At 33.6% G+C, this 143,065-nt stretch overlaps 13 protein-coding genes and 1 pseudogene across 18 annotated transcripts; 7 read left to right on the plus strand and 7 right to left on the minus strand.

Annotated features, from left to right (window-relative positions):
* Positions 1-3,656: 3,656 nt before the first annotated feature.
* LOC134230764 (uncharacterized) lies at positions 3,657-24,252 on the minus strand. 4 transcript variants are annotated; one of them, XM_062712606.1, is made up of 8 exons: positions 24,140-24,252; positions 17,090-17,257; positions 16,830-17,000; positions 16,348-16,518; positions 14,233-14,373; positions 13,832-13,974; positions 13,642-13,723; positions 3,657-5,508 (listed from the first exon to the last, which is right to left on the minus strand). In XM_062712606.1, exons 1-8 carry the CDS (start codon positions 24,153-24,155, stop codon positions 4,034-4,036), a joined length of 2,367 nt encoding a protein of 788 aa, XP_062568590.1. In that variant the 5' UTR covers positions 24,156-24,252; the 3' UTR covers positions 3,657-4,033. The 4 variants fall into 4 exon arrangements, with proteins under 4 accessions (XP_062568590.1, XP_062568589.1, XP_062568592.1 ...); XM_062712605.1 differs by lacking the exon at positions 24,140-24,252 and adding an exon at positions 17,676-18,113; XM_062712608.1 differs by lacking the exons at positions 3,657-5,508; positions 13,642-13,723; positions 13,832-13,974; ... (2 more) ...; positions 16,830-17,000; positions 17,090-17,257 and adding exons at positions 19,042-20,677; positions 22,359-22,997 and having other exon boundaries at positions 24,140-24,170.
* A 946-nt stretch (positions 24,253-25,198) lies between these two features.
* On the minus strand, positions 25,199-33,113 carry LOC134230756 (MAM and LDL-receptor class A domain-containing protein 2-like). Its single transcript, XM_062712595.1, has 8 exons — positions 32,909-33,113; positions 32,615-32,773; positions 27,749-27,913; positions 27,486-27,647; positions 27,093-27,233; positions 26,858-27,000; positions 26,632-26,722; positions 25,199-25,967 (listed from the first exon to the last, which is right to left on the minus strand). Exons 1-8 carry the CDS (start codon positions 32,970-32,972, stop codon positions 25,219-25,221), a joined length of 1,674 nt encoding a protein of 557 aa, XP_062568579.1. The 5' UTR covers positions 32,973-33,113; the 3' UTR covers positions 25,199-25,218.
* Positions 33,114-33,169: 56 nt separating this feature from the next.
* Positions 33,170-36,135, plus strand: LOC134230758 (uncharacterized). The gene is made up of 8 exons (XM_062712596.1): positions 33,170-33,308; positions 33,462-33,508; positions 33,603-33,774; positions 33,871-33,968; positions 34,082-34,201; positions 34,522-34,687; positions 34,864-34,964; positions 35,771-36,135. Exons 1-8 carry the CDS (start codon positions 33,274-33,276, stop codon positions 35,890-35,892), a joined length of 861 nt encoding a protein of 286 aa, XP_062568580.1. The 5' UTR covers positions 33,170-33,273; the 3' UTR covers positions 35,893-36,135.
* Positions 36,136-38,176: 2,041 nt separating this feature from the next.
* LOC134230766 (CCR4-NOT transcription complex subunit 4-like) lies at positions 38,177-51,907 on the minus strand. Of its 3 annotated transcripts, XM_062712609.1 has the most exons (21): positions 51,796-51,907; positions 50,537-50,582; positions 49,976-50,044; positions 49,819-49,884; positions 49,551-49,597; positions 46,996-47,085; positions 46,415-46,562; positions 46,079-46,243; positions 45,268-45,335; positions 44,896-44,994; positions 44,558-44,794; positions 44,124-44,302; positions 43,709-43,828; positions 43,291-43,416; positions 42,957-43,022; positions 42,571-42,668; positions 42,156-42,279; positions 41,745-41,816; positions 39,915-40,022; positions 39,500-39,598; positions 38,177-38,878 (listed from the first exon to the last, which is right to left on the minus strand). In XM_062712609.1, exons 2-21 carry the CDS (start codon positions 50,558-50,560, stop codon positions 38,868-38,870), a joined length of 2,016 nt encoding a protein of 671 aa, XP_062568593.1. In that variant the 5' UTR covers positions 50,561-50,582; positions 51,796-51,907; the 3' UTR covers positions 38,177-38,867. The 3 variants fall into 3 exon arrangements, with proteins under 3 accessions (XP_062568593.1, XP_062568594.1, XP_062568595.1); XM_062712610.1 differs by lacking the exon at positions 42,957-43,022; XM_062712611.1 differs by lacking the exon at positions 41,745-41,816.
* Positions 51,908-51,971: 64 nt separating this feature from the next.
* On the plus strand, positions 51,972-61,546 carry LOC134230750 (excitatory amino acid transporter 1-like). The gene is made up of 12 exons (XM_062712590.1): positions 51,972-52,033; positions 53,889-54,126; positions 56,769-56,843; positions 56,978-57,100; positions 57,978-58,059; positions 58,635-58,677; positions 58,831-58,939; positions 59,207-59,333; positions 59,702-59,935; positions 60,181-60,375; positions 60,568-60,702; positions 60,780-61,546. The coding sequence occupies exons 2-12, from the start codon at positions 53,982-53,984 to the stop codon at positions 60,973-60,975; spliced, it is 1,464 nt and encodes a 487-aa protein (XP_062568574.1). The 5' UTR covers positions 51,972-52,033; positions 53,889-53,981; the 3' UTR covers positions 60,976-61,546.
* A 735-nt stretch (positions 61,547-62,281) lies between these two features.
* LOC134230751 (uncharacterized) lies at positions 62,282-64,788 on the minus strand. Its single transcript, XM_062712591.1, has 4 exons — positions 64,439-64,788; positions 63,911-64,284; positions 63,419-63,632; positions 62,282-62,635 (listed from the first exon to the last, which is right to left on the minus strand). The coding sequence occupies exons 1-4, from the start codon at positions 64,748-64,750 to the stop codon at positions 62,396-62,398; spliced, it is 1,140 nt and encodes a 379-aa protein (XP_062568575.1). The 5' UTR covers positions 64,751-64,788; the 3' UTR covers positions 62,282-62,395.
* A 2,570-nt stretch (positions 64,789-67,358) lies between these two features.
* Positions 67,359-80,165, plus strand: LOC134230759 (transcriptional activator protein Pur-beta-B-like). The gene is made up of 7 exons (XM_062712597.1): positions 67,359-67,488; positions 69,789-69,895; positions 73,741-73,868; positions 74,579-74,696; positions 75,174-75,294; positions 76,846-76,952; positions 77,318-80,165. Exons 1-7 carry the CDS (start codon positions 67,449-67,451, stop codon positions 77,471-77,473), a joined length of 777 nt encoding a protein of 258 aa, XP_062568581.1. The 5' UTR covers positions 67,359-67,448; the 3' UTR covers positions 77,474-80,165.
* Positions 80,166-82,419: 2,254 nt separating this feature from the next.
* Positions 82,420-89,760, minus strand: LOC134230773 (U1 small nuclear ribonucleoprotein A-like). Its single transcript, XM_062712622.1, has 7 exons — positions 89,731-89,760; positions 85,811-85,879; positions 85,102-85,274; positions 84,475-84,596; positions 84,015-84,076; positions 83,352-83,484; positions 82,420-82,891 (listed from the first exon to the last, which is right to left on the minus strand). Exons 2-7 carry the CDS (start codon positions 85,872-85,874, stop codon positions 82,732-82,734), a joined length of 714 nt encoding a protein of 237 aa, XP_062568606.1. The 5' UTR covers positions 85,875-85,879; positions 89,731-89,760; the 3' UTR covers positions 82,420-82,731.
* A 532-nt stretch (positions 89,761-90,292) lies between these two features.
* LOC134230769 (protein lifeguard 3-like) lies at positions 90,293-101,691 on the minus strand. The gene is made up of 12 exons (XM_062712617.1): positions 101,566-101,691; positions 100,643-100,701; positions 99,154-99,312; positions 98,777-98,874; positions 98,525-98,589; positions 98,258-98,314; positions 97,695-97,785; positions 97,534-97,571; positions 97,148-97,235; positions 96,642-96,746; positions 96,118-96,165; positions 90,293-93,276 (listed from the first exon to the last, which is right to left on the minus strand). Exons 2-12 carry the CDS (start codon positions 100,686-100,688, stop codon positions 93,130-93,132), a joined length of 942 nt encoding a protein of 313 aa, XP_062568601.1. The 5' UTR covers positions 100,689-100,701; positions 101,566-101,691; the 3' UTR covers positions 90,293-93,129.
* Positions 101,692-109,063: 7,372 nt separating this feature from the next.
* LOC134230760 (uncharacterized) lies at positions 109,064-112,528 on the plus strand. Its single transcript, XM_062712598.1, has one exon. It carries the CDS (start codon positions 109,114-109,116, stop codon positions 111,796-111,798), a length of 2,685 nt encoding a protein of 894 aa, XP_062568582.1. The 5' UTR covers positions 109,064-109,113; the 3' UTR covers positions 111,799-112,528.
* A 1,249-nt stretch (positions 112,529-113,777) lies between these two features.
* On the plus strand, positions 113,778-116,929 carry LOC134230755 (uncharacterized). Its single transcript, XM_062712594.1, has one exon. The coding sequence runs from the start codon at positions 114,131-114,133 to the stop codon at positions 116,927-116,929; it is 2,799 nt and encodes a 932-aa protein (XP_062568578.1). The 5' UTR covers positions 113,778-114,130.
* Positions 116,930-119,408: 2,479 nt separating this feature from the next.
* On the plus strand, positions 119,409-126,239 carry LOC134230775 (probable acyl-CoA dehydrogenase 6). The gene is made up of 6 exons (XM_062712624.1): positions 119,409-119,612; positions 121,260-121,380; positions 122,137-122,266; positions 122,606-122,712; positions 122,974-123,141; positions 126,096-126,239. Exons 1-6 carry the CDS (start codon positions 119,448-119,450, stop codon positions 126,203-126,205), a joined length of 801 nt encoding a protein of 266 aa, XP_062568608.1. The 5' UTR covers positions 119,409-119,447; the 3' UTR covers positions 126,206-126,239.
* A 3,263-nt stretch (positions 126,240-129,502) lies between these two features.
* LOC134230776 (melanocortin receptor 4-like) lies at positions 129,503-130,598 on the minus strand (annotated as a pseudogene).
* Positions 130,599-132,646: 2,048 nt separating this feature from the next.
* Positions 132,647-140,702, plus strand: LOC134230767 (alkyldihydroxyacetonephosphate synthase, peroxisomal-like). The gene is made up of 19 exons (XM_062712612.1): positions 132,647-132,830; positions 134,629-134,718; positions 134,842-134,932; positions 135,222-135,342; positions 135,532-135,606; positions 135,818-135,889; positions 136,086-136,165; positions 136,277-136,357; positions 136,573-136,698; positions 137,336-137,444; positions 137,875-138,054; positions 138,189-138,328; positions 138,502-138,551; positions 138,784-138,853; positions 139,021-139,082; positions 139,279-139,368; positions 139,582-139,681; positions 139,792-139,849; positions 140,205-140,702. Exons 1-19 carry the CDS (start codon positions 132,697-132,699, stop codon positions 140,342-140,344), a joined length of 1,869 nt encoding a protein of 622 aa, XP_062568596.1. The 5' UTR covers positions 132,647-132,696; the 3' UTR covers positions 140,345-140,702.
* The last annotated feature ends 2,363 nt before the right edge of the window (positions 140,703-143,065 follow it).

The raw sequence follows: 143,065 nt of genomic DNA on the forward strand, positions 1-143,065 counted from the left end.
TAACTTATACATTAATATATTTTTATGATTTAAAATACTGCCACTGTAATTCTCTTCAAAAAAGTTTAATAGATGAATAAAATATGCAAGTGTTGAATTATTGACCTAAATTATTGTCTTATCTTTGTGCAGAAAATGAAATAATGCAACAATAAACATATTTTACAGTTTACAGAATAAAGTGCTCCTTCTCCGATTTACATCCAGGATCCAAGAATATTTTTTTCTGTCTTCTTTCATTAATTATTTCTTTATTATTGATAGCATTTATTCAATTAGTACATCGATTAAACAGCTTGATAAATTTACAGTTTTTACCATTTTATTTTACTTTTTAAAGTTAAGAGGAAATTTTTACAAATTATAGCGAGTTATTCGATTTATATATATTTTTTATATCATGACCTTATGTTCATCATGTGTTAATGTGATGTGATTGTGTAAATATGAGTGACATTTGTCATTTTTGATTAATTAAAGTATTCAGAGGGTGTTTACAATTGACCTTAGGACTGATAAAAGAAAAAAAAGAGAAAAAAAATAAACACAAACATGTAAACACACACACAAAAATCACCAAAGGAAACTATGAAAAGGATGCAGAGTTACTCAAAATTGGAGTGGTCATTCTAAATAATAATTAGATTTATTTGGCAAACAAAATTGTCTATATAACTTAAAAGTTACATAGTCTCATGACTGACATAATTCATAATTTATAATAAAAATTTAAGCCAATTTAAGAAGCTCAACAACTATGGCAATCAAACTTACTTAAATTTATATCAATTGATAAATCATACAATTGTTTGAATGAACAGAGGTATTTGATTAATATGGACTCTGGTATTTGATCAATATGGCCTCATTATTTAAAGTATTTATTCGAGAATAAAAGTTAAGTTATCATGTTAGATCATTAACACTACAGTTTGATTACGGATAGTTTTCATATTATAATTTTTTAAATGTTGAATATTCAAATTAAATACACCCGTTTTAATCGTACAGAATTTCTTAAAAATTGTATCATGTTAAACGTGTAACTTTCTTTGACACTGACCACGAATATAACTTAATTTGATATAGTAATTGTTGGCCACCCGTCAATTGTAAAGTTTAATAATTATATAAGCATTTTATTTAATAGTATGATAAACATGTACATAAATCTTTACCTTCTAGTATAATAAATCGAGCTGGTCTTTCCAGTTCAACAAACAAGCTAGCGCTTTCCAGAATTAAATTGACCCCAAAATAAATATAGCATCCCCGTAGGTACATGTACCATGGAAAAAATGAAGATCAAACTCCTGCGAAGGTCCATAGGAACAATTCAGACTTGGAGCAGAATCACTGCAGATCTCTAAAATCATCAATGTTGGGAGCAAGTAACAAAGAAGAGTGTCGGCTGGTCATGCCCGCTATTCTCCTTGTTAAAATCGGACAAACGGACAACATCAAAGACAGTATGCGACTTTCGATTTTATAATAGTTGCTAACAAGGTCATTTATCGACCTTTGATTGTTTTTGCAAATTTTAAAACGTTCATAACTTTATTTGTATGTACTTGTATCATCAAACTATTTGTCAATAGCTTTTTTTCGTTAGAAATTGTTAGCATAGAACATGTGTATGAAATCAAATGGGATGCACAGATGGAACTCGATATGCAGGTAACATTGTAGCTCCAGAACCGCAGCACAATAGTTTTATATATTAGACAGTACGCCACAGGGTTATCCCGTAATGCAGAAAGGTGCAATTTTCGGTGCAAGATCTTCTGCGCACTATTTGGGAGAATTTCCAACCACTGTACAATCATCTGCCGTTCATTCCGTAATTCTAGACACATACTTTAACAAACATATATTATATCTTAATTACTACCCAACCCCCCATAATCGTCTCTACATAATAAACCTGCGCATGTCTTGATTCACAAAATCCAAAACAAGTGAGTTTTTCGGTCCAAGGTTAGAGGCGACTTTAAAGGGTTAGTAGGTGAATTAACTATACAATCTGAATATAAAAAGGAAATTGATCGAACTATGAAACGAAAGTGCAAATAAAATCGTGTAATCTATCATATATTTTTGTCTTATTTTTGAAGGCAGATGGATTATATTTTTTGTTTTAATGCACAATATTTTCATATTTCGTAGAATATATTTTTTGACAAAACTATTTGTGAATCAAGAAAATGTATCAGCCATGCAGGCAGAGGTATAAAATTTGACATTACAATAGTGTCACGATTAAATTGAGAAAAAACAAAAATGAAACAGGGAACGGGTGCAAATTAAAAAAAAATATCTGAAAACCAGTTGATAGAGCAAAAACATGACTGAATACAAATCGGGTAAATGAATTGACATTAATAGGGTTTGATTTGAAGCCCAAGAGCTTGACCATAACCCCTGAATTTCTAAAATGGACAGGTAGGTAACTATTCTTTTTTTTTATTAGAAAGAAGCTTTCAATATGTTAAAATTATATTTAATAAAACCTTTATATATATATAGCCATGCAGGCAGGGGTATAAAATTTGACATTACAACAGTGTCACGATTACTGTAAATTAAGAATAAACAAAAATACCCGGTAATATCTGATAACCATTTGATAGCAAAAACATGATATATAATCTGGTAAAGAATTGACGTTAATAGGGAATTTGAAAACAAAATATAATGGACATATTGAATTTCAAAGTTAAAAGATAACTATCCTTTTTTTATTTTATTTTATTCAGAAAGAAGCTTTCAAATGTTAAAATTATATTTAATAAAACCTTTTTATATATAACAAAAATGCCATATTGATATCAAAATATAATGGACATAGATATATAACAGAAGTGGAAGAATTTAAAACAAAATATAATGGACATATGTAAAAGTTAACAACAAATGAAAATGTATATGCATTCCATTTATAATTTAAGACATTCTAACAGATACCATTTTCACATTGGCAAGTTCTTCACTGACCCCGGGAGACCATTGGTAATAGAACATTTCGTTTCAAAGACTTGAAGTAAATTCCTATGTCGATCATTCCACTGGCAGCTGATGGCATTCAAACGCGAGGAAAAATTCTAAGCTTAACGGACAAGCACAAACAAAACAAAGAATTTTAACATATCTATGCAATTTTAAAATACAAATTAAATTAAATGTAGTGAGATTGTACTTAAGGTGAACCCCTGATGAGGTGAGACTTTCTTCTTACCTTTAACTTTAAAAACAAGTCCTTAAAACTCTATTGGGATATTTTTAATAGATCAAATTTTTTATAAAGAATACAAAATTTTGAAAAAATTAAACATATAAAATTGACAGAATACTGTTATTTTACGATACAAGTTCTTTTTCTTTGAAAATCATATGTTTAGTCCGCTCCTTTGCCTCCAATAATAACCCTATGAAAATCACAGTAGAAGGGTAGAACGAAATAATCCATCTTTTAAAAGCATATGGGATAAAATTGCATTTCGCAAAATTAATTTTTTTTAATGAAACAAACTTTTAAAAAATATCCAGTTGCCGCGAATTTACTGGATTGGAAACAAGTCAATAGTGTCTATATTTATAGCTCTGAATACTTTGTATTGACTCCCTAATCTCACCTTAAAGAAGAAAACCACAATAAATCATTAAATCATAATTTATCTACAGCAAATAAACACATTTAGTTATACATGTATATCATTCAAAATGAAGAAAGTTAAAAGAACAACATTTAATATTATCCATTGAAAGAAAAACGTATGTTTTACGCCATCTATTTTACATTAACACAATAAGTCTAAGTACTAGTACTTGAACATTACTTTGAAAATCACACGTCGAATGTTAAAAAATCAGATCATTGTTGAAATTAACACACAGCGCACTTTCCTTGGTCGATGTTAAACGCCTCCAGAATTAAGAATTGAGAAAAAAATTAATAAACCGTTTCCTTTAGTTAAATTGAAAAAAAAAATCTATTGGGGTCAGTTTCTTTCCAGTTTATTAAAATTGAGATCATTTACCATTCTTGAGAGCCTGTTCCTGTGATGGGCATCATTTCATCACATTCTAGATCCTTCCTGCGCTTCCTTCGAATCCACAGATAACACCCTACAACAACAATCACAAGTCCTACGGCCACCCCTGCTGCTAGTCCGATCAAAAGAGTACGGACGGGCGGATCATCAGAGGCGGATTGTCGTCCGACTACTATTATATTAGGAATATCTGTGTCATTTGTCGAAAGTGTTGTAATTACATATACGTCTTCATTTATGGTATTATTATAAAAATCAAAATTTCGTAATGTTGTTTGATAGGACTTTGTACTAGGAGCAGAAGGCCGGGCTGTTATTGTGGTTGACGTAGTTTGCAGAGCGGGTTTAGTTGTTTTAAAACGTGTTTTTGTTGTCGCTTTTCTTGTTGAAGATTCTGTTGTTGGTCTGGTCATTATCATTTGAGTGGTGGTCAGTCTTGTTGATCTAAACGCTGTCGTAGACACTGATTGTTTGGTTGAGCTGGGTGGAGATGTGGCAGCAGTTGTGGTTGATTTTTTGGTAGACGCTCGTAAAGTTGTCGAAATTTTTGTCGGTTTTGTTGTCGATCTTACCAGTAACGTGGTGGTTGTTGTTCTTAATTTTTTTGTTGTTTTCGTCTTTTCTGTAGGCTTTGTAGTTGTTCTTGACTGCGATGTTAAGGTGGATGTAGTAGTTAATTGTTTGGTAGTACGCGGTGTTGTTGTATTTGTTTTTGCTGATTTTGTGGTTGATCTCGATGCTGATGTAACGCTAGTTGTATCTGATTTCAGTGTTGAGATTTTTGTTGGCTTTTCAGTAAAGGATGCCGATGACGTAGCAGTAGCAGTTGACTTGATTGTACTTGTCCTGGTTTTTGTTGGTTTCTTAGCAGAGCTTAAGGTTGATGTGGAGACGGTGTTGGTTGTTGGATTTCTTGAGCCGTTGGTAGTTTGTACTTTTGTTTGATATCCTGTAGTGGTAAGAGTGATTTGTTGTGCTTTTGATTGCTTATCTGCTGGTTTTGTTTTATACTCTGTGGTTACGAATGATTTTGCGGTCGATGTTTCTACATTGGTTATTGGTTTGATACCCGGCTCTGACGTCTTCATATTAATAGTTTTAGTTTCTGCTGTGACTGAAATAGATGTCCCATCTTCAGGGATAACTGTTATATCTTTAGTTATGTTTGTTTGATCTGACTTGATACTCGTATTAATGTCAGGTTCTTTTGTCACACTAGCCACATTAGAAGTCACGTGACTCTTAGTTGTATGACGTATTGTTAACTTCGTTGAAGTCATATCTGTTGTAGTTTCCACTGTATTTGCGTCATGTGTTTTATCTGTTGCTTGTACTGAACTGGTCTCTTGTGTTACGCTTATTGGTTGTTGAGCTTTATTTGTTGTAACGTTTTGGGATGCTAGAGTCGTATCGATATAAGAAGTTGAAGTTGCAGTTAATTCAGTTGTAGTTGAATCTGGGATATCAAATATAATTAGAGCAAATTAAAATATATGCTGATAAACTGATTTGAACGTAATAAATAATGTAAATAAACACAGATAATTGCAAACAAAAAACTTTACTTTGAAGTAATAATAACCTCTGGCCATATATATATTTTCAGCTTGTAAACAACATTTGCATTCAGTCAAAGCTTAACGAGTTTCTTTGGAACAAAGTACCCTTTTTAATTGCTACTAATGACTCTGAACTTGCCCAACATCTCTTGTCAAGAAGTATTTTAATGCTTTTTAATTAAAAAATTAAGTCTGGACAGGACTTTAATGTATTTCTTCACAAATCCGAAAAAAATATAAGATATATCCATACATCCGGTATTAGGTAGTGACATTACATAAATATTGCATGTAGTTGAGTGTAACATTAAATGTTTTCACTCAAGATAACCACTGTCAACCGTGCGCAGCCGAGGTTGACAATGGTTTTCTTGGGTGAAAACATTTATTATTATACTTTCATGTTAAATACTAAAATCTGATTGGTTTAGAAGTTAACAATTTATTATGTTAGCAACACACGTGACAACGGGTAACACAACGGTAATACATGGTATCAGTTGCGCGTTTGAAAGAACCGGAATTATTATATCCGATAAATACTTGAATTTTGCGAGTGTAGGAAACATGCTTGCGAGCCAGAAATAACGAAGCTTTAAATATGATAAATGACTCTAATTCGAGTATCAAACAAACAATAAGGAGATTAGTGAACCGGTGAGTGTGAAATCTTCCTAATACATGAACGTAAAGACGATCGACGCTTAATCAATAAGACATTCAGTATAATAAAATAAATGGTGCCTGTTTTGGAGGGTAACATTTGAAATTGACACCCCTCGGAAAACCATTGTCAACCTCCGCTGACGCGTCGGTTGACAATGGTTTTCCTTGGGGTGTCAATTTCAAATGTTACCCTCCAAAACAGGCACCATTTATATAATGTTACACTTAACTACATGGTATTTATTATATTATACTGAATTTTTTATACAAATACATATTACAGTGAATCTTGCGCGCATAAATTCTGTGCAGTCAACATTTTTTGGAATATCATCCGTCGTCAAGCAATGTTGACTGTTGCTATGCTCAAGGGTATGGCTTCATTATTTAGCAGGTAATGGTGTTTTTAAACATATGTTTCTCTACGAATTAGATTCAACTAATTTACTTGAAAGTATAATACTTTGAAATCTATCCATATATTAGATAGTGACATCAAGGCCACATGCATATGGCACCTTCAGATATCATACAAAAAACCTTTTCGTCAATTACGAGGACAAAAAAATTAATTCTTTTCTGTAAATGTACTAGTATTGCCCAAACATAAAATAAGTATTTTGTCTTAAAATGGCATATTACTTGCCGACATAATATTATTTTTATACCTTTAAAAATTTGTTCCTTAACAAATCTATACGAAAAAAGTCGAACATTTGTTTTGCTGAACGGGCATAAAAAAGTCGATGTTGGACCGCTGAGTGAGATGTTGGACCGGTCGATGAGATGTTAAACCGCTTACGTCACAGAATGGGCGGAATTTAATTTCATTTTCATTCTTTAGTGTTCAAAAGTGACGGACCTGAGGTCACGGAAGACAGTAAAACACACATGTATGTCCAAAAAATAAAAAAGAAAGGTATAACAAAACATTTATTGACTAAGTTCTCGGGCAAAACGCGGACCCTCGAACCAAACTGTCTGCCTTCGGCCTAACCGCCTCAGGCAGACAGTTTTGGTTCTTGGGTCCGACAAAACGCACGTTGTCCTTTAACGTAGTCAATAAATGTATAATATTATCAAGTAATTAATAACTACCTCGGCTATTCCTTAAGAAGTCACGATAAATTACTATATGTGTTTAGCAAACTATGAATACCAAGAAATACACAACAATCCATCTAAAAATCTTGGATAAGATGAATTAAAAGGCATTTTCTAAGAGTCGGTGCTTGGTATTTGTCCAACACAGTGTTTCTGCATGGTAAATTAAGTAGCATTGAAAAGCATTAGAGCATAACAGAGTTTCTGGTAAAGTCAGCAACATTGAGTGGCATTTATCGAAGACAGAGTTTCTGGTAAAGTAAGCAGCATTGGCTGGAATTTGTTAGGGCTGAAACGATACGCCCCCTCCATGATACGATACGTATTGCAATACTTGTGTCACAATTCAATTTTTTCAATACGATACAATTTAAGAAAGAAACTATTCATAAGGTTAAAGAAAACATATTCAGATTTCAAAAAAAAGTAAAAGGTGGTGATACAATAGAGAGAAATACTACCAGGGGTATGCAATATAATATTTAAGTACTAGCCCATGGGCAGCATTACAGTTACTAGCCCCAAGTAAGAAGTTACTAGCCCAAATATAGGGACAAAAATTGAAATAAAACTAATGTTGAAAAAAATTAATCGTAGAAAAAGTCAGGGTACTATATAAGGTCATTCTTTTTTCAAAATAAAGTTTAATTCTCACTATTAAAATTAAATCTTATAAAATTAATGATTATGAAAGAAAAATAAATGAATTTTTAAAAAATTATCTGATGATCTTTCCGTTTCTGATTATTTGCACTAGCTAATTTAGAATGAAAATAAATTCCTTTTGTTTTCATATTAAATTATTAAATACACTAGAAATGTATTTTATGTGAGTCACAAAACACTGATCTTTCAGTTCATTGGGTGATCGTAAATAATTCAATAAGATATGTGCCTTTATTTACAATAAACGGAGGAATGGAGGAAATTCGGATTAGGAAAAAACGATCGTTTTTGGAAGTAAATAAGTCAGATAGTACTGCAAAATGGAGAAAATTATTGAGATTTATTGACGGTAGAAGCATGCTGCCTGGAAAATATTCACTGGTTGGGAATTTGATAGCAAAAAATGAGTGAAAATACCGGTTGTATTTTTCATGTATTGCATGCCAAGTTATAATTTTTTCTAGCCCGAATTTCCAAATTTGTTAATTGCACATCTCTGACTACTTGTGGTTCCGTTGATTAAGAGCACTTTATTCGTATCATTCATAGCAGTAACAGCCTGCTCTGAAACTTTACCGTCCTTTGTGTGTGTCATACTAATAAAATAAGGTCGAACCCGATCTATTTTAAAGAGTTAACCAAACCCGATTATAAAAAACGTATCGAACCGAAAATCGAAATGGTGAATCGAACATTGAACCGAGCAATTATATCGAACAATATCGATATTTCGGTGAATCGTTTCAGCCCTAGAATTTGTACAATAGAGAGAGATTCTGATTAAGTCAGCAGCATTGAACGAAATGTGTTCAAGAGACAGCTTCTGGTAAAGCTAGCAGCATTGAGTGATAATTGTACAAGAGACAGAGTCTGGTCAAGTCAACAACATTGGGCAGAATTTGTACAAGAGAGAGCTTAAACTCTTGTAAGCCAGTGGCACTGAGTGACATTGAAAGGCATTTGTCCAACACAGAGCTGATAAAGCCAGCGACATTGAGCGATGATAGTGCTTATGGTAAAGGCAGCAGCATTTGTCAAAGGAGTGCTTTTGGTAAAGTCAACGGGATTGGCCTGCATTTGTCAGCGGCATTGAGTGGCATTTTACCAAAACAGCTATGGTGAAGTCATTGGCATTGAGCGGCATTTGTCAAGCATAGTGCTTCTGGTCAAGTCAGGGGCATTCAGCGGCACAGTTATACAAAGTAATGAAATTATACAAGGTAAGAAGTTTCCTTCATATTGTTAACTTGTACAGTATTATGTTTTTCTTCATACATGTATGGTTAATATACAAAAAGGAGTTTTCCTCCTTTTGTTAACTTTCGCAGAAAGCATAATAATACCATGATTATATTATAATCAAATTGGCTATAAGTATGTATCCGACTCCTATTCCTACAATGTTTAATTAGCATATCTATATCACGCATTCTCAATTTATAGTGCCAAATCGACTTTGGGAAAAGTCAAAAAATTTTGTGAACTGAAACTAACACTTTTGTATGTCATTTGAAACATGAAGGTGTATAGTTATTAAAAATCACAATTTGATTTACATACTTCATGCTGTGTTTTGTTGACCTCCTTCGAAATGAATGCGGTTGTAGGGCTAATTTTACACCAAGATATTTACGTGATGTTGAAAAGCCATATGTGGAAACGAAAGAATTTTTTTGAAAAATACAAAATTAAGATAATACACATCAAATTTTGTTAACTATAAACATGTATGAAACCGTTTAAGCACATTTGTAAAAGCGTGTGAAATCTTTGATTCAATTATTAGTATAAACAAAACTGGCATAATTTTCATTTAATGAAATTATTTTCTTTTCATTTTAAAAAGTTTTTATCAAATCTGACGATAAGCCTAATAATGACAACATTCCCTAAAATGCTTCATTATTTGATTCTTTATTAATCTGTTCAGAGAAACGCACATTATTTAAAATATCAGAAGGTAAAAATATTTTGCCATTACCTGATTACGAAGTGTTTGCTAAATATCACGTAAATATCGCACATAGATATCATACAAAAATAAAAGTATATTGATTTCGGGGAAAAGTGAATATATTATTACAAATTGTTGAATTTTATGAATTTTTTTATCCGTGTTCTTGACAAAGGGTTGCACTGAAAATTCAAGTTATGACTTATCTATAGAGGATTCATTTAGTTTATGACCATCCCCCCTTCCACCATTTAATCTGTTGATTATTTCAAATGCTTAATTGCTTGTGAAAACTTTATCGTCAAATCTCAAAAACAAAACAAAGTTACCCCCACCACCCTTAAAAAGGTTTGTTAACAATTACAGTTGCATATTATATGTGCTCTATAGAGCAATATACGTACATTCTACATTAATATAACGTAAATTGAATCCTCAGTACATTAAAGCATAGACGCATTCGTTCTAAGTTCTATGTCTGAGCAACAATTTAAATGGGAAAAATTAGGTGCACATGTATTTCTTGCAAAGCAACAAAAATGGAAATGGGTTCAATTTCGACCAGTTTCTTGACGCCCAAAACCCGTCTTTTTTCTTTAACCCGATGTGGAATACCCCCCCCCCCCCTACATACAGCGCAGCGGTTATTTTCTTGAATTATATTTTCTACGAAAAATAATATATTCTTCTTCAAAATGTTTAGCTTGGTATACAATTTAGGTGTATATAACGTTTTTTAAGTGGACGAGACACTATCAGTTCAAACAAACAACAAAATACAAACTTTAAGTAAGTTTTGTTTCAGATTTACGTTCCGAATGATAACGTGCATTACACATAAAACTATGCAATATTAACCAATTGCTCAAAATGGAAACATTCGATTATTAAACCACAATTCTACTTGTTAATAATATTATGTCAATTCAATTTTCAAATCACACGGAAGCACAAGATAATGTGTAAAATATGTTCAACTTTGCATGTGCACTTCCATTTGCATTTCTGAACTCTTGTTACAGAAAAAAAATGTCATTTAAAGAAACAGTTTATTTCTTCATGTTTTTAGTTTTTAAATCATTAAGATTCACTCGCAAATCTGTTCAAACAGCTTTAGAATTTAATTCTAATTTACTTTAAAACATGGTAACGTAAATATGGTAACGTAAATATCGGTAACGTAAATATCTTTCTGAGATTTATCATAACTTTTAATGCTGTTGTTTAATTATTCAACTGTTAATTAAAGGCATATTCTAGTGCTTGAGTGTATAGCAATTTGACCCATAGGAAACAGTGTGGTTCTCTTACTCAATTTGTGAATAAGTACTAACACGTAAATATCGATGAATTTTTTAACCATTAGACTCATAAGAAAAGGGGGGCTATATTTTATAAATACAGATAAACAGTGTCTTTTTTACCATTCCATGCAATGGAACAGGTGTTCATGATGTTAAAAAGTTACGACTTAATCTTATTGAGTCAGTTCAGCAATCCTTCCAGTCCTTTTGAATTTCCAAATAGAAAAGTAATAATTTTGCGGTGACATCAAAATTTGATAAATATTTTAAAATTTTTATAAATTTGTGCCACGCATATGTGTGAAGGGTGTGATGTTCAGAAAATATAACTCAATTGTAGGACAATCTTACTAAGAAAAAGATATGTAATGATTAAAAACTTCTTTTTGGTTTAAAATAAAAACTAAACTATGATCGGCGACAGTAACGTAAATATCGATTTCTGCTATAAAATGCGATTTTCGCCTAAGACAATCATTCAAGTTACAACAAACAATTGTTGTATTTTAATCAACAACCAACAATGGTTCATATGACTGGCAGCAAATAAAATTTATAAGAAATATTATATTACTTAAAACACGGTACATTATTTAAAGCGAATTGAGACTATAATTTGAGAATCAGTGATATGCTTTCTGACCAGGGCTATGATATTTATATAATTAGTATTTTAAAAGATGTTACCAAAGTACAGACGATCACCTGTATAATTTAAACTTTAATATATGATTGTATTTTTATAATTAAAATATAATTGAAGATAGGGGAAAACAAAAATCTTACTTCATAATCAAGTCCTTGCCATTAAATAAAAATCAAATATCTTTTCAGTACCTTTCATACATCGAATGGAAAAGATCTGTGGATAAAATGTAATAAAAATTTAAGATATATGTACTTCAATCCTTGGTCTAAACAAACGGACCGGCATTTATTTTTGAGTAATGCTATACATCTTCTTCAGGCGAAAGAATTTTTATTGTAAAAATTGGAATTAAAAATTATTATAAAAGTTAACTTTTTATGAAATGTATTAAAACAATGCAACTAATACTTTACCTTTATCTTGGACAAATGCCGCTCAATGTCGCTGATTTTACCAGAAGCTTTTTCTCGTGAACAAAGCTGCTCCAGACCAATGACATTACCAGATGCACTATCTTTGACAAATGCCGTTGACTTCGTCAGAAGCTCCAAGTCGGAAAAATACCACTCAATGCCGATGGCTTTTCCAGAACAAATGCCGCACTATGTCACCGACTTCAGCCGTCGCGCTGTTTGACAAATGCAGCTCAAAACCACCGATTTCAGCCGTCCCTCTGTTACACAAATGCAGCTCAATGCCACCGACTTCAGCCGTCGCTCTGTTAGGTAAATGCCGCTCAATGCCATTGCTCTGTTAGACAAATGCCGCTCAATGCTACCGACTTCAGTTGTCGCTGTTAGACAAATGCCGGTCAATGCCACCGACTTCAGCCGTCGCTGTTAGGTAAATGCCGCTCAATGCCATTGCTCTGTTACACAAATGCCGCTCAATGCTTGTTACACAAGCCGTCGCTCTGTTAGACTAATTCCGCGCAATGCTACCGACTTCAGCTGTCGCTGTTAGACAAATGCCGCTCAATGCCATTGCTCTGTTAGACAAATGCCGCTCAATGCGACTTCAGCCTCTGTTAGACTAATTCCGCGCAATGCCACTGACTTTAGCGGAAGTACTATCTTTAACAAATACCTCACAATAAAGCTAATTTTTTTTTCAAGAAGTTCTGTGTTGGACAATGCTCAATGACGTTCATTTCATCAAAAACTCCGTGCTGGACAGTGCCGCTTAATGCATCTGATTTTATCAGAAGTGCTGTATCGTTCAAATGCCGCTCAATGCTGCTGACTTTATCGGAAGCTCTGTGTTAGACAAACGCCGTGCAATGCTGCTGACTATCAGAAGCTCTGTGTTAGATAAATGCCGCGCAATTGCAGCTGATTTTTTCAGAAGCGCTATGTAAGATAAATGCCGCACAATGCAGCTGATTTTTTCAGAAGCTCTATGTTAGATAATTGCCGCTGAATGCCGCTAACTTTACTCTGTGTTAGATTAATGCTGCTGGCCTTACCGGATGCTTTCTCTTGGGACCAATGCAACTTACCATTTTAGACAAATGTAGCTTCCAGCCACCAACCCAATATTTTTTTTTAATTGCTTGACTTCTTACATGAAGTTTAAACCAACACCCTCTTTATGTTTGAAGTTTAATGCTTTTAAGGTTATTAGTAGTAAAATAAATGTGCAGTAAACAATAATGAAATGCAGGCAAAAGAATACGTGTTTTGTTTACCATGTGTGCAGTTGGTGATGGAAACGTCATCGATTGCAATGTCTCCGCGATGGTCATCGCCACGAGTTCCGGTAATTATAATCTACAGAAAATTAATACCGCAAATGAAACTGCTTTATTGTTATTTTTTTCATTAAAAATACTATTTACTTTAGAAATAAAATTAATGAAAAAAGGGAGGGGGTAAAACCTGGAAGCGGGAGGTCCTTGCTCCGATTTCTAGAGACCCTTTGTGCCAGGTATCGCCTTGGTTACCAGACATACTCCACACGGGGTCTAGATTAGAAGAGTTGGCATCAGCATCTTTTATTCCAACTTTCAATGAGCCTACATCTGGAAAAAAGTATACATTTAATTCAAATATCTGCGATTTAAAAATTTAAGATACTATTAAAGAAATTCATTTTATATCATACAAACATTATTTTGAATATACTTTAAAAAATCTATATCCACCAGCAAATTCAGAATTAGTATAGAATACTTATAAATTGTGTAAATTGAATATTTAGAAATTTTGGATTAAAAAATATATATGTATTCTGGAAATGCAACTTTTTTTTAGAAACTGAATACAATGTACGTATTTACCCCCTTCTCTGTCTCGTCCAAGCATGTGATACCAGAATTCAAAGCAGAGACCAGCTTCCACCGGATTGTAGTAGGGTGACAACAGCGTAGTGTAATCCCCCGGCCTTCTAGGCCTAGAGGCCTCCATAAATAGATAGTGACCTACAAACAAAATTACAAATTAATTTGATGTCTCAAAAAATTATTTGTATATGTACTATAGTATTGAGAAATCCGTTTGAATAGCTCACTTGGGCTTTTTAGAATTAATCCTTTACACACACACACACCCATTTATTTTGTGCATACCGTGGGTATCGCATTCCTATGGCACGCCAAATTCACAAAAATGAGCAAAACATAGTTTCACAGTCGATAAACTAGGTTTATCGGTTGTAAACTATAGTTTACGGACTGTAAACTATAGTTAACGACGTTAATCTATATTTTACATCTGTAAACTATAGTTAACCGATAATCTATGTTTCACAACCGTAAACTATACTTAACACTGAAAACAATCATTTGCGATTGCAAAACATAGATTATCTGATAAATACAGTTTCAAGATTTGTAAACTATAGTTTACAAACCGTTAACTATAGTTAACGATCTGATAAATATAGTTTCACGATTTGTGAAACTATGATTAACAACTCTTAACTACAGTTTACGATCGTTAACTATAGTTTACAAACGTGAATCTATGTTTATCAACAAAATCTATTGTTAACGCTTATTACAGACAGATAAACTTAGATTATCATTCGTAAACTATAGTTAACAACCGTTAAATATAGTTTTATAGATAAAAACTATACTTAACGAATCGTTAACTATAGTTTACGGTTTGTAAACTATAGTTTACAGTCGATAAACCTAGTTTATCAAATGTGAAACTAGGTTTATCTCATTTTTGTGAATTTGGCGTGCCATACATTCCAATAACCAACGTGGCTCCAGAGTATCCATACTAGGAGATGTTTAAACCCCTTGAAAGCGGATCGGAAAATAAGATTTTTATCAGAGATGCATGGGGACCAGTCTCCTCACCTTAAACAAATCCAAATATCGTGTGTCCAGGGATTGTTTGTTTCGTTTCGTGAATTATTTTTATGCGCCTGGATCGACAGATCCGGGGCGTATATTGTTTTATCCAGTCTGTCTGTCTGTCTGTCTGTTTGTCTGCAAACTTTAACCTTCGCCATAACTTTTGAACCATGAAAGATAGAGACTTCATATCTGGTATGCATACTCCACTAATGAAGCTCTTTCAAATGACACCAAAGGCAATGACCTTGTGACCTTGACTGTGACCTATATGCTAAAAATAGCTTTTTCTGCAAACTTTAACCTTCGCCGTAACTTTTGAACTATAAAAGATAGAGACTTCATATTCAGTATGCATACTTCAATAATGAAGCTCTTTCAAATGACACCAAGTTCAGTGACCTTGTGACCTTGACTGTGACCTATATGCTAAAAATTTCTCTTTTTTTGTCTTCAAACTTTAACCTTCGCTGTAACTTTTGAACCATGAAAGATAAAGACTTCATATTTGGTTTGCTTACTTCAATCATTAATCTCTTTCAAATGACACCAAAGTCATTGACCTTGTGACCTTGGCTGTGACCTATATGCTAAAAATACATTTTTTGAACCTTAACCATTACTTTTGGACCATGAGAGGTAGGGACTTCATATTAGGTATGCATACTCCACTACCGGTAATCAAGTTCTTTCAAGTGATACCAAGGTCAATGACCTTGTGACCTTGACACTGACTATATGCTAAAAATAGCTTTTTTGGAACTTTGTGCCGCCGGGCGCATAGCGTTTCACAAACACGTCTTGTTTTTTCTAATTTTTAGCATGTATTGTATATTTTCAATGTTTTAAATGAATAAACGCTTTATTCAAAGAAATTATGCGGTATTACAAAGAGGTTCTTATTACTTAAAGAATAGTTTCCTGAAATTACCGATATGTTTATTGTAATCAGTTTTATGGGCATAATTTAACTGTCGAATTTTTTTTCGCCTGGTTTTAATTATAAATTCAGACCTGTGTCTTTGTCTGGGTTTAATCATAAAGTCAGACCTGTGTCTTTGTCTGGGTTTAATCATTCAATCAGACCTGTTTCTTTGTCTGGGTACGTATGATCTGAGCTGGGTCCGGTCCCAGTAGAGTGTCTTATCTGAGCAGCTGTAGTTCGTGTCCAGTCAAAATATGGAGTGTCCGAATCATTCTGTTCCCAATCACACAAATCAGCCGTCTCAAAATCACAAGACTTCTTTGGTTCCACATCTACGAAGTCGATTGATTTGAAAAATATAATACATGTATTTACCAAGGACCAAGAGAAAGATCACGCATATCCCTTCCCTCCTCACCGCCCACGAAATAAGATTTTTAAGTTTTGACAGCTAGTCTACTCTTTCTGGCGGGTGGAGTACTTAAAATTTTTGGATGAGGTTCCCCAATTTTTTTTAATACAGTGGCCATGGGTCTGTTTGAATCAGAAATTAACACGCAAGAAGCGCGCACAATTAAATTTCTTAATAATATTAATTTTCCATTTCCTGAATGTAATATACTAGTAAGTATTGGTGACTTACATATGCATTGTGGTACTTCACTGCTCCACTTAGACCCGTCACAATACAAAGTACTGTTTCCAATTAATGTCAAGCCAGACTTGCAGGAATACTTCAAAAGTCCATTCCTTAGCTTTGATTCTATTATCATATCTTTAGTTTTCTTTAATTTTGGACATTTTCTACCATTTGCTAAAAATAAATCAAGATGAAATAATATTGTACAACAGAAAAATATAATAGAAGAGTTCAAAAACATTCAGCATTGAAAACAAACATACCAACGCAGACTGGCGTGGGGAAATTCCATTCTTCGTTTCTGCAGACTGCCACTTTCGCCCCAAAAAGTTTGTACCGTCTCTTACAGCGATATCTAACAAGGCGACCTTTACTTCGTATCCTAGCTGAACCATTTTCAAGTTTTGGCGTTTTGCAATTATACCGTCCTGCTGTGAAATAAAGAGTTGTACTATAAGATCCGGACATATTTTTTTTATTGTATGTATATGGTTTTGAAAGATAATTTCTATGTCTAAAAATTATTATCAATACTTTTTACTGAAAATTTTACTGAACTTAGTTTAAAAATCAAAATATTTTTATACAGATAAGTAAGTTTGTTGCCCTGGATTAAAAATATTGACATATTTTAAGAAAAGTAAGTTAAAGGTCTAGATTGAAATTCTCAACTGAATTTCAAATTTTTGAAAAAGTTAAAATTGCGTTGACAAAAATGATAAGACAACATTTTCCTATCTGTAACCACCAGGGATTCTTTAAAGAAAGTCAGTTGAGGACAAATTTATGTTAAAGCTATCAAATCAAGGAACATACTTCCATACAAAGAAGGGTAAATTATAAACTTACCTCCTTCCGAAATTTCGGTTACAAGGTAAAAAGTTAGAATAATTCCAATGTACGGGATTTTCATATTTATACCGCAGATTTCAACTTCAGTAAAAAAGACATCAAAGTACGGTCATACCTAAGTACACAACCGGAAGTAAGCAATTAGAGGACCATGGATTGAGATGGGGATTCAGCCTTTAAGTAGCAAGCATCTTGACATCGCTACGTTTTCTCGCTAATTAGGACCCAGTCTCGAATTGCAGCAGGAACGAGACCATCGAAAATATAAACAACGTTTATGGTTGTTTGATAGGAATAATCTGCTTTCAGCTTTACTTATTAACCCTAAGTCGAGAGATAAATATTAATGATGATTTATCTAAATCTTTAAAAAAAATCTTGTCCTCAAAGCCCATGGGGCTCATTGCTGTCCAGCGTTCGCCGTGGCTTATGGAACATGGAGGGAACAATGAATTTGCTTTCAAATTAACAGCTTACATTTTTAAAAAGGTTTTTTAGTTATCCTCGCGAAAGTTTCATTGATTAATCTTGTGATAATCCGACTTTAATAACTTCACAAATCTTGAATTTACACGATTTACGGATGCTGACGTATCATTGCAACAAATTGCAACGCTACATGTACATTTTTTTAAATCGGATTTTAAAGATTTTCTCCTATATTTTCCGATGTAAAACATTGTTCTTCTTTATAATATGATAACAAAATTTCTAGTTGAAAGCTATTTTGATGCTAATGTACATATACACGTTTCAAAAATTCTAAAATTTGTTTAGATTACATGCCTTCAAATATACAAAGGGTTGAAAAAAATTAAAACATGTAATTAAAAACATGTACTGAACAATTGTACAGACAAAACTTCTTATTTAGGTTACACAGAAAGTGGTTTAATTATAGAACTAATGCCTAGGTAGTATTAGTTAATGGAAAGAGAGTTCAATGTAAAATACTGCATTATTTAGAGGGTTGGGTTGTTGTGACCATTTTTAGACTATAGGACTATTGTTCTCCTCTGAAGAGCTCTATTTAAATATATACAAAAAAAAAAATCAAAAATGATCAAATTCTAAAACTAAAAGAATTTATGAAAGTTTTTTTTGTTTTTGTTTTTTTATTTCATTTTATTTATTTATTTATTTATTTATTTGCCAAATGATTGTTGACAGCTTAATAAGTTATCATATCTGAAAAAAATGTTATATTTTGTGGTTAATTTGATGACCCTCCAGCCTACTTAGTTAGCAGTGTATTAACAAGTGAAGCACAAAGAAAACATTGAGTTAATTGATTTATTTATATATATATATATATATATCTCTCTCTCTCTCTCTCTCTCTCTCTCTCTCTCTCTCTCTCTCTCTCTCTCTCTCTCTCTCTATATATATATATATATCCTTCGAATAAATTGGCTATGGTAGTTGTAAAACTATTGACAGATAGTAGAAGATTATACTAATTTCAAGTCACATTATAATTAAAAGCATCAAATAATGAAGTAAAGTGGTACAGCATTATGATGAAAATGAGCGAATGTTTATCTAACGATTGAACGTACTATTTTAAACTCAAGGAGCATTGGTTATTATTGCGAATATTTAAAGAATAAGTAAATGTCTTCAATAAACTATAATTGATACATATAAAAAATATTGGTAAATTGTTAATAAGCAAAATTCCATACATTTAAGGTTGCATCAACATTGCTGATAACTATAAATAAACATATTCGCTAGCCAATATAGTTTATAATCCGCATCACCCCTCTTTTTAGGATCAGAGTCCATTCGCTTACGAAGATGGTATATACTCAAACGTATGTCCTTTGACTTATTTTAAATAGTTTGAACCTAGTATGACCCTTGACTTATTTTAAATTGTCTGAACCTAACAGTATTCGTGAACTACAAAGCTTGAAATCATTCGGACTCGTCTTCATTAGATTCTGCGGAGGAGCCTTGAGCATCTTTGGATACCTCTGGGGGTAGGGGCAGATCGGGATCGGGCTGTTCCCCTGATAAATTCTCGGTCGTATCTTGTTCCGGTGGCGGTGGGAGGGGCGGGTCCGGCTTGTCAGCGGAGTCTTCAGCTTCTAATGGTTTTTGGTTTTTATCGCATACCGCTTGCTCTTCAATTTTCTTCTCCGAATTACAATCACCATTTTCAGATTGCAAGGAACCTTTCTGGTTTGTTTCTGTATCTTCTTTGCTTTCTGTCTTAGGACTGCTGTCAGACATTGTTTCGGATTTAACTTCCGATTTTTCAGTGGTTGGTTTTGATTGGTCATTTGTCAATTTGACGGAATCAGACCACTCACCCATGTTTTGATCTTTACTTCCTGTCAAGTTCTTAGTGTCACCAGGGGCTGATTCAGTGACTTCTTTCTTTTTATTTTCTTCATCTTTCTTCTCATTTTCATCTTTTTTATCTTCGCAGAGATTCTCAGTTTCTTTAATGAATGACGACAGGATATCAATAGACGTCTGAAATGCATCAGCCCCATCTTCAGTTTTCGTACTTCCGTCTGCTCCAGCCTCTTTCTCAGTCTTTTCAACATTCGTGTCTTTCTTTTCCGTCATTTCTTTGCTCTTGTCTTCCGTAGTATCCTTTTCGGTCTTCGCTTGTTCTGTTGCTTTTGAAGCTGCATTTTGTTCTGATGCAGTGCCAGATTCAACTGAGAGAGCTGCAGGTTTGTTTTCTTCTTGGGTTTGGGGAGTTTGTTCAATTTCTTTGTCTTTCTGCACTGTTGTTTCTATCTTTTGCTCTGATGTTTGATTTGGATTTTCTTCAGTCTTTTCTTGTTTCGTCTGATTAGCATCATTTTCCGTCTTCGACTCAGAATTTTCTCCCGTGTTTTCTTCAGCCTTTTGGTCAGAATCTTTCTCCTTCTTTTCTTTTTGATCTTCGTTTTCATCCTGGGATTCTTTTGTTTTAGATTCTTCGCCATCTTTAACCGGTTTGCCTTCCTTGTCCTCTATGGCAGCTCCAGTCTCTTCATCTAGAAAGTATGAATTTATTCCTACAAACAGGAATTATGAAATATATAACACATTGAAAATTTTCAAATTGATTGGGGACTGGTTTTCGACTAAATTACCGTATATTGAAAGGTCTATGTTCCCTCATCTTGTAGTCTGTTTAAAAAATGTTTTTCAAGAGAATTTTTAATGTACTCGCTTCTCATTATATCGCCGGTTCCATTGTATCGCGGAATATTCCAAAAATTCAGATACATAGCTCATATCCTGTCTGTTTAAATATATCTGCTTGTCGTCCGAATGTAAACTTTTGTGACGATTAAAAAGTATGGAACATGTGTCAGTAATTTTTTTATTCAAATAAAACGTAATTTTACAGATTTCCATTACCGTTTATAAAATATCATATTTAGATCATTGATTTTATAACCTAGTAAAAGCCAGAATAAAGTTCATGTTTCGAAAGTCTTTAGTTTGTATGAATGTTTATTTTTAATGTAGAATTATAAATATAAAAATAAAAATTGAAGTTGTGTAAATTTCATGTTTTCCTATAGCGCGATACTAGGTAACTCTACAATTTAGGAGGTAAATAAGACTTCCCGTTTTAAAAATAGACAACAAATTAAATAATGCAAACTTGAGAAATAATTTGACACTAAAATGTTAGGCCATAGATTGGTTTATGGATAGTATTTGATGAAAGTTAAAGTAAAAAATTGTTTTAATGCAAAGGATATATATCACTTTTTTAAAATAAAAAATATTAGTACATTGACCTTCATTAACATTATTTCCATGTTTTCAATGGAAAACATACACCTCCCCATACATGGACAGAAGGCGATAATTCAGGAAGGAATTACTTACATTGTATATTACATAACACACAAACGATGTTTACAAACGAGCAGAAACTTACACAGCCATTACGAAGGACTATTTTAGAAAAGTAGAACTCTTCATGAAAATGCACGATTTGATGCAATGAATTATGTTACTCGTATACTACAGTACGTATTTGTTTTCCTGCCTTCTAGTTCTCACAACAACTAATTTTACCACTGAATTTTTGAAGTTTTGGAGTAGCTATAGTAAAGAAGTTTCCATTGCATTAAACATGAAATAGTATAGGAACTAAAATGAAGTAGTTTACTTTATTTCGATAAGAAATACCTTTGTCTATTTAATAGTGTATTTGTATACGAGGGTTGTCAGGAAAAATCGTGGACAAAGCGTTTTTCTCGAAAAATAATGGGCGCACTAAGCTAATTTTTAGGCAAATGTTTATTTATCACACCGGTATTTAAGTGCATCTTTTTTTTCATATTTATAAAATACAGACAAAAATAAAGAATTTGTTATGCTTGAATGTGCACAGAGTAGGTCCTAAATATACTAAAGAGTAGTGAAAATTTTAGAACACATTGAAGATTATTTTTCAAACTAGGCAACTTGTCCCCGATTTAACCGGACAACCCTCGTTTAATGTACTATTTTCATACTGATTTTAAGTACATCGGTTAATATTGATTTTTTTTTAGCGATAACAAACCATATTCATCACCAAAAGAGTTCTTAATTAATTTAAAAATTTAAAAAAAAATTAACATTGTAAAAACTGTAAAATGCAGGATAAGACTGCCATTTCTATTTCTCTTTATAAGAAGGACATGCTGATTTTGTTTTAGTATTATGTACCTCGACATTTCTTCAGTTGTTTTCTTGTCACATAAAGAAGGACAGCGGCCAGTATACCAAGCAGAACAACAGCTAAACCAATCGGCAGTCCGAAGAAGACCATCCTTACTTTATGCATTTGTTCCGGCGACAGTAACGGGAGCGTGTTGGTACACGGTTTCTGCTCTTTTTCTCCTGGTTTGGAGATGTCAAGATTTGAGGTTGTTGATTTAGTTGCTGAAATTGGTATTGTTGAAGCAGGTCTCGATGTTACTGACTTTTTTGTTGTTGTAGGTGTTGTCGGTTTTATCGTTGTTGTTGTTGTTGTCGTCGTTGTGTTAGGTGCTATCGTTGTTGTTGTCGTCGTTGTGTTAGGTGCTATCGTTGTTGTTGTCGTCGTTGTGTTAGGTGCTATCGTTGTTGTTGTCGTCGTTGTGTTAGTTGCTATCGTTGTTGTTGTTGTTTTCGATGCATCTGTTGAATTAGTCTTTGGTAATTGGTCATCTGTCTTTAATTCCTCTTCAGTTTCATCTTCCGTGTTTGAATTCGTTATGTTTGCTGTTCTGTTTTCAATTTCCATTGAGATTTCCGTGGATATCGCGAGTTCCATCCGGACAACAGAAGAAATCAATCCCAGTCCAAACCCAGCCGTCAGCAATGCTGTAACAATTATAGTTAGTGCACATTGTATTTTGAAAATCTTATTTTTATTTCAAAAGTCATGTTCAATTTTATATGAAAATAACAGTTGTACTTTTTAAAAGTAATTTTTTTTTAATATCTTTAAAGTGTTTGACACTATCGTTAATGTTTTAAACATTATCTTTAATATTGTAGTGTTTTAACAAATCATGTCTATTTTTAATATATTCGATCGGTGCACACTATTAGTTCAAGATATATTAACTGTAGTCAACGACGACTCACACAAGTTGTTCCGACAAAAATAGTTCCATCATTAATAAGTAGATACAACATGATTGTTCATGATAAGAATAATGTTGTGTATGTCATACGTAAAAAAACCAAAATTAATGTTAATTTTTCCTCCAAAGATCACCCCCCCCCCCCCTAAATGCAAATAAAAAATGTTAATATTCCTACGCTCGCTCCCTCCTCAGCTTTTTTTTAAACATGTTTGATAAGGTCACCCAGTCTCCTGACCATGCTAACAAACGGTACACATACCTATGTCCGCAAAACCAGTTAGCCTTGGTCTATACACACGTGCGATGGAGTTCCGCGAACAGAGAAGTTACGATGGCAGACAGAACTTTTTTTCATAATTAGATCACATGAATACAAATTCTGATTAATAAAAATTAAACGATTGTCAGTTTAGAAATCCCCGGCCAGTTCGGGTTTTGTTACACATTTTATAAGTACTCTCCCTATGTATAGTTTGTCTATACACGTGTAGGAATCTTCTCAGGGATTGAAAATTCCGTCATTTAATATACTACACACACAGAATGATATTTTTTCTTCTTCCCTAAGAGGAAACTATATGATTATTAACGAACAATCAACATGATTTTACTACAGTTGTTGATATAGTATAATCAATTCATCAGTGAAAAAATATCAACCGAAGAATGACCTAGATATTCTCTCGTAATGCTACGGACTCCTTAATGACGTTTATAAAAATACAACTGCACTGTCTAGTTATAGAACTTGTGTAAATTTCGCTAACACTGTTAAACATATTAAATCTTAAAGTCGATTATCTTTGGATACGGGGTAACCCGGCCATATCTATTCTTGTCTACAAAGAAAAAACAAAAATATTGGATTCCTACCTAAATGGGTCTTCATAATCACTAAAAGGACGTACTGGTAGCTTTACTTCTAATGGACACGAAAGACTCCCGATTTCCTCCACAGTACAGGAAGATTTAAGACTTTGGTGAATCCTGTCTACTTCCTTGTATTTTGTGGAGAATTTTATCCTTTAGAGGAACATTTAATGGCATCAGACAACATAAGTACCCGCCAAAGTGGGTTTTCTGAGTACTTTTATTTATCTAGTTGGTTGCAATACATGTATATTGTAAAATGCCAAAACAATCCTCGACATTTTTTTATGCAAATTAGAGAGTTTCCAATTTTTTTTTCTCTATTTAAAATTGCTAGTCGTGTGTAGAATGATAAATTTTTTTTCACAGTGTTGTTTAATTGAACTCTTGGATGAACCCAAATATGCTAACTAAAGGTTATTTTAGATTAAAGTCTACTTGTTTTCGCCTCTCCGTAAACCATGGATCACTCACTGAAATGTTAAGACAAGTCCCTGGTTTATAAGGTTAACACAGATTACAATATATCATTAAGACTTTTATTGAATTTTTAAATAAATATCACACAATGTGTTTTACAATGTGCTTTGTAACACATGGCAGATTTCTCCAATACCATCTATAACACTCGCAATGATACAAGTATGCTCCAAATCAAATTACATGTGTATTTTGCTTCTCTAAATAAATGAACAGTATTGTTTTATAATGAAACTGTTTTATTTTGTTAAATTTAAATCAAAAATATCTAATATTTTAAAAAAATTATCATAGGTGTTTTATATATATAAATATTATTCTCCATTTGGTTAACAATAAAAATTTTTTTAATGTAAAACAAATATTAAAAAACTTAATCAGGTGCTCTGCATTTTCTCCTCTCCCGTTATATTTGGTGCCGTGCCATGCCCTGGAATTGACAGGTGGAAGGCCTGCCAGGGATGAGCCTGGGTTGGGGTCTTTGGAGGGCCAAAGACCTTTAAGGAGGGAGGGATGTGGCGGTAACAATAGATAGCTCAGTTGGTAGAGCAAATTTTCAATTTTGCGTTTTCTCCTCTCCCGTTATATATATAAATGCAGACTTACACTGTAATATATTTAGTTCTATAATGTGTTTCTACAAACAGCTTGAGTTCTTGGTATTTGTCATTGTAGATTTTTTGCTGCCTCCTGCAGATACACTCCATTATAACAAGTATCACTGTAAACAGGCAAAGAACAACCAGTCCTATACACATATTCACAATGGCTTCGGCTGTAAACACAATGAGATGGTGATTTTTATGAGTTGAATTATGTAGCAATGATCTCCGAGTTGTAGAAGATGGTTCCTTTGAGAAAGTGTTGGTATTTGATTCGTTATTTGTAAAATTTGAGTATCTGTCTGTCTGTGATATTTCTGGGGGTTTTGTTAACTTGTTCGTGGAACTGGACGAAGGGGCTTCCGGTGCTGTGGTGGCGATGCTCCTGCTGGCAAATGATGACTTCCTACTGAGAATTTCTGTACTGGAATGATCACTAAGTGCGCTCAAACTTGTTGACGATGTATAATTGTCTTCTGGAGTTTTATATAACTCTGTGTGGTAAGATTGCTCTGAAGTGGTTGATGAATCATAAGTAATCGTGATATTAACGCTGTTTTCTGCAGTAGTCATAATAGTGGGTGTGTCATCTTTAGTGAACGTTTCTGTCGTATTCTTGACGGTAGATGGCGTTGTAAACATCCCTGTTGAGATGTCTACGCCTTCTGTGGTATCACGTGATGAAACCGATGATATTCCTTCACTGATTGTTGATTGTCTTGCTGACTGTGCAGCTGGATCAGGAAGAGCTGAAAGAACGATGCAAAAAAATATTTTTGAACCACGGAAAGAAATCAGAAATAACAAAATTGATTGATCATGGTGGAATTTAAGAAAAGAAATACAGTCTTAAATATGCCATATTTTTTTTACTTATGATACAAGGAAATCAAATTTCAACAACTTTTTTTAAAAAAAAGCTATCCATGAGTCGTATTCAACGGACATGTTTCATACCAAAACTAAGTTAGACCTTTGATTCAATGATAAGATTGACAACGAATGACTCTATCAACTTGATCAATACACAAGACTCACTACATTGATCAGCCAACAGGGGATGCTCACTCCTCCAAGGCACCTGATCCCACCTCTGGTTGTCCAGGAGTTCATGTTTAATGCCATATTCACACGTTTGTGTTGTTTTTGTTGTTTGTTTTTTTTTACAGATTTGCACTGTTTAAAACAAATTTAAGACCGATTTTTGCTTGTTATCTTCTCTATGTCATTAAACCTATTACTTTTCTTGTTCCAGAATACTGTTCAAAGAAGGATAATTCTATTACGGATTTCGGCGATCTATATATGTATTGCTTTTAATACTAGTTTTTATGTACCATCTTCTTTCAGTATGAAATACGATATATAAAAATTAGTTATATAAAAATGTAGCAACAGATTAGTGATACATACACAGATCCGGCGGTTTGCAAGGAAGCATGAGCCAGTCATCTACTGCAATATCACTGGCATAACTGTCCTGTCGTATTGCTTCCAACACAATCTAACAAGATATGAATTCATCTTTTAATTTCATTTAGAAAAACCTCTTCAGCACTCATTTAACAAATACAATGATGTTTCCACATATCATTGTGTGTACAAAAACTAGTTAAAAGAATTTAAATGTCTTAAGTACCTGAAACCTTTCTGAACAAATCGGAATTTTGAAATGTCCACATTTCCAGTCCTCTCCTTGATTTCCGGACATTGTAAATAAAATCTTTTCGCTAAATTTTTTTCCGCTTCCAGTCCGAAGCAAAACCTTTAATGTTCCCACAGCTAAAATATATTTTGGTAATATTTTAATCTTTAATGTTAAGTGAAAACATTTTTATAAGATAATATTGCTTGTTACAAATTAATATAATTACCATTTAGTTGATTAGGACCGTTCATATGGTACCAAAATCTAAAGCATCGGTTGCTACGGTCACTGGGATACCATGGAGATAATAAACGGGCCACGTCACCTGGATGTCTAGGGGTGGAAGCCTCCATATAAATATAATGACCTAGGAAGTGAAAGAATAAAAATATTATGTAATTAGGGAACATCTATTTTTCTATTAGTGATACAGTAAACTGAATGGAAGTATCAATTGAATTTCACTGATGAACATTCCATTTATGAGCAAGTAAAGGAAAAATTCTAAATTATTTTTCTTTTTCCAAATCTATTAAAGTTGACATAATAAATTCTCCATTTGCATTTGGATTTTTTGCATTTTTTATTTTTTAAAGATTTTTTCAGCGATGATAAATACCAGTCGTATAATTGGGTCCTAGGGTGTGATCAGTGTTTGGACCGGTTCTTCCTGTTGATGTCTGCCCGCTGTGATGTGTCCAATCAAAATCATCCGTTTGGTCCTGACTCCACCCACAAAATTGACTAGATTCAAAGTCACAACTATCAACTTCAGAAGGTTCTACATGAAATTTAAGAGCTTCCTGATTATAGGTCTGATATGGAAAATGGTATTACTTTGAATTTACGTTACATGGCATCTAAACTGCCAGAAATATTTACCTAGACATTTTGGAATGGATGAGCTCCAGTTTCGTCCATCACAAGTTAGAAGAGCCTCTCCTTGTATGGTCATCCCATTGTGACACGTGACCTCAATCACAGACCCAGTGTGGGATCTGATGACGTCACCATTTGTTATATTCTGTATCAATGGACATCCAGGAGCTATGAAAATATTTTTTTCGAAAATATTAAATGGCTTCTGTTGATGATTTTTTTCTTTAAAAACATTTGGAAGAATGACTCGTGCTCACTAAAACAAGAGGCCCATGGGCCACATCGCTCACCTGAGTAACTTGGGTGATGCAGATCTTTACCAGATTCCCCCTCTTGCTATACCTATCATGTCCAACAACCCCTTCCCTTTTTTATTTTAAAACTTTAGAATCTACACTACCCAAGGATGCTTCCACATAAGTTTCAGCTTTCCTGGCCCAGTGGTTCTTGAGAAGAAGGTTTTTAGAGATTTGTTCTATATTTTTCTATGTAAAACTTGGAATTCCCTTTTGTGGCCCCGCCCTACCCCCAGGGGTCATGATTTTAACAATTTAATATCTACACTACCAAAGGATGCTTCCATATAAGTTTCAGCTTTCCTGGCCCAGTGGTTCTTGAGAAGAAGATTTTTAAAGATTTGTTCTATATATATTTCTATGTAAAACTTGGATTCCCTATTGTGGCCCGCCCTACCCCCAGGGGTCATGATTTTAACAATTTAATATTTGCACTACCCAAGGATGCTTCCATATAAGTTTCAGCTTTCCTGGCTCAGTGGTTCTTGAGAAGAAGATTTTTAAAGATTTGTTCTATATATTTCTATGTAAAATTTGGATTCCCTATTGTGGCCCCGCCCTACCCCCGGGGGTCATGATTTTAACAATATAATATCTACACTACCCAAGGATGCACCCACATAAGTTTCAGCTTTCCTGGCCTAGTGGTTCTTGAGAAGAAGATTTTTAAAGATTTGTTTATATATTTCTATTTAAAACTTGGATTCCCTATTGTGGCCCCGCCCTACCCCCGGGGGTCATGATTTTGACAATTTAATATTTACACTACCCAAGGATGCTTCCACATAAGTTTCAACTTCCCTGGCCCAGTGGTTTCTAAGAAGAAGATTTTTAAAGATTTGTCTATATATTTCTATATAAAACTTGAATTCCCTATTGTGGCCCCGCCCTACCCCCGGGGGTCATGATTTTAACAATCATATATCTACACTACCCAAGGATGCTTCCACATAAGTTTCAACTTCCCTGGCCCAGTGGTTTCTTGAGAAGAAGATTTTTAAAGATTTGTTCTATATATTTCTATGTAAAAATTGAATTCCCTATTGTGGCCCCGCCCTACCCCGGGGGGTCATGATTTCAACAATTATATATCTACACTACCCAAGGATGCTTCCACATAAGTTTCAGCTTTCCTGGCCCAGTGGTTCTTGAGAAGAAGATTTTTAAAGATTTGTTCTATATATTTCTATTTAGAACTTGGATTCCCTATTGTGGCCCCGCCCTATCCCCGGGGGTCATGATTTTGACAATTAAATATTTACACTACCCAAGGATGCTTCCACATAAGTTTCAGCTTTCCTGGCCCAGTAGTTCTTGAGAAGAAGATTTTTAAAGATTTGTTCTATATATTTCTATTTAGAACTTGGATTCCCTATTGTGGCCCCGCCCTACCCCCAGGGGTCATGATTTTAAGAATTTAATATTTACACTACTTCCACATAACCCAGTGGTTCTTGAGAAGAACTTTTTAAAGATTTGCTATATATTTCTATGTAAAACACATTGTGGCCCCGCCCTAGGGGTCATGATTTTAACAATTATATATTACACTACCCAAGGATGCTTCCACATAAGTTTTTCCTGGCCCAGTGGTTCTTGAGAAGAAGATTTTTAAAGATTTGTTCTATATATTTCTATTAAAGATTGTGCCCTACCCCGGGGGGTCATGATTTCAACAATATATATTCTATGTAAAACTTTCCTGGCCCAGTGGTTCTTGAGAAGAAGATTTTTAAAGATTTGTTCTATATATTTCTATTTAGAACTTGGATTCCCTATTGTGGCCCCGCCCTACCCCCGGGGGTCATGATTTTAACAATTTAATATTTACACTACCCAAGGATGCTTCCACATAAGTTTGAGCTTTCCTGGACCAGTGGTTCTTGAGAAGAACTTTTTAAAGATTTGTTCTATATATTTCTATGTAAAACTTGGATTCCCTATTGTGGCCCCGCCCTACCCCCAGGGGTCATGATTTTAACAATTATATATCTACACTACCCAAGGATGCTTCCACATAAGTTTCAGCTTTCCTGGCCCAGTGGTTCTTGAGAAGAAGTTTTTTAAAGATTTGTTCTATATATTTCTATGTAAAACTTGGATTCTCTATTGTGGCCCCGCCCTACCCCCGGGGGTCATGATTTTAACAATTTAATATCTACACTACCCAAGGATGTTTCCACATAAGTTTCAGCTTTCCTGGCCCAGTGGTTCTTGAAGAAGAAGTTCTATATATTTTATTTAGAACTTGACCACACCCTATTTTTAAGAATTTAATCTTGATTATTTCCCTTTGTAAGGGGACAGTGGCCCTTGAGAAGAAGATTTTTAAAGACTATATATTTTAACTCCCCTTTACCCAAGAATGCTTTGTACCAAGTTTTTAAAATTGAGCCCAGTGGTTCTTGAGAAGAACTTTTTAAAGATTTGTTCTATATATGTGAAAAGTTTACAGATGGGACGGTCATGACGGACAAAATGTGATCAGAAAAGCTCACTTGAGCCTTCGGCTCAGGTGAGCTAAAAATGATCTTCGAAAAGAAGATAGAGATAAAATAAATTTGGAACATTGTCGTTATACCATATGGTACAAAGCTTGAGAAAATATCAGCATTTTACAAAAGATTAACATTTTTAGTAATCTGTTATATATATAAATATATATATATATATATATATATATATATATATATATATATATATATATATATATATATATATATATAAATATATAAATACGAGTAAAATAAAATCGTAGTTTTATAAAATATATAAATATTTATATTTATATATAACTTCCCCTTGAACATGTTGAAGTTTGCTAAAAATATTATCAATTTCCATTAACAAAATTTTGTGAACAACTGATGCCCTGTTGCTATTTTATTGCCAAGATGTGTCCCTCAAGTGCAAGTAAAACTACAAGATCAAGAGGTCAAATGCCTTAGTAACCATAAAAGATTTGTCACAAGGAATAAAAATGTGAAATGTAAAAAGTTCTTGCTCCAGACTTCCAAAAAATATGATATGGCCAAGTTTATCGTTTTCAAAAGATGAACTCCAAGGTCAAGACCATGTGATAAAAATATTGGTTTAGCAAATAAAGGTTTCGTCATAATGAATACACGATAGCCTTAGCACCAACAGTTTATTGGTTATAGTTCAATCTCACATGAAAGCACTAACTCTAACCAATCAAAGTTAAGGTTAATGGTTTTGCAGACAACATATACAACAGGCAGACGGACAGACCAAAAAATTGACTAAATGCCTTCGAATCTTTGATTAAAAGGGCAAAAAACTGCATGGGAAGATAGTTATGAGAATATGACTTAAAATGGTTTCGTGGTGAGTCATCCAGTACCAATTATGATTCGGTGTTATAAATGTATTTTTAGCAAATACTACCGCTGTAGTACTAGTATAGAGAACATGCAGTGACGCAAACAACACTGACCTTTACTATACTCTATAAAGCACAGATTTTTTTGTTTTCCAAAAAGGATACCACATGTATTATTTTGATATAGTTAAAGAAGAAATTCTGATATTTTCCTTTTTTACAGGGTGTGTCAATGCGAATTATGAAAAAAAAAAACGAATGTTGCAGACATTTAACACAAAAAATAAAATACCAGAAAAAATCTGTTTCGGTTACTAGATAAGTTATACTCCCCAAGTAATCAAGTTGCAGTCAAGTGCAGTACTAGTATAAACTATCGTCATAAGATGACGATAATGTAAGTACTGCATGTACTCTTAAATTGATAATTTCTGATCATCAGTTCTCCGACTTGTCTGTGTATGTATTAAATGCTTTTTATCTGAAGAAGTTGAATTATATGACGACTCCTTGGCCTGTTCGTGGTATCGATGTTAATTCTAATGATTTGTCATCCAAAACAATAACATTTACATTAATGTTTATTTCATTTTCTGAACATTAAACTTCAAATTTAGTGATATGCATTTAAAAACATTAATAAACCATGACTTCAATTAGCCACTTTAAATTATTAACACCGTATATCTTTATTAGAATGACCGTTAAGCTGTTGAATTTTGTGCTTGTTTAGAAGTGGAATCAAATTATATTTTACAACATCCTTCAATAAAAAAAGTCATCATTACTGACCGCCTGGAGGCAATTCTCTGTGAAAATTAAGTAGGGGTATAATGCAGTTCGATGGATCAGTATTTTTGCAAATAGCTCCAAGGCCATCTTCGCATGCCAAGGGTTTTCGATCACTGTGCTTTATTTTAGCAAAAATTTGGGAAAAAGATGAAAGTTGTGTTTGTTTTTTTAAAAAATGACTTCACTATATTTTTACAACCGTCTAAAAATTCTTTCAAAGGAATCAATGTTATTTTGTAATATGGTTACTTTCCGTCATGTTCCTTGTGCGTTTTTTTTTTTTCCAAAAACAATTCATACATTGTACTTTACTGTCAGTTTTCAAACATTTCAAAATTATGTATGAAACCAGCCTTAACTAACTTAACATGGTTTCTGAATGTATCTAAAGTATATTTCATAGTATATTATACTTCATCAAGGTCATAGTACACTTACCCACACACCTTGGTGGGGGTCTGCTCCAGAAACCGTTCCTACAGGTGTCGTAAGATTCCCCGTACAGAACAAATCCATCATTACAAGTAAACGATATTGCTCGCCCTTTCATTCGGAAACTGGATCTTCCATTCGGAATTTCAATCAAATTACAATCTCCTGGATAGAAATTTACATACACATTTATATGCAAATTGGGTTAAACAGTTCCATGTATTGGACCGATTAAAGAAAGAAATGAAAGCGAAATAAAGTTTTGGAGAGTGTTTGTATTTTACAAGTCTCTATACTCACCAAGCACTAATAATGGACTAATTCCTGTAAAAATAATAATTGTAACAATAAATCGCATGTACATTTCTTGTTTCTGAAACGTATTAAAATGACATTTGGATCAGTCAGGCGCTAAACTCCAATTAGGGGTGATTAGGAGATAGACGGGCGACATAAATCGTGGACATAAACTGTTACAATGGAATTCAACAAACTAAGTGGCCTGGATTAGTACAAAACACTCGGAAAGATTTCTAAAGCGATGATGCTGTTCCCAGGACTAAGTTGAGCTTCCGGTTTCCCATGATGACTCCATCTCTTGGAATGTCCGTTTAACATATACATTGTGTAACATTATATTTATAAGAAGTGTGGATTAGAGAATTATGAACTATATTAAAGGATGGACGCTTCAACAATGGTTTGCTCTTAAAATTAGGACTTTATGACATAAATTAATATCTTGATTCTTTAAGTTGCTTTGAAATTTTTTGGTTGGACCAAACCAATTTTATGATATTCTGATAGCGGACTTGAAGACACACTGATGCTACGATTGTTGCTTCTTTTGTAGGGTCTGGGTCTTTTTGCTGTGCTTTGCAACATTAATCCAAAACTCTGGTGACTTTATGAAGATCTTCATTAAACATTGCTCTCCAATGTCCATAAGCAGTATAAATTACTGGTAGAACTAATTCTGTTTAATATGTTTTAGACTGTAGGTCAAACTGCAGCACTCCTTTAAACATCCGGGACAAGTGGTACTTCCGGGATGAACCTGGCTCTGTGTTGAGGGTCCGGAAGAAAAGTCTGGTTTTCAAACAAGCCGGAAAGAAGACGATACGCTATAAATGTCTAGAGGCTAAAGGCCAAACCTTCATGCTTAGGTATCGTTTGACTTTTTAAAAAAACAACATTTATTTAGTTTTGTCAATTTAAGTGACTGATTTGTCCTTCAAAATACATAAATATCACTTTTCCAGAACTCGAGTTAATGAAGAAAACGCCCAGGGAATATTGTGTATAGGATTTGTTTCGGTTGATGTACCCAAAGCTGATTTTAGTGTATGGAGACTGTCACGTAAGATCTGCTTGCCTCTTCACTAAATATTTCCAGCTGCTATTTGAAACCATTCCTTTGATAAAAATTAATGATATTCCACTAATTTGATTTTATCACTCACTTTGTTGTAGAGGAAGCCGCAGGTCACCCTTTGATGGCCCCTGTTTCGGTACCAGCTATGGTGACTCCAAGTATCAACAGTATGTGCAATGGGGTCCAGTCACAAATACAGTACTATGTACATAGGGCAAGTACGCATCACTTATTGCAGTCTTCACAATATATCTAAAATGTGTAACTTTGTCACAATTCCCAAGATAAAATAGCTGCAGATCTGTAGTTCACTGGTCTGAAAAAATTGGATGGACGGTGCTGTCCATATATTTTTTTAGAGCTATAGTTCTGCAGCTAAGGATAAAAACTGTATCTTTTAGTCAACTAAATACATTGTGCATATAATCATAGATGCACAATTTATCGAAGACACTAGTTTTATTGTGCTTTATATGTATGAATTTAACACCAGTATCTACTGTATTCATAAACGTAATACTAAGTATACTATGCTCAGAAAAGACGTGTCGGTTCCCGCCAACTCTCCGACTCATGTGGCAGACGACAATACAGGGAGCATGGCGGCTATCATTTACAAAATACGACATGTACTTCATCACAATGAATAGAACCACACTCCACTTCAGCTGCGACACAAGAGACAAAGACAACTTTATTTTAAGGTTAGAACTGCATCATTATATGTTGCTTGAAAATTTATATTGTCGCTGCTTATTTTTTCACTACATGTATATATTATTAATAAATTAGGTAAAAATAATATTCTGGTTCTTTTTACAAAAGAAAAAAAAAGTAGAAAATCTATGCTCTATCTAAGTTTCTCGCTTTGACTCACCAGGGCCACTAATATACAGAAAGGAATAGACGGGGTTCTCTGTCTTCGTATTCTTCCGCTGTCCGGGGATCCTTACTACAGATTCAAAATTTCCAGAACGAATTGTAGGTACCTTTTAATAAAACAAGTTTTAATTTGATGCGTATAAGTGTATTCATTCAAAATCGAAAATTTTAAATAATTTACATTCAAATAAATCGGGACTGCATGTCAATCTTACTCGAGGGGATTATTTTTTACTCCAGACAACTTTTCCATGATTTTACCGGACAATCCTCGTAGAAGTTTTTGAATAAATTCTCTTTCAAAATAATATAACAACAGTTCGCAAATAAAGGAGCGCAATTAGTGCCCACGGGAAATCCTACAGTTTAATTGTTGGAAAGCTTGATCTCTGAGGACACCCGGGAGTATATAAATGTTGTCAATCAGGAACTCCAGAATCCTTATTATATCAAATTCAAACTGCTTGTGTGTACAATCAGAGTGGTTTTTATCAAAGGAATTTTGCTGATGACATCGCCGGATTAGAAAATTTCCGAGTTCATTTTTATTAAGAGAAGCAGTTGTCTATTATATGAGTCTAGATTTTAACTTATCGTGAGGAATAACGAAAGTGAATCAATATAAAAAGTTCTTGATCTATCTTTGGTTGATTGTAGAAAAAAAAATTTAATGTTCACCTGTAAAGTGTGTACGGTCTTGTGCAGGCGAACGTACATTTTCATATTATCGGTATGGTTGAATGGAGTAAGCCAATTGTCTAGTAAAGCCTAAAGTTACACTACATCGATGGCAATCTTACATATGTTATTTTTAGAAGTACGAATTATTTCTAGGGTAGGCAGTGTCATATCGTATAACGTAGATGAAGCTTAATATTTTTCTTTTTTTTCTTTTTCTTTTTTAGCTGGAAGGGATGACTCAGTTTTTGACATGATTAAAAGGGTTCCGCATGGTCAACGATTTCGTCTGTACAAAGATTGTAACTTGATCGAGAGCCCTGCACGACCACAATTCCTATATCCATAAATTGTTCAGAAGGACAAGAGCAAAAACGTTGACACAACTGGGTTTTTTTAGCCAACAAAAATCTTATGATAGAAACTCGAAGAACTCAAGAAGGCAGAAATGGTCCTTTTTATTTCAGGGTAAATTGTCGGACAATGGATATTAAATTAATATTGTAATGCTACTAATACAAGTATACTTTGTAGGTAGAGGAAGAAACGGGAATATATATTTTTAGAATAAAGACTTTCTCACAGTTCAAAATGTTTTTATGATTTTCTATACATTAAGAATACTACGGGGAAACCAGGGAGTTTCACTAGATATTTCTATACTTCAAGTGATCCTCGCAAAACATATTTTAGCAGGCGTGTAGAAAGCAATTTATACCGGGGATAAATTGTATAGTCTGTAAATCACTTTTTATTCGCGAGAACTTTATTTTCGCGTAATTACGCGAGACAGTGTGCTCGCGAAAATTTAATTCTCGCATTTAATAGTATTCCTTAGGATAATACAGAGCAAGAACCACAATTCGTGAAAATTTTGTCTCTCTTATCAAGAGTCAATGACTACTGGGAGTATTTCGCAAAAAAAGGTGTCGCGAAAATTTCGTGACTTACAGTATCTCTTCTGTTTGTTCAGTCATTTACTATCCTACGTATTAAGATAAAGCCTTGAAATTCCAAAAAGTACCTGTAAGTCAGAAAGCCCTGCAGTTTGGCTAACACTCTCTGAAAACCCTAGATGCATCAACTGACAAAGTGTGATGTTTCTAAGCCCCTTATCATCTCAAATATTTATTCAGATGTAGCCATGAAATGCCAAAAGTCGGTCATGGTGACGAACATTTTTGTTAACCGAGCTGTATCAACTGACAAAATCTTATGATTTTAAGCCTCTTAGGTCACTGTGCCTTTTTATTGACATATTCTGAGGACCCAGGATGTACCGACAACATTTGATGATTCCAAGCCAATGAGTATTTGAAAAATAGCCATAAATCCAAAAGTAGGTCATGATGACTTCTTGATAGAAATACTCCAATGACCAGAGATGTATAAACTGGCATAGATGATTCTTAACCTATTATTAACTGAAATTAAGGTACATGTATTACCTTATCACATTTATTAAAATGTAGGCCACAATGACCTACTTTTTAGGTGACATACTCTGTGGATCTAAATACAAGTTTGATGATTCTAAGCCAGTCAGTACCTGTTAATAATGTAATAAAGCTATTAAATGCAAAAAGTAGCTCAAGAAGACCTACTTTTTGGCTGACACACCCTGAATACCTAAACAATTCAAAAAGTAGGTAACTGTGACCTGCTTTTTAATAATAAATTTTAAGGTCCCATGGTGTAACTACTTATTCCGTTTGACGAATCTTAACTTCTGAGTAACTGAAATAATGACATATGTTTTGAAAACAATTAGCCCTCAAATAAAGTTGATCAACATGACCTATTTTTTTGCAAAGAAAAAAAGTGTACCTACACACTCCAAAGCCACGTGGTGTAAAAACCGACAAGCATAGGTGACCATAAGATTAAAAGTATTCATGTTATGTATAAAATTTTAACTTAAAATTGATACCCACAAGACAATATTCAAAATGTAGGTCACTGTGACCTACTTTTAAAACATAATCAAGTCCTAAGATCCACTTACTGACAAAATTTGCTGACAAGGATTTAGTAGGTCTATAGTAAGCAAAATATCAAAGTTCAAATAAAAATAAATTTTGGTCAACTTTTTAGTAAGCTTGTGTGCAAGTTAAGTGATAATCTGCCTAGTGGTTTTTGAGAATTTTTAGCAACCATTTCTTTTAATTTCACTAATTATCTCCCAATGTTAACAGGTCATATCCCTATTTTTATCAAGTATTTTTAGTAGAGGTCAAAAATGTGAAATATTTTTATATGGGCAGAGAAAACATATGGACAATGGCTATTCTTATGTAAACCTTTGATCCCCTTTTGTGGTCCCACCATGATCTTAAGGTGTTGTCATCCACATGCTATGTTTTTGGCTCATTGGTTTGTTAAGATTTTAAAATCATTAAATTTTCACCGATATTTTTTCTTCCCAGAGCACAGCTCTTCATTCAAACAATATTGATTTCTTTCCACTCAAGAATACTCTGTGCCAAGTTTGGATGAAATTGGTCCTCTGTTTCTTGATGACATTTTGAAAAGTTTACAACTACACCATAAACAACAAACAGAATTTTGCTCAGAAAAACTAGTACAAACATTTTCAGCTCAAAATGAAATGAAATAAAAAAGGACACAAGATCTAGTTGTTTAAAACATTTAATGTTATACTGTCTGATGTTAAAATCCTGGCTGAGTTGTGTTGCCCCTCCAGCACACTCCCTCAGCATTTGCCTGTGTTTTACAATGGCAGTCAATGCCCAATACATAGTAATATGTCAACTAAAACAAGGGAGCACTTATAAAATGCTGTTTTGGAGAAGAAACCTTGCGACATTTACCTCTGGTCAAGTCAAGTACATAAATCTATCATGAACTAGTGAAAATAGAAAATAAATTAAACACACATAGATGATTACCATACAATTATCACAAAATATCAGATTTTTTTTTCTCTCTCATCTCTTAAAGTGATCTTCATTGTTCAAAACCTGTAAGTTCACATACAACAGCATTGTAAGGCGTAAAACTGTACTTTCTTTTTTTATATATATATATATATGACATCAAATGATTGTACCAGTAGGTTGAAATTCACCAAGATGACCAGAGGCAAAAGTAAAATTGAATGCTTGTTACACTACCCTGACTAAATCTGAGGGGGGTTTACAGTATTAAGTTAAAAGCACTTCTACTGCTGATCACTGTCCTATTTTATATAATCTGTGTCTTTTTTGTTTTTCTCCAATGAATGGCTCGAACAGGTGTACAGGTTAAAGATGAGTCACAGGAGGGGGGAGAGAATTCTGTCAGCTTCCAGTTTCTTTTTCTGGCTTATTGAAGACCTGTAAAAATAAAAGTGTATTTCTGAAAATTTTGAACCAAAAATAGTTAAATCAGTATTATATTAGTTTGATAGCAACTCGGAATGAATTAAATCTGCAGAAATTTGCCGCAACAATGGATGATCACAATCTATAGACTCTTGCTGAAACAATTTTCTCAATTCTTTATAAATATAACACAACACTGACTTTCAATTTACATCAATTATTACGAAGATATAATTCCCATCAGTGATATAGAAAATCAACAACCTTAGGTTTCAGTGTCACTGTATATTTACAGAATTAAATAAAATTGTTCAATTAATCTAGCTTTTTTGTTTGAGTGGCTGCATGTATCAATTTTTTTTTTACATGGGGGTTTTCTTTAATGAAAGAACTCCTGATATTTTCTGCATGTGATATATACATGTAATTCCAATGCATTAATTTTCATGAAGATATGACCCAGGTAGTTAAATACAATCCAAAACTTTAAATGCATGTGTACATAATTTTTAAAGTAGAAATGCACATAAAATATTTTAAAAAATTGTTTCCCTTTCATGCAAAATTATTATTAATATTATTTTTTTTTTGGGGGGGGGGGGGGGGGGGGGGTTACCCATGCTAGTAGCCTACCTTCTGAGATTTTGTGTGGCTCTGGGTGCTGTGTTGTGGGATGAACTGTAGACTGGAACCCTGGAGGTGGATTCTGTGTAGTAGGCCAGCCAGCAGAGTCTGAAATCCAGAGGACAAGCTGTTAATGTGAAGCCCGCATAATATGCAGTCTTAACATTTTATACCAGTACACATGTAATTCCTTACATCTGCCAAATTCTAAAATGTTAGCTATCAAAATTTCAGTTCTCTTTCACAGGAAATTAAATTCTTCTACTTTGAAATTAGTGAATTTAAAATCTGATTGTTCTTCAGATGAAAAAAAAATTAATTTTAATGATGTAACAGCATTCAACCCAAACAAAAAACAACTTTAGACACGGCCCTTCATGGTTTCTACCTTAAAAGACAGATTTTTTGTACGATTTTGACTTACATGAATGTCTGGGAGGAAAATGTTGCATGAAAGGTGAGCTTTCCACTTCTGTCAGTTGATGAATTGATTTTAACCAGTGTGGGGCACCCTCTGAAAGTCCATTGTTTGCTGTAAAAGAAAAAAATAAATAAAATTGCAGCTTTTCATGCAACTAAATATAAGCAGGAACTTTTATCATTTCTTTTTAAGTTATCTGTAATGTAAAAACAAAGGATCAAATTAATGAGTGCATTTACAATATTCAAACTACAATACACAATGCATTCCACATAAATGAAAATCATGCAAGTTTTTCCATCTCTAACCCACAACCACTTCTTCAACCAAATATCAGAATACACCTTGCTGCATTTTAAACAGGTAATATTTGGGGAAGCATTTGAAAAAATGTGAATGTGGGTCCAACTCAGACATGGAATTGTAGGACTAAAGTCCAACCAAGACGAATAGGATTTTGGTTCTTATCCAAGCACAGAATTGTGGGTTTATTTCCAATTAACAGGATTGTGGGTTTATTCCAGATGAACAAGACTGGGGTTTATTCCAAACTGGATTGTTAGGTTACTGCTCCTAGGCATCCCACCTCTGGAATTTCCAGCAGTTTTTGTTTCTCACTTTCTTCACATTTTTTGTTTTACAGATTTCTGATTTCTCACCATTCATTATCATCACCTTATATCGCTGGTCTAATATACAGACATTCTAGAATTTTAGGATACTCTTTCCTTCCTTAATCTATGAACAACGTTTCAATGGGCAATGAAAATCTCTCTAGTTTGTGAGAGTGTCATTTCTTGGGTCACCCATACATAAAAAAGATTCTAATAACTAATATGTTATCTGAAATATTGCTTATATGGACATTAAACTTGTGGGAAAGGGTAAACCAGGAAAGCCATGAACATTGGTCCCCCGCAAACTGGTGCAGAGAAACCAATAATTATTTATGGAGATTCAATGTTGCATACACAATGATAAACTGATGAATTTGCAGTTTTATCACACGCTTGCAATATCTGGATAAATAGAATATTCAGGATATTACTTCTGTATGTAGTAAAAGTTTTATCTTAAATCCAACTCGATCTGTATATATGTAGATCTGAAAAATATAGCCATACAGTGCAGATGAGTTAAATCATCCTTTTTTTGGAAGGAGGTAGGAGGGGGGGTATTATTCAGTAATTTGTAATAGCTTCACCTCAGAGAAGCATAGCATTGTATTGTTAGTCATTTTAAGGCTCTAAGCCAGTTTTGACACCCTGAAACTTGAATTGTCTTATACACGACATGGAAACAAGGAAAACAAACACATAAAAAGATGTGCCATTTAAAAGGGAAAAAAATTAAAGCAGTTTAAGGCCTTAAAAAATATTTACAATACATAATTTAAATAATAAGTTTACGTAATTTTTGATTTATAAATGCATAATAAGAGAGGCAGTTGTCTTCCACTGAAAACTAAATGACACAAGAGTTCTGGGGGGGCAACATTCATAATGAATACATATAGATCAATTTCATATTCTGCCACTGTACTGTATATTATTATATATATATCATTCAGTCAAATTAACTAGTCTTATAAATAAATGCAAAGGAGTATAATGACTTTACTGCACAAATATAAAATGTGTAGTTTTTACATTATACATTTTTTCAAATTCCAACTTTAATAAAATTCCAATTTTGGTTTTTTTAATGTTGTTCTCTGGATGTTGATTTTGCATGAAATGAATGTATGTACAATGAGTTCAGATATATGCCTGTATGCTCTGAAGATGACAAGCGAGATGAATGAATGACTCTCTGATGATTAGATGTACCCACCAAGAGATCCTGAGGAAAGAATCGCTGGGTCATTTGTCATCCAACTTTGTGATGGCGTAGAAACCCCCCATTCTGTAAAGCGGACAAGATTAGAACTTTAAGAAAAAACTTGTCAGAACGATTCTGGGGACGAATGGGAACGGAGACACGTAGTGTGTCACCAAAATCTAGGGTTTTACATCTGTATAGCATGTAGACTTTGTTTAATTATTTTTCTTTTCACAATACAGTGGCAACACAGGTAGAGAAATGTACACCAGTATAAAGAAGGTACAACAGTGGGCTGAAAATACATGTATCTACTGGGATTGGTACAACAGAAATCCACTACTACATGGTATAGATACATGTACATGTATCTGCCCCCGACGTGTCTGTTCTTTTTATGGGTTGGTGAGAGTGTAGCCTTACTTTTCTGTGGCTGATGATTAGATTTGGTAGCGGTGTTTGTGGGAGGAGCACCAAAGCTGATGTTGATATTTGGTAGTAATGCCCGAAGTCCATCTTGCCAATCTTTTGTGCTGAATACATCATTCTAGGTAAAACAGAATAAAAACAATTCTATTTTTAAGTTTTTCTTTGATTTGTCTTAAGGTATTCCCAAAAAGAAAATCAGTGAGTCCTCTATGGCTGTCTAGATTGATTTTGCTAATGATATATTATTCATGAAGAAATTTATGTTGCAAATTCTTTGATGTTAACTATTTTCTAGTCCCTGCAGAACTGATCACTCTTACTGAATATTTAATTTTCATAAAATACCTGTTTTCAAGCGAACAAATAGAAAGAAAATAGCTCAGCTCAGTTTTGATTCTTCAGCACTTACCTGATTTTGAACTTTTTGACTTTCTTGTGTTTCTGAATTAAAACTGTTGTACATTGGAGGTGGCTGTAGAAAATTCATCATACGACTTCCAACCAGATCTGTAAGTTAAAAAATACACTCGTCTTCAGCAACTCAGTTAATTGGGTGGGTCTCAAACATCAGAAAACAGTACATAAAATCATAATATGAGAGAGAAGAAAAGTTACATAGATAGAAAATCTTACAAGGAATACAAGGAAAATCCTATGTATATTTGTGTCTTGATTCCTTAACAGGCTTAACATGAATCTTACTGCTCAAGTTATGTTACCTTTTGCCGTAGAGATACTTAATGTTTATCATAGCTGAATTTTGGCCTAAATAGGCCCATTGAGTACTTAACCCACCTTTTCTTAAGAATGCTGGGTGCTGTGCATGTTGTTGCTGTTGCTGTATATGGCTAAGTGAAAAACCTATCGAAAATTTCAGGGAAAATTGAGTAATGTGATGTGAGATCACTGTTCGGATATATAAAGTGTACAGGTTGGCATGCCATAAAATATCCATTAAAAGACTACAGAACATTCTCAAGATAAAATATAACGATATGTGGGCTAAAAACTAATTTATTTTACATAGACTTTCATGTGCATACGTGATATGAACAAAATGGAAAATACACATTATTCTGTAACTTTTCTAAAACAGCCCTAATGAACCTCAAACCATACGATAGTTTACCTGGGGGTAAATTTTGTGGATTTGGCTGAGAAAAACTTGTTCTTTGGGGCTGTGAAGATTGTGAAGAGCTCTCTTTTTCTAACAAATCAGCTAAACCTTTGGAAGATTCATCCCAAGGATCAAAACCTAAAGGGAGAGATCAACAGTGTGATAAATCATTGTCTTCATCAACCACGTTTTATTCTGCATGCAGTAAAACACATCTTTCCATAGGGTCATTATTCTGTAGAATCAAAATTCTTGTCCACTCCACAGGTGAAAAATTGTACAGTTTTTTATATTATCACTATATGCATAAAATATACTTCTAGTATACTTGAACAAATACTTGTGGAAAATTTAATTTATGACTATATTCAAAACATTAATTATTAATACCATTAAGTACTCCTACAGTATAAGGATTGTAATAACTTACCTAAGTCATCATCCTGGATATCTCTAGATTTGGAGCTGAATCCAAATGCTGCTTGCCAATCTTCACAACTAGATACTGGGATTGAGTCAGCTATTTCTGTACTGGGAACATCTGGAACTTCTGAAATATAAATGATACCAGTGCATAGAGTAAATAATAGACCTCTTTCTGTATGGAAATGAAAAATGGTACATGTAGTCATGTTCTTACATTGCCAAGGTCTATAACATCTGCAAGAACATATCACAAACAAGATTTCTACCATCAACCCAAAGTCCAAGTTATAGAATTCACTCGTTTACATTTTCAAGGTGCAAAAAGCTTCTCTTTCAATTTATTTTGCTTTTCCAAGATAGAATAATTTAATTCTTTTTGAAAAAAACTATTCTCTTATTCAAATCAGGAATAAATATACCTGTGGGTGTTGGCACTGGGATTTTCTGATTTCTGTGAAAACCATTTCCGCTAAAGAGTGAAAGACTAGTAGCTGGATTCTCGAATGGTTTCAGTGCCACTCCCAGGGGGAGTCTGGGAGGGGGTTTAAAGGGAGGTACTGATGGTGACACTGGAGGATCTGTTGGCTTCTGTGAAGAACTACAATGAACATGTCACATTTTGTATTAATTCAAATTGCAAATATCTGTCCCTTATCTGAATCAAAATGATTTTATTGCTATCTGGCCATAAGAAAACATCAACTTGAAAGATGAACCACTGCTTGTAAACAATGATCAAATGAAGTATAAACACGTCATGAAATATTTTCCAAAAACTTGTCAAAGTGAGAAACATTGGATTCTATAAATAGAATTTTAAATGTAGAGGTAAAACCTGAATTTCTATCCTTACCTGTTTTCTGAGTCTGTTAAGAGTCTAGGGTTGGGTTTACTGGTGTCCGGTTTATGGTTGGAGGGTCTACTGTTGTCTATTTTGCCTTGCTGTAGACAGGGCCACGCCTCTCTGTTAGAAGTGTTGGGAGGAGTAGAATTGGTAGGCGGAGTCACACTCTGGGGGGAGTGTGTTTGTGTGGGTGTGGGAGGGGTTTCTGAGGGTGTGGTAACTGTTATTGGAGACGATGTTTTCTTCCTATAAAAAAAAAAGTTTTTTTTTATTTCAATATTCAAATTATTTACCTCGCATCTCATTATTTGCAACATTTAATGGCAGTCTGATAATAAAGTACTTACTGTATAGGAATAGATTTACTGCTAGTCATTTGGCTGTTTGCTAAGTTCTGTGAATTCATATACTGTTCCAGTAGTTTTTGTTCATACTCTTGATGTTTACTAAAAAAAAATTTAGTTTTTTAAAAATTGAACAGCCTTTGCTCATAAATAGCTCTCCCTTATTTTAATTAACAAAAATTGACAGTGATATTGCACAAATAAAATCACTAAGCTTATTCGATTCTTAATAAATAAATCTATGTTACATCAAATGTTATTTATCAAATTAAATGTATGAATTTCCTTTTATTTTCTACATCATAGTCTGGTCATTGTTAGTTCTTAGTAAGTCAGATTCATAGGCTCAAACTGAGATATTTTTGTAAGAATTACCCCATTTGCATTTCTTCTTTGGTAAAACTTGCTGCTTCCTCTCCTAATTCATGCAAATACATACAATCCTAAAATAAAGGAAAAAACATTAAATATGGAATACTTCAATACATCCATGGATATAACAAAGGATATTTTGAATTCATTTAATAATTTAACATTTTAAAAGAAGTAAATTTTTATTTTCAATGAAAACGTTGTATCAAATATCAAAAGGTAAATTGGAGCATCATTAACACAACAGAATCATAACTGAGTCAGACTTCTTAAAATCGTTAAAATTAATATCATTTAGATAGATTTAACTGCATAATCCTATAAGAATGACACCAAACACAGGGCTGTACAATATAGAATCGATATCAAGAAAAAACTGAAAAGTAACTTCCAATCAGACATTTTTTCTTCAAATTATGTTTAAAAGATGGGAATTTCAATCACCAAAGATTATATTTTACTTTTTTTGAATTAAAACCTTCAATAATTATATAATTTATAAGGAAATAAAACAGTTTTTATAATTATTACATAATACAAAGAGAAATTTTTTTGAACATGTTGATTTTACTGTCATCAAAAGTTTTTATTGAAGTGTTATTTTTAAAGACAATGAGACAAGAACTTTAAAATGGGTAATAAAACATGTAATTGTTATGAAATGTATGCATTAAAATGATTTAGAAGCCTTTTCTGATGGACTTGTTTCAGAATCCAATATATCGGATATCGCTTTAAAAAATATTGTATCGTATCGTATTGAAATTTTTGGCTCAATACACAGTCCTAATCATAACTGAAAGTAAAAACTAACCTGTTTTTGGCATTGAGCACCTCTCAAAAAATGACTACAATATTTAGTTGTCCCAAGTGATGCTTTCAACGTTCTTCCATCCACGTGTACATTATTAACTGCTAGAATTGCCTTAAGCGCATCATCACAGCGATTATAAGTTACATACGCACTCGCGCTTGGACCCTGTTTTCAAAATCAAAAAAAATTATTGTTGAAATATGCTTCTCTGTTTAAATACACTCAAGAACAGAAATATTTTTAACAGTGGATTATGGTGAGATAGTGTTGTTTTACAAAGTAGTACTTGTTTTTCTTATGTTTTAATTAAATTTGTTTTATATGTTAAGTACTAACCTGTGATCCTGCATACGAAGTACTTTGATTTATCACAACTTTATGAATTTTCCCAAACTTCCCAAAGTACTCTTGCTTCTTTAATGTTTCTGGGTCTGCTAACTTTTTGGAAAGACCAACAACAAACACCAGGTTTTTCTGTACCACTCTGAAAGGATAAACAACATGCAAATGCAGTAAACTACAATGTAAATGTTATAAATCAATTTCTTTCACTTTGCCTCTACATTTATGTTTCCATGGAATGCTGTTTGATACAATAATGGCAAAATTACACAATGAAAATGATGAATTATTCAAACATTAAACATGTATTTATCTCACAGCCAGAATGTTTAAATTTTATAAAAGCAGGTTAGATTATACAGCTATCTGAACAAAATTAAGGTTTGCTAATTTTTTTACTAATAAGATTATACATGGGGGGTCTTTACACCGGCAGAAACACAGACAGTAAACATGGTAAAGATACCAGCTTTGAGCAAGTCACTTAGAAAATACTGCTACATAATAGCATGCTGTAAGGTAGCATCTTACTCCATGTTTTTCATTCTTATCTTTCACCTATTGCCTTTTCTTACCTGACATTAGCTAGATGTTTCCTGTTCTCTGCAGCCTTTTGCTTTCTCTGCAGATCCTTCTGTCTTCTTTCTTTCCTAATCCTCTGAAATCTGCAAAAGTATACACAAATTATTTACAATGGTCACCATCTTTAGTAAAAATTGTATGCAAAACATTTCGCAAAACTTAGCACTTATTTTAAATGAGATTCAACAAAAGACAGACAAAAACTAACAAGAGGCCCATGGGCCACATCGCTCACCTGAGCACTAAGGGTAGGAAAAAGTAGAAAATGGCTTTTTATTGTAAAGTTTAAATCCAAAAGTAGTCCCATGACCAATCATGGATTTGCTATTTTTTAGAAAATGATTTTTAAAGAATTTTCCTATATATATCTTTAAAAACTTTGGTCGCCCATTTTGGCCCCACCCTACCCCTGGGGCTCATGATTTGAACGAATTTGAATCTACACTACTTGAGCATGCTTCCATATAAATATGATGAATTATGGCTTTGTCATTCTTGAGAAGAAGATTTTTAAAGAATTTTCCTATATATTTCTATGTAAAACTTTGGTCGGCCATTTTGGCCCCGCCCTACCCGCGGGGGTCATGAATTGAACAAACTTGAAACTACACTACCTGAGCATGCTTCCATATATATATGAATAATTATGGCTTTGTCATTCTTGAGAAGAAGATTTTTAAAGAATTTTCCTATATATTTCTACGTAAAACTTTGGTTGGCCATTTTGGCCCCGCCCTACCCTCGGGGGTCATGATTTGAACAAACCAGAATCTACACTACCTGAGCATGCTTCCATATAAATATGATGAATTATGGCTTTGTCATTCTTGAGAAGAAGATTTTTAAAAAATTTTCCTATATATTTCTATGTAAAACTTTGGTCGGCAATTTTGGCCCCGCCCTACCCTCGGGGGTATTGATTTGAACAAATTTGAATCTACACTACGTGAGGATGTTTCCCCATAAGTTTCATCTTTCCTGGCACAGTGGTTCTTGAGAAGAAGATTTTTAAAATATGCCACCAAATTTTCATTTCTTTCCAATGATCTCCCCTTGAATGAGGGCGTGGCCCTTCATCTGAACAAACTTGAATCCCCTTCACCCAAGGATACTTTGTGGCAAGTTTGGTTGAAATTGGCCCAGCAGTTCTTGAGAAGAAGTCAAAAATGTGAAAAGTTTTCAGACAGACAGACGGACAGACAGATGGACGCCGGACAAAATGTGATTAGAAAAGCTCACTTGAGCTTTCAGCTCAGGTGAGCTAAAAATGATAAAGGAATTTATCAATTTTTTCAGCACTGTAACCAATATCTATAAAGATGTTTATTCATTTGTTTGAAAATAATCTTAAAGGTTTTTCAGACCTGCCTACCCTTTTCATTTCAAGGGTGTAATTTCAGTAAATTTTTGGTGGAATTTCAGAGGTGAAAGCGTAATCAATCATGTTTTCCTTTTTTGTTGTTTACTGTACATGTAATACTGTATAGCGGGTTTTCTTGGCGGATGTAAAATTTGCTGTTTTGCCTGCTCAAAGGTATGCCAATAATTATGGCGTAATTTTTTTTAACGGACAGTGTTTCAGCCCTTTGCAGATAAACAATAAGAAGAGTACAGACTATTTTAGCGATTGAAATTTAAATAAATCACCCACTATACAATACTTTATTTTCTTCAAAACAACCGAAAATGTACTTTACTAAAGAAAGCTGGCATAAACTTTTCTTTTTTGAATCATCTATTGGAAAAAAGTGTTGTAAAATACCAGTATCCTAAAGTATATTAAACTTGTATCAACTGTACACCCTTAATGAAGCATTTGGTCAATTTGTATCACATCACTAAATTGAAGGCTTGCATTTGCATGTTTACACAAATCTTACATAATAATACTGTATGATATATCTTTTTAACAATCACACTTCTCTATTTTGTTCTAAGCAATGTTAAAATAAACTACATTGAGCATAGAAATGGCTGTACGTATTGCAATATTATATAACAGTTAACTAAGTAAAGCGCCTTCTCGTGTTCTTCCGAATCTTCGCCATACCAGTTTACATATACATGTAACTACTAGGTATATTTATATGTACGTTTTCGAACAGGTCCTCTATTAATTACTTTTATTAGAACTTCTCATTTCATTTTAGCAGGTCGTACTTTGACTCTTTATTTACACGTTCATAATGGATTTTAATCCAAAATATCTAAGCGTAAAATTATTTTAAGTGGCGTAATAGCGTAATTTTGTGGTAAAAAGCGGGAGGATTACGCCAAAAGCTGAAGGGTAGGCAGGTCTGGTTTTTTAAAGGAATTTTTACAGCATTTAAACGCATCAGGTCAGTTTGTAATGACAATTGATCTTACAAACACTTCAAAAGCTTTGGACAATAATAAATTTCCATATCTGACCAAATCCCTATTTCTAAAACTGCAGTTTTGAAAAAAATATTAAACCTGCATATAATCGATATAAGTGGAAAATTAAGAAATATATTTCTACTGATATATAATTACAGGACAAATTGTATGCTATAAAAAAACTTACTCATCCTCTGTCAAAGGTTTGAACTCTGCAGGATCCTCTGGGTATTGCTAAAAATAAGACAAAATCAAATTATCTTTAGAAAATAAACATGAAAATAAGCAAACAAAAAACATTTACAAATCCATATTGACCATATACATGTCCAATGATGATGCACTGAAGACTCAATCTTTTTCCACTGTTTTCTTTTTACATTCATACCTTCTAGAGTATTTCTTCAACCAATTATTAAAATAAATCAAATATACTACAAGAGTAAATAATATACTTTTCTGCAAGCAGGACACAACCCATTTTCATCTGTTCGTATTCTGTGCCAACAAAATCTGCAAATCTGACCAAAAGATTTTCACATTATTAACCAAGTCTGACATTCATGTAGCAGTTTTTTGTTCTATATTTGTCTCCATAATAAATCAGCATACCTGATATCCACATGTACAGGGGAAGAAATTGACATCATCAATTTCCAATGGTTCCATACACAAAGGACACTGAAAATGCAGGAAAAAACAAAAACATATTAAATGGTGCTATTAACCATGGTGTGTTTTAACCATGTTAACTAACAATATCAAGTTTTTTTTTACCCAAAGAGAATATACCCCCTAAGACTATAAATTATTTTCTCCTTTAGCTGACTAAGTTGGGTAAAATTAAAAAAAATCTCCTATGCCCTTCATTTATATATTTGCAGTAGCTGATACCAAAACAATTACATTGGTAAATATAAAACTTGTGTGATGGGTTGGTGACCTCTTACAAGTAAAGAAGTAAAAGTAGAAGTAGAAGTAAAGTAATGTGAAATATCATAATGTACAAATTGGATTCCTAGCTTCTCCAAATCTAAAATGGTACTTTCCCCACGACTTTCCATTATTCTCTGTATACTCGCACATAAAATTATCAAAAAAGCTCATTGCACTTTTGTTTAAAAACTTTGACCATTGATTACTTTATACCATTAGCATCTATATCATATTCACCTCAACTGGTTCTTCTGAAGACATTTTCTGCTACGACTTTAAAGTTCTACAACCAGAGAAAACAATACAAAACTTTTCCACAAAAGTGAACATTATTAAAACATACGTTTTGCTCCTGTAAAATGAAAGTTGTAAGTAGGATAAATAGGGTATAGTGAGGATCATATTGAGTGCTTCAATTCTTTGTCAAAGAGAAAATCTGTTAAGCTGCACATTGATGCAACAGAATTTTTTTTACCAAAACACACTAGTACCCACAAGCATTTACAAATAAACTGTTTCATTATGTATACATAAATCATTTTGTCTTTTTTCATTTCTACAGTTGTACTATATATAATACAAAAAAAAAATCAATTTTTTGAAAAGAAACTACCAGATGTTAAGGCAAAATTCTGTCAGATCAATATTTTACATAAATGAAGACAGTCTCATAACTGTATTTAGTGTGATTCAAAACTGTAAAGATATTATACTGCTTCTCTACCTTTCAGTAGTTTTTGTACATTGGTTTCATTACAACATTTACTTCATATTCTGGTGAGCACAAAAATATGTTATACAGTTTTGGGTTACACAATTTTCATTCAAATCTTTTACAAACCCTTCATTTACAGCGATTGAGAAAAAAAATGATGCATTTTCTTTGTCCTGCCAACAAAATTTCACAAAAACTTGTTTCAATTTTTAAACAAATATTTAAATCAATGTTAAACAGAATAAAATATCACTGTTATCTATTTATATTGATTGTATATGTTATCTGTTGCTGTATATTGTTGATTTGTTGCCATTCAATATGTCATTGGCTACTTTTTCATCCATTGCTGTAATAACTTAGAGTACAGAAGCTCAAAAGCAAACGAAAATCATGGTAACTACGACATATTCACAATTTAAATATCTATATATCGGTTACCGTCCAAGATGTTAGACTTGAAAGAAGAATACATAGACAATTTATTTGGCAATTTTCCAAATTCCATTCATTATCAACTTAAATGTAAGCATATATTCTAAATCTAAGTACAGTGATATACATTTAATGGTTTGGATGTTTTAATTTGGACTGTATGCACTGGTCGATAATAAGTAGACATATTCTACAGAGAAAAATGTCCGACGAAAAGTTATTTCGGGCGTTTCTACCACAGTTCATTCTACTCTTAGAAACCAATATACCAACTAATTAAAACGACTCAATTCTACCTGAACGTTTTCCATAGAATAAAACTCTCATTTATGATTGATATACTTACTCTGTAAATAAAATTACAACTTGGGATCCCCCTTGAAAATACTCGATGACACAAATTATTCACTGCGCAATCGAATTCACGCACAAGAGACCCGGATGTTCGTGGAGACGAAATTGAGGTTATGAAAATGTTTTGTTTCTAAATTATAACTCGATACCGTTTATGCATTCCGGAATATATTTACTAAGTTGAAAAAAATGCAACTAATCTCGTAATATGAATGCTAAACAGGAAGAAGGTAGGTACAAATTTACATTCACATTCTCGATATTATTAAATAGAAAATAATGTACATACAGATGAGAACTGTCAACATCGTCTCAAGCCACGGTCCGAAGTCCGTTCATAGCTCTCCTCCAGAATGGGAGAGGATCTTACATTTACACCTTGGTTTGTGACGATGAAATGAGATATACAACCAGAGATTTATGTATACATCTGGATAAAATTAAAAAATGTAAAAGAGCAATTAATGATTTTTGAAAAATAAAACGTTTTTTTTGTTTTCATATGATTATTCTCAGGGACCAAGTATACATATATATATTTCATTGTAAATGTATGTTAGAACATATAATCAAATAAAGCTATTAATAGATGAAAGTTACAAAAAATAAACAAAAATAAAAAAAAATCAATTATGATTCTTAAATGACCTCTTTTTCATATGGATATTTTTTTAAATGTGTGCAGAGTGTTATTTATGAAAGAAAACACGTTGAGTGGCGTACGTAGAGCTATACATGTTTTAGGCACTTAAGGCACGTGCCTACACTTCATATTTCCGACCCATGTTAGGACCAAATTTTCAAACTATAGATATCAGTTGTGTATAAAATACTTTGATATAAATTTAAAGCATTTTGTAGTAAAAAAAAAAAAAAAAAACAGGGGGGGGGGGTTTCCAAGAGAAATTCTTTTAAAAAAATACCTAAGCAGTAATTAATCATTGAAGATTGCTTAGAAGTCTATGGAAAGAAGTAAATTTGAAAAAAAAAAAAAATAAATAAACAGGGAATATCAAGAAATGCTGTGGTCCAAACGTGTATTTTATCATTAGGAATAGAAAAATGATTAAGTGATATTTAATTTTTTCATCAGAAAGATTTTTAAAAATTGATTTCTATAGAGTAAAACCAAATGGGGGGCAACTCTTCAATGACAGGACAAAGTCATGAAAAATAGATCACGCCCGTTCTTACATTCTGCTACTAAACATGAAAATAATGTGGGTCGGATACCTTAAAATATTTTTAGAAAAAAATATAGAAACAAAACTTTAAAAAAAGAAAAAGACAGATAGACTTGCTTTTCTGGAAGAAAAACCACTTATATTTGTTCGTTATTCATTGTGAAACATTGATTTGTGTCTTATAATTTTTCAAAGCCTTATAGATAAATTTCTTCCTCATGCTTTTGATTTGACTATACCAAAATATAAAAAATAAATAAAAAACTCTCTAACTTAAACTAAAAACCAAGGGTAAATTAAAGATAGGATACATGTTTTTGAATTTTCTACTTAATATGAAAGTTAATTATAAAGAGGCTCATAATTCTGTATTTTTGTACTAGTATTTTGGAGGACCATAAATTTTCACGCAGGGATATCAAAATCCATTTTGGGGGCTCCCCCCCCTGAACCCCCTATTAGGTTGCTGTCCTGGACCCACTAGGGGCATTGAGCGGCCCCAGACCCCTCGCCGTTCAGTATAAAAATACCTATACTTCCACTGATCGATTGAAATTTAATAAAACCTTGACAGGACCTTTCATATATGAATTATATTAGGCTTGCGTTTATTGGTTACTAGTAATTATTCAAAAAAAATAATAACAGCTTGGTAGATTTACTGATATTATTCGTTAAAGTTAATATATATAAACCAACAGCTGTAGATGCGTTGTAATGACCCATTTCAATTTGTTTGCAATTGATCAGCAGAAAGCTAAGGCGAATGATGCTGCAAAGTAGCAAAGTAAAATGAACTAGTCTCTCTCTCTCTCTCTCTCTCTCTCTCTCTCTCTCTCTCTCTCTCTCTCTCTCTCTCTTAGGCATTTATATATAAACACAGTGATGAGTTTCTTTGCAGTAGTTCAGCGCTCCTCGGCTCTGTTTTAACGCAGCAGACGATGACCTCGTTAAAACGAAAAGGTTGAAAACTTGAAATCGTTCGGAATTTAACATGGCAGAAACAAAGATGAAATGTATAAGTATAGTGAAGACCAACCTGCTGCTTATCTTGACCATGATTGGAGTCGGTCTTGGCTTTGGTGCAGGGTTTGTGGCCAGAGAATTCAATCCATCAGCTGATGGCCTCATGTGGATAGGTGATTTTTCTTTATGTGCATTTATCAAGATTGTTTAATATATGACATGTGTGTGTATTCAGTCTTTTTACAAATCTATTTTGCATAAATTATTTATCAGCAACAAATTTCTTTTCCAGATATATTTAAATAAGTTTTTTTTTTTTTAAAGATGCATTGCTTTTTTGTAATTTGCTATATAAAAAAATCCAATTATCTAAACATAAAATGCACACTATATATAAAAGTATGATTATATTCAGATTCTTTATCATTGTTATTATGTTATTATTATTTTAAAATTATTGATACAAATTTATATTTTAAAAAATTAATACAGCAAAAGCGAGGAAAATACATATCTTTTAAAAAAAAAATCATCAGGGGTAAAAAAAATTACACCTTAACTTTATAAAAATCATGTTTACTTTGTTCCTTCAAGAAGTCTAGATCAACATGACCCCATCTTATGGATAAAAGGTCATGCCGATCTGAGCTCGGTAAAAATAAAAGTAAAGATATTTATGTTGATGGGTGGAAAAAGCCAATACTGCATGCCACTTTGTAAATAGGGAATTTTTTTAGTGTTGTATGCACATAGAAACGTGTTTTATTTTTTGGTTTCGAATTACATGTACTAGTAATGCGTGTTGGCATAGATTGCAAATGCATCCTATATTTTGTTTGGACCATTTTAATAAGTGGTGCACCCTCAGAAAACCATTAATTGGGATACATGCCACGTAGGGCTGTGTATTGAGCAAAAAATTTCGATACGATACGATACAATATTTTTTAAAGCGATATGCGATATATTGGATTCTAAAACAAGTACATCAAAAAAGGCTTATTATTCATTTAATGCATGGATTTCATAAAAAAAAATTAGTGTTTTATTACCCATTTCAAAGTTCTTATCCCATAGTCAGTAAATAAAACACTTCAAATCGAAACTTTTAATGACTGTAAAATCAACATGTTAAAATAAAATTGTTATGTATTTTTATCATAACTATAAAACCTGTGTTATTTCTTTTATAAATCTATAATTATTGATCAGTTTTAATTAAAAAAGTGAAATATAATCTTTGCTGATTATAATTTCCACCTTTTTAGCAAAATTAGAAGAAAAACTGCTTGTCCGATACGTATTGGAAGTAATTTTTCTTGAATATCGATACGTATCGATATATCGATATATTGATACAGCCCTAATGCCACGCGCATGAGTGGACCCCCCCCCCGGACCAACGTCAAGTTGGGCGTCCCAGAACAACTTAGCGAAGATTGTGGTCACGTACAGGCCTTCAGATCGCTTATAAAAAAGTTAAGGTGTTTTTGCACATGCACACAATTTTTTAAGCGACCCAAAGGCCTGTGGTTGTGGTAAGAGAAAATCATACAGGCAGTACATGGACTAAGTTTGGGACAACTGAAAAAAATCCAAAATAGGGTGCGCTGGAGGATTGTTGTTGAGGCCCTCTGCCCCCACCCTCTCCGGGACCAAAAAGGACAAATATGAAATGAATGAATAAGAGGGGGGAATTTTGATTTTAAACATTTGATTGCTGCCTGATGAGCTTTTTTTTTGTTTTTTTTAAAAAAAGACATTTAAGAGATGCGTATCCAGAAATTTTTTTCCGGGGGGGGGGGGGGTCCACCCCTGTCTAAAAAAATCCAACGCAGGGAAAAAGCCTAAAATCATTCTCAAACGTTAAAAAAACTTAATACATGCGGGGGGGGGTTAGTGGATGACTTTCAAAGCTTCATACTAATTATGACTTTTCATACCAATATTACGTAGATCCGTGTTTTAGAGGAGGGGTGTCCGCTCTGTAGGGGGGGGGGGGGTCAAGGTCACTTGCTTTTACTTGGTTTAGTATATACATGTAGTTTAAAATGTTCCTTCTTAAAGGAAGGTCTTGTCACAAAAAATTGCATGTCAGATATCCATGCGAAATATGAAAACTCTAACACCATTCAGAAAATGTAGCTAGCTTAAAGGGCAATTTATAAATTATTAAATAGGCCCAAGGTCAAGTTCATGAGGTAAAAATAATATTGGCATCAAAGGAGGGGCCTTGTTACAAGGAACGAGTATGTTAAAAATGAAAACTTTAGCACCAACGGTTCAAAATTTATCAGTTAGATTTTACAAATGAAGGTCAAACTCAAAGGTCAAGGTGAGAGGACTAAAGACGTTGTTACCCGAAGAGAAGGTCTTGCCACAAGAAAAACATATCTGAAAACCCTAGTACCGACTGTTCAAACTTTATGACAAAGGTTAATGTTTGATAACGTTTTGCAAATACCGGTAGCTAGTGGGTCAAACTTCAAGATCAAAATGTCAAATGTGTTACGAACGAAAGAAAGTTTTTTTTTACAAAGAAACCATGTGTGAAAGAAAGCTCCATCATCAGCCATTCCAAAGTTATGTTTTGCAATAAAAAAACCAAACAGCATATTAACAGACAGTCAGATGGACGGAACTAAAACAATGTCTCAAAATCTTTCGCTACGGCTTGGGGAATAAAAAGGAATGTGGAATAAATACTAGGGAAGACTTTAAATATATACGAACTAGTTATAAAAATTCTTTCTCCAAAAGTAAAGTCGACTTTATTTGTATTTCATTATGTTCATCTTTTTACGTATTTTTGTAGGAATGGCGGGGGAACTCTATCTGAGGATGTTGACCTCCATGATTGTACCTCTTATCGTCTCCTCCGTCATAACAGGTGATGTAATATAGTAATAATAACTTTATTAAATCAAAATTAATAATTGTGTTATTTGCTTTAAACACTTTCAGTATAAAAATGCTGATGTGGGTGAGCGTTGCGGTCAATGGGCATTTTTCCATAATTCACAGGGACAGCTTCTATGGATCCAAAATCCAACGGGAAAGTAAGCGCTGTCTGCCTCGTTTACATAATGATCACCAATATGGCGCCCACGATTATAGGGAGCATCCTTGTGGTGGCCATCAAACCAGGTAAGCGATGTACAGTTGACGGGATCATTTGGTGGATTCCGATAGACTATAGATATAAAGATTGTGTGTTTATTTGTTGTTTAACGTCCCTTTCGAGAATGTTTCAATCGTATGGAGACACCATCACTTGCCAGCGGAGAGCTGCAAATTGATTAACTCTGTATATATATACTCGGCATGGAGCAGTGAGGGATCGTCCGATTTTTTATGTGTCTGCATTTATTGGACACGGGACCTCGGTTTATATGGTCTCATTCGAAGGACTGGTCTCCAGGTTCCACACTGGGAATCGAACCCGTGACGCATTAAGGATCAACACTCTACCACTGCACCACGCGAGCGACTATATACCATTGTATACTATCTAACACTGATCGAGTGCCAAAGAAATTTTTATTTCTATTTGCACATTTTGAATTTCATTATTATGAAACAAATATCTATATGATTTTCTTCAAATTCAAGGTCTAAAATTTTAGGGAAAAGGACCTTAAAATAAATGGAAGGTAAATTATATATTTTGACAAAGAATTTCACAAAGAATAAAGAAATGCAGTTTTAAAAATTTTGTATTTATTATATGTTTGTCATTCATGGAGAGAAAGTACCTTTTCTTCATGAATATAAGTGGATGCACTTTCTTCTATACTAACCCTTTGAGTAACAGTTTAACTTCAGAATCTCAAACTCTAATAATTCGAAGACTCTGGATTTGTCGAAATACTTAGAAAATCCAAAACACCTATTAACGCATTTTACCTTCGATATCTCGAATCACCGCGGGTATCTCGAAGTTTATCGCAGTCCATGGAGTTTGAGATATTGAGGCTCGACTGTATTTTTTCTCATTGGCAAAGTAATTTTTATTTTCCAACAGGTGAGGGTGTCTCAGACGCTAAAAGCCAATATAATTTGACCACAAACCTGGAAACACAAGACATATTTGCAGATTTATTGAGGTAACATAAAAAAATATATGTAAGAGACTTATAAATGTTACATGATGATGCGTAATGAAATTATTACTATCCAAGTCGTTGAAGAGAAATACAGTACTTAGAATTCAGTAAATTCATATAATATAAAGATAATGTTATTTGCACTCGTGCTATTTCTCTTTTATCCAATGATTTATATTGAAATGACATAACATTGAACTTTGATCTTAAAATCAAACGCATGTATTTTCCTCTTTAGCAGGAAAACATATATTAGCTCTTTCTATTTTTGACAGATGATTGCCACCATTTAAAAAAAGAAATTGTTTTGTGCTTCCTCGACTTATTAAAAAAGTTTAATTTTTGAATAAATTTGGAAAAAAACTTAAGGGGACTGGAATTTGATTAATATTTTCATGGCTTCTGTAGTTGGTTGTTTAAAGGCAATATTTTTCAATGAAAAATATTTTTGAACATTTATATATAGTGAAGACTTGAAATTTAATGCAAATAATACTTCAAAAATTTATTGTAATATACACGTATTATGTTACTTAACTTACTTTACTATAGACATATGCACGTTTCCATTATAGAAATTTGGTTCCTTCGAATTTAGTTGCGGCAACATTTGAACAAGTAAGTTTTTTAAACATACAGATTAAATCTTTTCAGGTTACTGTTGACTCTTGCGGTGCTTGCATGGTCACCACACCCTTTCTTAAATTCTTGGATCCCTGTTTCATGTTTCTCTTTTAACTTCATTCCTTTTCATTTTTATATACAAAACAGGCACAAACCAAGTATCATGATGAAAAGGTTCCGTCAAATAACAATCCTAATGTGTCGATTACGACTGTCACAAAGAGTGTTGGATCCGCTCCTAGCTCCAATATACTGGGTAAGACTTTTCTGATTATACATTTTATCAAAGATAAGAAAGCTTAAAGAAAGTTGTACCATATCTCAAAAACACTTTGCCAATATAGAGTACAGAACTGATTTACGGATGTGTCTCCTGAAATTTCTTTTTAGCTCCCTCCAAGCTTCCTACGAATTTTGAATAAATACGAAGTAAACTCTTTCCTTGTCTTTGCCTTACTTATTATTTTGATATGAAAATTTAACTTTTTAAGTTTAAATGTATGCACATAACTCACTTCTACAGGTTTGGTCATTGTTAGTGCGGTGTTCGGACTCGCAACCAGTCATATGAAGGACGTGGGCCTTCCCTTTAAACTCTTCTTCAGTTCTGCCACGGAGATCATCCTCAGGATTCTTCGCTGGTTAATTTGGTCGGTACTTTTTTCGTTCCATTATGTTTGAATTAAATGTATATGGAGATTTTTTTTTTATTAAGAAAAAAAAAGTTTCGTAATACAGTAAAACATGCATATAGCGAACACGCTTAAAGCAAAAACAATTTTCATTCTCCATGACTTTAGAATATAATGTAAACTTAACGGACACGACAGTTCGTTTTAAGGAGAAAAGCCAATAAGTTTTAATAACTTGTTTCCAATCCGCTTGATTCATTTAAAACATTATGTTCAAAACAAAACAGTTCGTTTATATCGAAGCAACATCGTCTTCCCTGGCAGTTTGCTATCTGTGTGTTTTACTGTTGTATATTAACTAACACAACACTTTCATGACTGTGTAGGTCCACTCCCGTTGGGGTACTGAGCTTAGTGGCACGGACCATAGCAGGATCCCAGAACCTAGAGGAGGACATGCGGAAGTTAGGGGTGTACTTTGGGACCGTGATGACAGGGCTTCTTTTTTGTGGATTTATCATTCAACCAATCACTTACTTCATCGTGTGTCGGAAAAACCCCTTCCGATTCTGGTTTTCTATTCTCGAACCCACCATGATAGTGTTTGCTACCTCCAGCACGTGAGTAGCCGATTAGATTTAAGGTTCATCATTCCGAACTCTGTAAGAACATGTAACATTTTGCTCTGACACTGATGATATTAACAAAAATGTACATTAATCGTGTGGGGAAAAATTTGATAGAACTGACATTTCTAATTGACAAATGTCATTGATTTCGGCGAGAGTTATCTCTCTTTTCAGAGGGATAGTGAACCTTAAACTTTTCAAAATTGAGACACAAGACAGTGAATATTTTTTTTCAGTGCCATCGCCATACCGGAATCCTTTGAGTGTTTGGAGAAAGGGAATAGCCTAGACAAAAGGGTGACCCGCTTTGTCGTTCCTCTTTCCGCCGCCCTGGGCCGATGTGGAAGTTCTATGTACATCACAGTGTCCTGCTTGTTTGTGGCACAGCTGGTCAACGTTGAAGTGGACTTCGCGAAAGTTGTCATTGTTTGGTAAATACTTAACTTATTTTCGAAAGGAAAGGGGGTGGGTTCATAGTCCATGTACTTCCTATTGTAAGCAAGGGTTCTGTAAGGGTGATCTTTTATAGCATTTTGGCTGTCTCCTCCACAGAGCAGGGGAGTTGGTACTGTATTTTTCAAACTAAAAGTAACCAAGACTTCAGTAAGACCAATCTATTACAGCATTTTGACCACCTTCTCCACGCTGGCAGTTCCCTCTGTCACGGGAGCCAGTCTGATCACCGTCATCATTCTACTGACAGCCCTCAACATCCCTGCCGAAGCAGCCTCCCTCCTCTTTGCTTTGGAATGGTTTCTGTAAGCATTTTACTTGAGTTGTTCTCGCCAAAATTGCACATTATAATAAGAATGATTCACATATTTATGTTTTGTAGCGACAGATTTCGATCAGTGGTAAATTACTACATACAAACATTGGGTGTCGTGGTCACCTACGAAAAATGTAAAACTTCGTTACCATCATTAGAAGAAAAAGACGGTCCTTTGGATGAAAAGAGTGTCGACATGTCTGTTCCGCAAGGAAACGAACCAGAGAATGTAGAGAGACCCGATCAACAATGCCACCTGTAAAGATTTTGTAACTTTCATTTTGCAGGATATATTACATATTTATGCATGTTTGTACATACTCTTAGTCCAATATGTTTTGAACAATATACTATTGTCTCTAATCGTTTAATCTACAGTAACCTACATGATCTCAAAAAAAATCTTAAAGATCCACCAATGAATGTATCATGTGTATATATGAAACCTTTCTAATACTCATACGGGTATGAGTGTGTGTTCCTGACGTTTGAGAAGTGTCTACATATTTACAAAATTTTATCCACTAAAGTTTTTGTATCTTAAAAGAAATGAATAATAGAATTTTCTATGTTGGAATTTGTTTCTAATTTCATGAATGGTTTGAAGAGATATTAAAATACCGGTATACTAAGTACAGTACTTGAAAATGGTTATCATTTCGTCAATTTTCGCCCTAAGAAGACTTAGTGTTTACGTACTTTTGCAAAAACTGAAAGAAATGGGTCAATTTGATGTCAGTTTAATCATTTGTATTAATATAAAAAGTTGCATAATATAATATATTGAATAATTATACAATCTATTTATTAAAGTTATATTCTGCCCTATAAAAGGATCTTGTCTTCTGTACAACAATGAAGAAGTTGAAACGAGTAACAAATGTTCGATTTCTTGGTAAATTTGTATTCAGAATTACCTGTGGTAAATACATTTTTTTTAAAAAATGAATCATTTCTTTTAAAACTATAGCATTAAAAAAAAATAATAAATTTAAAAAAAAAAAAAAAGGCATGAAAGTTCCTTTTCTTTGCCTCCTCATTTGGTAATCGTATGTAAATATGTACATACTTCGAGTTTTTTGAGTAGCGATTAATTTTTTATCCGGATGATTTCGTTCGGGACAGAAGCGTCCGGATGAACTATGCGCCACTTTATATCTAACGGCGAAAAAAAAAATTCCTTTAAGGTGTCCATTTAAAGCTTTATGTCATTATAATTTATTGATTAGAATTTCGTGAAATTCACATTTCTCGAAAACACCATTTCTTAGTAGCTCAAAAAAATATGTCATATGCCTTGATTTAATATATTAGTAATGGTACTGACGAGGTTCAAATGCTTTATTGCAATCGTTTCAGAAGAATTCCAACAAATACCTTACGTTCCATCCTTTATTGAAAAAAAAACATTTCCAACAAAGTCAATAAATAAACTGTTTAAATACCAACAAGTCATTCATATCTGTGACAAAAACATAAATGATATTATTTGTTGGAATGGGGTTGATACATGGGCCCTTTGACGGATATGGTGTGCCCCTAATAAATACATATTTGTTGGACTGGAGTTGGGCCTTTTGACGGATATGAGGTGTGTCCCTGACAAATACATATTATTTGTTGGAGTGGGGTTGATACGTGACACTTTTGACGGATATGGGACATGCCCCTGTTTAAACATTTTATTTATGGGACTGGGGTTGGTACGTGGGTCTTTTGACGGGTAGGGCCACGGAGGAGTTGGGGTGTAAGACGGGTCTGACTGTGGATAAGATGCTTGGCCTGTTCCTGCTCAGAGCTGGCGTCTTGTTGCGCTCCAGTTTGGTGTTGTCTATCATCAAAGGGTTATTGTAGAACTCCGTTTTCAAAACGCCGTTGTGAGCAAGAAGATGGTGAGGCGTCTGCCGAGATCGGTCCGGTCCCTGCAAGTAATTCACAGGTCACATGAAACAGTAAAGGGTTTAAACAGAAACTGCATGCAACTACAGTGTATGCTGAAGAGTATTTCTTGATTGTATATATTGATTGTGTATACATGTATATTGTGTATATATTATATTGCATTACCTGACTGGGTGTACTGATGCTGTTGATTGTATATTTTGTATCATTTGACTGGATGTATTGATGGTGTTGATAGTATACACTATTACCTGACTGGTTATTGTATATTGATTGTATATTGTTTAACGTCCCTCTCGAGAATTTTTCACTCATATGGAGACGCCACCACTTGCCGGTGGAGGGCTACAAATTTTGTCCTATGCTCGGCACTCAGGGCCTTTGAGCAGTGAGGGATCTTGACTGGTTATACTGATGAAGTTGATTGTTTATGCTGTATTACCTGACTGGATGTACAGATGGCGTTGTTCATTTTTTTTTTACCTGACTGGATGTATTTCTGACGTTGATTGTTTATATGTATTACCTGACAGGATGCACTGTCTGATGACATTGATTACCTGACTGGATGAACTGACGACGTTGATTACCTGACTGGATGTAGTGATGACGGTGGTTACCTGACTGGATGTACCTATGACGTTGATTACCTGACTGGATGTACTGATGTTGTTGATTACCTAACATGATGTACCAACTTATTCCTGTTGATTGTATATGCTGTGTTACCTGACTGGATGCACTGATGACGTTGGTTGTATATACTGTATTATCTAACAGGATGTACTGATGACGTTGATTACCTGGCTGGATGTACTGATACTACTGATGCTGTTGATGGTGAGTCCACTAGAACTATGGCCCTCCTGTTGATGTCTGGAACAGGCCTGACATTGCTCCACCCATTGGAACTCCGGCTGTTTGCCTGGAATTACCTCACCTTTAACCTCGCAATTACAGGAACCTGACGGGGGAGGCTTAGGGGGTTCTACTAGGCGTGGATACGTGTATTCATTCCTGTGTACATAGAGAAATGTACAAAATTAAACTTAAAATGAAGTTTTGTAGACCATTCACTTTTATACGTGACACATTTGATGTACGGTAACTGTACTTTTTATTATGTCTTATGAATAACATGAATAATTGGAAAAAAACATTTTTTTTTTCAAATTGTCATTAATAATTGCAGCTTTATTTACAAAAATAAATTCACTTGTTTTCTTTACTAGATACTCAAGAAACATGTTTGTGCTTTTATAAATTTATACTCACTACTTATTTTAATTTTTTACCTGTATTGTTCGATGTAGTTACTGGTGTACTCAAAGTGTTTGAACTTGTATGAAATAGGCTTTGGAATAGTCGTAACATAGCCCGGTGTACAGTAATAGCTCCCTCGAATCAAACTGGCGGAGGAAGAGTGGGCGTGTCCGTTATCTTTCTTGTTAGTGTTTTCTAAGGAGTCTCGATGACTAAGACGACTACTGCATGTCCCAGGGGAAAAGATGGAAATTTTGGAAACTTTAAACTTCTCACGTCTGGTCGAATTTATTTTGGCGGAGAGACTTCTGCTTCGCTGAAGATCTTTGTGATCCGACCTCAGTTTTCGATAATGGCAAGACTGTGCAGAATGTGTTCTTAAACAAACTTCCCAGCCTCTTAGTCCCTGAAACAAGAGAAGGGGGACTTTATGTTCAGTAGTGGAAGAAACATAATTGCCATATACATGTATAGGTGTTTCTTGTTTTATTTTGAAAAGACGATCTTTATACTTCACAAAATATGAGAGAGAGAGAGAGAGAGAGAGAGATGCAGCGCACCTTGCGGTCGTTTGAAAAGTGTTTACTATGTAAAGTTCTTATCGCAGAGTCAGAGAAAGTTTCCTCAATATTTGACACAGACTTGGAGGGACTATCAGATTTGGTGATATCCGAAAATGATTTCCTGCCATCTGCAAAATCTGTAGACAAAGAGAGGTGAGGTTCGCTGCCTTGGTCCCTAAGGGTGTCTGTTGCGTTGTCTTCGAACAAGACTTTGTGCTTACAAGACAAATAGTCCGGGTTAATTCTGTATACAGTGTCTCGGAACTCCACACTAAATTTGATACTTTGACCTGATGAGTTGGATGACATTTTGCAACTTCCTGTAGCCGTATGCTCCAAACCTCTGATTTCTCCCTGTTTTTAAGATAGATTTCAATCTTTTTAATGAATGCATACGTGTATCCTAAGATCATACATGCAACAAGTTTACCACACACTAATGAAAATAAGTAATTATTTTTAGCTCACCTGAGCCGAAGGCTCAAGTGAGCTTTTCTGATCACATTTTGTCCGTCGTCCATCTGTCTGTCTGTCCTTCTGTAAACTTTTCACATTTTCGACTTCTTTTCAAGAACCACTGGGCCAATTTTGACCAAAATTGGTACAAAGCATCCTTGGGTAAAGGGGAATTTAGATTGTTAAAATGAAGGGCCAAGTCCCCTCACAAGGGGAGATAATCAAATAAAGACAAAAATAGGGCGGGGTCATTAAAAAATCTTCTTCTCAAGAACCACTGGGCCAGCTGAAACATATGTGGAAGCATCTTGGTATAATGTAGATCCTAAATTGGTATAATGTAAATTCTAAATTGTTCAATTCATCCTGGGGTAGTTTTGTAGAAATATATAGGAAAAATCTTTGAAAAATTGTTCAAATCATGAGAAAAGCCCCCGGGGGATAGTGTAAATTCTAAATTGTTCAATTCATGACCCCCGGGGGGGGCGGGGACACAATGGGGAATAAAAGTTTTACATAGAAATATTTAGGAAAATTCTTTGAAAATCTTCTTCTCAAGAACCACTGGGCCAGAAAAGCTGAAACTTACGTGAAAGCATCCTGGGGTAGTGTAGATTTTAAATTGTTCAAATCATATCCCCGGGGGAAGGGCGGGGCCACAACGGGGAATCAGAGTTTTACATAGAAATATATAGGAAAATCTTTGAAAATCTTCTTCTGAAGAACCACTGGGCCAGAAAAGCTGAAACTTATAATATGTGCACATGGAAGCATCCTGGGGTAGTGTAGATTTCAAAATGTTTAAATTATGATCAGTGGGGTAGGGTGAGGTCCCAATATGTATTAAAAGGGGGAAATCTGGTAAAGAACAGAATGGTCAAAGCTTCTCAGGTGAGCGATGTGGCCCATGGGCCTCTTGTTTTTTAAATGGTGCCCATCTGCATAACTATTAAACTTGCTTTCTGGCAAAAATTATCTATTACATTACGTCTGATCAGACCTTGTTATCTCGAACTCAGATGGGCAAAGAGAAAAACAAACCTCCAGATATCGAGGCTAAAATACAATATTTCAGCCTCGATATCTCGAATATCAAAAATTTTTTTGCAAATAGAGGTTAATCATTAGCCAATAGGACTTTCAATTCACTTCGACATAAATATCCATGTGATATCATGATATTAGAAATATCGAAGTCTATGTACCTCATAAATCATGCATATAAAGAGTTTTATAGTAATTCCATTGGGTAAGCTTAGTAAATATACTGGATCCAAAGTGCGGAAGTGGTTGTACATGTAAGTTCGATATCAGCAATGGTGCATGTTAGTATACGTTCAGCGGATAGAGATCTTTTTTTTTAATCTGTCATTTCTTCCTTGATAGATAGACATCAAAAGTCAAAAGGTCAAAATTGGCGACAAATATCGAGTCCAGTTTACATGTATGTAGGCGCAAGCCTGTCCCCTTCTCTCTAAAGAGAATAGATGATTTTGGATGAGAATTTCGAAATTTGCAGTTAGCCTGACTTCCTGAGTCCATTTTCTGCAGTACTAAACTCCGAACTCTAGTTCAAAGATCATGTTGAAAAGGTTTCAGAGTCAAGGACAGGCACGTAGCAACGGGGGGGGGGGGGGGGGCTGCCCCCCCCCCCCCCCCCACTTTTTTTGCCAACACTTTTACCATTGAAAATGTTCATTGAAAGCCCCCCCCCCCCACTTTATACTAAAGTAAAGTAACATGAAGGAAATACAGTATTGTAACTTAGAAATTGATATTGAAAGGAATTATAGTGAAAAAAGTTTGCCCTTAACCAACCCCCCCCCACGAAATAGGATTTTCGACACACACACACACACTTTTTTTTTTGTTTTTGTTTTTTGCTTGTCAACTTTTTTGTTTTTGTTTTTTGCTTGTCAACTTATCAGGTAAGTAAAAATAAAATTAAAAAAATTTCTGTGCCCCCCCCCCCCTTTCAAACCGATGCTACGTGCCTGAAGGAAAAGAGGTAAGGTGTTACTGTCTGAGAGATAACTTGATTTTTATATTGTTATCCCTACATTGTATATAAATGAAATAAGAATCAAGAAGGGTGCCCTGTAGAAACAAGTGTCTTGGGACATTCATGTCTACTGTTATATTCATATTGTGAATACTTTGGACTGTTACCATCAAAATGGATGTTCATACTTCTAGAGTAAAGATGATGTATCAAAATCAAATCATTAACTTTACAAACCCTGTTTTAGGATGCTCGATACTCCTTCTGCAAAAGTTTTCGAAAGATCCCGCGCTGACGAACTTAGGAAGGTAGTCGTAAAATCATAGCATAATGTTATCTAAATATTTAATTTCCCCAAATTACATTTTTTAAATTAATATGCATTTTGAAAATGTTATTAATGAAAGAAGATTGATAAAGAATAAATATTTTCTGGATACGAACGACATTAGTCTTACTTCCGTTTTCGATGTGTATTACGATTTGACCTCATGAATAATTCATAAGGGATTGGAAGGAGGCTTCGGCTAGTACAGGAAGGGTTGCACCATGTCGGATCGTGAGAGTGGTGACGAGCAGCAGGCTCAGGGTACTTATTACAATCTTACTATTTTATTTTAGGCTTATTTTCGCTGTTCTGTAGTTGCCAATGACTTTATTTCTCTCATGATCCTCGAGAAAATGAAGAAACTGTCGTTTGTACGTTAAAGTGCATTTCCCTGTCAACTTCCATGTTTTAGAGAAAAGCCATGCCATATTTGGTATTTTTTAATCTTTTTTGAGGCTCCGTTATTGGACATTTGCATTTATTAGACTATAGTTTATTTATCTTTGAACAGCGTATAATATGCTGAATCAGAAAGTTCGCCACCACTTGTACGGGAAAATCCAACATGGCGTACCTTGACGTTTTAGATTGTTATGACATTTTAAACAAGAGCACGAATTTGGGAAATTACATTGCGTTTTATGCAGGAAAGGGGTTATTTTCTTAGTCTTTTCCACATTTACTTGCAAGTGGGCCTCATGATATGGACAAGCCGGCGAAAGTATGCATGACCTCGGTGACAGGAGGAAGTGAACGTCTGCTTGTAATTTTGAAACCTTAATCAAGGACTTGTTACATACACAAGCTGTCAGTAAACGTGAGCACCCACGCAAATGAAATACAAGTGACAGAATTTAACTGCAGTGTCAAATCATATTGGTTTATTTATGTACGGAAAACAGTAATTTATGGGAATTTTATATTTACTAAACTTGGCTACATGGTAGAATTCACTTGGAATTCCCCCTCCCCCTTTTTAAAAATAGCGATAGAAAAAGTTTTTAGAGATACTGGAAATTTTCTTCAGAAGATGAACTCTGATAAAAAAAGGCAGCACATTTTATTTGTAAAGAGTTTCTGTAATTTTTCTCAGATTTTGATTCCAAATTATTTATTATAGATTGATGTACAGAGCTTCTGGCTCAAGCTCTGAAGCTTAATGTTTCCTATGTTGTTTTAATGATTAGCAATAATAAGAAATTGACCATTCACATGAAGGACTCGGTTTACATGAATAAACCATTCACTTGAACATAAGGACACAATTTACATTTGCATTGCTATTTAGGCATTATACGTACATGCTAACATGATTGAGAAAAACATAACCATAATAACCCAAAATACTCAAGTCTTAAAGTTTAAAAAGCACATTTAGAATTTAAATCAAGGTGTTCCATTAAATTACTTATAAAAAAGACCAAATCACTGAAAATTGCAAAATATGAAATAAACAACAAAGTGAAGGGAAAATGTTATGCAATTCAAGGAGATGGTTTGACAAGAATAACAAGATATATACTCTACAAAAAAAGAAACGCATATTCAGATTAAACCTGATAATCAAAGTTTTCAGTTTAATCCTTATTTTTGTAAAAGTGATTTTAGAGGGTTTTGATAAAAATTAAACTTATCATGTGTTGCGAGTAGAAAAGTGAAGTTTATGTCATTGTCGACGCCTCCAAATTCTTTGGGAATACCGTTTTAACTAATCCCTATGTCCTTTGCGACGACTAACTATAAGCGCTGGTGGATTTCCAATGTCCGGATGTTGTGCACGAATACCAGCTCCTCTCAGTCTCTTGCGAACAATTTATGCACTTTTATGCTGATTTTTTCATCCAGCAATTGTAGCAGCAGTCTTTACAGCAAGTTCTGAATCACGTGAGGTGCTGAAGGGGGAGGGGATCAGACGGTCCTGCTTGGTTACCTGCAGACGGCCAATTCTTGGTCTTCCGACGTTAGCTTAACGGCTGCAAAGCCCATTGATGTATTCCAAATGCAGTTGCAACTTCCTGTTGCGTAGCTCCGTTTAATAGCATCGTTAGCCTGGTTGTGTTCATCTTTGTTTCGGCGTGGCATTGCAGCATCAACACTTCAATCAAATCTTAAATATGGGTTTAATAGGAGTATTAATAGTTTCCCTAAATTCAAAATATCAATGAAAATAGACGTCCGATTTAGAAGAATTCATGAAAAACATTACTTTCATAAACACGTTTAATCAGGGGAGATAATTCAACACTTGGGTTTTAAAAGCCCATGTTGTCCTTTAAATAGGTCACAGGTATCCAATGATATAAAAGATAGTTGTTCCATGTACATTTGAAAAATTTCTTTGATGAGTAAAGCAATATGCGTTTCTTTTTTTTGTTGAGTATATTTTAAATTGCATAATCCTTCAAAAATATCCCTAAACTTTTATGAAGGAATGAATATAAATTGCCCAAAGAATATGTCACATATTGCTTTTTGCATCACAATGTATTTTGATTTAAATACACATCCCTTGCTTTACCTCATTAAAACTTCTTTAATATTTTGATTATTGTGTTTTTTAGGGTCAGGGGAGCAGGAGCTGGCTACAAGGACTCTCCAGATACAGTCCAAGCGCTTCTATCTGGACGTCAAGCAAAACAGACGAGGCCGCTTCATCAAAATCGCTGAGGTTTGTTTTCAGACTACACTGTAGAACTTGCACTTTGTCATTGCAAGGTCAGGAAAAGTTTCATTGGTACAGTATTCAGTTGAATTACTTTACAACTGCTTATTGGTTTTTGAGAAATGAAAGGATATTTATATCATTTTGGGGAAGTGGTACTATGACCATGTAGTTATGCTTATGTCACAAGTAATTTTAGATGTATATAGAGAAGTGTTTAATTAAAAGATGTTTTTAACAAGGATATTTTCTGAAAATTTAACTTTGATTTTGATTTGTTTTTTCCCATTAAAAATTTTCATTCACAGTAGCAATGTACAACAAAATCTTGCGAATGTTTTTATACAATATGAATGAATGATTAAATTTTCAGCATCCATAATCTAGCTTTTTCCAGTCATTTTTAAACAGTTTGGAAATATATTTCTTCATGCATATGGTGACAAAATTGAAATATTTTAATTACTGTTAAGAGAAGAGTTTTGTCACTTGTATAACATCTGTTTCCAAGATCCTCATATTCATGCAACATTAAGAAAGACCCTCTAACACAACATCAAGAAAATGATGTTTTAAACATGAAAATGGTTGAGCTTGAATTTTTTCCCAATGTCATTTAAAAGTCAAAACAATTTTCTAAAATTCTATCACAAAAGAGGTGTATTCTAACATTTTTAAGCAATACGCTTGCTTGTATGTGGGTTTGTATGTGGGTGGGTGAGTGTTGTGTAATGGAAGATAGGATGCGCTCCACTTTGCAGTGACCTTGTTCCATCTATATTGATCATTATCTAATAACAAACAATTGAACTGTTTGATGCTGTACATTTTGGTTAATGTTTTAGCAAATGTGTACTCAGATTTTGTTGAAACGCAGACAAGGCTCAGTGCCTAAGTCAAAGAACAAAAACCAAGCATGCATGGATTTGATTTGTTGTAAATTATTTTTTTCTGGGGAATTTTGAAAAGGAAGTTAATAAGGCAAAAAACATGTGCTTTAACAGTGCTCCCACTACTGACACTACTGTACTATTTGTAGGAAATTTAATGATTCATTTAATTGAAAGTCAAGAAAAGATCAAAGTGATTTTATTTTATTTTTAAATTTTTAATTGTCACAGTTTTTGGTATCACAAACATGAGCATTTGTAAAATGCATTAGTTTAGATGAAATATTACCATACATGTACCAATTTCTTGATTCCTCTGAAATATCAAGAACCTTTTTCCTGAGAATTTGCTGAAGCTCCCACTCTACATAGATACATGATGTCATGTTTAACCAAAGAGACAAATTGCTCATATGTCTCTACTATAGATAGTTAACTGTTACAGAAGTCAGGAACAGATTTCACTGGTCTCAAATTTGATCACCTTTTCAAAGAATAGACAGTCCTAATCAGGCATTGAGATCTGGAGGTAGATATGAAAACCAAACCTTGGCAGTTTGTCATTTGAAATGTACAATAATTAATTCCAAAATTTATACATGGACCTGGATTCTGTTGACACAATTTATTTAAGACAGCCAAAGCCAAAGGCTCACCTGAGGGTTTTAATTACTTAAGGAAGAGTGTCTTGCTGTAAAGCATCTTGGGTAAAGGGGTCCAAGTTTGATCAAATGGAGAGTGATGTCCCTTTATTAAATTTTATAGAAATTTTGCAACCATATGCGTTGACTTCTTTCTTTCTCAACTTCCAAGTATTAGTACCAACAGTTCTATTATTTGTTTCTTTCAAAGATGCATAGATTAGGAGTACTTATTAAGATGAAATTTGCATCAGATGTTGCATTTGAACTATATGAATTGAATGCTGGAGCAGGCCATTTTCCAATCTGAAGTGTGTGTCTTACAGGGAATTCTACGTTGTTCATATATGAGATGCATATCAATAAATAAGCATTAATTCAGTTGCTTTCATGTGATCTGTTGTTTCCACAGATCAGTAACAAGATCAAAATTTCTAAATGAGGTTAATTGCTAATTGATACAATCTTACCAGTATATATAATGACACACTTATAAATATGTTGATTGGAGAAAACATGTAGCCAATGGTTTTCAAATACTATATGTGAAGCAAAGTTGACAGCTATGCTTTAATACTTACATACACACAATGATGAAACTTACATAAATCTATGCTATCTTCAGTGTTTGAAACTGACTCTAAAATTAGCTAGACATGCATGGCTGATTGCTACATGTAGTGAAAGTTGTCCACCCTGCCAAAAATGTACTAGCCCTGAATAAATAATTGTCTTTTAAAAGTTCGTTTTAGCAGTAATGTGAATGGAGCCAGCTCACTTATATATTTGATTCCGAATCAGTCCTATAGGCTGATGAACTCTACCAGTTTGCTTGTTTCACTTTGCAACCAGTATTATTAATTAATTTGAGAGAGTTTTATCAAATATCTGAATTTTAATTAATGGAAATTTTTTACACATCCAGCCAGGCTTCAATACTTGCAAATCTGTTTGTCCGTTACAAAATTTGAGCGGCTTAGGCCATCGCGTGCCGATTATTTCAAACACTGCTGTCTTTCTAATAAGGCCTGCATTACCTAATGAGATCTTTCTAAGTTTTTGTGGCCAAGTGAGTGTTAAAAAGGAAATTTCAAAAATAAAATCAGTCACACAAAAAGTGTGAGTGTTATATTCATTTATCGTGACAGAAGCTTTAAGTTTTTTTTATTGATTTTTGTTGGAGTCTTAAATTTCCTGCAAAAGGTGCTAAAATAAAACTAATATTAGTGTTTGGGATGACTGTGATGTGCAAGTTCAATACTGGTACATGTGAATTAACCATAGGTGTAATTTGGTAAATCAAGTGTTCATAGATATATAGCTGTTTACAAAAAGCATACCCAAACCGAAAACTGTTTCAACAAAACTTTTACAGAAAAGTGATAGATTTGCGAATAAAAGTGGTAGGCGAGAGATGGAGTGAAAAAGCGGTAGACTCCCGCCTAAAACGATAGAGGTAACAATATATATGTATGCAAGAAGTGAGAATTCAGCCTTCGGTATACTTTTATTTTTGCAGTCTGAGATTTATGAAAAGTCCTATAGGCCAGTAAAACAAAATCGTATTGAAAAGGACTATGTCAGTTAAAGCTACTTCTTTGGGAATCGTGTCCCAACTTTTAATGAAAATTTTCAGATTTTATTGCTATAAATAGTCAGATCATATATAGCTTATAAGTTAAGTCTTATCTCGTACACCATGAGGCCAACAATAAAAAATGATTTGTTTGATGTACTCTGACCAACCCATCAAAATCTCGCCCCTACCCAATCATTTTTTTAGCACTTTGAATTTTTAATTTCTTTAATTTTGTTTTATATGAAATAGAGATTGTTTCATTTTTAAGCTATTAAGGTATATATAATTTTTCTTGGATGTTTTTAGATTGAAAATTTTCATAGAAATAAATATAAAATCTGTCTAGTTAACAAGTGGGTATTGAAAACATCAATAAATTTCTGAGTTTGTAATTCTTTTTTACGACTGTTAATTATCAATTTGATCAATACTATTAAGCAAAAAAAACAACTACCTACCTACCTACCCACCTTGAAAAATGTGGGTCAGAGTACATCAAACAAAAATATTTTTAATGGTGGCCTGATATGTAGAGTAGAATTTTCAAACCTTGCCAACATGATCCAGAAGTATAGGTCTCTGACCTAATGTTGTAGTATTATGTCTTTCTATAACTAGATTGTATCTAGATTATATTTTGCATATTGTAAAATATAGAATCATCAAACCTTGTCAATTTGATATGCATTAAAATTTTGTCAAAATATAATACTTTTATCAAGGAGGAATTTTTTATTTCAGGTTGGAGCAGGAGGTAAGAAGAGTCGTCTCCTCCTGGCTATGTCTACAGCAGCTGAATTCAGAGACTACCTGACAGAGTTTAGCGAACATTATGCATCACTTGGTAATTTTAACTTGAAATTCTTAGAGTAGCTGGCTGAGATATTTCTCTAAAACATTCTTAATATGTCTAAGAGGCTTCTATTTTAATTTTTTTTTAATACAAAAAGAAAAATCCCAATTACCCCGGTAATTGTGTTCTTAGTTCCTGCTGCATTTACCGTAGTATGTTTAGTAAGACTATCTGATTCAATGAGATGACCTATGGCTTTATGTTTCTGTATGCCATCATGTTAAATGTTTAAACCTCTACATATTTTTTAGTACATCTGAAATTTCTGAGTCAATTTTGGGTTATTTATGTACACTGTGTATTGGTGAAAACTAAAGTAGACATGGTTTTTCAATGTGGTAAATATTTACTTAAAATTTGAAGCCACAAAAATTTTAAATATCCATGGAATTTCAAAGCAGTGTACTCGTAAGTTTATTATTTTCCACAAGAAATGCCGTAAAATATGATGAAGTAAAGTACCCAGAATATGTTTGAATTTGCTAGAAAAGCTTGGGAAATTTCATCAATTAGTCTCACTCAAAATATGCAATTAAAATAAATTATAACTGGTTGTTTACTGTTTAGCATACATTTACAGTACATATAATACTGTAGACGTACTTTTTTCCACAGAAAACGTTTTCCGCATGTTGAAAATTAATTACTGTCACATGTCTTACATTTATATTTTCGGAAAATTTTTTGTAAATTAATACCACGCGAAAAAAGGCCCTCCTTAATTAGCACCAAATTTTCTGATAATTTGCCCGAGGATGGGAAATTAAAAAGTGAACAGATGGTGAAAGAAAACCGCCGCTACTATCTTGACCTAAAAGAAAACCAGAGAGGGCGGTTTCTGAGGGTAAGTACGGTACGTATCACCCCTCATTTTCCATTTTCATGCTTCACTTATTGATAATTAAAGATGTATATTAGTTATATATATATATATATTAATCAGTTAAGGTATTTACTGATGGTATATGTTTTATTTTTTTTATGAAATATGTAATTAATATATAATAAATTAATCAATTTTCAGTTCTTTTTTTTCCTTTGAAATATTGATTCTTGTAAAAAATTATACACATATTTGGATCATGATCAGTGATAATATTGTATATACATGATAAGAAGAGAATATGATCCTATTCATTATATATCTCAGTCATTTACTGCTTTTCATGCACATGAGTTCATAATCACTGTCATTGCAATTTGAAAGCTTTGAACAAACAAGGTGAATCTACTGACATGCACTTACAATTTTTAAGCATGTATTCTATGAATTTCAAGAGAATTCTGATCTATAAATTTTCAGTGTACTGTTTTAAATTAGGTCGCCCAGACGAGACCCCGTGGTGGGCCCCGCTCTCAAATTGCTATTCCTGCTCAGGGAATGATCGAGTTTCGAGATGCCCTCACTGACCTCCTGGATGAGTTTGGGACAGATGACCATGGTGAGTCAGATACTGGTAAATATTTCACAATTTTTTCTTCCTTTTATGTAGAGAGTGTTAGTTTTTGTTCACAAATATGGATCAATTTGTGTATGTTCATCAAACACTGTAATCATTGTTTGTTTGTGGAGGATCCATGTTTGTGGATTATGTTTGCGATCCTTACTCAGATATATGCATCTAAATAAACAATAACTGTAAAATCTCCTGTATGCATATATCTTCACAAAGAACTCATTGAAAGGTGTATATTTGCTCAGCAAGCCTCGCCAACATGTGTACCATTTCAAATCATTGGATAAAGCGGCATTAAAGCCAATATCAAAGTACACAATATAGATATCCTCTGTTTACAGGTAAACTTTGATATCTCAACATCAGATATGTAGACAACCTGCGATATGTCACAGTGTGTCTGCAGTCCCGGCATTATTTACTATATATATGATTTGCAAAAACTCTGATATGTTGACCTCGGTAATGTCAACTACCCTGCACATCTTGATGTATATTCACAGTCCCAAGAGCAAAATTTACCTGGTATATGTCGACATCGGAGCAATTTTCTGCTTCACTTAACCTAATTGTTTGTCAGCTGGTTGCTCGTCACGCACGTATGACTCCATGTATCTCGAAATTCACACCCATGTTTTGACTACATAGTGCTTCTATATAAATGTGTTTGTAGAGGAATCCCAAGCCCCCCTCAGCATCTCTGAGAAGTTAATTGTTTAATGTTCAGCTTGGGTAATATCAATGATAAATCTACTTGATTCGATGTAAATATACAACTGTTTATTTATGTCGAAATCTAACAAAACTTTATCATTTTGTAAAAAAAGTAGCTAAATTACAATGAATAATATACACATTGAATTCAGTTTAACTTAAAAGTTGTGGTAAAAATGCATTCAACAGAAAACAATCCAATCTATGACATGCATGACTGTTGAATCAGCGGTAATATTCATGCATGTGTAACATCATTAAGTGTGTTTTAATGCACAAATCCAATCAAATTTTGATTTGAAAATGAAATAAAAATAGTGAATTTTTTCCCGTATCACGGAAGTCAATTTTATACCGTTGCTATTCAGAGTTTATAGAGCGCATTTTGTATCCTGTGCTGACAAAGCATGGGGAATGCTGGATGGAAAACTGTTACTAGTAAAATGAGAAGATTTCGATGAAAAAGGAAGTATTTCATAATTCTTAGATTTTCTAATAAATATAGTGGGATAGCTGAAACAAACAAGCTACAGTCTATTAAGACATGTACATAGTTACATGTCTGTTTTTCTGTGCAGTAAAATTAAGGACTTGAGTCTCAACTCTGATATCTCGACACCTCAGATATCTTGACATTTTCTGATTGTTCATTCGATGTCGAGATTATGCAGTTTACCTGTATTTTGTTTGCCAAAAAACATTGATCTCCATAGATTAAAATGATTCCACAGTATCCATGCATTGTTATGTTTCATGAAATTTCTGTATCATTCAATGGATGAATTCATGCAACATGATGAATGTTTTATTTTGTTTTTTCAGAGGGACAGAATGAACTACCAGAGAGTAAATACTTAAGAGTAGAAAACAAAGTATTCTATTTTGATGTTGGATCAAACAGAAGAGGTGTTTACCTCAGAATTTCTGAAGTAAGTGGTGTCCTGGTAATTTTAAACTTACCTTTGATCAGTCCATTCACCACAACCTGACTTGACTGATTGGGTAGAATTTCTCCTCCTTATGCCAAAAAAAAAATCTCACCAATTTCATTCCTTTACAATGAAACTTGTTTATACCTATAAATGAATTTTTGTTTGCAGTGTAGGCCTCATGCTTTTTGAACTGTATTCAAGATACCAAAGTTCAACTGCCAATACGTTATAAAATTAGTAAATTTATGTTTCAAGTAATGTTCATACCAGTAATTCAATTTTAAAAATAAACCCTTCCCCACAAACCCACACAAATCTTTTAAAAGTCACTTTTATAAATTTTTAACCTTATTTGTTGTCAGGTTCGTGCTAATTACCGGACTGCAGTTACCATTCCAGAGAGGTCATGGGGCAGGTTTCGAGACATGCTATGTGAGTTCTGTGACAGTTCAGCAGCCAGTAAAACTAGTCCTGGTGGGGGCGGAGGAGCTGGAGGAGGGGGAGAAGAAAGCCAGTAAGGCTGCTACAAAAAACGGGAAAGGAAATGTGCTTTAGGCGGATCAGGGGACACGCATCATGAAAGCTAAACATTGTGAAAGTGACCAGTTTATTTATTTACATGAAAGGTGGGACATCACCAGAAACTTTGTCAGGTTGAGTGTTGTGACTATGAAGGAGACAGACCAGAAACAATAAAGCAGCTTCTATTTGTAAAAAAAAAAAATACGTCGGGATACGGTATCCAGAGAATAAGGACTGAATCAAGGAGAACCTAGTCTTTCACAAACTGTTACATATTACTATAAGATTATTTCAGCATGTGATTTTTTTTGTATTATTTATATCATGACTGGTCCTAAGGACAAACAAATAATTCAATCCATTTAATCATGTAAGATATTAAGGACAAACAAACTTAGACAAAGGAAGATCACTTTGAATATTCATTGTATAAACAAAAATCGAATAAAGCACATTTCCTTTGTCTCAGCGACCTCCCTTGTGAGGCTGATGGATAAGGAACGGATAGCAGATTTTTCTCTCATCGTAAAGAACAATGTTGGGTGTTTTTTGACAACTAGTGTTATAGTTGTGATTTGCGTAGTGTGGTGTATGGATATTTATGATAAAAAGTTAAAGTATGTTCTTTGTTTTGCACATTTTGTGCACAAATGTTATGTTGTATGGTTATAATTAATAATGTGGTCATAAAAACACACCCTCTGAATTATGGATATACATAGGAGAAATTTTTGAATTATGTATTGGTGCACCAAAGATTGTATTGTTTTAGTTGATATTGTTTGCTCCTTGTTAGAGAAGGTTTATGTATGTTTAACTTATTTCTGCCAGATTGTTAAAAATCTTATTTTTTTTTTCCCTGTTATTGGCTGAGCTATGATGGGTCAGCTGTTAAATTTTAATGTTAAAATTTTATGAAACAAGACCAGCAAGGAGAGTTCTAAAAGTTGTTATCAACAAGTATTTATATCACTTGAAAAATCATTTACTGGCACATGCATTGATACCCCCTGTACTCATTAGTCAGAAGTTATTTTTGCATGCTAAATGACATGTACTTCAAGGCAATAAGTTGTACTAAAGCTGCACAACCCAGTACAAATTCCCAAATGATGCAAACATCAGTATACACATATCTCTTATGAATGTTACCATATTGTGAAATGCAGCGTGTTAAAAAATACATGGTCAAGTGCATCCGTCATCTTAAAACTTTTTTTCTGTAATATATAATTTGCTGTAAATGATTTTTCAGTTGGGTTGCAAATTTCACTACTCAGGTACAGCACTGAGAGCAGAAAGAAGAAGCAAAATTGTGGCCTTTTTAGATGTTAAGTGTTGAGATATGAAATCATTCAGTGTGTTAATACTATAAGTATTGAATTATTGGATTATTACCTACTGTATATTCCATTTTATGTTTGTTTTAGTTAAAGGGGGTTGTGGAATATGTAGACTTAAGTGTATTGTTCTTTGAAAGGAACGTGACATGTTCCTTTTCAATTCAGATTTCTGTCATACCTGACTTTTCAAAATTGAATACCTGTATATAGATGAACAACATTCAGTTTCAAAAGAAACAGCTGTAAATCAGTTAAAATAGGGTTATTACATTGTAATACACGGTTCTGGAAATACATTTGTAAATATACCTGATTAATATAGGTTGGAATTGATTGAAAACCTGGAAGTATGTCATATTTATACCAATTCTATCTATCAGGATTTTCATAAATATTATAACAGAGACTGAAATCTGATCATGAAACAGAACATGTCATTTTATAATTATACAAGGTAGAAATGACGAAGTAAACTTAAAAGCTGTAGGCATCGGACTGCAGTAGGGAAGTGAGCCAGCAAGATGACTCTTCTCAGGTCTTTAGATAGTATGTGATCCAGTTTTACCCAGAATAACATTTCTATATAAGCCTTCTGTTGTTCTCACATCAACACACACAAAAAAAAAAGAAAAACAACAAAATGTGTGACTTGTAAATAACCCAATTTGTTATTATATATCTATAGTGCTATTTATTCAGTGGTTATTTTATTCTGGGTAAAATGAAGTGGCATTTTGATTGTTATTTGTACCTCAAATTTGGGTACAAACTTTCACTTTCTTTTTGTTAGTATTATGATGGGTTAAAGGAGATGTAGTTTGAGATAGACTGAAAGCTGAAATTTTTTTCAATTTTATTCAATACTGAAACTGATGAACATTATTGCAAGAAAACAAATTTTTTGTCCCAATACAAGTTTGAATCTGTAAGATGTCATCCGTTAATGTTTACTCAATTGATATTTTTTCATCTGATTTAAAAAAAAAAACATGTTGACAGCTGTACATTCTATTAGAAATATTTATGTATTAAAATAGTACAATGTATTGAATTTCTTCTGTGTCCTTATTATGATGTTATCATACAGTTTTTGGCTAGAGGTCTGCAAATGGGAGCAACTTTAAAAAATAAAACAAAAACAAACCAATGCATTACAGATAATGCTGTACATGTGCAATGAAAAAATATCACAATATTCTTCGAACCTTTGCGGATGGAGAATACCATTGGATGACATCTTAACATTAGAGCACCACTGTTTACAATGCAAAAATTGATTGAATTTGTTCCATCTTTATTCATCATTCATCTTGTTGTACAAGTATTAAACATTCAGCATGTTTTAGCCATGTTCTGTTCTTAGTTTATAACTACAGCATTACAATAATGACAAATATACTCAGATTCATGTACTCTGATGGTATGTGAACATCACTGAAAATTGGATTTTGTTCATCAAAATCAAATTCCTAAATAAATTTGGATTTACTAATGCAAAAGTATATGGATTGATTTAAAACACTTGACATTTCTGTGGTAGGCAAAGTAAGATCATATGCCAGTTTGAAAACTGTTTTCACAAGGTTAAGATTCACTCCCACTGGCTGTTGCAGAGGTTGTTAAAATTGCTTGTAGACTCTGTCTACTATGTTGAAAGGCAATCTACATGCTTAAAAATATAGTTTGCAAAAATAAATCTCGAAAGTTGTGAAAATTGTATTGGCAGATGTAAAATTGAAACAAGTTAAGGTTAAAATAAAAGGAGGCTGGGACTTCCAAGTTACTTCAGTATACACATAGGTTCAACTGTACTGTACAAACCCACCTTGTTTTGTACATGTACATATTTCATATTACTTAATAAACAAATTAAGAAGAAATTACATTGCAAATGAATTGATTAGTGATCTTATCAAAAATCAAAAAGAAAATCCATTGAAAGTGCTTTGAATATCCAAGAATTGCGAACACGAGTTATTTATCACCAAAAAGCACCCCCAGCCAAATATCAGAAGAATAAATTCTCATGTTCTACTCAAACTTTTTTAAAATATGGAAAATACAGACACAATTCATTGCAGTGGAAATGTAGACCCGAGTTGTCAAGTAGTCTCCAAATAAGAATACTGATTAAGGTACAATTTTTTTTAAGTTAAGTTCAGCAGCCTTCAATTTTATTTTTCAAACTTCGGTTGCAGTTTTCCCCTGATTCATACTTTTATTCTTTTTTTTCTGCCTTACTGCAATTATGTAATGAGCAAAGAATCAATATCCGAGGAAAATCTCATTTTAACCTCCTTGTAACAGAAAAATTCCTGAAATATATCTTGGAAACTCCTCTCAAATTTGCTTTTCTAGCACTGCAATGAATGGTTTTCATATTTTTGGTCAAATTACATTGTACACATGTGTTCTATACAAGTTTTAATCAACTGTATGCCAACCAATGCGGCTAAACTATTCCTACATCTGCAGTGAAACAAAATAATCAAATTTATTAATCAACCATTGCTTCCAACAAATTTTCTTGGATAAATGGTGTCAAATTATAATTATAACTAGAACTGTCCAAACGGGACAAAATACCCCCCGCTGGGTGTTTTCAGAAGCAAGTTTTTCCATAATAAAGATATGTATCACACATGAATTATGAAATTTTTCTTCCAGTGACCTTGAACTTCCCCAAATGACCTTGGGTCATGGTCATGACACACCCTTGGGTCATGGGCAATCTTTGCGTGAAATGAGAACCTACCAAGTTTATCCATAAGAAAGATATGGACTGGACATGAATTATTAACTTTTTCTTCCAGTGACCTTGAACTTCCTCAAGTGACCTTTAATAATGACACACTTGGGTCATTATCTTGCATGAAATGAGAATGCTTTATCCATGAAAGAAACCGGACATGAATTAAAAGTGACCTTGAACTTCAAGTGAGTAAGGTCATGACACACCCTTGGGTCATGGGCAATCTTTGCATGAAATGAGAACCTACCAAGTTTATCCATAAGAAAGATATGGACCGGACATGAATTATGAACTTTTTCTTCCAGTGACCTTGAACTTGCCCAAATGACCTTGGGTCAAGGTCATGACACACCCTTAGGTCATGGGCAATCTTTGTGTGGAGTAGTAGATTCTAATGTCCCTCTGTAAGAAAGATATGGACCGGACACGTTTGCACAGACAGACGGACAAGGTGATTCCTATATACCCCTCAAACTTCGATTGCGGGGGGTATAATAATTTTAACCCGTTAGAGAGGCCATGGAAATCATGAACGTGATGCATCTTCTTTCCAACAGAGAATGTCTTGCTCCAATCACAAGTTTAAACAAACAGTCACTTCCTATGTTTACATCATAGGTAAATTAAAATATGAAGATTACAAACAGTAATCAAGTTCAATAGGCCAATGAAACAAAATGAATCGCAACAAGTGCAAGCATAGACCTCAAATATCAAAAGGTGGAATCAGGTGCAACAAAGGAGTAAGCATCCCCTGGTGTCTAAAGTTCAAAAACTGAGCAAAGCCGTTCAATTACTCAGCTAATCTAATGCTACATGTGTAAGATTCAAAATAAATTTGTCAAGATTTCATTTTAAAAATTTTTATTCGCATTCAGTCTACACATTTAACAATGAAACCAACCTCAGTGCAATGTTGATCATTTTCATTCTGACGAGCGTGCAATGTCAAGAATGAATCAACTGAGGTGCAAGGTTGGACAAGAGTCCCAATAAAATGAGACTCTTCAAGTGCACAAATCTGACAGTGTGCAATGCCAGCAACAAAGATAATGAATCATTAAAACTTGACAATGAAATGATCGTTAATGAAATCATATCATGATTGAAAGAAATGATGTTGTTCTCTAATGGTATTTGAATTATGATGACAACAGTTCTATTTTTTAGCATAAGAGATCTTCATGGCATTGCTAGGAGTGATCTTGAATCCTTGAAGGGCGTCCTTAGCAGCACCTGACTGGACTTCATTTTCAAATTCAACGAATGCAATGTCATGGCGACCAGGTACAAGTCGAACCTCCTTAAATCCAGGAAACCTAGATTAAAGTTAAAATACATTCATAAAATGTAAAGATAGCATCAAGAAATTTTTGTTACCAAGTTAAATCTAATAGGAAGAAATTCTGAAATTGAAGACATAGCATATATGTCACTACTTTTAAATGTTCATGACCTTAATGGTTATCTCCCCTTTTTTAATTAATAAAAAAAAGATTAAAAAAAAAATTCTTTTATTATAATGCATTCATCATGAAAAGTCATTGGTACTCTCAGTTAAGCAACTGTACTGCTTAATTAAAACTTTTTACAACTTTTTTCTATAAAATGCTTTAATATAATATCTTTCTGAGGACATTTAAGGGAAAGTACTATTAGGGATTGAAAACCTTAATATAACGAAAAGTCATTGATATTCTCAAATGTGCAATTAACTTTTTTTTACCGGTAATTTCTCAAAATGTCTTTCACTTACTATACTAAGTAGGATCTACTTACTGGTTAAACAACATGGATAACATCATTTCATTAGTCTCCTCTGGTAAGTTGGTGAGGAAGAGGATTTGATTGGGGGGTTGTTCTGGGATAGCAGTGGGGGCTGCCGGCTGGCTGGGTGGGGCTGCTGCTGGGGCTGAAACACACAAATGAAATTACAGTGTATGTCAAAAAATAAATCTAAGGAAAGGGTCATCTTTATCATATAAAACCAGACAATACAATGTAACTCCAAATAAATCTATGGAAAAAGTCATCATATTCTGACATCAAAGAATATATAAACTATAAGAGTGTGTGATGTAATTACATACCAATTTTTAGCGAGGAAATCATTATTACTTGTGCTTAAAAATTAATTGCGTTTTATTTGTAATAGCTTCAATATGTCTAAAATAACACTAAAAATAAATTCAGTTTTTAAGGACATATTTTCTTGCTAAAATTTCCACTTATACGGTATTTTCTTGCCCCTTATTTGTATCTTCAGTCTCTAAAATTTATTTCTATTCAACAGAAACTTGAATATCATTTCTAATTTAAGAAAGCATCTGTTTATTGGATGAAATTTTCTCTTAAATATGACCTGTGTTAACAGTTACGCATGCCTATCACTAAATCCTTTTTCCCTTTCTTGCAATCTTGTACAACAATAAGTCTACTTACAAGGCTGTGCTGGTGGGGGTAACACTGCATTAGAGGCAGAAGCAGCAGCGGCAGCAGCTTGTCTGAAATTACATAATCATTACATCAAATCAGAGCCTGTCACATAATGGGCTGGACAAAAACTTAAGTTCTGGGGAGATCACACTGAATTACAGTGAAAGGTCTCTTTTACCAATGATGTGTATTCTAAATTTTTTGTCTAATACAATCGAAAATTGAAGCTCCTTTCGAACTATTTAAATGCTTAAAATATTGTCTTTTTTGGAATTTTTAAATATCAATATCTTTGCAAACAGTGGTGTTTGGATTTGACAAATTTTATTGTATGATTAAAAATTTGCTACTCTACTGCAATGTGAATCTACTGTCTTGGCTAACCAAATTTTCAGTACTCAGATGTTGGAGAGAGCAAAAATCAGCTGTATAGCATATCTCATAACAGTGTGCTTAGTATCCTTACCTATTTGCTTTCTTCTTCTTTTTACTCTCGGGCTCATGTTCCTTTGGCCTCTTGGGTCTCTCCACAAATGTTCCTTTCATTTTGGCGATTATGTCAGAATCTTTCTTTGCATATTGTATTCTCTAAAAGATTGAAAGATCTACACATTGAAAAAAATCCATTAAACTTTGAAACTGATTTCTGAAATCCACCATAAAAACAAGGTTTTTATTATACCAATCTTATATACATTTATCACTGATAAATATAAATCACATATAAATCTATTCTTGACATTATATACAACCCTCTTTGTTACCTGGTGTAGGGTGACACAATGATCAGAGGGCAAGTTCCTCAGTCAAGGCCTGTACCACACACACACGTCAAGCCATGACAGTGGAAACATGCCATCTTGTCATTTTTGACCATTAATTTCAGATTAAATAATTGCAACACAAATTAGCCATTTTGTCATTTTTGACTATTATTTGAATTATTGCAACACAAAGTAAAACAGAAATTATCAAATATCTCTTTGAAATCAAATAAGTAATTCTTCTCTGTTTACTAGTACAACAACAGAAAATAATTTTACTATATAGGAACATATTTACCATCACAAAAAAAATTAACAAAATATGATACCATTGGTTTTTCATAGAATGGGAAACCCTGCATTGACCGCAGTGCACTGTTAGCACTGTTAACATCCTTAAATATTACAAAAGCTTGTCCTCTCATCTTCAAAGTTTTCATTGCCACAATGTCCAGGATCTGTCCAAACTGAGAGAATATGGCATACAGGGACTTCTTGAGCTCTGGAAAGGAAAGTTTTGTTTCTTTTAAATCATAAAAATGCAGTCATTACAGGATATTTAAATTTAGTTTAATACATTCCAAACAAAATAATTGGAACATTACTTTATGAAAAATGTAAACAAAAACAGAGGTTGAAGCAAGGAAGGGGTCCAAAATGGTGTCCTCCCTTGTGTTGTTTTAGAATTATGTGTATGATTTTTTTAATGTATACTTCATACAGGTTCTACAATAAGCAGGCTCCTGTTGTTTTAACTTGTGATGGTCAGCCGGGTTCGATCGCCGGTGGCCAGATAGCTCAGTTGGTAGAGCACCTGACAGGAATTTCATGGGGCCCGTGTTCGAATCCCATTCTGGTCTGCTGCAATTTCTCCTTTCACTTTACAAACCTAATCAGTCAAGGAGTTTACAAGACTATTCTGGATGAGTTGAGTGACTCGAATTTCTCGTCATTGTACTATGAGCACCTAGATCTTACGGAGCTGAGGGCCTGAGAACTGGTGAAGGGAAGTCTACATACTTGTAAATAAATACTTACCATCTTTTTTCACCTTTTCATTCAGATTGTTTATGTAAATTGTTTGGTTTGGTCTTGCATCCATTTTTACTGAAAGTACAGAAAAATCGATAAATTCAATCTCTTGTAAATGTGTGTAACAATTCTGCTCATTCATATTAAGATTCTATTTGGATAGCATATAATATTTAAGACCCCTAAATCGCTAAATACGGATTTTAACATGTTAAAACATCCTTAGGTTTTCTTCATAAACTAGCCAATTTCGGTAGTCTGAATGGCAGTGTCTATATACACGACCGTCGTGTATATAATTTCAAAGACTATTCGCACGACCGTCGTGTATATAATTTCAAAGACTATTCGCACGACCGTCGTGTATATAATTTCAAAGACTATTCGCACGACCGTCGTGAAAAACATTAAACATCCATTGTATTTATCTTTCCTTGTTTGAGTGCGAGACGGTTCGTCCCCACAGACCATTCGCACTGAGGTGTTTCGTCCCAATTAAGACAGTTCGCACGTACAACCAATTACTTGGTTACATGTATCCGATGTATGTAGTAATTGTCACTTGTTGACAGAAAATTGACTTTTGAACTTTGTTGTATTAATTAAACCATCTGTTTCAACCAATTAAGGATATGGATTCTGTGGAATAAATAACACGAACAAATGACCTGACGCACTGATTTAATTCAAACATCTCAGCTAGTGCCAGTGGTGCTGATATCTTGTATAATTGGGGAAATATTGAGAACAAATGATGCACAATCTAAATAAAATGAAAATTTCTCTAGATCTCTATATTAAGAAACAAGAGGCCCATGGGCCTTATAGGTCACCTGAGCATTATTCAACAACTTTCCAGTGATTGAATTTGTTTTAAGCCAGATGCTATAGCATTTACAATTTGGTAATCATAACTATACACTTAGCAGTTCCTTAGTTTGGTTACTTAATACCCATAGGCAGGGTAGGGGAACAAAAAATGCATTTCAACAAATCAGTAATATTCAGCAATAATCAGTAGTGCCGCTACCACACAGGAATCCTTGACTCTTAGGCTTTGATCCACACATTGCACAATTTTTGGAAAGGCATCCTTGCTTTTCAAAAAAATTTGATGAATACCAAGGAGCACATTTCAAACAATTCATTCATTTTCAGTATATAAGTACAGCCCCCCCCCCCCTCTATGGTACAACTGATCCTGGGGTCTTGAAATTTACAATTCTTGAAAATTGGGTCCCTTGCTCATAACTATATAGGTAGTTCATTTGCTTAAAACCTAGGAACAAAGAATAAAATATTCAAAGATTTAATGTTTTTTCACTATACATGTATAATCAATACAGCCCCCCCCCCCCCCCCCCCCCCCCCCCCCCCCCCCCCCCCCCCCCACCCCCCCCCCGCCCTAACACCAGAACCCCTGACTCTATAAAATTCACAATTTTGGTAGAGGCACTCTTGCTCATTATAACTATGTACTTAGTTAGTTTATTTAATATTCAGGAGCAGAGAAGAAGATTTTCAAAGAAATAATGCATTTTCACTATATAGTTATTTAGCCCCGCCCTAGCACAAGAACCCCTGACCCCAGGGCCATGAATTTCACAATTTTGATAGAGGACTCAATGCTGATTACAATCATGCAAACAGTTTGACTGCTTGATGTCCACGAGTAAAGAAGAAGATTTTTAAAGATTTCATTAATTTTAGTGGTTTTGGCCCCACCCCCAAGGCCCCAGGGGGGTAGGGATCATGAAATTCACAATTTTTGTTCCCCTTCACCCATACATACTTTGTGCCAAATTTGGTTGCAATTGATTCAGTGGTTGCAGAGAAGAAGCTGAAAATGTTCAAAAGTTTACGACCGATTGACGACGAACGACGAACGACGTACGACGAACGACGGACGACGACGGACAAAAACAGATAGCAATAGGTCACCTGAGTGACTCAGGTGACCTAATAAAATCGAGAATCTCTCTTTATATTTTGTATAAAAGAATGAAATCAATATATTTTCAAAGGGCACTAAAATTTAATTTTCAAAAAATAATTGTATGAAACCTGTTTTTATGATATGTTTCTTCCAAAAACAAACAAACAAACAAAATTTTATTAATAATTCTCTTTAAATTTGACTTCACAAGCAGAATCTCCAAATTATAGTTTAGCACCTTAATTACAAAACTGCATGAATCAGACGCTAAATAAACTTTATTATATCTGCACGTGGATAACTATTTTATACGTTTACTTAATTTTGATTAGTAGAAGGTGATTTTTTTGTTAAAACCGTAAAGGAAGTGGAAAGTTGCCTCTGTTCATCATATAAAGAACATAAATTGCCCTCGGTTATACCAACTCCGTTTTCTTAAACGAAATAATAAAAAAAAAAAAAACAAAAAAAAAAAAACAAAAAAACAGGAACGTGCTTCCAACGATGTCATGTTATTGTATGCTCACCAATATTACCTGATATGTGACATTATACAATGTTTTATTTTAGATTTTCCAAAATACATTGACCTTAATGGCAAAAACCGATAGAATATCAAAATATTTGAGCAGAGTGCAAATCAGGCACAATCTGAAAAAAGGCATAGGAAAACTATTATAATTTAAGATCACATAATTATTATAATAATGTGTGAAATACCCACATTACCATGATTACAGGGAAAAAAGACTTTTCATATACATGTACTATATAGATCTGCAGAAAATGAGAAATAAAAGAATTTGCAGAATAGATTTTGTTTTACTTGATTATATCGTGAATTTACAGTAGACGCCCGCTGGATTAGTTATGCTTCAATGCACCCATAAAATTGCACCATGTCAGCACACAGCACCTGTCAAACTGGTAAAAAATGTGACAAAAATTCACCTTCTTTGGTCGGCTCAATAAAATGACTGTTTGGACTGTTCAATAAAATAAATTCTTGGTTTGTAGAAATAATACATTTTCTTCTTGATTACTTGGCTACTTACCGACTTTTTTGCAAGCAAAAAGGGGGGGGGGGGGGGAGGAGGACTGGCGACTTTGCAAGGTCAAAAGTAGATCTATTCACACAATGTGATCATCAATGCTTGCTTATGTTGACAGATTGTTTTTTATTGAAAGGGGTGGTATAATAAATTCTTCTGTATGGGAAATATTTTTGATATAATATATTTGATTTTATTTATTTTCTGTCTCCATAACATATTCTTGAAAAAATCTCGATTAAATGAAACTAATTAAAACAAAACACACACACAAGAAAAGGGAAAATAAGAAGCACAGTATTTATAAATTGTTTTAATTTGTAGCCCATGCACGTAATTTAATACACTGACGGGTATAAAATAATAAAATGAAGGTATATTAGATCTGGAAGTAATTTTGGGGAACGTAAGTAAACTGTACTCTTTCAATAAAAATGGACATAAGGAATAATCAGATATTTTAAGTTTTTTTTTATTTTATTTAAGTTCAAAACTAAACAGCAAATTCTGAAAAATTAATAATGACGTCTTCGATACAAAGTTCGAAAGGTGCTGGTCTCGAGAACTTTGGGGACGAATTTAGGGTACACGACGATAAATGCGGTCGTGTACATATCTCGGGTAATGTGCAATTGCTATATGCAAGACGGTCGTGTAAATAGATTTTACTTAATATCTATGCACGACGGTCGTGTATATATCTCATTACTCTGCAATAGCTATTTGCACGACGGTCGTGTAAATAGACTTTCCATATAGTGTGCACGACGGTCGTGTATATATCATCGGCCAGTCTGAATCAGTAAATGCATTAGATTACAGCAGTTTAAAAACAAAACCTACGTGTAATATAATTTATGGCCAATTTAATTTTACTTCCGATGATACTTAACTTTCTAAATGTGTGTATATATACTGTATTATACACATTTACTTACAAATCTTATAGAAACGTTTTTCCCACGCCGGTAATTGGTGTCGAAGTATACCGTTAGATGGCGCTTGATATGCATTAAGTCGTACCGAGGTTTTTCGTAGCCTCTCAAATATTTACAGTTTTTCTTACTATAACTTTATCATTCATTTTTTAAGTTTTCCACTTAAACTGGTTCATAATTTTATAGAAGCCAGCATATCTAATCTAATATGTAACAAAATTCGTTTGAAAAAAAATTATTTAAAAAAATACCAGAAAATCTGAAACATAATAAAAGGTCATTTTATGCAAAGAACAAGACTTTTAGTTCAGTTTGTCCATGTACTGCAACATCTTAGAGTCGTATGAAATTGATTTCAATTTTTATAATCATAAAAATTCAGAATTATTGATATTTTGCTACATTGTCCCACCCATGATAATTTAATAAGCGCAAAATATCTCATTGAATTCAACAGCTGAATCCTAGTGCCTCATATAACCTGGCAAGATTGTGGTTTATACAAACTCATACTTGCATGAGGACCTTTTCATTTTCACACCACTGACAAAGTAAATCATATATTTTGTGTAACATCTTTTATTTAACACAAAACAACTACAATTTACAAATCGGGGTTGAAATACTGTATACAGAGTAATTTTCACTACAGTTGTAAATTCCTTTTTTTCACCACAGATTCAAACAACATTAAATAAATACCACTGTAGAGAAAATATCACACATCACTGAAAATCAATAATATGACAGATACATAGAATTCAACAATTTTAAAATGCAGAAATTAAAAAGTTTGTGCAGAAAATGCCAAAAAGAAAAAAAATAAGTTACAAGAAATGAAGAATAATTAAACTGTATACAGTAATTCAAGAATCATGTTTACAAATTTAATGCTACAACAGAAGATACATGAAGAGGATATGTATTCATGTAATAAAATTTTTGACAGAAAACAAACTGAAAGGTGGAATGGTTAGTGGTTTACTTAAAAAATAAAGATTTACAAGTAAATGAAATTGTTGGGTGAAAGTGTGCAATATCTTGATTAGTTCAATTGGTTCTTTTATCAAAATTTTACAAACTTTTCAAAGCAACTTTCTGCTGGCTGCAGCTCAAACTGAACATTTTTGGCTAAAGCATTAAGTCAACATTTACCTGATGTCAAACTACAAGGTCATAAAACAAACAAAAGACCAAACAAGTGTATACTGTAGATCACTAAATATTCGCGACACCTTATTTTCGTGAGATAGTCATTTACTCTTTATTAGCGAGACATAATTTTCACGAATTGTTGTTTTTCCTCTATATAATCGTAAGGAATACTTTTAAACGCGAGAGTGAAATTTTCGCGAGCTCATTGTCTCGCGTAATTACGCGAAAATTAAGTTCTCGCGAATAAAATGTGATTTACAGTACACAAAAATTTAACCATGATGATTTTAAGATACATAAACAATGAATAAAATATGGTTTATAAGCACTCCATTCTCTCACAGAAAATGTTGCTCCTAAGATTTTCCAAAAGAATCGTATTTATGAGAAGAATACAAACAATTCTACCTTAGCGCATGAGGCAAAACTTGCCAAAAATGAAATTACAACATGACTACCCGGGTAATTTGTAAAGAAATAGACAACATTTATCCCATACAGACATATATCAGAGTACAGCCACTGTACAGGTATTTATGAACCTTAAGAATTTTCTGTCAATTTGTGACTATACAATTTGACAATGCCACACAATGCACATAATGTAAATACAAGAAGTGTCATATCAGTTATCTTGACTAATGTATTTAATCATGGCTAGGGCAAGGAAAAGTTATTCCCTTTTCTAATGAAATAAAGCTCTTTTTTTTCTAACTGAGCAAAAACATAAAACTTAACAACAGGTTATATGGCAACAATTTAACAATCGATTTGTTGACTAGTTTTTATGCATTACGTTTTCTAGAAATATATCAATAATTCTATGTACCTCTATTTCCTAAAAGAAGACGAAAACTTATTTAGAAAACGGACATCTTTCAAAAATGCAGAAAAAATGATTTAAAAAGTACCCCAAGAGATAGCACAATAGAAAATGATGTTATGGGATTCAGTATTTTAATGTCATTTATCTGTGGCTAAAAGAAATACCTGTTTCATGTAAGTCAAAGACGTTATGGCATAATAAATAAATTGCTGACATTTTATATATAAAAATAACATGCTAATCTCATGTAATCCTAACACTAAACCTTGTAAGATATGGGCTACAATATACTGTGCTTAAAATTAATTACTACCAAATATCTCTGAAGAGACTGTACATGTAGCTCTACTGATTTGTAACAGTGGAAGTACAATGTATAAGTTAAGTATCCTATACTGCTTGTAAATTTTTACTAAGATTTATTGAAATTAGACTTGTGGAAGAAAGAGTACTTTGATAAAGATTTTCACAAATTATTCTTTTCTTTTTCCTGTTGCCTGAAACACATTCATAAAACTTTTAAACATATAAACAGAATTATAAGTCTCTTGATTGTTTTCAGATTATAGGAACATAATCTCATACGTATATGCAGGTAATATTGTGTCATCTTAATAATAAGATAGATAGAATTTGGAAAAAAATCAATATAGAGCAATTACAAATTTAGTTCAAAAATTGAAGTAAAAAAAGCATATCACATACATTTTCTTGATTGTAATCAATTGAGAGAGTGTCAAGTTTGAGTCAACTAGTATGGTATATGACATCTGTACAACAGAGTAACAAAGCACTAAAGCAGTACAATATTAATACATGTATTTATAACAATTGGTACATAATGTATGATGAAATATGAAATTAGAATTTTAAAAACTTTACAATTTACCTCCTGATGATTAAAATGAAATTTAAAGAATTATATGTCCTACTTATACTTATAAAAAAGTACCCAGTAATCTCAAATTTACACTGTTGCTGCTAAAATTACTTAAGAATTTGCCTTTTACTTCAAATCTTAACCATGCATATAAAAGGAGAATATTTAAATATACATGTACATGTACTAGTACTTAAACAATTAGTGAACATTATTGATGCTTTTCAAATAAACTAAAGTAAAATCAATTGACTTTTCAAAATTCAAAAATATCGTAAAAATAAATCTTAATTAAAAAATATTCATGCACTAAAATTGTGCTGTAACCACCCGTACTGAAGTGAGAGGTGTACATTGAAAAAAAAAGTCAGGAAGAAACCATATGCATAAAAATTTTTCTACCAAGAAATCATGACATCCATTAAAGGTCCAATTACGACTGACTAACAAAATACAGAAACTTTAAGGTACATGTACATTCACCTAACCTAGCTTTCACATTGTTCAAAAGGTTGAAAAAATAATTCCAGGTTGATTTCTAATTGCTCTTGCCAAACAGTGATAGAATGATGAGGAAAAGATAGACAATGTCAATGTAAATCTGGAGGGCTCCGTAGATGTATTCCTCAGGGTCGAGCTCGTGTTTCTTACCCCCCACAACCATCTGAGTGTCGTACACCAGGAACTACAAAATAAAACAACAATGCATCAATAAAATACTTCCAAGTCAGAATCACTTTAGATGTATTACTATACTGCAATTCAGAATCTTTTATTCCAAAATATTCCTTTAAGTATTCCTTTAATTCATATACATAAAACTTTGCATATTTCTATATTACATAAGAGAAAAAAATCTATCCAACATGCTCAAGAAAAATTTCTATTCATATACTGGTACTTGTATAGCTAAATGAACATGAAGAATTTGAACATGTAATACATATATGAAGGTGCATTAAAATCCCATTTAAAAGAAAAAGAAATATTTTGTATCGTAAGTGATAACATCAACTGTAATGTGAACTCCACTCAGTATATGAAGCGTCATGCACATCGAAGCCAACTTTTCCATTCACTTTCATTCAATGCATAGAGAGATTCAGAAAGAATAGTATGCACATATTTCAGCATACCGGTATTTAAATTCAGCATAAAGGCAGGTCATTCACAGTCTAGCATAATTGCAAATTACCATTTCACATTCATTTCAATGCATACTGCTTATAGTGATATTCCAGACAATATTAGAGCTTTTTCACATTCTTTACATTAATTATTTAAACCAAGCAGCACCAGTGTGAACAAGTTACTGAAAAGCTCATGCTGCTGTGTCAAGCAGGCATTCATTTTGAGTGTCAGATAATATTTCAAATTGATTTCATACTGACAAAATATTGTCAATGCTACCTATGTTTATGTAAGCATATATAAATTACTTCTTGGCTTTCAAAATGCCCTTATCACCTAACATAGTGGAATAAATTTTCACTAAAATGCTAAGTGTGTGTAGTTTTTTTCAATTTTTCAAGCATATACAACTATTCACTGCATATGCAGAAATATCTGCTGACAATATAATCATGATTTATAATGACTCTGCCATGTTGACAACATCATCACGATTCCACAAAGTATTGACTGAGCCATGTACATTGCACATTTAAATTTCCCTTCATTTTATTTTCCTTTCTAACACCGTCCTGTACAATCTATATGTGCCATGTACATGTACATTGCACAATGGTGAATTTCCCTTCATTTTATTTTCCTTTCTCACACCTGCAAAATCTATATTTCATTAAAATAAACCTATTATAAACATGCCAGACCCCGCATGTATCTGGGAGATGTTCCTATTTCCCAAAAAGTTTACAATAAAATATTTTGGCATTCTATATGGCTTTTAAACCAAATCTACTAATTGAAATAAATACTGTGGATTTTTCCTCAACACCTACTTGTAAAGAGTTGTGATGTACACAAAACATAACCTTAGCACCTAATCTAACACATGTACATGTACATGTATTTACTGACACAACACTTCAGATGAGAAAGAGGATAAATAAAGAGAGATTTGAAAGTAAAAACTTAAAATCAAACAACAGAAAAAAGAATTTTGCTTAAAAGGAAATAAAAACATTGAAAATACTGAACCAAACAACAATTTTGGTCACAAACTACTCTGGTTCTAAATAGCATGGATGTTTCTTCTCTATCAACTTTAAACAGCTTGCAGAATTTGAATTATTTGCCACCATTAACCTAATTATGGACATTTTAATATGTTTGAGCTATGAAAACAGGAGGAAAAGTTAATATGACTGCATTATAATCAATTTTTTGGCCTGAGAAACTATTAATTAATTTCTTTTGGCCTAATGTAAAATTGAAAATAAAAATTAATTGGCATTATTTGTAATAGCTTCTAATTCTTTCAAAATGAAAATTACATCTTGCTAAAAATAAAATACCAAATTTTAAGGATATATAGCTAAATTTGCATCTTGCTAAACTTTCCACTTATGCCATATTAAATTGATAGTATTCTTTTCAATGAATATTAATCTAGCACATGATTGTAAATGTTTACATATTAAGATTTTCCTTAAGACTTCAATTGTTCTACAATTCAAGACAATAGATATATATTAAATGTCATACATTTCAATACTAAGCAATTGCATTAATGGTTCTTTTGATGAGCTATTCTTTCACGCTTCCTATTTTTTTTTGTTTGACACCAATAAACCCAACCATAAATTGATACGAGAAGAAACAAACATCGCTATCTAGACCTTCAAGTAGGCCTAGGGCTACGAATACCGAAACTTTTTAAGGACCTAATTTTTCTTCCCGAAACAGGCCAAAATAATGAGGAAAAGGTAGACCACATCGAGGTAGAGCTGAACGGCTCCGTAAATGTGCTCCTCAGGGCTCAGTTCATGTTTCCTACCACCTACGATCATTTGGGTGTCGTAGACTAGAAACTAGATCAATACAAAGAAATACCAAGTCATGCAATGAAATAAAATGAAATCTACAGAAGAGGCACGATATTCACTGTGTTTGTAAATCAATTTTTCAATTTTTCAATCAAATAATTTTGGCAAATTTCAGTACCTTAGTTGAAATGTACAGTATGTTTTCTACAAAATGTTCTGACTCTCAATTTTTATGATTTTAAAAATGATAAGCTAAATTTTTCTTGGTTTCATAATACACAAGAATCACAAAATAAAATATATTTTATATTTTTGAATTACAATCTAACATAGTATACATGTATGTACTTCAAACAGATAATTCATTTTTGCACAGACACCAGATAAGTATATTCCAGTCAAAAACTATTTTTATTTTATTTTCATAGTTTTTAAAATTTGCTTGTATAGTTGTTAGCTTATTTGGGGGTTGTGGTTATAAAACAAATGCTACATAGCCATGCAAATGTTAGAACCCGCTCTGTAGGTTTAACTAGGTTAATAAGCTTCAATACTACGGTTCTATTCTACAGTCTTACCATAGAGAAAACCAGAGCGGCCAATCCTCCCCAGACACAGTCAAGGATCTGTAAAATATTAAAAACAGTCTCCTTATTACAAAATTGCAATATTAATGACATGCTTTAATTACACATTACATTATGTGATATGCCTTAATGAAATAGTAAAATCAAAACATTCTTGAATTCAATAAAGAAAGGAATATCATTTCATGTATTTTAAATATACACAAATATAAAGTTAACTTAGATTGAATTTGAATGTCTTATTTTGAGATCAAAATTAAGTTTATAAATGCTGTGGAATCATTTTAATTCATGGAGTCAGTGCATGTTCATAAGAAAGCCAAATTTTGTTGCTTTGTTGGAAAGTATAATTTTGTGGATGACACGTAAATAAAGAAGATTCAATGTTCATAGGGATAAGGGTACCCACAAAATCCATGAACATTGATGATTCTGAAGTATGGCTTAATATTCAAATTGTTCATTCAGTTTGTTGAATCAAAATGTTGCAATGATTTGAGAGAAAAGGCACATACGTAGCTGTATCCAACGGTGAAATAAACAATCATGACAGACCAGCCGAAAAAGAAGAGTACCATCACCAAGGCAAACAGTAATCCTGAGCACATGGTGAAGTCAATCTACAACGTCAAAAAATAAAATCATATACCCAATCATTCATCTGTGTTAAACATTTGATTTTTCAAGGCTTATAGTACTAATAATAATGATTATTATAAATAGGTAAATTTCTCTTTATCTCTGACATTGATGACACAAAGTTTTCCTTGAATTTGATGTCTATGGTTACCGACACATTGCATGAAAACTCTAATACAGCAATCTGATTAAAATTAGATCCTAAATCCACTCCTTTATTTTTTTACTGTCACTGCATGAGAAGCTAAACCAGTAGCACCAATACAGAAAAGAAAAGGAGCCAATCAAGAATCTGATTTTCATCAGATTGCCTAATATAGGATATATGCCCACTGCCTAGGAGCACCTTGTATAATACTTTTCCGCTTTTTCAATAAGTTACCTTTGTCTGAATGGCAAACAGGGAAATGGACAGACACACTGCGGCGGTGATGCCAGCTGCCACCAACACAGAATTTGTGGTGTAGAAACTGTTAAAAAGGATCCATTATATACATGTAAATAGATATACTGAAACATCAACATGATCAAGTAAACTATTCTTTTTATCTACAAAATATTTAGCTGCCACCAACACGAAATTTGTGGTGTAGAAGCTATCAGATGTACTTGTGTATCAAGAAAAATATTCTTTTTATTCAAAATATTTAGCTACAGATCCCTCGTTCCCCCTGGTTTAGAAAATTGACTTAGATAGATATATAGTTTAAAAGTAGTTGTATTAAGTTCAATATTCAATAAAACAAAAAATATATTAATTCACTAAACCTGCTGATTGTTCCAACCATCCATGACAGTGCAAGTGTCTGTAAATAAAAAAAAAATCAGAAAATGACTTATTAATAAACATTTGTTTTAACACAACTGTCCAATCAAATCAATGTAATATGTTGACTGCCAATACTAATGCTTAATATTACTGTACTCACAAAAATTGCCAGGCAGATGAAGTTTCCCGGAGACTTCCGTCTGACAGAGGGGATACAGACCAGTACAAAGTAGGTCACAAGGAAAACACCGCTGTCAAATATTTATTTAGAAATAAAATATTCTGTATATAGACCTCCTCTAAAGTATTATTTCTGTATTAGTAATTTTATATCATAAAATGCTGACAATAACATATGGATCTTTGCCTTGAATTCTGCCTTGCTTTCAAATAAACAAAAATATCTGTATGAAAACAAAAAATAATGCTTATGAAATCCTCCCTTAAACGAATTAGTATAATAAAGTACTGTAAATCACTTTTTACATGTTTTATTCATGAATACTTTATTTTGCTAAAATTACTTGAGTCTGTCTGCTTGCAAAATTTTTATTCTTGTGTATATTTGCATTATAAAGAATTAAATACATTGTACAACAGGAACCATAGCTTAAAAAAATTTTGTCTCGCTAATAAATACCAAACAGCTGACTAGTCAAAATAAGGTGTTGCGAAAATATAGTGATCTACAGTACTAGTTCAATGAGGAGAAATATGACTTACTATCCCAGATAATAAAACCAGGCTCCAGTTGTCCGCATCCAATTCCTAACTGGTGTCCTACAGGGAAAGAATATTTTTTTTTATCAGAACATCCTCTCATCTAGTTAAACTTTTACGCATAAATATTTATTCAGGTATTCATGTTTTGTAATGATCACCAAAAATTTTCCCTGTCAAGTCTTTGATAATTAACTTTCACTGGAATCAAAATCTCTTTTCTGAAATGTTTCTTATGGCTTGATTTGCTCTACTGTATGGATTACATACACATAAGAAAACAGAAAGGCAAATCCAAATGTCACCGTGAGCTGTAACATCAAGATCAAGTAGACCTGTAAAATAAAAATGAAAAAATCTCTCCTATCACAGATAACAAAATCAAATTAGCTGCATTACAGAAAATGCTGTTTTTCTTCTTTCGTGGCAACATAGCTTCAGAGATGCATGAATACTATACAGTTAAAAACTATTCTTCAATGTTCTTCTTTCATCACTTCATTTTTGCTGAGAACAGCCTACCTTTCGTATGAAGCCTCGCCTCACAGCCTTGTCACTAAAGGAACCACCCACAAACATTGGCTCTGGATCATGCACAGGCTCCACTGGTGCTCCATAACCTAAAATTAGGTTAAAATTGCAACTGTATTTAGGGGGGGGGTAAAGTTGAAGATTACAAAGTTTGACAATATTTTATGAGCAAAATTAATCACTGTTTATAGCAAATAAGTTATCAGCTGAAATAATACTTTTTCCATTTGTAAAAATTCTACTTGGATAAATTCTATATAAATCAAGTTACTCCAGATCAATTTTTTTTTAAAAAGAGACAAAAACCTTTGTTTTCAATTTTGAACACATCACATTAACTTTTACTTAGAAAATTCAAATAAAATCACCATAATTAGTTGGCTGGGAGTACCCTGGTGGATATCCACTTTGGGGTTGGGAATATCCTCCTGCCTGTGGGGGGTATCCCCCAGCCTGGGGAGGGTATCCCCCAGATTGGGGAGGATACCCTGGCTGTGTTGAGTACCCTTCTTGTTTGCCAGGATAACCTGAAAGATAAACATTACACTAATTATCTTAATAATAATGAGAAACATCCGAAAACAGATAACCATTATGTTTCCAAAAAAAATCGAGGACTCTATTATAAAGGATTTGTTTTATCATTTACACAAATGGAAAATGTCTCTATCAATTAATGCTTTCAAAAGATTTATATTTCCTGAATGGTATTTTTAAAAAAAGACTACAGCTGTTCTGGTTTGTACTTATAAAATTAACGAATAGAAAATTTGCAAGTTGAGTACAAAACCCCCTTTCTTAAATTTAAGAGGTGTGTCTTGCATTACCGGTGTATCATCTAATTGTCTCTTCCTGTTGTTGACTTGATAAAAGTGGCACATAAGTAAACTTGTCCATCACCAAAAAAGATGACAACAATAAAACTAAGATATCAGATTTAATCAATGCCTTCAACTATGAATACCTTAGTTGCTTGTCATTGTTATATAAGATTGCAAAAACTGTTACCTATTGAATGTGTTATGGTTCAAAAGATGCACTATCTTGTAACTCTTCATGGTTAAAGGGATTTATTAATGCTGAATTAACTTCCCATAAATAGTACATTTCCCATTTTGAAAATAATGTCCCCCCCCCTTCCCTCTTTAATTTCAGAAATTCCCATTATTAAACAAATTTCACATATATTTAAATTAAAAATAATTAAGTTCTAGATAGACTCGGACAGTCCAGATTAAATCTCAGAATGCAGATTTTTGCTACATTTAATTTTATTTAGAAACTTAAATGGGAGCATATCCTGGGACTCTCATTATATATTCACACCTAGTGTCCATCGTGTTAATGTCAAGCAATCGTTCTCATTTTCCGCCTTTTAAAAGAAAAAGGTGGTCAAATAAAATATCAAGATAAAGGTAATACATCGTCACAAACCACGGCCAAAATGTACGCTCCTCTCCCATCTGGCCGTGGTTGAACGAGGAGAGAATTCTTCGTAGCTCATTAAAATACTGACCAATGCGAGTAAAACATAGTCGGATGATGAACTTTATCGCGACCTTTCAATATCCAATCGCAGTATAGGAAATATTTCTTGTATAATGTTGACGTCAGTTGTTGATTTCGATTGCGATGGAAACAAAACTTGCCATTGACTGAATATGATGTCACAATAGAGAGGCGTAAATATTCAAGATAACGACACTTTTTGTGATCATGCAGCCACGGGTAGGAGAGAGCTATATATGCGGACTCCGGACCGTGGCTTGAGACGATGAAGGTAATATAAACAACAATAAACTAGTCCATGTAGTCTGAGATAATTCCCACTCCAATATTTTATCTAATGATACCAACCTGCTGATTGGTTATATGAAGGAGGAGGTGCTGATGGTGTTGACATTTTCCTAAAATGTCTGAAATAAATAAAAACTTGGGTTTAACTTTAATTGAGTATTTTGATGACTCTTGAAATTTTACAATAAATTAGCAGCAATTGCAATTCTTTAATTGCATACATTTCAACAATGTCTAAAATAATTAATCACTGTCATGAATAATTGGTGATTTCAATCTTAATTTATTGACTTTGAAAAGAGTAATATTCAGTAATATTCAGCTGATACAGATAGATCAGTCATATGATTAAGCATGCATTGCGCAATGTACATGTATCTATACATGAATTTCTACTTTGATAAGCTATTTCAAAAGAAACGAAGGAAACTTCTTTTTTAAAAAAATTATACATAAAAGCTTCACTTTACATGTATGAGATAATGATGTGTGGTTGATCCTTATGACTCTGTCATCCCAGACCCCAACCCATCCCTTCTACCTCCCTAGTAATCAATAACATCCTAAAAATTCCAAAGAGACTAGCAAAAAAGGCATGTACAATCTTTTTCCGGGTTTTACACATTTCATTGTTTTAATCAAAACTATTTGCTCATATCTTTGTGAGAGAAGCTTCCCTTATCTGAATGCAGATCAAATGTTATACAATATAAAATATATAACCTGTCACCAAGAATTAAGAAGTGTAGTTGTGAACGTGTTGACGCCTGTCACCCACTTCCATCAATAAAGTAATTTTACAGAGCATTTTATTTTCTATTGAAATATCGATCATTAGTATTTCGGTGAGTATACTGTAGGCTAGACGATTAGCTAATACCTGTTACTTTTCAGTGCAGTGTTTTCGTCGTTGATGTGTAAAATAATATTTACATTAGGATACCCAAATGAAAGTAATTGTGATTAAGAAAGTGAAAAATTACCTTTCGTTCTAGAAATCTGAAGAGTATTGATTAATATTTCCAAACGAGGAAGATAAATTCAGGAAAACAATTTATTCTAGACTATCTGTGATTACCAAAATAATGACGTCACGAATTAACCGGACCTCGATCCCGATGAAATTTTGATTACTAACACGTCGGTAACGAGTAGTAACAAATTGAAAAAGAATCTTAAGATTTAGTGTTAGCATCGTTAACTTACTATAAAAAAAAGACAGAAGTATTTCAAATATATTTTCAAATACAACTTTTTTTTCTCATGCATAAGTATTAACTGAAGATTAATGATTGTAATAAAATTTAATATGACTGACAGAATGGAATCTCAAACTCTTATTTAATATAAGAATTTCAAATGACAATTGATGAAGAAAAGAATATAAGCTCATATATATATGAATAATATTTATTAATCGAGCATCCAAAGATCCCTATTCCTTTTTGTCACCCTTATCAAGTTAATAAGTACTGAAATACTCGATACATTGGAAACGACATATCTCCGATGTTGATGAAAGCACCACAGATGCCATCGTCGCAAACCACGGCCAAAATGCACGATCCTCTCCCATTCTGGAGAGAGCTTTATGCGGACTCCGGACTGTGGCTTGAGACGATGCACAGATGCACCTTGGTATAATGACTGGATAACTAACTTCCTAACAAAAAGGACAATGAGAGTCCAGTTAGATGGGGAATACTCAGACGACACCAGCGTGGAATCCGGGGTACCGCAGGGAACAGTACTTGGACCCATACTTTTTCTCTGCCATATAAATGATCTCCCTGATGCAGTAAAATCTTCAGTTAGGCTCTTTGCCGGATTGCCTTTTGTACAGGGAAATTAAATCGTCCAAAGATCAAAACCTACTACAAAAGGAACTCGAAAAACTGGAACAGTGGGCATCTGACTGGGGTATGAGATTTAACGCAAAGAAATGCTATATACTAAGCATACGTAGAAAAATTAACAGCCAATACACCCTTGAGAACCACACCCTAGAACAAGTGGCATCAAATCCCTACTTAGGACTCCAAATACAAGAAGACCTGAAATGGAAAGAACATATAAACAACATCTCAAATAAAGCCAACTCCACCCTAGGCTTCCTAAGAAGGAACTTACAACACTGTCCAAGGGAATGTAGAAAGATTGCATATATATCACTAGTAAGATCTATAATGGAGTATGGAGCTGTCATCTGGGATCCATACACCAAACAAGAATCAACAAAATTAGAATCCATCCAAAGAAGAGGTGCGAGATTCATAACAAAAGATTATAAATCAAGGGAAGAGGGCACAATGACAAAGATGCTCAAAGATTTTGACCTTCCCTTACTACAAACCAGACACCAACAACAACGTCTAATCTTTTTTTACAAAGTGGTTGAGGGGCAGATACCAGCTATTAAATCAGACCAATATATTACATTCCAAAAACCGAAAAGAAACATCAGACCGAAAGTGTACGAGGACTATCAAGCGACAAATATTATATGTAATAGGATCAGGAATAACAGCCGTGCAGTTGAGATACTTGATACAAAGACAGACCAACTGAAGAACTCATTCTTTTACGAACAGCTATAGATTGGAACCATCTAGATAGAAAAAGTTCCGCGCCCCCAAGCTAGAAAGCTTTAAGTCAGCGCTGGAACATCTTCGCGACTAATGCGCTCTCTACCCGTCACGTCAAAGCCCAATGAGTCACTGTGACGTAACAATACAGATACAGATACAGATAATACCAGCAAATATGGTGTTAGAAGTTTCACACATGCACCCGATTGCCGTAGAGACGGATCCATTGAATTTGGCCCTTTTTGATCAACAAAAACAGGAAATGAGGAAATGTAAATACATTTTTTTGTCTCTATGTAGGTAAACTCAAATATAAATCACTGTATCATTAGACGTTGCAACATTTATTATTTCTTTTTCAAAAAGAATAATCACTATACGTGTATCTCGTTTATAACACAAATTAATACTACTTCCAAAAGACGGTGAAATAATTCCTTTTCCGAATAAAATTATGTGTGGTATCCACTTTTGTAATTTTTTAAGTATAGGAACCATATGACAAGAGTCTCAACTGCATTTCTAAATATAGACAAATGTACTAGTATTTTTGTATACGATAAAAGGTTACTGAACAGGAATCATGGCGGCTTCATCTACATTACATAAACTTCCTCTTCATTTAGCCGCAGAGAAAAATGACATTGAGAAGCTCGAGCAGATTTTACTCGATGGAGATTTTAATACAGTTAATCTCCAAGACCAGACGGGTAGGACAGCGCTTCACTGTCTTTTGGATTCTCCTGGCTTTACTGATTTGGACGAAGTAAAGAGAGGAATTCAGATCCTGTTAGACAACGGAGCGAAACAAACATGGAGAGACGCCCCTTCATACAGTGGTTCAGAACTACTTGGAATTTATTCCAGAAATTATTCGGTTTGTATTGACTCACGGCCAAAACTACTTGATGGGCACGCAGGATGAGAACGGATATTCAGTATTTCATTTGTTCATGTCAGAATTCAGTGACCTTGTTGTAAAAAGCAAAGGGTATATGGAACTTCTGCAAGAAAAGAATGAATTCCTTCAAAGTTTACTCCAAGGTGAAATTGCAAATTATAATTTTTCTGCACTTCTTGATCAAAAAGAGCGCAATGGATATTCTGCATTTCATACGTACATCGGAAATTCCGACTGCTCCCCAGAGTTAGTACAAATAATGATCAGTTGTGGAGCTGATGTAAACACATCTTCTAATTTAGGAATCACTCCCCTTATGGGGTCTGTGTTCAGACGGCGGAGGGATGTTGTAGAAATGCTGTTGAAGGCAGGTGCAAACCCGAATCAAACAGATATATTTGGTCAAAGTTGTACCTTTCGTGTTTTTACAAACGATTGTTTTGAATTGCTGAACCAGTTTGACGCCGATTTTCGCATTAAGGATAAGTTTGGAAGGACCCCGATCACAAATTGTGCACTCTACACGCCGGAAGATCTCCCCAACACAGGCATCGTCATCTCCAACGAGTTCTCTCATTATCCACCTTTATTTGAAAAGATTTTAGAAGCCGGGGTTAATATTAATGAGTTAGACAGACATGGTTCCTCTGCACTTCACTATGGTGCATGGTATGGAGATCCTACAATGGTTGGATCACTTTTGCAACATGGAGCAGATTTAAATATTCTAAACCACCATGACAACTCACCTTTGGATTTAGCAATGCACGTTGGAAATGATAACCTTTACAAATTTTTTGGTAAAACAGATAATGGGGAAATTCGACCCGAGTGTGAAACAAGATATTGCCGACTTATTATTAATGAAGCAGAAACAGATCATATGAAGACTGTGCTGGAGGATTATTTAGGAATTAAAGATGACCCAGTTTATCTTTTGACGTCACTTGTGAAATCTCCAAGGGTAGGGATGACGGAAAAAAGACCCGAATCAAGGCTTATCAAGTCGGAGGTAACAAACCTAATGCAAAGGATAGCGGATGTTGTTGGAAAATTGAATCCGCTTTTTTCTTGTAAAATTTATCCAACAGGCAGTTCGTCTGAAGGTACGAAAGTAGCAGATCCAGACGAATTTGATTTTGTGTTCTGCTTGGAAAACTTCTCAAAAAACTGTGTACCACATCAGGATGATGTTATTTTGAACAGTGGTTTTGCAAGTTTAAAGATAGATTCTAGTGAAAGCCTGGGGAAATTTGATTTATTTCTTGATGGAAAGATCCTTTCAGCAGAACGTGTTCGGAGTACTTTTCAAGATTTGGTTACTTCTGCCCTAAATACCGCGGGCACATGGACCTCCGAATTTTTATATTTCGACGGTCTCCTTGGGTTTCCCATGGATAAACCTGTGATCAAGCTGGAAATCCATTGGTTTGGCCCCTTAATAAAGCATATGATAATCAGTGTAGATATTGTTCCAGCATTTTTGCCAAAGAATTGGCGACCCGTGGAATTAAGCGAAAAACAACCCTTATTTTCTGTTGACGAACAGTATTTGCTTATTCTACATTCACCAGAAGGCTGTCAATGGGGCGATGAAGATGATGAACAATTAGTGAGAATTTCTAGCTGTCTGATGGATAAACATTATCTAAAAAGTCTTCCTCAAATCTGTACCGAAAGTTACGCGGCAGCCAAGATTCTGAAGAGCTCCAATTTTCCTCCTAGTGTTCAGTTTGACGACGACTCATCAGCGGAAGACTCCTCATCATTTGTCGATTCGGAAGAGTCCTCTCAGAAATCGGACGAAGAACAAAAAAACAGCCGAAAGAACAGAACTGGAAGAAGTAACAATTACAAAAGGGAATACAGTGGATACAACTTTCAAAATGTACAAGCATCAGTTGAATCACCACCTTTCGAAGATCCAGTAGAGGTATCAACATCCAGTGGACTATCCGACGATATCATTGAAAGATATGAAACACAGAGATCAAAAAGGAATCTAACTATGAATTGGCTCATGGAAATTGATGATACGTGCAAAGTTAGGAAGATATTTACCCCCAAAGACAAAAACTTGACACCGATTAACGGGGCTTCCTGCAAAACTTTACCGTCTGAAGTGAATACAGACAAATCTATTAATTGTAATTATCAGGGATTAGCGGAGAGTGCAGATTCTGAGGATAATGGTAGGGTGTTAGAGTCAATAAAGAAAAATACAGAAGAAGAACCAACAAACTCTTACAACGCAGTATCCACTCTAAGCTTAGATGATGGGAATGAAGCCAAACACGTTCCAAATAGTGAGGTAAATTCTGATGAAATGGAATCTATGTCATCTGACAATGTTGAATTGGAGGGTGGCGACATCGTTTCTGCATCTGATGAAATATCGAGCTACATGTTAAAAATGTGTTTATTCCATGTTTTACAAGAAGAGAAGAATAGAGATTGTGAGATTCCTCTGTACACTCTTCTGGAACTGACCATTAAAATTTACGAAAAGCTGTTAGCGTTTGCTGTAGAAGGTCGTCTACCTTCTTATTTTCTTCCTTTTATAGACGTGTTTACATACACCAATACACACATTAGAATAATTCCAGAGGAGGAATTAGACCTGGAGAGAAAACAACAGTGTAAACGGATTCAAACCTTTTGTAAAGTTATTTTGGGTATCTTAAAGCAAAATCCTAATGGCTATTAAGCTTAGTGAACGTTAACCCCATAAAAGATATTAATATTTATGGTTATTGATATTTACTGCCATAAAAGTAACCTATATCAATTATATACAGTACAACAAAAAAAAATATAGTTATTGATATATCGGTGTCTCTGTTGTTAAATAGGTGATTGTTCCTTGCAAAAATAACTAATGTTTTGATTGTAACTTTGCTGATAAAAAAAAACGAAATTTATAGAGGTAAACCATTGCATGAATGACTGTCTAAATTGTAAAGTTCAACTGCGTTCAGCGATTTTGTTTTGTAATAACTAATAAATGATTTATGTTATGTCCATTTTCTTATTTTTATGGTTTTGGTAACATTTTTGGGCGGTTTTTGGTGTAGGTTTCATTTGTAACTATAATGTTGTTGACCAAAATAGATGATTGTATCTTGTTCATGAAAACGATCAAAGAAAGATGCTACTGTTTATGAATTTGCCCTGGGGATTGCTCTGTCTTGGGTTATGAACAAAAAGGTGCAGGTTTCATTTGTTAAGGTGACCAAACTTGCATGGATGATACATCTAGGATAAACAGACTCCAAATAACAAAGAGGTATAAAGATGGAACACGTTGAAAGATAGAATTATAATATCAAATAAAAACTGCATTTATATTTTCTTCTTTTTTTATGACATTTTTCTATTACTTACTGCAAGGACCACAATCTTTTATATCTGACCTTCATTTTCAGCTAGTTTTTGGCAGGCAGTGTACCAAACTTAGTTCTGATGATATGAAATACAAATTATTTTCTAACATTTAGCACAAGAGATGCAAATCTGCTTCAGATGCTGGATTTTGATTACATTTTCATGAAGAAGAACTAGTTTAAATTTTTTAAGGTCTATTTCAAAGTATTTAAATGCTTAAATATTTTCATTTTTGGAAGTTTCACTTTTGGTTGGTTAATTGTGTGACTTTGCCTTACTAAAGACAACATTTTGAGGTTTGTCTTTAATGAATTTAAAACATCATTTCATATGATCATGGTCATGAAATTTAAAACACACTTATAAATGCAGCAAATCCACGTGCTAGGCCACACTTCTTGATTCGTCCCCCCTGCTGCTGGATTTTTTTTAAAATGATAAGTGGTACATCGACTATTTGTAATTTTATCTCGAAAAAGACATTGGAACTGTAAATATTACTTACTGAAGGAACGCAATGTGTTATAGAACTCAGATACGTTTCTAGCTATGGCGGACAGTGCACGAAGTTCTTTTGAAATGCAATTTATTTTCTAAAATTTACTAATCAAGCACCCACAAGATTAACATATATTTCAATATATCAATTGCTGATAAAACAGTCAACAGTACCAGGCTGATTTTGAGTTCCTTTTAATGACACAAAACTTGTTACGAAAATATAAAAAGATTTCAATGCTATCAACTTCACTCAATAAAAATATAACGACAGAAAATTCACTGGCTTCAATAAAAATATAACGACAGATTTCAATGCTATCAACTTCACCGGCTTAAAACACGTCCAATAAAAATATAACGACAGATTTCAATGCTATCAACTTCAATGGCTTAAAATACGTCCAATAAAAATATAACGACAGATTTCAATGCTATCAACTTCACGTCCAATAAAAATATAACGACAGATTTCAATGCTATCAACTTCACTGGCTTAAAACACGTCCAATAAAAATATAACGACAGATTTCAATGCTATCAACTTCACTGGCTTAAAACACGTCCAATAAAAATATAACGACAGATTTTTTAACATTTTTTCATGAATAATACATCATGAATCGACGTCAAATTAATTATATTTGATATTTCAATAAAACTTTTCCTGAAAAAAAATCATATTTGTTTTTTTCCTTGTGTAGAAGTATTTTATCCTGCATTTACTTTTTCCTGCCGAAAAAAAAACATGTTAGGTTTAAAATTTTCTAAGTTAAAAATATTACGCTTTAATTTTGATTAACTATATTAAAGTGTGATGCATATTATAATGGAATAAATGTACAACCATTTAAATCATAGTGTGTTTATTATGTTTTCATTTACATTGTTAATACTTACAATTTATTATTAGCTCTCGTGATATTTCATGATTACATCATAATTAATTATACATGTATATTGAAAGACGCATTGGCTATATATGGTTTAAAAAAAAATTTCATACTTTTAGCTTCTATGCACCTTTTTCCTTTATGAAATAAAATAACTCCCAATCGTGTTATCTTCCTTATAAAACTTTAATTATAACCCTCTGACGACAACCTTTAAAAGGAATCAATACACTAAATCTAAAAATAGATTAAAAGAATAAAGGAATAATGGCGACTTCGTCCGTAACCGAAAAACTTCCTCTTCATTCTGCCGCCAAAGAAAATGATCTCGTTAAACTCGAACAGCTTTTACTTGATGGGGATTCACATACAATTAATCTTCGGGATCAACACGGAAGAACATCTCTTCACTGTCTTTTGGATTCTCCTGCCTTTACTGATTTGGACGAAGTAAAGAGAGGAATTCAGATCCTTTTAGACAACGGAGCGGACATCAACATACAAAACAAACATGGAGAGACGCCCCTTCATACAGTGGTTCAGAACTATTTGAAATTTATTCCAGAAATCATTCGGTACGTATTGACTCACAGCCAAAGTTATGAAATGGAGGCACAGGATGAGGACGGATACTCGCTTTTTCATTTGTTCATGTCTGATTTCAATGACCATGCCAAAGAAAAGGAAAGATTCCATCAAATATTGAAAGAGAAAGAAGAATTTATTCAAGCCTTGCTTCGGGGAGAAATATTGAAATTTAATTCTTCTGCGCTTTTAAATCAAAAAGAACGCAATGGATATTCTGCATTTTACACATATATTGGAAATTCTACCTGTGCCACGGATACGGTACAATTAATGATTGATTGTGGTGCTGACGTAAACACTTCCTCTGAAATAGGAACCACGCCCCTTATGGAGTCAGTGCTGAGACGACGGACAGATGTTGTAGAAATTCTTCTGAAGGCAGGAGCAAACCCAAACCAAACAGATATATTCGGTCAAAGTTGTATTTTTCGTGTCTATACTAATGATTGTTTTGAATTGTTGAATCAATATGGCACCAATTTCAAAATAAAAGATAAATTTGGACGGAGCCCAATTACAAATGTCGAACTTTACATTTCAGAGGATCTACCTCATTCAAACATTGTCTTCTCCCAAAACTTTTCTAAATATCCTCCTTTATTTGAGAGGTTTCTTGAAGTTGGACTTAGTTCTAACGAAGTTGACAAGCATGGTTCCTCTCTTCTTCACTATGCTGCATGGCATAGAGATTCAAGAATGATCCAAGCTTTGATAGAGCATGGTGCGGATTTGAATATTTTGGATAATGATGGCAACAAACCTTTGGATTTAGCAAAACATGTGGGAAATGATAATGTTTATAACATACTTGGTGAAACAAATGAGGGGGGAGATCAAAAAAGCAATGAAGCAAAATATTGTAGATATATCATTAATGAAACTGAAACAAACAATATGAAGACTGTGCTAAATGAGTATTTAGGAATCAAGGATGATCCTGAATACTTAGTGACTTCACTTGTGAAATCTCCGAGATTAGGAATGACGGAAATAAGACCAGAAGTAAGACAAATTAAAGCAGAAGTAACATGCCTAATGCAAAAAATAGCGAGTGTTGTTGGAAGATTGAATTCACTTTTTTCCTGTAAAGTTTTACCAACAGGAAGTTCGTCTGAGGGTACAAAAGTAGCAGATCCAGACGAATTTGATTTTCTGTTCTGCTTGGAAGAATTTTCGAAACATTGCATTCCACATCAAGATGATGATATTTTGAATAGTGGGTTTGTAAGTTTAAAGATTCAGCAAGGAGAAGGCACGGAAAAATTTGAAACATTTCTTGATGAATCAACTCTTTCAGCAGAACTTGTTCGTGGAACCTTCCAAGATTTGGTTACTTCTGCTCTTAACACCCCAGAAATATGGAAATCCGAACACTTGTATTTCGATGGTCTTCTTGGGTATCCGATGGATAAACCAGTATTAAAGTTAGAACTCCATTGGTTTGGTCCCATTATGAAGCATGAAGCAGTCAACGTAGATATTGTCCCTGCTGTTCAGATAAAACATTGGAAGCCAATTGAATTAACTGACAAAAATGTTGTGTGTTCTGTTGAAGAACAGTATTTATTATTGTTCCATTCACCAGAACGTTGCCAATGGGGCGATAAAGACGATGAACAATTAGTGAGAATTTCTAGCTCTCTGATGGAAAAATGCTATCTAAAAAGTCTTCCCCAGATCTGTACTGAAAGTTATGCGACAGCTAAAATTTTAAAAAGCATTAATTTTTCACCCCAGGTTCAATTCAATGAGGAGATAAATATGGAACATATAGCAACACGGGAAATGAGATTGTTGCAACAGACACATTCAACTTCGGCAAGTGAATGTGTCCATAGAAAAGAGAAGAAAAATAATGAAGTTCCGACAAGTCACGTTGTACAGGACATTTCGAATTCTGAAGAGCAATCGGCGGGAATTGTTAATAAAACACAACCTTTTAAAAGTAACCCTATCATACCATGGATGATGGATATCGATGAAACTTATAAAGTACGAAAGTTATTTACTCCAAAGGAAAACGGTAAACCTAGGAACAAAGTATATTTGGATAAACAAATGGGCATGACATGTACAACGTCAGTTTTTGAAAATGACAAGCATAAATTAATTTATTTCAAACCCATTGAATGTGAGCATGATTTAAATAATCCAAATAATAGTTTTATGGAATCAGAATTGGGTGGACAGTCAACGTGCGGTCTCAACTCAGAACAAGACCGTGATTTAAAACCCGATTCAGATTTGCCTGATAAGAACTTTGACGAAAATGATGATAGCAATGGCAGCACTGAAGGCAAATCAAATGTTAGCATCAAAAGTACAAATGCAAAAACTGACAAAGATAGAAAGCGAAAGTTCTGAGGAGATGGAAGATGATTCTTCAGATGATACTGAGTTGGAAGGCGGTGATGTCGTATATGCGTCAGATGAAATTTCCAGCTACATGTTGAAAATGTGTTTATTTCATGTTGTACATGAAGAGAAAAACAAAAACGGTGATGTTCCGCCTTTTACTCTTTTGGAACTGACCATAAAGATTTACGAAAAGTTGCTGGCATTCGCTAAGGAGGGTCGTTTACCTTCCTATTTTCTTCCTTTTCTGGACGTTTTTACATACGTTAACACTCATATAAAAGTTCTACCAGACGAGGATTTAGAATCTCTAACCAAGCAACAGTGTTTACGAATCCAAGCCTTTTGCAGGGTTATTCTGGGAATACTGAAGCAAAATCTAAAAAGCGAAGTTTCATAAAGATAAAGATGCTGTGCAATTCTTTTTAAACAGACCATGATTTCCAGCTATAAATAATTATACATGTACATGTATTTTCTGTTGGGTACACAACCCTTTATGTGTGGATTATTTTTTCCAATGAGTTTTGAGAATTTTCATTTAATTTATTACATTATGCAAATGAAAATTATTAAAATTCCCTTTGTAGTGTACATTGTGTCAGGTCATAATGGTTCATTAACACTACCATATTGAAAACAGTCTTATGTTGTGTATCTGATTTTAATATTACAGTTTTGCATTCTATAAACTAAAATGGTGGTATTTTATTTCATCATAGTGTAAGATTTTATTTTTAGCCAGTATCTTAATATGCTTGCATGTTTAATGTGATATTATTTTTGATTAAATAACGTTTTTATAGAAAAAACATTCATTTATATTTTTCATCAAATGCCCTAGTCAAATAATTGACTTAATCTCATCCTTTCCATCTGCGTGCAGAACTGAAGTCAAGTGGTGAACAGAACATATTTTTTTAAAAAAGAATTTTTAATAATGCATTGCATTTTCCCATTCAATATTTTAATAAAAGATTATTTTATTAAAATATAGATAAATATAAAAATCCACATGTTGATCAATGGGAACAAGAAGGACAGTTTCTTGTCAAGAAAGTCTTTAAAAATTTGCATCATTAAAAATTCTTCAAATGAAAAAAGTAGAATAATTTTTGAAAAAAGACAGAGAAGGGGGTTAGCAAACAAACATATAACCCAAGGACACGATGATTTACAATTGTTTATAATTAATTCCAAAATTTCGTAAAACGTATTGCATATAGAAACACGGAATGGGGCTGATAACATAAATTTCACCTCGCAAGATGATGTCTGACTTAAGTGACCATGAAACAAAATATTAACATCAAAACTTTAAGGTAGGTATCACCAAGCAATTAGACTTTGAAATTCTTTTCAGACGCTTTTGATATCTTCTGTGTTGTTGAGAATACTTGAAACGTATGATCCAAACATGATTACCACATGCTAAGCTCAAAAAAGCTTCATGGCGTCAAGGGTCTTTCTTCTGGTTTAAAATATCGAAGAGCAACACCCCTCTTGATCAGTTGCCATATTGACTGCTTTCAATGTTTTTTTTATTTATACTTACAATACTTCTTCGGTTTTTGTAATTTGAGGTTAGCCCACTGGTTGGACGCTTCCGCGTCGTATTCGATCTAATTCAATCTAATTCCCATGTTGAAACGAGTACTCTTCATCATAAATATTCATAAATGAAGTATTATATAACCTTTAATATGAATATATCTCATTTTTTTTTTATAAATATCCTATATGATATATGAATATATCTTATTCTTTGTACAGCTAATCAAGATAATTGTTTTATTATTAACAAATATCTTCTATGGCAATTCAAAGCTTATTAAATCAGAATTATAACTGAAAGACCTCACTGCATTTCCATACGCGTCAAGTACTTTGATAACCCATGTGCATGATAAAGGTAAAGTGCACTTCAGCTGTTTATAGTCGAAGTTATCATCAAAGACTGTTTCACTGTATGCCATTTTCAGTTCACAGCTTGGGAAACCATGTCCGCTTTGTCTACCGTACATGAACTTCCTCTTCACTCCGCTGCAGAAGAAAATGACCTTGTTAAGCTCGAGCATCTCTTAATTAATGGAAATTCCTATGCGGTTAATCTCCGGGACAAACATATGGCAGGACGCCTCTCCACTGTCTTTTGAATGCCAACACCTTTTCTGATTTGGACGAAGCAAAGAGAGGAATTCAAATTCTTTTGGATGGCGGAGCGGATGTTAACATACAGAACAAACATGAAGAGACACCGCTTCATACAGTGGTTCAGAATTACTTGGAATTTATTCCGGAAATCATTCGATACTTATTAACTCACAGCAAAACTTACGTGATGGAAACACAGGATGAAGAAGGATTCTCATTATTTCACCTGTTCATGTCTGATTTCAATGACCATGTCAAAGAAAGCAAGGAATATCAAAAGCTTTTTCAGGAAAAGAATGATTTCATTAAAAGTTTGCTTCGTGGAAAAATTGTGAAATGTAACTTTTCTGCACTATTGAATCAAAAAGAACGCAAAGGATTATCAGCATTCCTTACATTTCTGGCGAATTCTGAATGCCCCACCGACACGGTACAATTAATGATCGACTGTGGAGCTGACGTAAACACTTCTACTGAAATAGGAACCACTCCCCTTATGGAGTCGGTTTTCAGACGGCGGAGGGATATCGTGGAAATTTTGTTGAAAGCAGGAGCAAACCCAAACCAAACAGATATATTCGGCCAAAGTTGTATTTTCCGTGTCTATACCAACGATTGTTTTGAATTGCTGAATCAATATGGTACAAATTTCTACATCAAAGATAAATTCGGAAGGTCCCCAATAACAAATGTTGCACTTTACACGCCGGAAGATTTACCTCAGTCAAACATTGTCCTTTCACAGAACTTTTCGAAATATTCACCATTGTTTGAAAAGTTTCTAGAAGTTGGAGTAAGTTGCAATGAAGTTGATAAGCATGGTTCATCCCTTCTTCATTATGGGGCATGGTATGGGGATTCCACAATGATCAAAACGCTAATACAACATGGTGCAGATTTAAATATGTTTGATTTTAATGGCTACTCGCCTTTGGATTTAGCAAAGTATGTTGGAAATGATACCATTTACAGTTTACTTGGTGGACTAGACGATGGAACTGACAATGAAACTAAGTATTGTAAATTCCTCATTAATGCAACTGAAAAAGATAATATGAAGACTGTGTTGAATGAATATTTAGGAATTAAGGATGATCCTGCTTATCTTTTGATGTCACTTGTGAAATCACCAAGATTGGGAATGACTGAAATAAGACCAGAACCAAGACATATCAAGTCAGAAGTCACAGGACTGATGCACAGGATAGCAGATGTCGTCGGAAGATTGGATCCGCTTTTTGTCTGTACAGTCTATCCAACAGGTAGTTCGTCTGAGGGTACAAAGGTTGCAGACCCAGACGAATTTGATTTTGTGTTTTATTTGAATATCTTTTCAAACCATTGTATACCGATTCAGGATGTTAACTGTGTGAACAGCGGATTTGCTAGTTTGAAAATTAAGTCAAATGAAGTTAAAGGGAAGTTCGAATCCTTTCTTGATGATACGACTTTCTCGGCAGATCTTATTAGGGGTACCTTTCAAGAACTAGTCACCTGTGCTCTTAACAACCCAGACATATGGACCTCTGATTATTTATGCTTTGAAGGTCTAGTTGACTATCCTTCGGATAAGCCAATTCTGAAGTTAGATATCGATTGGTACGGTCCCGTTATGAAACATATAATAGTCAGTGTTGATATTGTTCCTGCTGTTCAGATAAAGGATTGGAAGCCCGTGGAAATAAGTGATGATCAGCCAATGTGTTCTGTTGACGAAGAATATTTGCTTATCCTTCACTCACCAGAACGCTGCCCTTGGAGCAGTAAAAAAAGTGACCAGCTAGTAAGGATTTCAAGCTCTCTTATGGAGAAACAGCTTCTAAGGAACCTTCCTTATATTTGCACCGAAAGTTATGCAGCAGCCAAAATTTTAAAAAGTTTCAATTTTTGTCCAAAAATTCAGTTTAATGAGGAAATTATCATTGGATCGGATGGTTCCGTCGAAGTTGTGTTTGAGGAGTCACGATCAAGTGAGAAGTTAGAAAATGAGCAGTGGGATAAAGAGGAAGACAACGTGACAGAACGAAAAGAAGGCAATGAAGATATGAGATGCAATCAGACAACCAGTCAGTTTTTGCCCTCTCGAGACTCCGAGGGCAATTCAAAATCTGAAGATGTCACGAATAAAGCACAATCTTCTCAACACAGACCTGTTTTGCCCTGGGTGATGGATATTGATGATACTTATAACGTTAGAAAAATATTTACGCCAAAAGAGAGCGAGAAAATGAAGAACAAGACATATACAGATGAAAAAATGGGGATGACATATACAACATCAATTTGTGATAAAGACGGACACAAATTAATCTATTTTGAGCCCCTTCCATGTGAAGAGAATCCCAATGATTTGGGTGAAGGTAGTTCAAAATTGGATTGCAAAGAGGTGAATAGACAGCGAAAGGACAGTCCAAATTCAGAAATAGACTCTGAACAGAGATCTGAATCAGATTGTGCTGATGGGAACAACAGAGCTGAGTTCATCCACAGAAATGATAACGCTGAAGGCAATACAAAAGATAGCAAGAAAAGTAAAAATCACAATACCGAAGAGGACGTAGGTGGTGTGGAAGGTTCTGATGACTCGGAAGATGATTCTTCGGTTGATACTGAGTGGGAAGGTGGTGACGTCGTTTCTGCTTTCGATGAAATTTCCAGCTACATGTTGAAAATGTGTCTATTTCATGTTGTACATCAAGAGAAAAACAAAAATGGCGATGTTCCCCCTTTCACTCTTTTGGAACTGACCATAAAGATTTACGAGAAGTTACTGACGTTCGCCAAGGAGGGTCGTTTACCTTCTTATTTTCTTCCTTTCTTGGATGTTTTCACGTATGTTGATACTCATATAAAAGTTATTCCAGAAAAAGATTTAGAATCTGTGTCAAAGCAGAAATGTGAACGAATTCAAGCTTTCTGTAAGGTTATTTTGGGAATTTTGAAGCAAAATCAGTCAGGCGATGTTACCTCATCTGAGAAATTATAATAGAACTAGACAGTTGTGCGAAGAAAATGATATACATGTATACTAAAATGTTGATCGATACTTGATTTAAAATTTAAATAAACATGGTCAGTTTGTAGTCTTAGAATTCATATGAGAATGTTTCTTAATCAAATGTTAATTTGAAATGACTGTATGTGATGTACTGATATTATGCATATTTATTGTACATAAAATAGATGAAACACATTGTACTTTGTTGCATTTTCGAAGTTCAAGAACAAAAATACTTCTTATCACTTGAGACTTTTCAAGTTCTCTAATACAGTTTCATACTTGAATGGGGTCATTTACTTTATTTTTACTTTATCTGATTTCCGCTAAATACTATTGATTCTTGTGTAATTTGGGTCTTTACTTCGGTATGTTATGTTTTACTGTAATTTACACACCTCCTCTTTGGCTACGTATGTTTTGACAACAATAAAAAAACCAATTTGATTTTAAATATGAGTTGCATGTACTCCTCATTCTTAAATTGATACAAGTTACTAGTATTTGCTTACACTGCAAGGACATTTATTGTGCAATAGAAAGGGAGAGAATACTAGAGATCAAACTGGCATATCTAGATCTCACACTGAAGATATTAATCTAGGTTATACCAAGACAGGTCATTCAACCTCCCAAATCCTGGTCACGGCACCAAATGTTTCAGGAAGGAAAAAATACTATGGACCAGTCCAAGTTTGACCTGTCTCCCCATTGAATTCTTAACAGATGCGACACCAAATAAACTTCCTAATATACATATTGAAAGGCTGATTACATCAGGGCTTGAAAATAAAAGTCATACTGAGTTTGGGGGATCTTGGATGGTGTCTTTGCAACAAAGACATTTTATAAATGGAGAAATGTGGCGATCGACAGCCAAATGCGTCAATCTTGACACGTGTAGAATACAGTAAGTAAGGAATTTGGTGATTAGAAGGGTTTGATCTTTGGTGGCCAAGTAGTTCAAATCAACTTCCTCACTGGTAAATTACATGCATAAAAAAGTAAATTACAGAATGTGCTCCTGGAAGAATAGATTTTCGACCAATTGACAAAAAATCAACATTAAAATAATGGAACCATGGATTTATTGTTTGTTTGGTTTTTGTTTTTGTTTTTTTAATAATCAAATTTCTGCAATTTTTAACAAACAATGTATTTTCTCTAGAATGTCTGATGGAAACAAAACACTGTGCATTTTCTCACGTGAAAAGGGAATTATGTAGTTGAAAAATGTCTTCAATGCCAAGAATGAGTGCTTGCAATCTGTAAAATGTTATCGTTCTTACAAGAACTGAGTTTAGTTAACTCTATTACGTCTCTGGTTAAAGCGTATAAATACCGAGTATGTGTTAAGTCATCTAAAATTGTGATATCTTAGATATCTTTCTCCTGAAAAGGAGTTGATATCCCCTTTTAAAAATTGGAATATTGATTAATTTTAAATACCGTTAAATTTTGTTAAATGTGTCAATCTATATCATGAGTAATATAAATTAAGGGAACATACTAAAGACCTGATATTTTGACCTGATGAAAAAAAATCATATAAAATTATCAATTTAAAGATTATATTTCAAATATAAGTTTGAAAATTATTGATGAAAATATACTAAATTACACTTTTTCGGGAATAACACTGGCTTTTTAACAAGGAGTACTTACAACAGGTTGATGACCTGATATTATTGAATGACCTGATATTTTTAGCGAAGATCTGATATTTTTATAAATGACTTGTAAGGGATGGTTTTAAATGACCTGATTAATTAAATAATTCTTTTAGAAAAATTAAACATTTTAGAATTTTTTTTAGAACAAAATGTTTGCAGCAATTTATGAAAAAAAAAGGATTTTTGTAAAGACCTGATACATGTATTTTTTAATGACCTGATATTTTTGAATGACTTGACGGGTTTAAATGACCTGATTTATTATTATTACATATTTTCAAGAAATTTGAGGAAAATATAACAGATTTCAATGTTAAACTTTATAAAATTTGAAAATTTGCAGTAATTCCATTTCATTTAAGAATATCAAGTCTTTTAAAGTAAAAAGTATCAGGTCATTAAAAATTATCAGGTCATCAAGTTTTGTGAATATACCTTGATATATAGCAAAATAATCTACATATTATCAACTGAAAATGCTTTTAATATAGTTTCAGTTATTATCATCAATAATTTTCCCTAAAAAATATGAAATAGAAAGTTTAAATTGATAATTTAATATGATATTTTTTCATCAGGTCAAAATATCAGGTCTTTAGTATATCAGGTCTTTAGTATATTCCTAAATTTAAGATACATTGCGATTTGTCCTACATGCACTTTATACGTTAAAGTATGATTAGGTTGTTGAGTATTTTATTGGTAAAAGGAATATTTTGATAAAATAATTTTGAACTGGATAAGGCGAGCGTTGTTGACATAGGCATTTTGTTTTCGTATCGGGTTTGTTGTTTCTTTACATTAGTTGAATCGCGATCCCGACATTACATAAAATGTCAACAAAAAGTTTATCCAAGTTACTTAGGAGGAATTTTGCGGCAATAAGTCGTCATGGAATACGCTTGAGTTCAACTCAAGCTCAAAAAAAGAATAAAAATGAATGCTCAGGCGGCATATTCTCAGAGGAACATCAACAGCTGCGGGACTCGTTGAGAAAAGTAAGACCTAGTTCCTGAACGTTGCTCATGAACTTTGATCTGTATCATCGGATCCAGGAAAATCCCTATATTTAGCTATATATAGCTTAATTTACATGTATAGCTTTATTTACCTATATAATATAGCTTTATTTAGCTATTTTAGAATAAGTTTCTGTTTTATGAAAAGCAGACAAGGTAAGAAAAATAGGTAGATTTAGCTAAATAGCTAAATATAGTGATTTTCCCAGACCTGATCATTGTACCTTTTCTGTAAACGACAGGTGGTACTTAGATACATGTGTTTAAACTAATCAGGTGATGACTGTTTTGTGATATTTCATTTTTAGCTCACCTGAGCCAATTGCAAAGGCTCAAGTGAGCTTTTCTGATCACAATTTGTCCGTTGTCTGTCGTCGTTGTCGTAAACTTTTCACATTTTCATCTTCATCTCAAGAACCACTGGGCCAATTTCAACCAAACTTGCTACAAAGTATCCTTTGGTAAAGGGTATTCAAGTTTGTTCAAATGAAGGGCCACACCCTTTTCCAAGGGGAGATAATTATGAATTAGAGAAAAATGAATGGCATTTTTAAAAAATCTTCTTCTCAAGAACCACTGGGCCAGGAAAGATGAAACTCTTGTGGAATCATCCTCAGATAGTGTATATTCCAGTTTGTTCAAATCATGACCCCCGGGGGTAGGGAGGGGCAAAAATGGCCGATCATAGTTTTACATAGGTATATATAGGAAAAATCTTTAAAAATCTTCTTCTCAAGAACCACTGGGCCAGGAAAGATGAAACTCATGTGGAATCATCCTCAAATAGTGTAAATTCAAATTTGTTCAAATCATGACCCCGGGGGTAGGGATTAGCCAATATGGCCGATCAAAGTTTTATATAGGAATATATCTTTAAAAATCATCTTCTCAAGAACCATTGAGACAGGGAAGATGACACTTATGTGAAATTATTCTCAGGTAGTGTAGATTCAAGTCTGTACAAATCATGACCCCCGGGGCTAGGGTGGGGCCAAAATAGCCGACCAAAGTTTTACATTGGAATATATAGTAAAATCTTTTTAAATCTTCTTTTCAAGTACTTCAAAGCCATGATTAGTAATATTTATATGGAATCATCCTCAGGTAGTGTAGATTCTAGTTCGTTCAAATCATGATCCCCTGGGGAGTTAAAATTCAAGCCACCCCCTAACCTCAGTAAATTTCAGTTCTGATCTGATACGTGCTTTTTCCTAGCCGATGTGCTCAGGTGAGCGCTGTGGCCCATGGGCCTCTTGTGCTTATATTTATCTTAATTAATCTACCAATACCATGTGTTTAAAGCAAGACAAGCAAAGAGACAAAATCCTGACGATCATTAGAAGTGACATTTTTATTACTTGTCATTTGAGGACTTTCCCAATTCACATATAACAAGTTAATAAGGAAAAAACCGATAGTTTAAATAGTTTAAGTTTTTTGTTCAGATTTTAATTGATAATTAAAAGTTTGAAGTCAAATTTATTTGTCATTCAGTCAAGCTGGCTCATTCATCTGTAGTACTGCTTTCAGATTCATATAGATGGCATCGTGCATATATATATAGTCTTTCTCTGATCCTTGATGTTTACTGCACATTTTATATATATTGTTGATAAAAATTTGCAGATCATTGACAAAGAGATAAATCCACATGTTGATCAGTGGGAACAAGAAGGACAGTTTCCTGCTAAGAAAGTATTCAAAACTCTGGGAAATGCAGGTCTTCTTGGAGTTACAAAACCCACAGGTATGAAGTCCCTAAAAAAAAGGTATGACTTTTCAGGAAAGGATGTTTTTGTAACGTCAAGGTATAAACTGTAATGGTACTGACTAGAATACCCATAGCTGGGGCAACTTAACAGGTGCTATACTGTTGAGCTTGAGGTATGATCTTGTCCATGTCATCATCTTCCTCTAACATTTGGTGCATACTTGGATAAGACAGGAGAACCTTCCAGATATTAGACTGAAATATTGTTCAAAGGGTTAAGTACAATAAATGACGGAATAATCTAGTGGTCAGGTTGGCTTATTTGCTGGTAGCCAGATGTTGAGAATTGAGAAACTGGTAGCCTAGTACTAGGGCATTATCAGAAGATCATGGGTTTCATTCTTGTTCTTGGCATGATAAAAATAAAAGATCCCACACTGCTATGACTGTAAATGACTTGCATATAGGTCAAAATTTGTAGCACTGCACCTATAGCAGGTGCCGTCTTTTATCAGCTGATGAATTACATGTTTTAGTAAAGGTACAGTCTGGTCTGTTCAAACTACATTTCTGTGTCACTTGCAGAGCAGACAACATTTGATGATTTGGTCATTGTCTTGCTTGCCAGTTTGCACTATGGCTTTTGTAAAATACCACAATTACCAACCTGGTGACCTTTGAATTTTACCATTTACTACATTTTAAAATAGCATATTTTGGATGCTTAATAAGTAACCATAAGCCTAATAATGCTCTTGCTATGATGTTAAGGCACATCTTTCATCATTACAGAATATGGTGGCTTGGGACTGGATTACACCTACAGTATTGCTTTAGCAGAAGAGCTGGGTAATATTAACTGTGGAGGCGTTCCCATGGCAATAGGAGTTCAAACAGACATGTCAACACCTGCACTGGCAAAGTAATTCATGAAAATGTTTTAGAATTCTTTCTTGTTCTGCGAAACTGATTTTAAAAATATGATTAAATGGACTTGTATACATGTACCTACACACATTTATACATGTACAATAAAACTTGTTTACTCTTGTCACCACTGATTTAAAAGAAATCATTCAGATTAGACAAGATCCTGGATTAGACAACATTTTAAACAATTGAATCTACTAAAAGGAATTTGAAAGTTTAAAAGATTGTAATAGGCAGGATTTCAGAATACACAAATCTGGATTAGTCAGGTTTCACTGTACCTTTTTATGCCAGCCTATACATTCCTGCTTTACTTTCTTTTTTTTGCCAGGTTTGGCAGTGATAAGATGAAGAGAGAGTTCCTGGCTCCTTCCATAGCTGGTGATGTTGTGTCCTGTATTGGGGTCAGTGAGGTCGGGGGAGGATCTGATGTTGCCAGTAGGTGTTATTGAGCTGTATTTGATCAAGTGTCAGAAATATAATATATCCATGTAACATTTGTCAAGAAATGGGGGAGAGATATACAGTTATTTTTGGGGAGGGGGGTAAAGAATGAGGCTCTCATTCATTGATAGTTTGTTGTAACACTACCAGACTGAGTATTAACTTCAGCAGGGTGGCTCATAACTCATAACCATAGAAAGCCATAAATTTTAAATATAATACAATTCTAAAAATGACTGTTGTCTCTTGCTTTAGGTGTAAAAACCACAGCAGTGAAGAGTGGTGGAGATTACATCATCAATGGTGGGAAGATGTGGATAACCAATGGAGCCCAGGCGGATTGGATGTGTCTCCTTGCCAACACCAGTGAGGGGCCGGCACACAGGAATAAATCGCTCATCTGTCTTCCCATGAACTTACCAGGTATATACACATGTTGAAAACATTTTTAGTGAGAAATTTAAATGAACAAAGGGGTTAAGTTGTAAAATTGATCTTATCATAAGTTTTTTTTTATTTGTAATAGCTTCTTTGAGTTTTTTATGAAAATTCATCAAATTTTCATTAAATTTTCCAATTTTAAAAAATGTTTTCTTTTTTCCCAATTGCATAAAAATTCTTTCATTAATAGTTCCCATTTTTAAAAATGACTTTTCTTCAAATGTCTGTCAAATTTAAATGAACAAAGGGGTTAATTTGTAAACTCTAGATCTTATTTAATAAAGTTTTTTTGATTTTCAAAAACTCTTTGAATTTTATTTCCAAATTCATCAAATTTTCATTAAACAATTTTTCAAAATGCTTTTTTCCAATTGCCTAAAGTTTTTTCTAAATTTCAATATAAAATGGCACACAAAATGACTACACTAAGATACATAACTCTGGTTATTTGGTTTTTGATTTTTACATTTATGGTGTTGCCGTGGTTACTAAAAATAGAAATTTCTGTAAAATTCTTTGAAAATGCTACTCCTCCTACAGTTTTGGTCTGATTTCAAAATAACTTGGCACACAAGTAGACTACACTAAGACACATAATTCTGTGTATCTGTTTTTGATTTCGATAAAACGGTGTTGCCGTGGTTACTAAAAATAAAAATTTCTGTAAAATTCTTTGAAAATTCTACTCCTCCTACAGTTTTGGTCTGATTTCAAAATAACTTGGCACACAGGTAGACTACACTAAGACACATAAATCTGTGTATCGGTTTTTGATTTCATTGAACGGTGTTGCCGTGGTTACTAAAAATAGAAATCTCTGTGAATTTTTTTGAAAAGCTATGTGTTCCTACAGTTTGGGACTTCTGATTTCAATATTACTGGCACACAATATTTCTTAACTGAAGAGGTTCAATTTTATTCTATATATTGTATTGCAATTTATTTTTGATTTCAATTTTTTTATTCTATAGCTGTGCAACCCCTTGAGAATTTAATAAAAATCCACAAATCTCAGACAGAGGAAGGCTTTTGAAATTTCTTCAAAACAACTCCTCCTACATTTTGGCTGATTTCAAAATAACTTGGCACACAAGTGGAGAGCCTCAGGTCATAAGATACATAATTCTGGTATCTGTTTTTGTTCCAGTAAATGTGTTGCAGTTTACTAAAAATAGAAATTTCTGTAAAATTGTTTTCAATGAAAGACTGTTATACAGTATATTTGTGATTTCAATATAACTTGGCACATGGACACTAACTAACATAATTCTGTGTAACTGTTTTTGAGGTCGATGGAAAGTGTTGCAGTGGTTACTAAAAATAGAAATTTCTGTAAAATTCTTCAAAATGAGGTCCTTATACAGTTTTGGTGAGAGAATTTCAATATAATTTGCACACAATACACTAAGAAACATAATGTCTGTAATCTTTGGTACATATATATTTATTGTTCATGGATGTTAAAAATAAAAATGTGGTAAAATTTGAAAATTCTAGTCCTCCTACAGTTTTGTCTGATTTCAAAATAACTTGGCACACAGGTAGACTACACTAAGACACATAAATCTGTCTATCCGTTTTGATTTCTGAGACGAGTTTTGCCGTGGATCATTACTCAGAAACTATTGGAAGGATTTGTCTGAAAATTTGTACACATATTATTCACCATATGAAGTTGTGCACCTGATATTTTCATATAACTTGGCACATTATTATTTTGAATTTTACAGGTGTTTTTTCATTTTTATTTTGTGGTTTTGTCCGTGACCGTTTCTCAGAAACTATTGCAAGGATTAATCTGAAAATTTGTACACTTTTATTCACCATATGAAGGTGTGCACCTGGAATTTTCAACTCTTTTTGTTAATTTTTTTGCATTTTACAGGTTTTATTTTTTATTTTAATTGACTTGTTCATTTTGGGCTCATGTATAAGGTTTGAGATATAGAATCTAGAATATCTGTTCAAAAATACTACAGCTTAAAACTACTCATAAAAACTTACAAAAAAAAGAAACATCATCAAGTGTTAAAAACAGTTTTTACATTGCACAGAAAGATAATGTAATTTCATTTTTTTAGGAATAAACTGGACATGCATCCAGTTAAAGATAAATTAATGGGCATTTGGTGTTGGAAGTTGTTAAGGCATATCTCTTATCAAGCGTGTGTGTGTTATCTAATCTCCAGGGAATAAGGCACAAGAATTAAAGATCTCTCTTCTCTTATTCTCTTAATTGTAATTTATTGTCTGTCAAAGCACTTCATTACTGGATGACCAGCTCTTTATTTTCAAAATGCATTTCAAATTGATATATCAAGATTAATTTGATTTTGTATAATGGTTTTTTTTTTAACAATCAGTTTGCAGAGTGACATAACACATAATTGCAATTTATTTTTTTAATGCAGAAATAAAAAAAAATAAAATGAAAAAATAAAAAAAATTGTTACAATGGAATTACAATATATATGATGTTTCATTTGGTTGCACCTTTGTTTCATTCATTAAGAAACATGATGAGCAATTATATTTCACTGCAAATTTTTGTAAGTAAATTGTGAACAAGATCCATAAAGTATTTTTGAATTGGCACCTTCTCTGAAAAACCCAGCGGGGGGTATTTGTCCCTATTGGACAGTTCTAGTTTTGCAATATTTCATACTTTCAGATATCTGATTCTCAAATATTTTTCTTGCTCCTGTTGAGTTTAAGATAATGAGGTTTGACGGTATTCTCTGAAGTCAATGAAAGTAAAGAGTTCTCTTGTCCTTTATAAAATAAATATTTTAATTGAACTTAATTTACATGTACAGGACAATATGTTTGCTTTTTTGTAAATCTTTAATAAAATTAACCTCTATTAGTAAAATTATTCCACAAAACATGCTTTACTTTCACTTCTGTGATAAATTCTTAATCCTGTCATTTGTCTTGTAGAGATTTCCGGCTGTTGTCCATTGGAGGGGGAGCTGATGAGGTCATGCTGTCAATCATATGTAAATACATGAACACCCTGCCACTACCACCAAGCAAACAGAAGTGAAAATGGCTGATGAAGTCCAATATCGAAAATTTAACGTTAAAAAAAATATAGCCATATTTGCTAAAAAAAATCATGTGGCTTGTACTCAGATAACTTTCTACTATTAACACTATTCTGTCTAATGTGGATTTTTTTTATGAAAAGATATGTTTCTTAATACAGAGGTATTTCTTTAAACAGAGGTGTTTCAATTGCAATTTATAAAATTACATTTTCAATTTGTATTAATTGGTCAGAATTTCAATCTGTAAACAAACTTGATTTTGTTGCTTTAATTTATATATTTTTGTAATCGGTTTATTTTTGATTTAATGTTATTTTTTTATCATACCCTTTTTGATAGGAAGGGGGGGGGGGGTCTATAGTGATGACAATACTTGGGGGATCCTATCAGTTTTCTGCATCTCTTCCTGCCTTTGTGCTCTTATTTTCCATTTCAATTAATTGGACAGATTTTTAGGGTTTTCCATAGAAAATGAAATTAAATTTTTGCTATTAAACTGCAATGGGAGAATATGTTTGCCTTTTTTGTGATCTTTAATAAAATTACCTCTATCCAAATGTTCTAGTTCTTTCCAGAAACAGTTTCACATGTGATCACATATATACATACTATTCCAGATTATAACCCAGTGATTATTTTTCATTAGCAAGTGAAATTATTTTTAGTGTAATAAAATCATAACTTATTTATGTACATATAATTATCTTGTTAATATATTGCATTTATAGTAGGGAAAACGAATATTGATGAACTCGACTATCGAAAATTTAACGACCAAAAAAAAATTTCTTTATCGGTTAAAAAAATGTGTTTCATCAAAGTAATATTGAATTCAAGGCAATAAACTTATATTTGCCCACTTTTTATTTACAGAAAATATTTTCATATGTGAAAATTACAGGGAGGTATTTCTTTAAAGGAAATTTTCAAATCGATAATTTATAAAATACATTTTCAAAATACATGTAAATTGGGGTCAGTTTGAGAGTAATTAAACCGTGTTTTCTTTAATTTAGATTTATTTCATGCAATCATTGATCGTTTACACAAAATCTCATAATTAAAATTTATCCCAAGCTATCTATCTCTTTGTTTTTATAAGAGACACACTTTAATTGTTTACCTGTCAAAGGTCATTGACGGACACGTAGAAAATGGCTTCAATTATGGGGTACATGTACTACCGTTATGTAAAGAGAGGACAAATCAAGCTTTTGATATCCTGCATTTAGATAAAATGTGCAGCTAATATATCAATTTTGAAATTAGATACATTGGATACATGTTGATGTACATTTTTTATTGTACTACGTACTCCGTACGTGTTTACAATTCAGGAATTCGTTGTATAATGGTGATAGCGTAGGTTAAATATTGTAAACTAGTCTGTAAAAGACAAACAGTGAAGATGATATGAAAAAATAATTAAAATTAAACGAATATTCGACTATCGTTCGAATAAAGCATCCGACTATTCGACTAAGCTGCCCGAGTAAAATTGACATCCCTAATTTTAGACCTTAATTCTTATAAACAAACATAAAATGTGAATGTAAATAAATAAAAAGAAGAATTAGAACTACACTGATTCTGTATTGCTCATATAGATCTATAACTTGATATTTCACTCAATATATTGCTCATTGTTGGTGTTAATTTTTATATTTTTGTTATTGTATTTTTTTTTCATTGAATGAATATAAAATTAATACCAATTTATTTCAAGGACTTTAAATTAATCTTAATTCTAATTTTTAAGTTTTCTTTCTTGTGTAGTATGTCAATTATTTCATTAATGAAAGTTAAATCCAGTATAATTTCTAGACTGATCCAGTCCCATATATACATCAAAGGCATGGAAATATTTTTAAACAAGATGTGTTTGTGAAACACTATGCGCCCGGCGACAACATAGTTCAAAAAAACTATTTTTAGTAGATTTGTCACAGTCAAGGTCACAAGGTCGTTGACCTGGGTGTCATTTGAAAAAAAAACCTTATTAGTAGAGTATGCATACCATATATGAAGTCTCTATCTCTCATGGTTCAAAAGTTATGGCAAAAGTTCTAAGAAGCTATTTTTAGCATATAGGTCACAGTCAAGGTCACATGGTCATGACCTTGTTGTCATTATACCCCCTGCTTGAAAAGTGGGAGGGTATATAGTAATCGGTATTTCCGTCCGTCTGTCTGTTTTGAAAGAGCTTCATTTGTGGAGTACGCATACCAAATATGAAGTCTATCTTTCTTGGTTCAATAGTTATGGGGAAAGTTCTAAAAATCTATTTTTAGCATACATGTCACAGTCAAAGTCACAAGGTCATTGACCTTGGTGTCATTTGATTGATTAATGTTTTACGCCAAATCAGCAATATTTCAGCCATATATTGTGTCATTTGAAAGAGCTTCATTGGTGGAGTATGCATACCAAATATGAAGTATATCTTTCATGATTCAAAAGTTATGGCGAAGGTTAACGTGACAACAGACAAACATATAAATAGACAAACAGTGAAGCAGACAAACAAATGGGACAAAAACAATGTACGCCTCAGATTTATCGACCTGGGCGCATAAAAAAGAATCCTGAGTATGTTAATTCGTAACTCATACATTTTTCTCCAGTAAGAGTTACCTCCCACATACAAATTTTATTTGAAACTAGAGGTACTGTGAGCGATGAGCTCACTAAATGATACCCCCCGCCTCCCATATGGTTATAACTGGTGAAAAAGTCCATGTTTTCCTGTGGCCGGGAAACCCAAAATATGTGTCGGATCAAAAAGTAAAATAGGAGGTGCACAATGGCAATATGTAATAAAGATTCTGTGAAAGTTGCATCAAATTTCATTCAGTGGTATGAGAGGAGTTGCGGATAAGAGATGGCTACCCCAAAGGAATTAACGATTACTATATACCCTCCCGCTTTTCAAGCGGGGGGAATAATAATTTGGTATCATATACACTGTAATAACATTTCATTTTTCAATAAAAGTTACAGGAAGTTTAGTTGCACATAAAACCACTAGAGTTTATAAATTTTTCTAGAATTTATCTGTCCTAACTTCTACTTGCATGTGGGGCCAATACAGGAGATGCAAAAACACGCACCCTCCCCCCAAACACATTTGCACGCCTCTTTTATGAAATAATGAAGCCCCCTAACCACCAAAAAAAAAAGGAAAAAGGAAAAAACATAACACAGCTACATTCTTGTCTCTACGTTTGTAATGTTCCTTTTAATTGGTAAATAAACCACACTTCCCATATTCTGCATTTACAACTGAATTTATTTTACACATTTGATTCACATCTTTCTCGAGCCGTTTCATGCATGGCTTCGTATGAAGTTTCACGCACTTCTGCACAAGGTTCGTGTGACGTGTCATGAACACCAGCATTGTGTTCTGGCGGTTCATGAACTCCCACGCACGGTTCCTGTGACAAAAGTGTACTTCTCGTGTGTCTAGAACTGATTTCCGCCGTTTTGTATCTGTAACATTTAAAACAGTTTACAAACAAGAGTACTCGTCGACAATTTGGAGTAAATATAAAGTAAATAAAAGGATTGATAGTAAAATTCAGATGAAGTAGGATAAACGCTATTCGATATATCACGATATATGGTATCGATATTTCGATTTCCCGGGCTAATTTGATCGTATCGTGTATATTTATCGGTAACGTTGTCACGAGATACGACAAGACCACGGTTGAAACGATTTTGGACATTTTCTTGCGTGTAGCTTCTCTGTCATTTGTAATGGATTCCTTAAGAGCTCGCAGCTTTAGGAAATGGCAAACTAAAATGATGATAATCGGCACAAAGGTCACGATTATCGTGATAACAAAATTCACCATTTTTCCCAGCGATGGATTTTTGCTTAATTTAACAGAATAGATGTAGAAGGACGCAGGAATGGTACATAAAATCCATATGGAAAGAGATACACGAAAAACTGTTCTGTTTGTTTGTCTTGCCAAACTTGACAGAGGGTGGGCAATCATGAAGTACTGCTGTATGGACAGGAATGTCACGTGGGATGCTGACGAAAGAGCACTCGTTATGACCAAAATACTTAGTATAATAGCAACTACGTCACTTTCAGTTCCAGAAGGAATGAAAAACCAAGATGCACTAGAAATGTATTGAAAACCAAGTACAGCAAATCGGCCAATGCCAAAGCCGCAAATCCGAAGAAAATCGGTCTGTGGAGACGTCTGATGCGGAAAATAATTCCGAGCACTCCAGAATTGGCCAGTATTCCAACTAAGGACACACAAGTAGCAATAACTATAATGGGGGAACAAAAAAGAGCTTTGGAGCATACATTTTCTTCCTCCTTGTAAACTGAGGAATTATTTGACATGGTTAGGGTTTCTTGTATTCTACTGAAATAATTCATCCTATTATCTGTTAATGTTGTCATCAACTGATTAATTTTTGGAAACAGGTTGTCCACTTTTGCCGGAGGATATAATGGGATTGATAGTACACGTCATATTTCATTTGTCTCACCTGCTCGCTAATGTTACAGATTGAATCAATGATGAAATAAACGATATTAATTTGCCTAAGCGGTAAATGTTGAAGCTAGAACAATCATTTATTTGTTTTGTTTTCTGGATGCCCCACTGTTGGTAAACCCCTGGTTATCATCTCAATTAGAGAAGTCTGTACTGTAATGAATAAAAATCCCGTGAGTTGATGATGATGATGATAAAACAGTCAGAAATCCAGGGGGAAATCACCAAAAGAATATCAGTGCATGTTTTTTGGAAGGAGTGATGACTATATTGTTTTGTCATGCTTATTTTTTTTCTTTAGCTATATAGCTTATCTGTATTTATACAATTTTCATTTATTTTTTTTTTGCATACATTTCAAACTACTAGTACTTGACAATTAATCATGCATGCATCCAGAGAGGGGTCGAGGGGGTGGGTGGGTCCGGACCACCCTGGAATATGCAGAATTATTCAATTAAAACAACTAAAAGTGACCGTTGAAACCAGCACCAGTCCGCCCCCAAAGAAGACATGTACCCATTGATAAAATGGTATATGAAAAATCGTACGAAATTATGCTCAAGAAGTGAGCATCCCCCTTTTCTCACAAATTAGGTTTTTCAGAAGGATTTTTGTTGCTTGTCACGAAATTTGAAGTTGGATTTTATTAAACTAGGGTGGACCAGTTTGGTCACTTTTTTAATAATGTATTTTTAACAAATATTTTGGGAATGCAAAAATGGAAATACACACTGATGCAATAAAAGCAGAGAGAGAGAGAGAGAGAGAGAGAGGGAGGGGGAGAGGAGAGAGAGATAAAACAGAGAAGTCAATTGTTTATTGATACAGGCACGTAGCAACAAGGGGGGGGGGGCTGCCCCCCCCCAACTTTTTTTTCCCAACATTACCATTATTGAAAATGTCCATTGGAAGGTTGGTTGCCCCCCCCCCCCACTTCATACCACAGTACAGTGATATCAAGAAAATGTAGTAATATATGCTCAAAAAATTGGATGTGAAAGGAAGTTGGCCTTGAAAAAAGTTGGCCACTACACCCCCCCCCCCCCCCCACACACACACACACACAATAGATTTTCGAGTTTGGGCAGTTACCTTTTTCTTTTTTTCTTTTTTTTAGCTTGTTAGCTTTTACAGGTAAGTAAAAAAAAATTTCTCTGGTTGCCCCCCCCCCCAACTTTCAAAAACGATGTTACGTGCCTGTGATAACTTTGTATCTACAAAACAAATCGGTCAAAACAAATTTATCGGAGTCTGTTTTAATATTAGAAACAAATTAAGATTGCTAAAGTTTAATATTTTGTATTAACAACACATGTCTGTATAATATGTGTTTTAGTACCAATTGAAATTGAAATGAATTGATAACCTTGTTCACAAAGAAAGAACAAAGTATTTCCCTAAAGGACAGGAGGTCTACACAAACTTATTTAAACTTCTTGACTGTCCGTACCCAAATAAAACTATTTAATGGGAGGGAATTTACACTATCTGATCTTTTTGTAGCGTGAAGCGGTCACCCATTCAAGGGTTAAACAGGCTCGCCGTTGCTTAACTTGTCTGAAATAGAGGGAGAATCTACCGCATCACTAGAAAGGCTAGCTCACTAGCGAGGCAGTATAAGTTCCCTATATACTGTCTAGTCCATTTTGGACAATTTGTTCCCCATATAAATTAGCTACTACTATTATTCTTCCTCCCGGAGGGGGTGGGGTTAAATTAATTTTTAAAGTAATTTTTAACATATAAATTCAATAAAAGTAAAAAAACAAACTTTGGAAAGTATGCATGTGATTGTGCGTAATATATGTACATGCATTTTAATACCTCACCTTTGTATGAAATTAAGAATAACCAGGCAAGCTAAAAATTCATGATATGATCGGGCTCGAGAATCAGGAAATCTATTTAACCTTTGACCTTAGTGGCGTTATCGTTGATAACCAACCAACGTGCCAAAGATGTCAAAAAGTGGCGAAAGCGGTCCAAAGAAAGGAACTGAACCAAAGAGTAATAATACGGTTGGAATAGAAAGCCAAAATGTAAACGGAAGAGTGCCGATGAAGGCGGAAACGCCCACTATACCGAAACGCCGGTGAGTGCAATTCCTTGCTTACGAAACCTAGGCCTTTTCATATCCGGCCGCAAAACTAAGGGACTATCTTATATGGCACGCCAAATTCACAAAAATGAGCTAAACATAGTTTCACAGTCGATAAACTGGGTTCATCGGTTGTAAACTATAGTTTACGGACTGTAAACTATTGTTAACAACGTTAATCTATATTTTACATCTGTAAACCATAGTTAACGCGATAATCTATGTTTCACAACCGTAAACTATACTTAACACCGAAAACAATCATTTGCGATCGCAAAACATAGATTATCTGATAAATATAGTTTCACGATTTGTAAACTATAGTTTACAAACCGTTAACTATAGTTAATGATCTGATAAATATAGTTTCACAATTTGTGAAACTATGATTAACAACTCTTAACTATAGTTTACGATTGTAAACCATAGTTTACAAACGTGAATCTATGTTTATCAACAAAATCTATTGTTAACGCTTTATTCAGACAGATAAACTTAGATTAGCATTCGTAAACTATAGTTAACGACCATTAAATATAGTTTTACAGATGAAAACTATACTTAACGAATCGTTAACTATAGTTTACGGTTTGTAAACTATAGTTTACAGTCGATAAACCTAGTTTATCAATTGTGAAACTAGGTTTAGCTCATTTTTGTGAATTTGGCATGCCATAGTCTTATTTAGTGACATGCATTAACTATGCTGTCATTGAAATGCTGCCTAAAGGTTTCACAGGAGATACATACATTTGTAAACTGTCATGCTTAATTAGTCATAGAAGTTCAATGTTAAGTTGTAAGCACCAATAAAAAAAATCCCACGATTAACCAGGTACGCAGATCTTTAGAGTTTTAATAGCAGGCACAAGGGTTCAAAAATGGTAAGCTTCCTATGTGAGTATGTTGCAACTTGAAGAGAGAGAAATGTGACAGTCCAGAGTCCAGACCATGATTCAAATCTTGCAGGCTCCCTGAATCTACAGTCAAGTGCTCAACGAACTGAACTATCTGGCCATGGGTGTTCAAACTCATCTGAATGCAACATTATCTAATTTTTCAAAGGTTGTTGCACCCCAAGATACTAGTCCATAATATATGATGTTTTCCAGCCTGACCAGTCTATTACCTGGTAACTTCCAGGAGAAGAGAAAATGTGCTCCACCAACCAAGCAATCTGGCCACCAGCAATTAAACCTGTCTGACCACCATATTATCATTGGATCTTGAACAAAAGGCCCATGTTATTAGCTCACCTGAGCTGAAAACTCAATTGAACTTTTCTGATCACCTATTTTCCGTCTTCCATCAATCTGTCTTTCCATCCATCCGTCTTTAAACCTTTCACATTTTCAACTTCTTCTCAAGAACCACTGGACCTATTGTAAACAAATTTGATACATAGCATGCTTTAGTGAAGGGGACTTAAAATTGTTAAATCATGGGTTAAGCCCTCTTCCAAGGGGAGATAGTCAAGAAATGACAAAATTAGGGTTGGAAAAAAATCCTCTTCTTTGGAACTGCTGGACCAGAAAAGCTGAAACTTATGTGGAAGCATCTTAGGGTAGTGTAAATTCTAAATTGTTCAAATCATGACCCCCAGGGGTAGGGAGGGGCCACAATAGGGACAAGGGGGGAATATTTTGAAGAACAACATTGTCAAAGTTACTCAGGTGAGAATTGTGGCCCATCGACCTCATGTATATTTTAATTGTAGTCCAGTTGGTTGGAATATCACTGCCTTTTGAACTTAATATGTTTGTGAAGTTCATTACCATATTTTTTATAATAGGCAGGAACTGTTAAAGTGGAATGGTTGGGGTTACAGTGATTCCAAGTTTATTCTGAACAAGGATGGACAAGTGGAATTTTCAGGAGACAGGTAAAAAAAACAAACAGTTTTCAGTTATAAATTTTGCAAAGCAGACTTAAATGGTTTCAATACAGTGAAACTCATTTTGTTCATATATGCCAGTTATTTATTTATTTTGTGGCTGATCTGCAGGTATCGTTTGAGTGGGCAGGTGATGCCACTTCTCCGAGAATGGATGATGGCAACTGTAGGCATTAGTCTAGATCACAAGACCCCAGCTCAGGTAAAACACAATTAACAGTGACTATAGTAATTTAGTATCAAGTTAACTTAAAAAAAAATTTTAAGGCACATGATGTTAATGTTCTCTCTGAACTATCATTGACCATACATTCTTGTATTCATACTCATGAATGTCTTTGCTAGCCAAGTGTCTGATTCTTTTACCCTCATTTCCATTAATAGTTGAGATGAGGGGAAACAAATCAGACACTTGGCAGGCAAAGATGAATCATGAAAATATGTTTTAATGACTTACTAATAGTCTGTGATCTTATTTTATGTTCTTATAGCCTCCCCTGACAGCCAAAGATATAAATGCACCAATAAGAAATGAAGAATTTATCTCAGACCTTAGAAGGACCAGTATTCCTTTTACAGATGATTGCCAGGACAGACTTTTCCGTGCTCATGGTAAACATTGTCATTGTAAAAAAAAAATACATCACACAATTGTTGTACATGTACTTTAATAAGAGTGGCGATTTCAATAGAGGATTCAAAATGTCAATTTATACTTAAATAATGGATCTATATTTTTGATGAATAGTTTCTGTATTAGAATTCCTGTGATATGAGTTAACTTTGACTTGTTCATTGTAGGACACACATTACATGAAATTTTTGTCCTGAGAGAAGGAATGTTTGACAGAATACCTGACCTAGTAGTCTGGCCTCGTGAGTTATATGTTGCCTTCATATAATTTGATATTTTATGTTGCTAATTAAAAAAAAAAAATTGTGGCAAGTCTAATGTTATTAATCAGAAAAGTAACAATAAATTGAATGCAATGAAAGGCTATTTATGACTGCATGTATAGTAGCAGGAAAGTTTGTTAATACTGATTGTAAATTGAATTTTCATTAAAATGTTTTTTTGTTTTCCCAGAGTGTCATGATGATGTTGTAAAGATCACAGCCTTATGTTGTAAACACAATGTAGTCATTATTCCCTTTGGAGGTAAGAAACACAAGAAGATGAATTATTTTTTTCTCTTCTGAATTCATATGAGTTTTAAAACATTTAAAAAATCTTTGATCATTTGACTCACTTAAATTACACCCCCTCCTTTTAAAAATCATGTCAATAATCTATTTTATGTCAAGATATGCAACCTTAGGTATTTATTGACTAGCTGTTTTATTTTTATTTACAGGAGGTACAAGTGTGTCGGGTGCTTTGGAGTGTCCGGCGGAAGAAAGAAGAATGATTGTCTCCCTTGACACATCACAAATGGTAACCATAGCTTAGCACTGCAATGTCATTTAGTCATGTTCAGCCAAATGGCAGATATAATAAACAGTATTTGAATGTAAAATTAAGTGGTGTTGTTTTATGTTTTTATAGAACAAGATTCTGTGGATTGATGAGAAGAACCTGACAGCCCACTGTGAGGCCGGGATAATTGGTCAGGATCTAGAGAGAAGGGTAAGCCTGGATGAAAATCTTTATAAAAGTCTAATATTCAGCATGAAAGACAGCTACAACTCCACAGTGAAAAAATGTTTTATGATAATATATAAAAATCATTCCACTCAGCTTTTAATTGTCATAGTGCAAAAAGTTAAGTTGATCAAACTAAGAATTTAATAGGATGTCTTCACAAATGTCATGATGTTATTCCAATAGTAATTCATTTTCAGTTGGCCCAGAAAGGTTTCTGTACTGGACATGAACCAGACTCTATGGAGTTCAGCTCTCTTGGAGGCTGGGTGGCCACCAGGGCATCAGGGATGAAGAAAAACATTTATGGCAATATTGAAGATCTGGTAACTTTTAATGGAAACTTCTAATGGAAAAAATTTAAAATTCCTTTAAAGCTTTGATATAGAAAGAGACACAGTAATGTATGCAGATAGAAGCATAAGGATAAAATTTTGTTAATTTGTGATCTGAAATGGTTTCGAGGGAATTTAATTTCCTTGTTTCCAGCTTAATCAAATGCAATAAATAAAACCATTCAAGTATATAAATTTCATTTGGACTTTGATTTCATTGATGATTATTTACAATTAGATAAATAAAATGTTATCCCAAAAGAATGTTTCTTTTTATACAAAGAATGTATACACTGTTTCTCCACAAGTCTGGGTACTAGTAAGGGTATAAGTGATCACATGGATGTTAGAGGAATACTGTATACAGGGAAATTTTCGCCCCGGTTTATTTTCGCCCCTTTCGCCCTACCCTCATTTGGGCGAATTTAAAACGGGGCGAAATGAAATAATATGGTATAATTTCTTTAATAAAACTCTGATTGGGCAAATTTAAAACGGGGCAAAATTGTTTGCAAGTGTGAAAGGGCGAAAATTAAATGGGGCGAAAATACCCCTGTATACAGTACTCTGTGTTAGACCTAATATGTTTAATGTATCATATCAGTATTGATGTTGTGTTTTATTACAGGTGGTCCACATTAAGTTTGTGACCCCGCGGGGGGTGATGGAGAAGAGTTGTCAGGTCCCCCGCATGTCATCAGGCCTAGACATCCACCACTTTATCATGGGCTCAGAGGGTAAGTAACTCTTATTGTACAGTAAATCTGAAAAACTAGATACAGTAGAACATTACTGATCAGGGGATTTTCATCTTGTATAAGTCATAGAATCTGAATCTGTACAACCACTCATAGCCAACAAATGTTAGTTTAGGTGTGGCGAGTCGGTTAGGTTTCAATAGGTGTATGCATATTTCTGCATCTCTATACAGCTATAAAAAATTTACCATTTTACCTGATAAAGTATATCCTGCTGTTTTGGAAATAATTTATTACATTAATGAAGTTCAATGGAGAAGCTTTGATTGTAATTTTAATTTAAACAATATTTTATTATGAATGAACATGATTGGATCGGACAGCAGGCACTGCTTATATGTCCTCTCCATATTTTGATTGTAATTTAGTAAAAGTAGAGTTCCTATAAGAATCTCTGTCTCTCATTTAGGAACACTAGGTGTGGTAACCGAGGTTACCTTGAAGATCCGTCCTCTTCCTCCATGTAGAAAGTATGGCTCCATAGTGTTCCCTGATTTTGTTAATGGCGTCAACTGTCTTAGGGAGATAGCCAGGCAAAGGTGTGCCCCAGCCTCAATACGACTGATGGACAACCAACAATTCCAATTCGGTTAGAGAATTTTTCAGAAGAATACAGTCAAACCTCAATATCTCAAGCTCAATGATGCAGAGAAAAGCTATTTAAAAAATCCAAGGATTCAAGCTAACGAAGTTGATCAACGTTTGTTCTTTTGTATATTTTAGGTCATGCTTTGAAACCTGAGTCGAAATCCTTGTTAAATAGTTTTGTTGAAGGCATTAAAAAGTTTTACATCACCAAACTAAAAGGTTTTGATACCTCTAAGATGGCTGTAGCTACTCTTTTGTTTGAGGGAACTAAACAGGTTTGTACTTCAAAAATATATACAAGGTATTTGAAAACTCAGTATACTAATAATCTTGCAATGGAACAGATACATGTACACTGTATTTAAAAACAAAACTTTTATTTGCAGTACATTTTGCATTTAAATTAATTTTTTTTTTAAATTCAGTTTTGTCTATCTTATTTTAACAGGAAGTAGCAGCACAAGAAAAGAGGGTTTATGAAATTGCAGCTCAGTTTGGGTATGTGAAAATATACAAGTAACAATCTTACAGCCTTAATTTCTGTTTTTTAAAGGAGCTTTAAATTCATATATATTTTGATAAAAATAGCATTCTGTCTTGATCGAATTATCTTGGTTTCTCAGTTTAGAGGAATTCTAATATTCATTTTCTGTGGAAAAAAGCTAGGATCCCGTCTTGTATTATTTATTGAAATAGTGTTTGTATATAACATAAACATTACCATTTTCAGGGGTTTGCCAGCAGGTGCAGACAATGGAGAGAGAGGATATATGTTAACTTTTGTTATTGCATATTTAAGGGTAAGAGTCTTTTTCAGAATTCTTTATATTACCTTTTTTCCTGCTCTGTTGTTTGTCTTAAAACTATAATTTTCATATAGTTACATTTAATGGTTATGATGGAAGAAGTCTTGATTTTAAGTCGTCTTCTCCATTGAGTATAAATGTTGTCCATCTCTTACTATCAGGATTTGGGCTTTGAGTACTACATAGTAGCAGAATCATTTGAAACTTCTGTTCCTTGGGATAGGTATGTACCAGTGTTTAATGGAAAAACTTACTCTGTTTATCTAATTGTTATAAACTTTTATCCATAAAAACACTCTTTTTATCCTGGAGTAATGCTTATGATGTCAACCTTGCCATGACTGTATCTTTATTACACCCCTTTAGTTTTTAAACTCACTGAGATTTCTTAAGGTTTTGTTGAATTGTCTTTCTTTCAGGTGTTTAGACTTGTGCCAAAATGTCAAAGACAGGTTACACAGAGAATGTAAAGAGAAAGGCATTCAGTTCCCTCCATACATCACCTGCAGGTTAATGAGACTGGGATTTTTTTTTATTTTCATTGTGAAATAAAGTCTTACAGAAGCGCATGTTATAACAAAGCAGGAACAAGAAATATTTCATCTGTTGACTTGAATTTGCTAAACATAGTTTTGTTACAATGTTGTGCTTATATTTGGTAATATGATTTGTCAATATTTAAATTTGATGAATAATGTCAGAATTTTTTTTTTGATTTTTAGGGTAACCCAGACCTATGATGCAGGTGCCTGTGTGTATTTCTACTTTGGTTTTAATTATCGAGGAATTCAGAACCCAGTCCATGTGTACGAGGAAATAGAGGTAAGAAACTAGTGAAATGTTTTCATCCCATCCATTGTACATTGATGTGCACTTTGTTTTACGTTTTGATTACTGGTATTGTTACTGATATTATGTCCATAATTTCCTAGGGGTCAGCCAGAGATGAAATCTTGGCAAATGGAGGAAGTATATCCCATCACCACGGTGGTAGGTTTCTTCTTTAATTTGATTTCCCACTGAAATATTTGTATATCCCCTTTTTCCTAATGAATTACTGTAAAACCTGGTTATACAGAACTCCAATATAAAAAATATTAGATGGTTAAATGGATATTTTTTCTAATATCTCCTTGGCTACTTTTCACTTTCTTCATTATAGGGATACCAGTACAAATAGTTTTAGTTATAAAGAAGTAAAATTTTATGTTCAAGTGATTTCCTTATACTCAAGTTTTATTCTATCCTCTGGATTTCCTGATTTTACAAGTAACTTTGAAAGAAAACAACAGACAAACAATTATTTTGAATTTTCTGACATTTATGGTGTGTTGCATTCTTTCAGTTGGTAAGCTGAGGAAGAAATGGTTAAAGAAAACGGTAGGAGAAGTGGGCCTCGGATCAATGCGGGCCATCAAGAGTTATATAGACCCCAATAACATATTCGGAAATGACAACCTTATGATTGGGGAATCAAAGTTATAAAACGTTGGAAAATGTCAAATGTTTTTCAAATACATGTAAGGTTGATTATACTTTTATTGAAAAAAGTGAGATAAAAGATTCCAACACTCTTGAATTATTGTTTTATCATTTGGGTAAAAAATTGCAATTATTATGGTATTTTAATTTATCATTGAATGTAAGATGAATAAAATGTTTCATGTGACAAAGCAATACTGGTTAGAGGAATGAGTTCATAGCAAGATCTTTTGTGAATAAACTCTTTCTGGCTAGTGCAGTATGTGATGATTCGTATACATGCACTCTAAAATCTGTCATGCAAGGTTATGTTAAAATTCGTTTGAAATTACTGGTTCTCTGAACAAGATCATACAATTTTTTTTTTAAATAATTTAATTGACATTAAACTTCTGCTAATGTTTGAATACACAGATTTTTCATGTGATTTCATATTTTCATGAGTTCCAAGAATTTGTTATATATTGCTCTACTTTTGTCTTTCTTTTTACAGTATATTGCTCTCACTTTATCTTTTCTTTTTTATGGTATATAAATTCTGCCATCTCTTAATTATTCTAAGTTGGCAGATTTCTTGCTTATTAGGTATTTACTTTTCATGTTTACTTTTATAACTTATTTTATTAATTATCTATATAATATTGAACCTAATTAGTTTTTTATATCATCCTCCATACTCTGCTTTGAATATGTTTCTTTGTGCATGATTCTTGTTATTTTGTTTTTTAACAAATGAACAAATATTGAAAGAAGTTAAGTTTGTATATTTCAATCCACAGGGTACGGCTTTTGTTCGACTCCATTAGAATTCATAATAATCAATTTCACCAAACAATTGATTTCAGTTCAATCTCGGTGTCAATGAACAGATTTGAATAACAACTCTTGTTTTTTCTGTGCTATGTTTGTTAGAAAGTTGTATGAATGATTTCTTTCTGTCCAATTTTATTTTATAAAATGTCAGTGGTTATGCATGATGTTGAGGAGCTGTTTGTTTGTGTACATCAGTCAATCATGTTCAATTTAAGCATTATTTATTTGTTGATTTCTTTTTATGACATTTGATCATTATGTTATAATAAATGTAAGTCAGAGATTCCAAGAAACCAAATATAGTATAGTAAAGTTTACAACAAATAAACAGAATGTTTATTCAAGCTATAGTTTTTTATTCAAGCTAAAACAATGTTCTTTAATTGTGACTTTAGAGAAGGTTTTTTAATCAAAAGTCAAATTTATTGTTTGACTGTCATTCTCACAATTCCCCTTACATTGCATAAAAAACTGACATATTTAATTTACAAATGGAAGGAGGAAGAAGAAACATTTATTTTATTAATTTTTTTGTTGTTATTTTTTTGATGCATGGCCTTTGGGGGAAATATTTTTTAAAAAAAGAAAAGGAAAAGGTTTGGTAATTATGGAATGCCATATACGACAGCCAACTTTTAGCCAACTATATTTTACACACAATATCAAAAAATTTTATATTTATATTGATATTTATATTGTTTTCAAAAAAAAAAAATATGATTCACATCATACAGGGAAGCATTTTTTTACAAGAGGATGTAAAACAATGTAAAACATTATGTTTTAATTTATGTAATATTCAATATAAATTTCTTTCAAACTGTGTTTATTTTTATTTTCTTAAAACTTTGCATATAGCATAAAAAAAAGATGTACATGTTTGTGATAAAGATGTTTTGAAAATAATCCGTCATATTTTCCATTTTTGATGAAAATTGAAACAAAAAAGAGAATCTCTGTGTCAAAAATTGACAAATTTTGTAAATTAAATGTGACCTCTGTATATCATAAAATGAAAAGGGTTAAGAAGATAAGTAACAGTGATCAATCTCAGAAAATCCATAAACAATATAAATAGGGCATAAAGACAAACCTTAGATATTCCAAAGGTGGGATCAGATGTCTAGGAGGTGTAAGCATCCCCAAATTTAATCAAATATGGTGGCAGTTAGCAGTGAGCCCTAACCTTATGCAGTTGGCTCAAGTATATGGCAACATTCTTCTTTTTGAAAATTCATATAAATATCAATATAAAAAAAATTTACAAATATATGGCCTAAAAATGACAGTTGTAAAACAAGTCAGCAGTTGGCAGTAAGCAGTTGGCTGTCGTATATGGCATTCCATAGGTAATGTGCTAACTTTTAGCTCTATGTGTTACACAAATATCAAAAACATTTAGGATTGGGACAGCTTGCAAACTTTTTTTGTGAATACATATATGTATTATACAGGGAAGCTATAAGCGGTGACAATTATTATAAAATTTTTTTGATGAAATTCAAATATGATTCTTTTTTTATGTAAAATCACATAAGCAGAATATGTACATGTATGTGATATTGGTGCATGAAAATAATCCGTCAACCCAATTTTGATGAAAATTGAAACAAAAATAAGAAAAATCAAAAATTGACAAATTTTGTAAATTAAATTATTTGTCATAAAATCAAAATAAGAAGATAAGTAACAGTTATTCAGAAAATCCATAAACAATATAATTTACATGCTCTTGATTCCGCAAATTCACGTGCTACAACCCCCGCTACTGTCTCTGTCCCGCCAAGCACGTGATTTTTTTAACCATGCCTATCGATGAGCCAATGCATTTGTGTCAAAATAACGTATTTTAACTATTTGTAATTTTATCTCGGACAAAGAAATTGGAAATGTAAATATAAGAGGTTGTAG

This window comes from Saccostrea cucullata, unplaced genomic scaffold, assembly GCF_032062105.1.
Source record: "Saccostrea cucullata isolate Sc308-1 unplaced genomic scaffold, CSIRO_AGI_Scuc_v1 ctg136, whole genome shotgun sequence".
NCBI classification, from domain to species: Eukaryota; Metazoa; Mollusca; class Bivalvia; order Ostreida; family Ostreidae; genus Saccostrea; species Saccostrea cuccullata.

What these genes read in the sequence shown, in the direction of transcription:
- LOC134230766 (XM_062712609.1), bottom strand. Translation starts at nt 50,560, where the DNA reads ATGTCTTCAGAAGAACCAGTTGAG. An exon ending in CTTCAGAAGAACCAGTTGAG is followed by an intron (nt 50,045 to 50,536) that starts GTGAATATGATA and finishes CTGCATTTTCAG; the next exon opens with TGTCCTTTGTGTATGGAACC. An exon ending in AAACCTTTGACAGAGGATGA is followed by an intron (nt 47,086 to 49,550) that starts GTAAGTTTTTTT and finishes ATACTTTTGCAG; the next exon opens with ATTTCAGAGGATTAGGAAAG.
- LOC134230767 (XM_062712612.1), top strand. Translation starts at nt 132,697, where the DNA reads ATGTCAAAAAGTGGCGAAAGCGGTCCAAAGAAAGGAACTGAACCAAAG. An exon ending in AGTCATTATTCCCTTTGGAG is followed by an intron (nt 135,890 to 136,085) that starts GTAAGAAACACA and finishes TTTTATTTACAG; the next exon opens with GAGGTACAAGTGTGTCGGGT. An exon ending in TGTTTGAGGGAACTAAACAG is followed by an intron (nt 138,329 to 138,501) that starts GTTTGTACTTCA and finishes TTATTTTAACAG; the next exon opens with GAAGTAGCAGCACAAGAAAA.
- LOC134230775 (XM_062712624.1), top strand. Translation starts at nt 119,448, where the DNA reads ATGTCAACAAAAAGTTTATCCAAGTTACTTAGGAGGAATTTTGCGGCA. An exon ending in TGGAGTTACAAAACCCACAG is followed by an intron (nt 121,381 to 122,136) that starts GTATGAAGTCCC and finishes TCATCATTACAG; the next exon opens with AATATGGTGGCTTGGGACTG. An exon ending in TCTTCCCATGAACTTACCAG is followed by an intron (nt 123,142 to 126,095) that starts GTATATACACAT and finishes GTCATTTGTCTT; the next exon opens with GTAGAGATTTCCGGCTGTTG.
- LOC134230751 (XM_062712591.1), bottom strand. Translation starts at nt 64,750, where the DNA reads ATGTCATCCAACTCATCAGGTCAAAGTATCAAATTTAGTGTGGAGTTC. An exon ending in ACTTTTCAAACGACCGCAAG is followed by an intron (nt 64,285 to 64,438) that starts GTGCGCTGCATC and finishes CTCTTGTTTCAG; the next exon opens with GGACTAAGAGGCTGGGAAGT. An exon ending in GTATCAGTACATCCAGCCAG is followed by an intron (nt 62,636 to 63,418) that starts GTAATCAACGTC and finishes AATTACTTGCAG; the next exon opens with GGACCGGACCGATCTCGGCA.
- LOC134230760 (XM_062712598.1), top strand. Translation starts at nt 109,114, where the DNA reads ATGGCGACTTCGTCCGTAACCGAAAAACTTCCTCTTCATTCTGCCGCC.
- LOC134230759 (XM_062712597.1), top strand. Translation starts at nt 67,449, where the DNA reads ATGTCGGATCGTGAGAGTGGTGACGAGCAGCAGGCTCAGG. An exon ending in GCTTCATCAAAATCGCTGAG is followed by an intron (nt 69,896 to 73,740) that starts GTTTGTTTTCAG and finishes TTTTTATTTCAG; the next exon opens with GTTGGAGCAGGAGGTAAGAA. An exon ending in GTTTGGGACAGATGACCATG is followed by an intron (nt 75,295 to 76,845) that starts GTGAGTCAGATA and finishes TTGTTTTTTCAG; the next exon opens with AGGGACAGAATGAACTACCA.
- LOC134230750 (XM_062712590.1), top strand. Translation starts at nt 53,982, where the DNA reads ATGGCAGAAACAAAGATGAAATGTATAAGTATAGTGAAGACCAACCTG. An exon ending in TCCTAGCTCCAATATACTGG is followed by an intron (nt 58,940 to 59,206) that starts GTAAGACTTTTC and finishes TCACTTCTACAG; the next exon opens with GTTTGGTCATTGTTAGTGCG. An exon ending in GCGAAAGTTGTCATTGTTTG is followed by an intron (nt 60,376 to 60,567) that starts GTAAATACTTAA and finishes AATCTATTACAG; the next exon opens with CATTTTGACCACCTTCTCCA.
- LOC134230769 (XM_062712617.1), bottom strand. Translation starts at nt 100,688, where the DNA reads ATGTCAACACCATCAGCACCTCCTCCTTCATATAACCAATCAGCAG. An exon ending in TTCATATAACCAATCAGCAG is followed by an intron (nt 99,313 to 100,642) that starts GTTGGTATCATT and finishes TTTATCTTTCAG; the next exon opens with GTTATCCTGGCAAACAAGAA. An exon ending in TGTTTGCCATTCAGACAAAG is followed by an intron (nt 96,747 to 97,147) that starts GTAACTTATTGA and finishes TTGACGTTGTAG; the next exon opens with ATTGACTTCACCATGTGCTC.
- LOC134230773 (XM_062712622.1), bottom strand. Translation starts at nt 85,874, where the DNA reads ATGGATGCAAGACCAAACCAAACAATTTACATAAACAATCTGAATGAA. An exon ending in CATTCTATGAAAAACCAATG is followed by an intron (nt 84,597 to 85,101) that starts GTATCATATTTT and finishes TCAATCTTTTAG; the next exon opens with AGAATACAATATGCAAAGAA. An exon ending in AAGAAGAAGAAAGCAAATAG is followed by an intron (nt 84,077 to 84,474) that starts GTAAGGATACTA and finishes ATGTAATTTCAG; the next exon opens with ACAAGCTGCTGCCGCTGCTG.
- LOC134230755 (XM_062712594.1), top strand. Translation starts at nt 114,131, where the DNA reads ATGGAAACACAGGATGAAGAAGGATTCTCATTATTTCACCTGTTCATG.
- LOC134230756 (XM_062712595.1), bottom strand. Translation starts at nt 32,972, where the DNA reads ATGTACATGCGATTTATTGTTACAATTATTATTTTTACAGGAATTAGT. An exon ending in ATCCATTCCAAAATGTCTAG is followed by an intron (nt 27,648 to 27,748) that starts GTAAATATTTCT and finishes AATTTCATGTAG; the next exon opens with AACCTTCTGAAGTTGATAGT. An exon ending in CGGTCCTAATCAACTAAATG is followed by an intron (nt 27,001 to 27,092) that starts GTAATTATATTA and finishes AATATATTTTAG; the next exon opens with CTGTGGGAACATTAAAGGTT.
- LOC134230758 (XM_062712596.1), top strand. Translation starts at nt 33,274, where the DNA reads ATGAACTATATTAAAGGATGGACGCTTCAACAATG. An exon ending in GGATGGACGCTTCAACAATG is followed by an intron (nt 33,309 to 33,461) that starts GTTTGCTCTTAA and finishes CTTCTTTTGTAG; the next exon opens with GGTCTGGGTCTTTTTGCTGT. An exon ending in AAAGACAACTTTATTTTAAG is followed by an intron (nt 34,688 to 34,863) that starts GTTAGAACTGCA and finishes TTGACTCACCAG; the next exon opens with GGCCACTAATATACAGAAAG.
- LOC134230764 (XM_062712605.1), bottom strand. Translation starts at nt 17,739, where the DNA reads ATGAAAATCCCGTACATTGGAATTATTCTAACTTTTTACCTTGTAACC. An exon ending in TGAAGTACCACAATGCATAT is followed by an intron (nt 16,519 to 16,829) that starts GTAAGTCACCAA and finishes TCGACTTCGTAG; the next exon opens with ATGTGGAACCAAAGAAGTCT. An exon ending in TGGACGAGACAGAGAAGGGG is followed by an intron (nt 13,975 to 14,232) that starts GTAAATACGTAC and finishes ACTTTTTTCCAG; the next exon opens with ATGTAGGCTCATTGAAAGTT.